The sequence below is a fragment of the Eumetopias jubatus genome, unplaced genomic scaffold (genome assembly GCF_037043125.1).
Source record: "Eumetopias jubatus isolate StellerSeaLion01/CBP00866 unplaced genomic scaffold, mEumJub1_p1.0 scaffold_1, whole genome shotgun sequence".
NCBI classification, from domain to species: domain Eukaryota; kingdom Metazoa; phylum Chordata; class Mammalia; order Carnivora; family Otariidae; genus Eumetopias; species Eumetopias jubatus.
The window spans coordinates 98,295,802-98,439,980 of record NW_028274807.1 but is presented as its reverse complement, the minus strand read 5'-3'; the positions used below and the strand labels follow the sequence as shown (position 1 = coordinate 98,439,980).

The 144,179-nt window shown below is 32.9% G+C and overlaps 1 protein-coding gene across 3 annotated transcripts; it reads right to left on the bottom strand.

Moving 5' to 3' along the window:
* Nucleotides 1–40,391: 40,391 nt before the first annotated feature.
* On the bottom strand, nt 40,392–135,983 carry SI (sucrase-isomaltase). 3 transcript variants are annotated; one of them, XM_088020513.1, is made up of 48 exons: nt 135,866–135,983; nt 134,485–134,621; nt 128,860–128,977; nt 128,457–128,566; nt 127,385–127,536; nt 126,026–126,197; nt 124,331–124,430; nt 123,294–123,406; nt 120,227–120,352; nt 118,712–118,843; nt 118,505–118,624; nt 116,243–116,356; nt 111,198–111,282; nt 110,113–110,230; nt 108,363–108,534; nt 105,166–105,282; nt 103,056–103,210; nt 102,110–102,194; nt 100,735–100,791; nt 99,473–99,597; nt 97,792–97,880; nt 94,665–94,714; nt 93,793–93,963; nt 91,582–91,737; nt 90,365–90,372; nt 89,754–89,949; nt 86,469–86,623; nt 84,657–84,825; nt 82,669–82,765; nt 82,457–82,569; nt 82,241–82,366; nt 80,610–80,738; nt 79,769–79,879; nt 78,026–78,088; nt 71,638–71,754; nt 63,693–63,780; nt 62,627–62,765; nt 57,007–57,140; nt 56,012–56,046; nt 55,810–55,926; nt 52,514–52,662; nt 50,360–50,444; nt 50,219–50,275; nt 49,483–49,607; nt 46,479–46,567; nt 44,114–44,163; nt 43,707–43,874; nt 40,392–40,460 (listed from the first exon to the last, which is right to left on the bottom strand). In XM_088020513.1, exons 1-48 carry the CDS (start codon nt 135,981–135,983, stop codon nt 40,392–40,394), a joined length of 5,481 nt encoding a protein of 1,826 aa, XP_087876639.1. The 3 variants fall into 3 exon arrangements, with proteins under 3 accessions (XP_087876639.1, XP_087876662.1, XP_027958944.1); XM_088020536.1 differs by lacking the exon at nt 90,365–90,372 and having other exon boundaries at nt 89,754–89,960; nt 134,485–134,614; nt 135,862–135,983; XM_028103143.2 differs by lacking the exon at nt 90,365–90,372 and having other exon boundaries at nt 89,754–89,960.
* Between the last annotated feature and the right edge of the window lie 8,196 nt (nt 135,984–144,179).

Sequence of the window (144,179 nt, the reverse complement as noted above, 5' to 3'; positions counted from 1 at the left end):
TCTAGAAAAAAATATTTTATAGCTATATTTTATTTTGTGGGTATGATATCATTTTCATTATGTGGAAACTATTAAATCCATAACTATTCAAACTTTGATACAAATTTTTAGATTTTAACTTAAAAAAGATGGAAGGAAATATAGTTTTTCGCATTCTCTATTAGAGGAGGCTTGGCAGACTGCTCTTGTCTACTCAGTAACTCTCCAGTTCAGTGGAAGGGCTTCATCAAGAGTTTTTTAAAGAACAATTATTTTCATCTGGTTGGTAGGAAACATGATGGAGAAATTAATTTTTGTTTGTTCTCCCTAAGTATTCTTATTTCCTCCTCAGAAAGGAGCCAGCTCTTTGTAATTCTAAGAGTCAGGTTTTCTGTGGAGCTAAATTAAAAGCTCTTTGAATTCGGTGTTTCCTCTCCCAGACACTCTCAGAGGTTAAAGACTATCAAGGGTTTTGAAGGCAGCAGAGAAGGAAAAGAGAGATTTGCTTCCCAATGTGTGGAAATGTCAAGTGTCAGCAGCTCCCTGCATGACCAAACCCTGCACCCAGCTCTGTGGTAGCACACCGGACAGGTGGTATGAGCCCAGAAACTAGAGCTCTGTGACACACTTGAGGAACATAGGCCTCAGCCACAAGATGATCCCAAGATTGCAACAAACCAGCAGAACTTCTTCAATTAAAGGGACTTGACTTGCTGGATGAACAAATCTATAACCAGAATAGCAGCTTAGAAGTTCCGCTTCACAAAACCACAAATTTAGTACAGCCTTGGGAAGCAAGAGAAGACTCAACAGTGGCTAACGATGGATTTCCTACCAATCAGGTAGATCAGGGAATCAAAGATTATATTTAGTTTATTTAAAGGAAAAGAATGTAATGCAAATACATATATTTCTTGCAGGCCAGAGTTTGTGCACTAAATATTACATGTATAAGATGAACATTAGGAACATAAAACCCATGATAGACTTTGGGAAATCAGATTTCTCATTTTCCTCAATAGAAAGTATTAATTTAAAACATAGCACCAGTGATAAATGAAAATAACCATAAATTTTTCCACTAAGGAGGCTTTTGTTATTATGTAGTAGTTCTATGTTGTAATAAATTAAACAAGGACAAACAGTGAGGCATTTGTCAGCTCCAAGTCCATCCATAGTATATGATTGCCCACACAGTCCTGTATTTGGAGAACAAGAGGAAGCATAATTTAGAAATTCCTTACATTAGCATAAAATGATTCTTTTTTTTTTAGGGGAGCAAAGTTTACTTGATGTTTAATAATTTGCTTTTTAAGCTTGACTATGTATTATAGATGTGTTAATATCAAATGTAGACCTTCATAATTCTTAATGATTGCATGAAACTCCATCTCATGACTGAACTGCCATGTGTGCTGAATTTCATCTTGAAGCATAAAGAGGTTGATGCTCATTGCTGTTTTTTCTTTTGGTTTTCTTGTTTTTATCTCTCTCTCTTTTTTTATTTTTTACTACCTAGGCTATTTTATTTTATTCCATTTTTCTTTCCAGCTTTATTGAGATAGAATTGACATATAACATTGTGTAAGTTTAAGGTATACAGCATGTTAATTTGATGCACTAACATATTGCAAATGATTACCACCATAGCATTAGAATTGACCCTTGTTAATTCTAATCCTTCCCTTGAATTTCAGCCACTATTTCTGTCCTATGAACATACAGAAGTGAATGCCTCTAGTTCTTATAGTTTGCCTCTGCACTACTTTGTAGATTTCAGTGTCCTAAAAACCCCTTTCCATAAAACTAAATTAATTCTTATAAATGTACCTTATTTGAAATGACTAAAATTCAAAGTGACATATCACACACACATATACACCTACACACATATCACATGTATGTATATATAAAAAATCTTATGTAATACATATAAACAAAGTTACAAAATGTAACTTTGTTTATATGTATTACATAAGATTTTATATATATGTATATATATAAGTAAAATGTAACTTTGTTTATATGTATTACATAAGAGTTTTTAAAAAAGTACAAAGAAGAAATAGAAAGGAATTACATATTTTGTTCTATTGTAAATTATCTGAAAGATCTTAAGACTTCTTAGTCTTCCTGCTACCTTGCCATCACAAGTCCAAGAATATGCTAAGAATATTGCTACATAATAGTCTCATTCATAGTAGGTGAGTTATATTCCTATTTTCATAACACCAAGTAAAATAATGTGAAACACATTAGAAGTAATTATTTTACTTTCATTGAAAAAAGTAATACAAGTAATGTTTCATTCTAAATGTCTGACCTTGGTTGCAGGTTGCTCTGTGATGTAGTCGATGCTCCAATTTATACTGATACTTGCATCACTTGGACATTTTCCAGGAGTATGAAAAGATATTTCCAAAATTATTTAAGAAAGAAAAAATCTACAGATTCTAATACTTCAGACTTTTGGAATACCTAATTAGTGCTCTATATAGGTAAGTTTGCAGGGGACTTTTAAACATGCATTGATTTTAGATCACAAAATCAGTTTAGAACAGGAATAAAATCGGCTAGTGTTTCTCAAAGTCTGGTTCATGGACCACCTACATAAGATATCTGTGAAACATTTTTTTAAATGTAAAATTCAAGGTTACACCTTCAAATGCTGAATTACAATCAATGGGAATAGGGCCCAAGAGGCAGAATTTAAGCTATTCTCCATTGTTCTGATATTAAAGTTGGAGAAACCCTCTAGTAAGGAAGTCGGCTGGTGAAAAAGCATCTGGGGCATCTAAACTGATTATTTCAGGATTTCTCTAGAAATTTTACAATAAAATTGGAAGTATGTTTTTCATTTGTTTTGTTTTATCAAATTATTCTTTTGTCCATTAAGGACGATCTAAATAAATAGCTGACAAAATTTAAGCACTTACTAAGAAACTGTATCTTTAGTTATGGAAACTTGAGATGTTTAGTTGTAATTCATTTAAGTGTAGAGCAGTATTTTCTTAGAATTTTATCTGTGTATTTGAAATAGTTGATCTGAAAAGAATATTTTTATAATAATGAAATAGCATTAACTTGCTTGTTATTTAGCCCTCTGTAAAATTTCAAGAGAAATTATATTCAATTATACCAGGGTTTCTCAACCTTGACACTGAATTGTCCTGTAGGGAAAAAAAAACTTTTCCTGTTTGAGAACTGCTGTATTATACCAATCTGTGTTTGTAGTAAAATTATAACTTAATTATAATTTTGATTATACAACAATTTAATTTCCCTCTAAAATTTGTTTTGTATTTTATTATTCACAATATAGACCCTCAATGAGTGTGTAGAATCAGTAAATGCATGGTAATTCAATAAATAACTGATCAGTAACGTATGGTTCAGTTGTTTCTGAAAATATATTTTTTGAAAATTATTTTTAAAACTGTTTTAAATCTTGAAAAGAGCATATTATTCCTACTACTATATTGCAGTATGAATTTACAAAGATGAATTTATAAATAAGATTTGCCCATGCTGGTTGAATAGGCCCAAACTTCTATTAGTTCATTAAAATGAATTAGGTTCATAAGTGTTCATAAAACTTCAAAAAAACAGAGTGACAAGCTTGCCTTATAGAGTTATGTTTTTCCAATATATGAACTAAGGCTGTCAGAATTAGGGCCAAGTGAACAAGTATGTGTACATATTAACAGTTGGCATGGTTTTATTGCTCTGTTATCAAGTTCATCGGTAGGAAATACAAACATTTTCATCATAAAAATAAAAATCTATAAATGGCACCAAATAAGGCCCCCATGGACAAATCAGTCTAGAAAATCTACTTAATTGTTAATTTTTTTATGGTTTTTGTCTTATTTTTTAAGTTATTTTAACTTTTGATTTACCAAAACAACTATAGTTAAAACTTAAAAAATGCTTTTATGTGTTTTCCTTTTAAAAAACAAACAAAAAATATATTAACATCTATTTGGGGATCATAGATGAAAAAATGAATTCAATCTAAAAAAAATGTCTTTAAGAAATAGAAAAGAAGGGCGCCTGGGTGGCTCAGTTGGTTGAGCGGCTGCCTTCAGCTCAGGTCATGATCCTGGAGTCCCGGAATTGAGTCCCGCATCAGGCTCCCTGCTCGGCGGGGAGTCTGCTTCTCCCTCTGGCCCTCTTCCCTCTCGCGCTCTCTGTCTCTCATTTTCTCTCTCTCAAATAAATAAATAAATAAAATCTTTTAAAAAAAAGAAAAGAAATAGAAAAGAAAAGAAAAGAGGAGCACCTGGGTGGCTCAGGCAGGAAAGCGTCTGACTCAATTTGGGTTCAGGTCATGATCTCAGGTTTGTGAGATCCAACCTCACATCGGCTCTGTACTGGGTGTGAAGCTGCTTAAGATTCTCTCTCTCTCCCCCTCTGTCTCCTTTTGCCCCTCCCCGTCCTCTCTCTCCCTCTCAAAAAAAAAAAAAAAAGAAAGAAAGAAAGAAAGGAAGGAATGAAGAAAGAGAGAGAAGGAAAGAAAGAAAGAGAGAGAGAGAGAAAGAAAGAAAGAAAGAAAGAAAGAAAGAAAGAAAGAAAGAAAGAAAGAAAGAAAGAAAGAAAGAAAGAAAAGAAAAGAAAAGAAAAGAAAAAAAAAGAAAGATTTTACTTAAAAAAATTTATGACTGAATTGAGTAGTCAACTCAAATTTATTTTAGAATGAACTGGTAGAAAATGTAGTAATCCTTCCTTATTAGAATTTCAACCACTGAAGAATTCAAATAACTGGATACGTATTTTTCAACATATCATCTCAAGCTAGCTAACTAGAACTGACATTCTCTCACAGAATGTGAATTAGTGTTTGTTGACTGAAGACAAATTGCTCTAGTCCCCTATTAAAACCACTCCTTCCATATGCACCCCACCTCAGGAGTAGACTCTACAGTTATGGTCACGGTCCAGATTGCTGTGCACCTCAAAACTCAAGTTTTCTAAAATAATTGGTGTTATGCTTCACATATTTAAGATGTATATCATTGAAAGGAAATAAAGGAGTTTGGTTTGGTTGAATAAAGAATACTATCAAAAAATATCTCTCAAGAGTTATACAGAGAACATAGATATTTTCACAATCACAGTTCAACAACTGGCCATACCTGTGTTCTTTTAGCTTTTTACATTTACTATGTGGTCCCTGTCCCTATATTTTCTGTTCACAATGTTGACACAGAAGCATGATTAGATCCTGAAGGGTCTTCTGCATTAAGTAATCAATTGACTCACTTAACATGAAAAGTATCTTCACCATGAGCCCCAGCACTGAATGGTAACAGAAGATTTCTGGTCTTAAGATACATTTATTACTCAATATTTGGAAATTCCCTTTGTCTTTCAAAAACCAATGCAAAATCTCATATTTATACAGGGCCTACTTTCTAAAACACAAATTTGACTAACCCTTTGAGTTAAACATATTTAGAAGCTCTCTGTAATTTTTTGGATTAAGCACAAAGTTCATAGTTCAATGCATAAGACCATTAATGATCTAACTCAGCTGCTTGCCAGCATGCCCTCCTCACTCCAGTTTTTGGCCTATCTGCAACCTATTGGATGCTATCAGTAACTTCATTTCATTTACCAGTTTCCACAAATTTTTTCATGACTGAAAGTCAGAGGGATTCTTTTCAGGAAATAAGGAAATTTTAATGCCTTTGTTTATCAGTACCACCGAATACCTGATTTTTTTTCCTTTCTATATGCCTCTGTCATTGCCTACCAATTCACACATGTGTTTTTTCCTTTTCTTTCTGTTTCTATTTTTTATTTGAAATGTCTCTTCCTTTCCCAGCAAGAACAATGAGGATGTACAAGAATAAAGAACCTTATAAAAACAGGTACAGAACACTGACACACTCTGGAGAGTACACATTCCTCCTGATATTCCTAGTAGCCAACCTACCATAATAGCTAGACTTCTGAATTTCAGTATAATTTGCAATGTAAGAAATTCAATGATGTCAACAGAAAAGATTTTACAGTTGCGGATTCTGGTAAAAGAACATAATCAAATTTTTTCTGCTTTGAAAGTCTTGGAGTTTTGAATATTTGACCCAGGTAGTCTACTTCCAATTAACCGTATTAAGTGGAATAATGCTATGGCTCCCCTAAATGAAAGTATTAGGCAATTCATGAAATATTATATATAGCTTGGTGCTATTCCAGGAAAACTGTTAATTTGTTTTGTGCATGCTCTGAAAGTGATCATATCATGATGAGGAAATAAGGTAGAGATATTCATCCTTTGGAGCCAAGCAGTTATTGAGAGAGAATAGGCAGAGTAGAGGTAAAAGTAAGCCATAAATAATGCACATATATAAAATCCAGAGTTACTTATATCTACTTTATAAATATTAAATTGATCACAAGCTTTGAGAAAATAATATTATCCTAAATGGTCCTAGGAAAAATTACCCTTGAATATGTGGTCTAGTTTTTTTTAATAAAATTATTACATGTTTATTATAGATTGGTCTAGTTTTCATAAATTATTTCAACGGGTGAATGAAAAATTCCTAATCCTAATAGAGCTTGGTTTCCCTTCACACAAAATATATTCTAACTGGTCTGCAAGCATACTATTTTTACACCTGAATAACAATTGCTGTAATATATAAAAATTCATGTAACATGTTTTGAGATCCCAGGAAATGATTCTTGCTTATTAAATTTTGATTTAATTTAGTATACCCTATCACCCGAAACTGTGTTCACCTCTTGGTGGGTGTCCGGCCAAAAGACGCAACCAAGCCAAAGAATAGGAAAAGAAAGGGTTTTACTTGCAACAAGTAAAAAAGAACACCAGCTGTATTTCCCAAAGCAGCGTGTCCTCAAACAACAAAATTGGCGAAGTTTCAAGAGGGCATACATATTCATGAAGGGGTTTGCCCAATGGGGATTTCATCATGGAATTGGGGCAAAATTATCTTTGACCTGACAGAGTCCAGGTCGAAGTCATGAGGGCCCACAAGGGTCTATGTCATCAATTCTCTGGATTTAGTTGTCTGAGTGCTCAAAGGGGTTTAGATCCTACAAAGATAACTCAAGAATATGTCACAGGTCAATCTTCACTTTTGAATTAGCCCTGGGAGTTTTACCACTGATTTATTGTCCTTGATATGATTAGGCTATCTCCTGGCTTGATAGTGGCTCTTTGTTCTTAACTTTTTTCACAAGATGACTGGCTGCCTAACATGACTTTTCTTATGCCAGGAAAGCTATGTTTGTCTTTCTTTTTCTGGGGACCCCTAACTCTTTCTGCTTACATCACCTCTAACGGGTCATGTTTTAGTTCAACTTATGTTCATTCCAATCATGAGCTTTCCTTATGTCAGATTTCTTTTTTTTAACTGTCAGCCTAGATTTCATCACAAAATAATTTCAATATGTGTCCCCTAAAACACCCTTGTGATTCCATCTTCTCAGCTTCCTCTCTCAGAGTTAAATTAATATGTGAAATTATTTGACACAAATCATGCAGTGAATTAGTGAACCGGGCCTAAATCTATGACTCAGATTCCTGATTCATTTTCTCTAACCTTTTAGGCAACACTTAAGTACTTTAAACTTTTATTTTTTTGTTCCACCTTTTATCAGAGCATTATACTAGTTATCGTCCCCAAACATAATCTGTTCCCTATAATTAAATGCTGTAGATAATGACTACTATCTCCAAAAGCTACATTTTACTGTTTTTAAGGAATATTTCTTTGTGGTTATATTTGGTTTTCACTTCTGTGACCTTGTTCTTTTTATCACAAATGTGTTAGCTGTCATAGGCCATTTTATACCCCTTTTCACCAGATATATTGCTGTCTTTCTAATTTCTTTCTATTGTCAAGGACATTTCTGAATGTCTTCAACAGTAATAACAGACTATATAAATTACTGAAATAAAAGTGTATATAAATAAATCCTTTCAACTCCAGAATTTGCAGGTAGTAAAAAGACATAGAAGCTTATTTTAAGCTATGTATACTCTATGTCTCGATATTTTTTGTTTTATGTTTATATTGAGTAAAGTATATGACCACTTCCTTAATTTTTCAGTGTGTAAATACCAAAATGTATAGACACAAGCAGATAGTCCATAATCAATATGAAGTGGAGGCTTAAGGAACTCAGGATCACTTGAACTTACCCTGCATCCTTTGGCCTCAATTCATAGGCAAACCTAGAGCAACATGAGTCATGCAGAATATAGTTTAACAGTTACTTTTTGGTGTAGAAAGAAAAAAAAATTATGAAAAATTGGTAGTAGGAAGAGAAAAATGAAGGGGTGGCAATAGGAGGGGGAGATGAACCATGAGAGACTATAGAACACTACATCAAAAACTAATGATGCAGTGTATGGTGACTAACATAACATAATAAAATAAAATAAAAAATTGGTGCAGAACACCAGTTTACAAAGCGTTTTCTTTTTCTTATTTCTGATGTCTGCATTTTTTTCTATTAACCTAAAACTGCTTGAAAGTAAAGGTTATGCTCATTCTTTCCCACCTTCTCTAAACAACATCCTTCCGCTATCACAATATATACTCTCCACTCTATCAAAGCCAGCTTCTAGACACTCCCTACCAGTACACGATAGTGAATTTATGGTATTTTTCATCCCCCCCCCAGCATCCTCTCCATTTGAGAACTTCTTTTTTCTCTTTGAGCTATCAATCTCATGAGCCTATTGTTCCCAAGAACTGGGCTGTCCACTTGGCAAAGAGTAGCTATCAGCAAATTCTGTCCACCTGATCATACTGATTGGTTCAGGAATAGTCAACCCATGGGAGTAAATCAATCAATACTGTGCTGGTGCCATTAAAAAAGAAAAAAAAAAGTGTACTCTCTTTTCCCTGAGATCATTAACCATAAGGATAATAAAAACCTTAAAGATATTGGTGACTTCTTTTTACTGTCATACATAGAAAGCTTGACTGAAATAAAGTTAAGAAAAATAGGAAATCCCTCTGTTCTCAAGAGGTACTGGGGAAAGTATTCAATATTGCTGCCCTACCAGCTACTTCGTGTAACAGGCAATTATGTTCTGACCTATGCTATGGCATGAAAAATGCATAAAATCCCAGATGTCTCTCAAAATTATAGGGTGGGGAGAAATTATAGGGAAATTTCTATATGTCCTAGAAAACAGAGGCTCAGAGATCAGCTGTAGAAATTATAAAAAGTTAGTTTGAATATTCTTCAACTGTTTACACTCTGCAAAGATTTATTTTAATATTATGAAGCATTTCTGTTAAAAAAATAATGGTTCCATGATCATTGTTTTCGTATAACACCCAGTGCTCCATTCAGTACATGCCCTCTTTAATACCCATCACTGGGTGTTATTAGAATAAATGTTACTTGGGGAATGGTAGTGATTCTGTGAAACTGAAGTTATAGGGAAACTATTTAAAAATGCAAAAGGCTTGACAAACTGATGAAGTTATCATGCCATGAACTAAAAGATGTAATTAACTCAACAATCTGTAAAAGTGTAAGTGTATAAAGGGGGAAACAAAGAACTGGCTTTATGTGTTTGGACACAGAAAAATATTCAAGTTATGTTGTTAATTAAAGAACAATATGCTTTCATTTAAAAAATAATAATAATAATGGTTCAATATGAGTCTTCACTGAAAAATCCAATTCCATGCTTTTGCAGAATGTAACTGAAACATTCAATGGAGTCATGAATAAAGAAAACTTATTTGAAAAGTTTAGTCTTATATAAAATATTTACTGAAAAAAACTATTCTGAGTGGGGGCAAAAAGTAGTGCCTGTGGAAATATTTGCGCTAAAATATTTACATATTTTGATACAAAATAATGGAATTAGGTGTATGCTCCATTTAGCAGAATTGGTTCTGAGTTTACAAGTTCCTGAGAACCTGTAGGAGAGTGTTCTAATTAAAAATGTTATTTTCTACAGAAAAGAGTCTATGAAAGGTATGAACAATTTCAAGTTTAGAAAATAAAATGTAACTTTAAAAAAGATTGTAGGAGGAGCACCTGGGCGGCTCAGTCGGTTAAGCATCCAACTCTTCATTTTGGCTGAGGTCATGATCTCAAGGTCCTGGGACGGAGCCCTGCGTGGGGCTCTGAGCTCAGCAGGGAACCTGCTTGAGATTCTCTCTTCCCTCTGCCACTTCCCCCCAATAAATAAATACATCTTTAAAAAAAGAAAAAGATTGCAGGAAATTTTATGAGAAATTAGAATGAGGCTTTGATGATTAAATTTATGTGTCATCTTGTCCAGGTTATGGTGTCCAACAGTTCAAGTGGCATCTAGTCTGGATGTCACTGTGAAGATATTTTATAGCTGTGACTAACATTTACAATTAGTTGACATTATGTAAGGGAGATCACCCTTGATAATGTAGGTGGACCTCATCCAATAATTCAAATATTGGATTGAGACTTAAAAGGTAAAATAGTTTTACTGGAGAAGACATTCTTTCTGCCTCCAGACCATAGTATAGAAACCCTGTGCTAATTTTCAGTCTGGTGGCCTGTCCTACAGATTTTCCAGAAAGCTTCAAGAAGTAGTTGTATTTAGAACACGGCCTAAGAGAACCTTACAGACATTTCCTATTGCCCAGTGTAAATTGAAAGGAACAGAAAAATTCCCATATCCTCAAGCATAGAAAGCTGTAGCAGAAACTGGCCAGAACTCAATAGGCCAAAAGAGAGAAATAAAGGATACTGAGGAAAAAACTGTCCTTAGTCAAGACCAAGGGAAAGTAGATGACTGGGCTGATGGCTAAAGGGAGAGATGGCATCTATTATCAGACTGAGCTACCTTCATAATATGAAAGAACCCAAAACTTAGATGTGATGTTGGAAAACTTAGAAACTGAACTTGCTGAGATAACTGTTCTCAACTGATAGCCAAAGTTATCACTTAAAACAGAAATTAAACTAATTTATAGATAAAACATTTTTATGTTTACATGCATTTATAGACAAAATTGATGTAAAAACTGTAGGCTCTATTCAACACCCACTCATGATAAAAATTCTCAGAAAACTAGTTATGGGGGGGAATATCTTCAACTTCATAAGAAACACTTAAAGTAAAAAAATAAAATAAAATAAAATAAAAACCTGCAGGGAATGTCATATCTAATGGTGAGAAAATAGATACTCTCTTACTAAGATCAGGAAGAAGGTAGGGATGTCCCCTCTCACCGCTGCCATTTAATATCATATTCGAAGTCACAGCTAATGCAATAAGGGGAAAAAAAAGGAAAACAAAGTATATAGATTGGGAAGGAAGAAATAAAATTGCCTTTGTAAGTAGATGACATAACGCCTATGTAGAAAATGCTAAAGAATCAATAAAAAGTTTACTGGAATTAGTAAGTTCTGCTAAACATTTAGAATTTAGATGAAAGCAATTAAGGATCTGCTAAATGCTTTTAAGTAATAGGATTACAGTATCTGAACACTGTACTTATGACATACATTATGAAATTATATGTAACTACTGCTATATATTTCTCACTAATGCTTCATATGTAAATTGGAGTATAATCATCTTAGTCCTTTTTTTAAGATTTTATTTATTCTATTCATTTGAGACAGAGAGATACACAGAGAGAGAGAGAGCATGAGCAGGGAGAGAGGCAGAGGGAGAGGGAGAAGCAGGCTCCCCACCGAGCCAGGAGCCAGATGTATGGCTAGATCCCGGGACCCTGGGAACATGACCTGAGTCTAAGGCAGACGCTTAACCATCTCAGCCACCCAGATGCCCCAGAATCATCTTAGTCTTATGACACAATTCTATTTTGGGGGCGCCTGGGTGGCTCAGTTGTTAAGCGTTTGCCTTCGGCTCAGGTCATGATCCCGGGGTCCTGGGATCGAGCCCCGCATCGGGCTCCCTCCCTGCTCTGCGAGAAGCCCGCCATTCCCTCTCCCACTCCCCCTGCCTGTGTTCCCTCTCTCGCTGTGCCTCTCTCTGTCCAATGAATAAATAAAATCTTAAAAAAAAAGTCATGACACAATTATATTTTTTAGCTCTTGGAGGATACTTAAATTCTTCCACTTCTTATTCTTTCACTCTTTACCTAATAAAGGAGGAAAAAGCCCAAAGAAAAATACTAGAAGAACTATGAAAAGAAACAAGTTTTGATATTTTTTAAAATTTTTTTTATTATTATTTATTTATTTGACAGAGAGAGAGAGCGAGTGAGCAGGGGGGAGCAGGAGAGGGAGAAGCAGGCTCCCCGCTGAGCAGGGAGCCCGACGCGGGGCTCCATCCCAGGACACTAGGATCGTGACCTGAGCCGAAGGCAGCCATTTAACCGACTGAACCACCCAGGCGCCCCAAGTTTCGATATTTTGACTGTACTAGCAGGCCTCAGTTCTCTTCCTTGCAGTATTTACCTCCCAGTTTCTGTTCTTCGACTGTCCACTGTTACCCAGATTCCTGTAGCCAAGGGTACATGATTCCTTTTCTGCTTTCAATGGTATAACAAATGTTACACAAAAAAGTGGTGTGCAAAACTATGAGAAACTATCTTATAAATGATGGAAGATATAAATATGACATGATTCAGAAAATGTATATTTCTGATCTGCTTTCCAGAAACTTAAAATGCATTAATTCCTGCCTACCAGGAAATTAAAAAAAAAAAAAAGTGGAATGAATGGATGCAGATTACTCCACTGAGATGAATTTCCTGTACATTCTAAGTAGCTATTGGGGATAATGGGATATTCCTTGAGTGGAAAGTGAAAATCTTGTCACTGGTACAGTTAGGCATTTGCATAAATATAGACATTCACATATTGAGCTCTGCCTCATCACTTCTACAAAAAGAAGAAGGAATATTTCACCATTCCAAGCTTTAGGACAATGTTGAACATAGTAGGCCCTCAAAATATTTTTTTTATGTCAGACAAAATATAATTTTTTTTGATAACTGGATAAGACATCTAGACAATAAGTGAGAAATAGATTATAACTAATGTGTGGTTTACTTACATTACCTTCTATGATTTATGCAGCTACTAAAAGCCACTGATTCCTAGATCATATCTCCAAAATAATAAAAAATGTAATCAAATGTTATAATATAAATGGTGAAGGCAGGCATGGAAAAAATAGGGAAAGCACTAAAATAAACAGTGCTAAAAGTCATGGTGCCTACCTACTTCCTCTTAAGAACACATTGTATTAGTTTCCTAGGGCAATTGTCACAAACCAAGTAGCTTAGAACAGAAACTTGTTGCCTCACAGTTCTGGTGGCTAGAAGTCTAAGATAAGTTATTGATAGGCTGAGAGGGAAAATCTCTGTTCCATGTATCTCTCCTAGCTGCTGGTCATTCGCTGGCAGTCTTTGTCATTCCTTGGTTTGTAGATGCATCACTTTAGCCTCAACCTTCATCTTCAGATCACCTTCTCCCTGTCTCTCTTATGGTCTTAACCTCTGTGTGTGCCCATCTCTGTGTCCAAATTCCCCTTTCGATAAGGACACCAGTTATACACATTATGTTCCACCCTAATGACCTCCATTTTTAAAAAAATAGAATATTTATGTATGTATATATGGATGGATGGATGTATTTATTTATGTGTTAACATAACAGTGTTATGTCAGTTTCAAGTGTAAAATATAGTGATTCAACACTTTTTCTATATTACTCAGTGCTCATCAAGATAAGTGTACTTTTAATCCCCTTCACCTATTTCACCCATCCCCCAACCCACCTCCTGGTAACTATCTGTTCTCTATAGTTAAGAGTCTGTTTTTGGTTTCTCTCTCTCTTTTTTTTCATTTTTTTGGTTGCCTAACAACCTATTTTAATTTGATTATTTCTATAAAGACCATATTTCCAAATAAGTCACAATTTAAATGTATCAGGGGGTTAGTACTTCAGCATATTTTTTTGGGGGGAACACACTTCAACTCATAATAATATTGTTTATTGTATGCTTATATTTGAAGAAGCAAGGCTAAAACAGTCCAAAATAGTAGAAAGGGCACTTAACCTGGAGCCTGTTCCTGACAAACCATAAACCACAGTAAAAACTCAAACCAGCAAAGTGTCATTATAAAGGTTACTCTAGAATGTATAAGAAGGCTAGTGATGGCAAGAAATGTTATGGGGGTAAAAGAATTAAGCAATTCAAGCTTTAATTAGGAGGGCCCAGGGGGTGCCTGGTGGCTCAATGGGTTTATCATCTGACTCTTGATCTCAGTCAGGTCTTAATCTCAGGGTCATGAGTTCAAGCCCAGGTTGATCTCCACACTGAGAGAAGAGCCTACTTAAAATTAAAAATATTTATATTATATATATTAAAAAAAGGGAGGGCCAGGAAGAATGACACACATATTATCTCTTCCAGATAATGAGTCCTAGGCTGCCTCACCCAGCCAGGTATCGAGGCAGAGCTGTCCCCCAAAATTATAGAATTAACTTTTTCACTGGGGAGAAGAAAACTACTTGTATCCTCTCCTCCAATTTATATATTAAAGTCCAGTGACATATATGTTCTTTTTTGATTTTTCACAGATTCTTTATGAAAATTATTCACATACATCAAGTTCAATAACAATTTCCCCAAAATTTTGGTAATTCTTTATAAAGAAAATAACCTCAAATTACCATTTTTTAATCCTTTTTGAGAGTTAATATCTGATTTTCTATACGTTCTAACCCTATAGCCACTTGCTTCCCAAACCATGGTGTTATAACATCTGTTCAGCCATGAATCTGCATTCATGCAGTGTTATTACTGGTTACTCTTTTGAATTAAAATTTTGAATGTTATTGATATATCACCAAATAACTTCCTTACTATGGCTAAATAGTCTTTGTATTCTTTTACAATGCTGTTTATCAGATATCTACATATTTTTACCACAAAAATAAAGGAAAAAATGTGTCATAAACTACCTCAAAACTCTATATGCCCTTTTCTAGTTATTTTAAGCAGATAATAAAATTATTTATACTCACCTTAATTTTCTTTGTGTTAATTTACACAGGCATTTCTACTTCTTTATCATTCTAATTAAAATAAAAAAATTAGGAAAGGGGCTCAGGCAGTGCAGGCCCTGGGTGGGGGGAAGTACCCACCTCACATGCATAGGTCTTAGGGCATAGTGCATGCTCAGCTGGTTGGCCATGGCCACCAGAAAAAAAAAAAAAAGAAAGAAAAAAAGTTTTTAGACTACTCAGATATTATTTAATTGCTAAGAAATATTTTCGGTTCAATGATAAATTTTTTTCAAAATTCAAGTGTAAAATATAGTGAAAAATAGTTATTTTTTTCTGTTGAGTTGAATTTGTGGACAATACCCATAAATGAGGAATTATTAGGTATAAAAACCTCACCAACTTATATGCTCCTTTTACAGAAAAGTCATATTTCCTTCCCACATCTGTACATGACTTATTTTTATAATTTTTAAATAAGTTATTCTGCTTTAACTCTCAAAAAAATTCAGCATTTTGTATATTTTTTTCAAAGGTCTAAGCAATAATCAATGTAGTGTTACTGTTTTATTTTATTTTTTTAAGATTTTATTTATTTTTGAGAGAGAGCGTGAGAGAGAGAGAGAGCACAAGCAGGGGGAGTGGCAGACAGAGGGAGAGGGAGAAATAGACTCCCCGTTGATCAGGGAGCCTGACGTGGGGCTCCATCCCAGGACCCTGGGATCATGAGCTAAGCCAAAGGCAGACACTTAACCGACTGAACCACCCAGGCGCCCAGTGTTACTGTTTTAAATATGAATCAGCTCATTCCCTCTCCTGTTAACCATTATTCTTTTTTTCTTTTCAAATTTTTATTTAAATTCTATAGTTAAAATACATGGTAAAATTGGTTTCAGGTGTAGAATTTAATGATTCATCACTTACATATAAGTGCTCATCACAAGTGCCCTCCTTAATCCCCATCACCCATCTAGCCCATCCCTCCCCCTCCCCCACCCTCCAGGAACCCTCAGTGTGTTCTCTATAGTTAATAGTCTCTTACGGTTTGCTTCCCTCTCTCTTTTTTCTCCTTCCCCTTTGTTCATCTGTTTTGTTTCTTAAAATCTGCATGAGTGAAATCATATGGTATTTGTCTCTCTGACTTATTTCATTTACCAAAAACACTCTAGCTCCCTCCAAGTAGTTGCAAATGGTAAGATTTCATTCTTTTTGATGGCTGAGTAATAGATAGATAGATAGATAGATAGATAGATAGATAGATAGATAGATAGATATAGATGGTTGAGTAATATATATCACCTCTTTATCTATTCATCGATGGATACATGGGCTCTTCCCATAGTTTGGTTATTGTAGATAATGTTGCTATGAACATCAGGGTACATGTGCCCCTTTGAGTCTGTATTTTTTATCCTTTGTCCTGTTAAGACTTATGGTTAGGACACATATATGCTTGTTACTCCAACCCAAAACACCTTACATGAAATGGACTGTGCCTACCTTTACCACATCCTTCTTATTCTCTGCTCCTCACTCATTGCTCACCAGACACTCTGGCCTCTCTCATTCTCAAACACCACATGCTGGTTCTTTCCTCAGGGCTTCCACACATACTGTTCCAGGTTCCCCTCAGGTTGTTGCATGTTGTCTCTTTCTTATCATTTATTTCTCAGTTCAAATGACACATTCTCCTTGTAGTTTCTATTATGAGTCAGATCTAGTTTCTGAAGCAGAGATGGGAAATAGACCCCACACCATTTTCCAGGTTCTGCATCTCTTCAGTACTCATCTATTCTTTTAATTTTTTATATTTTTTACTTTTTTAAAAGATTTTATTTATTTATTTGAGAAAGAGTGAGAGTGTACACATAAGCGAGAGAGCACAAACAGGGGGAGCCAAAGAAGGAGAGAGAGAAGCAGGCTCCCTGCTGAGCAGGGAGCCCGATGAGGGGCTTGATCCCAGGATTCTGGAATCATGCCCTGGGCTGAAAGCAGACGCTTAACTGGCTCAGCCACCCAGGCGCCCCTCATCTATTCTTTTTAGACAAGGTTTCATATTTGTAGCAAGATTCCTCGGACTACCAACTTGCCATTTCAGGATAAAATAGGATGTTTTGCAACATGGGAAGGATCAAAACAATGGACACAATTCAAATTTTGATTAAGAAGGGAATGATTAAAAAATATGCAGTCACTAAATATCAAAATGTTAATGATGATGAAAAATAATCATTATATTATAAATTAAAAAAAACAACACGATAGGATGTTTCTAGTGGCTGTGCACAAGATGTAAAGAAAAACAAAACTATCACTACTTACAGTGTGGTTATGTCTATATGAAAGAATTATAGATGGCCTTACATTTTATTGCTCTTTGCTCAATTTTTATTGTAATAAGCATGTGACACATTTAACCTAAAAATGCTTAAACCCTTCAAACATAGTTCAGCTCAAAATAGTTTATATATTTCTGTCAATCTAATAAATCTGCCTATATATGTATGCTTACTTAAGTTAAATGTTTTATTTTCATTCCAGAATTTATTCAAATAAATGAGTTTTAATTATTGTACACATAGTATTTGTGAGTTTTTCTAAACTCTAAATATCTTTAGATATTACTATCTTTTTTAACATTGATAAATATTACATAAAATTTATTTGCTTCAGGGGTGCCTGGGTGGCTCAGTCAGTTAAGCAGGGGACTCTTGGTTTTAGCTCAGGTTTGTTCTCAGGGTGGTGAGATTGAGCCCTGCGTTAGGCTCCATGCTCAGCGCAGTCGGCTCCAGATTTTCTCTCTCCCTCTCCCTCTGCCCCCCCGCCTGCTCATTTATCCCCCCTGTCTCTCTCTCTCTTTCTCTAATAAATAAATAAAAAATTTTAAAAATTTATTTGCAGGGCGCCTGGGTGGTTCAGTCGTTAAGCGTCTGCCGTTGGCTCAGGTCATGATCCCAGGGTCCTGGGATCGAGCCACGCATCGGGCTCCCTGCTCTGCAGGGAACCTGCTTCTCCCTCTCCCATTTCCCCTGCTTGTGTTCCCTCTCTCGCTGTGTCTCTCTCTGTCAAAATAAATAAATAAATAAAATCTTTCAAAAAATTTATTTGCTTCATATTCTTATGATGAATTTTTAGAAATGGTATTGCTAGTTCAACAATCGTGTAAGTTTTATGTCCCTTAAAAACAGGCTCAGTTGGACATTTCTCTTTACCACATGGCTTGTGCCTTTTCCAACTTCAATTTCTACCCAGCTTTGGCTTGTCATCATGGATTGACATCTCACAATCTCTTCTTTATCACAACTTTATTTTGAGTGAGAATTCCCTCTTGCCTGGAAAATTCTAAAAGTGTCATTTCTATTTGAAATGTTGTGTATGGTGCCCGTGCATTATCCTTAACATCCTATTTTAAGCATACTGTAAATTATATTTTATCAACGTGCATAGGGTTTCTTTGTAAAAATGTCTTAGCTGAAATTTTAATGCCCTCAATTTTATCTCCCATCTCAATTTTATGCCACCAAATTCACTTTATCTTCATTTGTAAATTGACATTACAATGTATGAATTATTTTTATATTGCTCTCTAATGACTATCCCAAATTTCTTGTTTTTCTACTTTATATCTTTCTTTCTTCTCATACAAATCAATAATTAAGATGGGAGGGTTCTATATTTAGTTCTTTCTTGTGTGCATCTTTATAATCCTTTTTCTTTTGCTAAAATTATGAGAAGTTACTATCATATGTTAATTGATTCATTCATTTGGTGTTTATTGAGTCCCCATGTGTCATTTAATGTTAGTTCTGGACTCATTTTAGTCTGTGTTCACTACTTCAGATTTTATACATACTGTTCTAAACCTAAAATTTCCTTTGAATTTTTTCTTCATTTTCTTCCAGAATACTTAGTTTTAGTTCTCCTTACTTTAACAAATAATTATCTGACTCTACATCGATCTTCCTGTTTTCTTCTATACTCAGTATACATAAACAATAATCAATATACCTGGTATCATATTTCTAGTTGTTTCCCTCTATTTGTAAATATTTATAAGTATTGATATTTTAGGACCCTCATCAACAAGATGGGTTTTTTCTCTGGAAATAACTGTTTTAGATTTGTAGAAAGTGAGGAAGAATAGAATTTGTAAATGTTTATAGATGAGTTTATGAATTATCATTTCAAGATAAATTAAAGATCTGTCTCCTTGTTAAGTGTACTCAATGATATGGTTCCTTATTATCATAATTTAGACTGCACCATGTCTATTCAACATATTTCTTTCTCAGAGGGCTTTGAGTCATTAGCATTATATGACTTAGGATTCATAAAGCCAAATCCTCTGTGTTTATAACCAGTTTCTAAACTCTTCATTAGTTTTATCTTCTAGTCTCGATAAGTAAACAATGTAGAAATAAAACTAGTCTTGTACACTTTCACAGAGGTTCCATGTAGAGTTCTTCAACATAGTTCATCTATAAGTAATTTCAGTAGCACCTAAGCTCACGTACAAGCGTACACACACACAATTTCTGAACATAAAACAGTACACAATTTTCCATGGCTATGAGACAGAATAGTTAGAATTGACAGTTCCTAAACAATGCTATTACATTACAGAAAATTAAACTAAATTTTTGAATTAAATTAAAACCCATGTATATTGTTTTCAAGAACAATGCAGTTGTATTTGCCAACTCACATTTTTTTCCCATAACCCAAAAGAATGTTTCAGTTTGTTTAAGAAGTACCTAAACCAATATGATTCTATGTTAAGACATATTTTACTAAGTTGGGGTGCCTGGGTGGCTCAGTCGGTTAAGCGTCTGCCTTCAGCTCAGGCCGTGATCCCAAGGTCCTGGGATTAAACCCCAAGTCAGGGCCTACTTCTCTCTCCCCCTTCACCCTTTGCTTTCTTAATGTGTCCTATAAGGGATATTGCTTTGGAGATGTGCTCCTTATAGAGGGAGAAGGAAAGAAAAAAGAAATAACTTGGTTAAAATATCCTGTAATCAAACACATGTCATAGATGTAAGATAACATACTCATTCCTCTCTGAAATCCTAAAGTTTACAGAAAATGTTTAATCATATAAAATCCATTTTTTCTCTTGTTGAATAAAGAAGCAATACTGAGGAATATACACATCTGCCCAGGGCATATGACTCTTCATAGATATCTTACTGTAACAGATTCCCATAACAATATTCAAAGAATCAGAATAAAGTAACAGATGGAAAGCACCGTCTAGTATTCAATGGCAATGAAAAAAATCGACGATAATTTGAAGTCTTCTAATAGTTTGCCATGTTACTCTGAAATGAGAAGTCTTAGCTTTATATTTGTAAAATTGGAAAATCATAATATTTTTACTGAAATATGTTATGATCAGTTTAGAAAATAACACTCTGAATCATGATATAATTGTTTCTTATAGGAAATCATAATTGTAAAGCTAATCAAATTTGGCTATGAAAATAATTTGTGTAATCTAGGAAATAAAAATAGGAATTTCAGAAAATAGGTCACCTTGCCTCCACAAAATTGGTATGGTACAACCCAAATCTAGAGAGAATAAGTAAATTCTAAGGGGACTATACTAATATTCTACTAATTATATTATTTGGAACAATAATCCCACTGTATGTTAAAAGATGTTTTGGAAAATAGATTTGATGGACATGTAAGTTTGAAAATTGCTGGGAAAACTAATTTATATAGGTTTTAATATTTCAGGATTTCATAGTACATTTCATATGCTAATAAAAATTTTAATTACCATAAATAATTTATGCATAGAATTTTTCCATTTTTTTCTAGGATCATCTCCTAAAACAAGTATTGTGATTAATCATTATTTATCAATTCTGTAGCTATATTAGGTTAGATAATTAATCCCATATATTTTAGAATCAAAAATTGAAAACAATTGCATTTTACTACAGAATGAAAAAATAAGAAAAAGATATTTTGGGCCTTTAACTATTTTAAGAAATAGACCCTATATATCTAACTCAGCTCTATATAAGATTTCACTGCACATAAGGAACCATATATGCAATGATTATAAGTTAATGTTATTGTAAAACCTTATCTTAAACATGACAGATACTGAAATAACACCCCCACCATGGGATAACCGTTTTGATTTTCAATCATTTTTCAATATGAATGAGTAACCTAATTATTACTCCGTGTTTGCTAACTGGCAGTTTACTCAATACTATTGAAATTTTATAAACCTATAAGACCTATATCTATTTCTAGTAAGCATTTGTTATATAGAACAAAATCAAACCTCATGGGAGCAAACATTGCTAACATAATAACCAGAGGAAAGAAATCACCTAAGCAAACAAACCAACAAAAAGAAAATAGAGTCTGCCTCTGAAAATTTCAGTTATTTTTCCTTTTTCTTCATTAGAATTTCTTTAAATTTTCTTTTCTTTTTTTTTTATTGGGTAAACAGTGCAAATGGTATATTTATATTGAAATAAGTTAACTACACAAAGTAAAAGAAGATGTTAACAATCTGGGATTGGCTATAAAATAGCTCAAATTTGAAGTTAAGATAGTTACTCATATATTTTAGCAGTTTTCCTATTCCTTAAAAATTAAATATAAAATTTCTACTTTCCCTAAAGAGATATCTTGAATTCTTCCTGGGTTATTATAAATTTGATAAGAATGACCAGAGTGTTTTTGTCTATAAACTGCTCATTTGGGGTTTGAAAATGCTGAGACTCAGAGAAGTTAGTGATCCTCCTAGAACTAGATTGCATGTTTAGTTCTCAGTCCACTTATTATTTTTTTTCACACTATATCATTTCATTATTGAAGTCATATAAAATGTTTTGTTTTCTTGTTTCCTACACCTCTCTGATGACTTTTTCTCATTTCAACTTGAGATTGTTTACTTTCTTTGACTTCAGGAGATCACTGCCTCTGTTTTTTTAATATCACCCAGACTTATCCTAAATGATCTTCCAAAATTTCTTTTCCTTTTCCGAATGTTAAATGTTCATCTTTTCCAGAGTTCTATCTTTATCTTATTGTTTTCTTTATGTTACATGCCCTTTAATGGTTATTTCATTTACACACATGATTTTAACCAATATACTGGATAAGATGCCGACATTTGAGCTAGGAAAAGGTGAGTTTGAATATTTAACTTCACCTCCTATAGCTGAAGGACTTTGGGCAAGATGCTTGATTACTTTCTACCTGATTCTATCCTTCTTGCACATCCAAAAAAAAAAGAAAAAAGTTTGCTAATTTTAGCAAATGCCTGTGGACTTATCTGCCCAACAACTCTTCCTCTATACTCTGGAATTCCCCCCCTGTTTTCTTACTTCATCATCTCAGTATTTCAGTTGATGGTACTACCATCTTCCCAGTTATCAAGCCACACAAGAAAATCACATAAACGTTTGCTGAGCCAGCTTTTCTCCACTGCTACTCTTCCTTTTGATGCTCAGCTCCTGGCAATTGAACATCTGTGTGCTGCAATTCTTTACACCACTGAAATTCTCATTTCTGCAAAGTAAAATGTAGAGCAACTATGTCAAAGCGGTTTATAAAAATTCAAAACATCCAGATATTATTAATCTCAGAGCTAGCAGACTTTATTCTCAAGCACAATAATAAATTTATCTGATGGTTCATATTCCTAAAATTTAAATGCACATTTTTTGAGATCTCTAGTAAGAAGAAAGTTAGCCACTTTGCCTCTGTTGATTCAGAGAAATCATTACATGTAGCCACAAGTGAATGCTGCCTTGAACTATCCAAGAACCAGAAACTGCCCAGCAGTGTTGCAAACTCAAGAGAAAGATTTTTATCAAGTCACTAAAAGTGAATTTATTTTTCTCAAGCATTCTGAAAAGTCAGAGTTATAGCTTTCTTTAAATAATTCAAGGCAACTTCTTGAAATCAAGCCAGAAATACAAATATAAATATCTGTAATGAAATGTCATAAAAACTTTCATTTTCATTCTTGGTTCAGACAATTCATGAATGACTGGGAAAGTCTATGACATGGTAATTTGCAACTTTCAAGTAGAATAAATTCAATCATACACATGCTGGAAGTCTTATATGTGGAAAGGAGACATTTATCTGGGAATTGAGCTTAGCTTATGACACAGCATTAAAAATTCAATGCAGTTTCCCTCTTCTACATGTGTGTCTGCTCCCTCATTAATCTTAATGTGAGGCTGAAGGGTATTAACTAAAGATTACGTTGATAGATTGGATGTATAAAATTTGGAAATTTGAATCCTGGCAATAGGCTTACAAATGTTTGGTTCTTAATAAAGATAAGAATTTTTAAAACCTTTCTCTGAAAAAAATAATATTAAATCTCAATTAGGAATAAAAATTTATTGTCTATAAAAAAAACCCTCTCTGAAAATACCATACACACACACACACACACACACACACACACACAACATGTTGTGCCAGGAAAACTGTAGTCTTTTGGTCATTTGAAGGTAAAATCAAAGTTAAAGTGAGATTTTTTTCTTTTCATAGAATAAAAGAATACAATCTTATCTTTTCTAACACCTTCTTAATGACAATCTAAACATAATCATTTAAAATGACAATTTCAAATAAAACTGTAGTGTGGTAACTCCTATAATTACAAGATTATACATTTTTCTAAGATAGTACTAATTATAAAATGTGTAAGAACAGAAAATAGGATATAAAAGCTATTGGAGTTTTGATGTTGCAATAGTAACACCGAAAATTAAACATTCTATAAAAAACTGTTTTTGGGGTCTCTCTGTACATATAAATATTGAGATTTCTAGAATGGTGGTTATCAAATGTAAATTACAGTCATTTTGGGGTTTGGGGTGTGATTTGGATAACTTAAAATTTTTCTCTCTAATTTTATCCTTTGCTTAATTTTAAAAATGGCAATGCAGTGTATTTACTTGAAAAACAGACAACTAAAAAAAACAAAAACCCTTTCTATTATAGAGGCATTCTAAAGATGATTTCCTTTATTGTATGATTTTATCATGCACTAAATGCAGTAGGAAGCCCAGGTTTCAAATCAATTGAGTTCAATATGAGATAGTTTTCTTATTGAAAAGGGGGTAGGAAGAAAAATGTTCTTCATTAATTATTTCTTTTAATGTTCCTTCTCAAGATAAAGCTAGGCTTAAAAGGTAATCACATGTCCTATTTTACATTTCATACGTTTCTATTCAGCTTTCACTTATTGATGGAAAAAACAAATTAATTTGTCTAATCAGAAGATGTGTATTCATTTTAAATATATTATTTGTGATAATAATTATTGATAACATTGACCTCAATATATTGATCACTTAATGTGCCAACCATGTGTTATCTCATAGGTGAATGGGTCTACATCTTATAGCTGACGAAAAGAAAGGCTAGAGGATTAATTTAGCAAATGTCTAGAACTAATAAGTGACATAATAATCAGAATTTAAATCCATGCCCACTCTTGCAGGTGTTATTATTTTAATATTTTCTTCTGAAATTAAAACAAGAATAGCTAAGCTATATTAAGCTCTTTCTGTGTATCAGATTTCCTTGAAATTATTTCTAAGGATCATTTTCTTTAATCCATCCAAATATACAAAGTAGATATTATTATTATCCCCTCTTTACAGATGAAAATAATTACATTATTTGCCCAGAGTCATACAGCTAATATTCCCAATAATGCTTATTGATATTCAATTCCACTCCTTTCTTTCTAAACTCTCACCACAGGGTCATCAGGTCTGTAAACATTTACCAGACTTTGTTGTCAAAGAATCCCTGTTAGAAGAGTTTGTATTTGATACAAAATCCAGGAGAGAAGTCATTATTCCACAGTGACAGTTATAGGCTGATGCATGGACATCTTCAGAAAGTACATGCAGGATTCTGCTGGCAGTGATTAGACATCTTCCTGAGTCAAAGTTACAGACTAAACTCTAGATATATACATTATTAGCATTTCTATTCTAAAATATTGCACATATATTCGAAAGTTCTATATATGAAAACAACAGTTCTGAGTGTCATTTGAGGTTACACCTTAAATATCAGTGTATTAGTTCTTTACAGCTGCTGTAACAAATTATTACAAACTTAAACTTAGAGTATTAAAATGATAAAAATTTATTACCTTACGGTTCTGGAGCTCAGAGGTCTGAAATGAGCCTTACCAGCTAAAATCAATTTGTCAGCAGATCTTCATTCTTTCTGGAGGCTTCAGGGGAAATAAGTTTTCTTACTTTTTTCACCTTCCAAAAATTGCATGTATTTCTTGTTTTGAGCCCCCCTTCCATCTTCAAAGCCAAAAATGGCCAATCACATCACTCTCTTCTGCGTCCCTCTTCTACTCATAAGGATCCTTGTGATTACATCGGGACTACTCAGATAATCCAATTTTTAACTGGATGACTATCTGATTTTTGTGGTCTTATGCTTGGGCAAATATAGCAACTTTTTCCAAAAAATAATGCATTTGCTGTGGTAATTCTCATGATGGTAGCTGTCTGTGGCAGTGTTTTGTAGGGATTTCAGTATTATAAATACAGAATGTAGCATGAAATTTCCAAAGTTTTCATTTCATAACATAATTCCTAGCAAGGAAAATTTTGTTTCTGTTAAAGAAAAATCTATTTTAAAAGTTCACAATATTTGAAGAAATAAAACACATTTCTGAATCCAATTTTAAACCAATTTACACCTATTAGGATGTGTTGAACTGAAAAAGGAAGCATCCATATTTTCAGTGTGTCAAATGCAAATATTTCCTGTATTTTGATGTTTCAGGGGTAAGAATGCTCCTCAGGTCAGTTAAATTTTACCTCATACATGACTAATTAAATGTAGAAACCCATCAGTGCCAAGGTAAATAACACTGGTTTCTGTTTCCTTTTAAGATACATAATTTAAAATGGATAGAAACAGGCAAACGGAGTGCCCCAGGAATGGCCATGTAAAATAATCACTTTGTTAGGGGAAACACTTGATTTTCCTGATTCATGCAAGTACATATGAGGACATCAAATCAGAATGTTTAGTAGCCAAACAGCTAAGATTCTAATCCTTATTCTGTCACTTTCCTGCTGCCTGACCTTATCAGTCAGCGTCCTCATTTTAAAAATAGAGGTAAAAATATAAACTTTGAGTATTGTCGGGGGGAGTTAAATAAGATCAGCTAATTCCTCCAAAACCATTTATTGAGTGCCTACTCACTGGCAGGCAACCTTCTAGGAGTAAGGGATAAGGCAATGAACACATAAGCAAGCCCTGCTCTCTAAGAGCTCCCATTCTGGGTCAGGGAGGCCAGGTAATACATGGATATATAAAAAATATATCTATATATATATAGAGTGTGTCTTATGGCAATAAGTGCTGAAGATGAACCATGGAAGAGGGATCCAAAGAGGGTGTGGTACAAAGTCACTGAGAGGCTGATGTTTGGCAAAGATCTGGAAAACGTGAGGAAGCTAGACGTGCTGTTACCTGGAGAACAGGATATGTCCAAAGGGAAGAGTATGTTCAAAAGTCTCAAGTGGGAAGAAGCTTGGGATTTCTAGGAACACAAAGAAGGTGAGTATAATTGGAACAGGGAGAGTCAAGGAGAACTTGACACAAGTATGGAGAACTAAATAGATACCAAATCAGAAAGACTCCCAGGCTCATGTTAAGGGTTTATTTCTACCCTAAGAGTAAAGGGAAGGTAATGATAGGTAAGCATGGTGGTACTATAACTGTATTTGCGTTTTATTAAAAATCACTTTGACTTCTACCTAGAGAATAGAGAGGGAGAGGGCAGGAATTGAGGAAATTGAAGAAGATGGAGTAGTTAGTGAGCTATTGAGGTGTTCCAGATAAGCATGAACAATGGCTTGTACTATGATGGTAGCAAGGGACATGAAGAGCGGGAGAGAGAGTCAAGAAAGATTTAGGACATAGAATTGACAGGATTTGGTGACACATTAGATCTGAGATATAAAGGAGAAGTCACTGTCAAAGATGACCCCCAAATTTGGCAAGAACTACTGGAAGAGTGGTGGGGTCATATTTTGAAATAAGAAGTAGATGAAGATTTGGCTAGTTAACTAATTTGGCAGTTAACCTATTTTATTGCAGTCTCATTTTTAAAGTAAAGTGTTAGTCACTACATACTGTTAATATTCATATCAAAAGTAAACCAATATGCATCCCCATAGTAAACAGAAAGCTACATCAAAGAACCTTAAAATACTTACTAAATTGGCATTAAAGAGCATGAATAACATATGTCATAGGAGGAAAAGCTTAACCAGGCATTTGGCAGGAACATAAGGCAGGAATAAAATGTGAAAGCCTGAGTGACTAAGGGAATAATTACTTGATTGAAAAGCTGATAATTTCAGGTCCTATACAATATGTCGAGTTTAAAAAGGAACAAACCTATATCCAGCTATTTAGAGAATTTCTAGAATTATTGAAATATCTAAGAATATGAGAAGGAGCTATAAAAACAAACAAGAAGCAGAAGGAAAACCATTTTATTAAAGAACACATTTCAAACAATTTTTCAAACTTTAATTAAGGACTTGGAGTAGGAAGTACAATTTCATTAAAAGAAAATATAAGGAGAAAAATATTTAAATTTTGAGAGAACACTAAAGATATAACAGAACATACATGGGCAAATAAGATAATTAATAACAATAATTAATAATATTAATTTTGAAACATGCATCCATAAAAAATTTAATTGACCCAAATATAAAAGCACCTCAATCTCCTCAGCAATTTGTCACCTGCTCAGAAGATGAGTCTCAAGATTTCCTACTAGCTGAACCAAAAGAACTCCAAGGGAGAGTCCTCAGTGTGCAGTGTTCATCTGCTCTCACATCTTTGATATAAGTAAAAACATTAACTTCACATAGACTAAGTTAAACATATTTTGTTCCCCACAGAGTATAATACTGATTAGTTTGCCCCTCCCTTATTCTTGGATTTCTCCTCACCTAGCACAACTTTCTGAAATCTATGCAAGCAAACAAGCAAAAACCATTGTCTCTTTTTTTTTACTTATTAAAAATCCCATCTGTTTTTTCCTAGTCCATCTACTTACCAACAACTATTTCTATTTATGTCACATGAAAACTTGCCATTTGAGTGACCTGGTAATCAGAGGAAAATACATGAGATATAACTTAATTTCATGTTGTGTATGAAGGACAATCAGAGGAAACAGAAATGTGCACAGTATTTACATAGCTCAGATTTAATTTCCATATCATGGCCTCTTTTACTTTGTGTGTGTGTCATTCTAATGTTTTTAACCTCAAATTATGTAAGGAGATTACTGATAGATAATTAGAGTACAAATTAATTTGCTAATAGTGGAATCTTAATATATATAATGCCCTATATAATTTCTCCTAAATATAAATCCCAGTAAAATTAATACTGAGAAGGCAATGAAGATTATCAGTGCTAGCAGTGAGGCAAAGAACAAAAAGGAGAAGCTGGAGGAAGGAATATAAAACTCACAGATCTGGTAGCTTAACAATTTGCCATTCCAACATGGAAAGAGTATATTCTTTCAACTCCTTAAATCTGGTCTGTGACTGTTTTTACTAATTGTATTACTTCTACCCCTTGGACGTCTGAGCTTCCACATAGGAAATCCAAGCAACTCAATTATAAAGAGAGGCCATGAGGATGAACAATGAGACACCACATGTAAGTGAAGGTGTCATCTTGGATTTCTCGGCAATCGAGCCTTCATATGACTCATGTTCCCACCTATATCTGATGTACCACATGACACACCCAATGCAGGCTCATAAAACTGTTAAAGATACTAAAATTGTTTTTTTTTTTTCAATCACAAGACGTTGGGGTGATTTTTCACATAGCAACAAATAAACAAACCAGTGGGCAACACCATTTTTTCTTTGGGATTGACCAAGAAATGTAGAGAGAAGTTGGAACATAGAAGTCATTAGTAAGCAGAGGAAAATGAGAATTGCTAACTTTAACCAAGGCTATACAATGTATAGATATAAAGTGTGGTATCTAGAGTCAGATGGATTTTATCTCCAATATTTACTAGATATATGAACTTGGCAAGTTACTTAACTTTCTGTTCCTTACTTTCCTCATTTACAAAATTAGGATGATAATATGTACCTATTAAATGCTAATGGAGAAAAATTTAAGATTTATAAAGTATCTCATACAAAGTAAATGTTTTAACTATTAATATAGCCTATGATCATACATCTAGTATTGTGTAATATCAATGCTAAAACAAGAATTCTGACTTCACAGCAACAGTCCTTAACTTCCTATGCCACAGTTTCTCGGATTGCAAAAAATCTTTCAGGATAGTCTAACAATATTGACTTTAATTCTGTTGGGAAAAAATGCAAAAACTGTCAAATATGCTGAGAAGGAAACAGGAATCATGAAAGTGACGTTTGGGAATAATTTTTCTTAAGTGGTGTCCTGGGTAGATTACAAGATGGAGAGATTGAAGGCAGACAGACTACAAAAGAAGTATTTTAATAATATAGAGTTTGAGGTAATGAGGATCTTCATTAGGTGATAGTTATTGCAAAGAAGGGACAAGACTGGCAAACACTGTGGCGCAAAAGAAAAAAAAAATAGACAAGCCTGGAAGGGTGAGGTGGAAGAGATTATAGAGAAATAAAAAATGGTGTCAATGTTTTCAAATATCTGAGTACAGAACTGTGACCCATTCAATGAAAATAAGTTAGGAAGGGGGACTTTTGGGGGAAAATGTGGGAATGTATATGCTTTATGTCCTGTAAACATCTTTCCAATACTCATGTTGTGAGTTACATATGTTATGTGTTCAAATTTTAATTGCGTGAGTTTGAGAAGAGCAAAGTACCTACCAGGCTGACCACTTACATAACTTAAAAGGTGGTAGAGGTGGGTAAAGAGTATATAAACAAATGTGCTTCTCTCTATATAAAATATCCACAATGGTTTATTAAAAAAAAAAAAAAGCTAATACATTGCTTGGAGGGGAAATGAATAGTTAGTGCTGGGTATTTGAGAGTAATTTCACAAATTATGTTTTTTGATTTTCAAGCCATATTACTATATAAAACTGAATTAAAAAAATATACCCCAAAGGCAGATGGAAATTTGAGTTTGGGACTGAACAGAAAAATGTGTGCTCCCAGATGCGGTAGTTGATCTCATGGAGAGGATACTAAAACCAAAAGAGTGAGTAAGATCATCAAGTGTGAGAATCATGAAAGAGACCAGCAGAAGACTATTAACGAAAACACTGACATATTTGGAACAATTAATTTATAAAAAGAAGCTCTGCCGGGATTGTATTGCATGTTTTATTGTATGTATATCTGTATTCTATAGTTATTGCTGTAAAATATTCCTTATCCTAGATAGAACAGTTCTGATTACGTAGGATTATGGATCAAGCCTTTTTCACATAAGACAGAGACTTCTCTAAGAAACAAAATATAGGGGGGTGCCCATGCGGCTCAATCGGTGGGGTGTCTGACTCTTGATTTAGGCTCAAGCCATGATCTTGGGGTTATGAGATCGAGCCTTGTGTGGGGCTTTACGCTCAGTGAAGAGTCTGCTGGAGATTCTCTCTCTCCCTCTCCTTTTGCTCCTCCCCCTGCTCACACTCTCGCTTTCTAAATAAATAAACTAATTAATTAAATATTCTTTAAAAAATAAAATATAGGAACTAAATCAAAACCATCAAACATGTTTCTAATTGTCTCATCTGTGAACTCCTTCAATTTTTAAAGTAAACTATCGACACGTACGTATAAAAATACAAAATATAAAGCTAAATGTAGAACTAAAATAATTTCCACAAAATTAAGTCACCTTTGGAACTAAAACCTGACTAAGCAAAAGAACATTACCAGCACCCAGAAACCATATTTATGCCCTTCTGGTCACAATCCCCACAAAGGTTACCACTATCATGGCCTCTATCACCAATTGATTGGTTTTGCCTGCTTTTTAATCTTTATATACTTGCTTTCATATTGTATATTTACTTTTGTATATGGATTCTTTATTTTTTGTGGTAAAATTTACCCTTTTAAGTATGCATTTGTAACTTCTCAGAAATACATACCTCATTGTAACTGTCACCAAAATAAGGATATAGAACAATTTCATTGCCCCAAACTAATTCTCTGTGTCTCTTCATCCTTCCCCCACCTCATGTACCTGACAACTCTGGTCTGACATTTGCTTCAGCTTTGCTTTAACAGAATTTCAAATAATATGAATTTGTTTAAGTTCCTATACTTAGTATAATGCACTAGAGTTTCTTCTATGATTTAACAAGTCTTAGTCATTTATTTCTTTTTTGGGATACATATAATTTATTTATGCATCCTGTAGTTGAGGTATATTTGGATACTCTTCAGACTTTGGCAATTATGAATAAAGTCACTGTAACTTTTCCATATAAGCTTTTTGTGGACACAAGTCTTAATTTAATTTGGGTAAATATATAAGAGTAAGATTGCTGGGTCACATGATAGGTGAATACTTAACTTTTAAAGAACTCCAAACTGCTTTCCAAAGTGTCTATACCATTTTACTTTCTCAACAGCAATGTTTCAGAGTTGTGGTTGCTCTTCATTCTTGTCTGCATTTGATGTTGTCAGTTTTAAATTTTGTCATTCTAGTAAGTGTGTCATGGTATTTCATTGTGGTTTTAATTGCATTTCCCTGATGACTAATGATGTTGGGCATCTTTTTTTTTTTTTTAACATGTTGGGCATCTTTAAAAGTGCTTATTCGCCATCCATATACACCCTTTGATGAGACATTGCTGAAGATTTTTGTTTGTTTGTTTGTTTGTTTATTTATTTATTTAGAGAAAGTGAGTGAGTTGGGGGTAGGGAGGTGCAGAGGGAGAAGGAGAGAAAGAATCCCAAGAAGTCTCCATGCCCAGTATGGAGCTAGATGTGGCGCTCAATCTCATGACTCTGAGATCATGACCTGAGCCAAAATCAGGAGTCGGTCGTTTAACTGACTGAGCCACCCAGGGACCCCTTTTTGTCCATTGTTTAATCAGCATGTTTATTTTATTATTATTATTGTGTTTCAAGAGTCCTTTAAATATATTTGGATAAAAGTTCTATATCAGATACATAATTTCTAAATATTTTCTCTCAGTCAGTAGTTTGTCTTTGCATTCTCTACACAGTATCTTTAGCAGGGCAGAAGCTATTATATCTTCATAAAAAGAAATTTGTCAATTTTTTTCTGTGATATATTGTGCTTTTTATGTTATATCAACAAATGTTAGGCTAATACAAGGTGACAAAGTTTTCTCCTGTGTTTTCTTCTAGACAATTAACAGGTTTTAGTTTTTATATATAGATCTAAAAACTACTTTGAGTTAATTTTCAAATTTGATCCAACAGATAAATTGGATAAATGTGGTTGGCAATTGTTCCAAAACCATTTGTTAAGAAGATTAACATTTTTTTTGAACTGTACTTTCACCTAAATAAAAAATCAATTGCCCACCTACTAGTGGGGCTACTTATTCACACTTCACTTGTATTAATACTTTATATACTTTCGTGCACATATGTGCATACAGTCACATAAGTCACCTAGACTTTCTCCAAAGATGTACAAATGGCCAATAAGCACATGAAAAGATGCTCAACATCATTTATCATTTTGCATGCAAAACCAAAGTAAGGTACTACTTTACACCACCCCAAGATGGCTATAATCAAAAAGACTGTATCAAGTCCAAGTGAGGGTAGGAAGAAATTGAAACCCTCATATACTGCTGGTAGGAATGTAAAATGGTTCAACGACTTTGGAAAAGTTTTGAGGTTTCTCAAAATGCTAATCATGGAGTTACCATATGACTTAGCAATTGCATTCTTAGGTATATATGTGAGTATGAAAACATGTCTTGTACACAAATCTGTATGCCTTTATTATAGTAGCATTACTCATGAGAGCCAACAAGTGGAACTAATTCAAATGTCTGTCAATTGAAGGATAGATAAACAAATGTAGTATATCCATAAAATCGAATTTTATTCATTAATAAAAGGGAGTAAATTGCTGATATATGTTAAAACCTAAATGAACCTTGAAAACATTATACGAAGTGAAAACAATCCAGTCACAAAAGATTATGTACTGTATGATTCTATTTATATAAAATGTCCAGAATGAATAAATCCATAGACAGCAAGTAGATCAGTGGTTGCCAGGGGGAGGAAGGGTAGAATGAAGTGTGGATGTTAATGTGTAGGGAGAATTTGGGGGATGAAAAAACAACCTAAAATTAGATACTGGTGATGGCTGCCCAATTGTGTGACTACACAGTAAAAACTACTGACTTCTACACTTTAATGAATTTTATGGTTTGTGAATGATATCTCAATAAAGCTGTTATAAAATGTATTAACATTTGCAAAGATGATATACATTGAAAATCAATAGATTTCAATAATTTATTATTAATATTCTTTCAATCTCCAATATTTATCATGTAAGAAATATGCAAATTTCATCTCAGAAAATAAGAGATTTATTATAGATTGCTCTTTATTCTCTCCCCTAGACATAAGCAAATAGTGGTTATTCAAGGACAGAATAGCTTGCTTGCTGATATGTACATTCTCTTTCATCTGTTTCAAGTCCTGAAGACCCCTCAGCTTTTGCCGACACATGAGTCTCCTTTGTGTCTTTGTCTCCTTACCACAGCGGTTCCTTCCATTGGCTCTGGTACTGATGTCTCTACATAGAAGTCTCGGATTGAGTTTCCTTTCAATTGTGTCACTGGGCACAGTGGGACAGTTTTATTACTCAGAAACTAAAAGAATCTCAGGAGTGCAAGCCGGATCTTTGCTTTGCAAGTCTACAGCTTCCCATCCCTCATGTTGGGCCTTTGCTGAAAATCAGTTTCCTCCCCAAATTCCCAGTGGGTATGGTGTCAGGAATTTTTCTTTCTTTTTTCCTTATCTCACAGTATAAAATATCCTTTTCTTCACTCTGAGGTTTTATGATACTGTAGTTGGGAAAATGGCACAAGACTGCTCTTTTATATTTTCGTTTTTTAAACCTTTGTCTTTTTTATAGGCAATTTTCTGGATCTCGAAAAAAGTAAGGCATCATATATAATCTTCGGTATCTTCTCTTCTTTTCTGATCCTGGACATAGGAAAAACCTTAATAGATTATTTGTTTATCTTCTCTACCATTCAACTATTAAGAGCTTAATAATATTTTTACTTCCTTTTTTTTTTTTTGCCTTTATTCAACACATTTATTAGCACCCACTACTATGTAATGAGTTAGACAGGGGAAGATGGGAGGCAATCCCAGTTCTTTGGCCTCAAAAACCCATAATCTACTTGGAAGATATAAATAGCCAATTTCGATTTCAAATTAATGTGATACAGAAAGTACTATGGGAACATTGAGGGAGAGAGAACTAATTTTGCTTCAAGGAGTTAGAAAATCATGCCCATTAATTTGACAGTGAAGCTTAACTATAACATAACAGGAATTTGTTAAGAAAATAAGGCAGAAAGAAGCAGCATTCTAGGTAGTGAGGGGGGAAGAAACACAATGAGTATGAGAGATTAAGATAAAATTAAACCTCTTTATCAAAAAAAGGTATTTCTTTCCAAAACATTTAATTTTTGTCATGTTCTTTAGTAGAACTTTACATTTTATTTAACCTTTCAGTTTGAAACTTGCATATGACAGTTAAGAGTTTTGGATTTTATCTGAGGGGAATCACTGAAGAAGTGTGATCAGGAAAGTAAAATGATATTTGTAGTTTAGATTTTTACTGTATTGTGTGGTAATTGGGAAAGATTGGAGGAGATGAGAGGAGAAGCAAGAAGAGATATTTAGGAAGCTCTAAAAAAACGTTTTCAGATTAGAAACAATGGGGACCTGAACAAGAATAGAGGGGAGATAACAGACTGGAGAGGGATTTGAAATATAAAATATAAGGCTTTTTAACATATTGGTCATTTTATTTCGGATCACTACAAAGTAAGTCTCCTTCATGTAATCAAAATTAATCTTCTTAGCTCCTTAAATCAGATTTACAACATTGATTTTTTGAATCACTAAGGAAGATAGTGAATGTCCTGTATTTTCTACTTTAAAAAATATCTTGTATGTTTTGAAACACAGCCATTAGTCACTACTTATGAACAATGAAGATACCCAAGATTATGCATCAGATACCACCAACTACATGTGACACCATTAAATGTTGGAAGCCGAATTTAAAATCATCTGTTTAAAAAAAAATAAATTAAAAAAATAAACTCATTTGTTCGACTCACAATTTTATGTTCATTGGGTAACCAAATGCACAAGTCACATAAACCGGAGCTAATATGGATGAAATGTGGGTGGAGTAGAAGATTTAGCCTGCTAAATCTTTCTCTATTTATCTGGAGGCTTTACGGAAATGTTAGGGCTCTGTTGGGGGCTACATTTCTAAATCATTAGTCTATATTTCTCTGTATTTTGTATATTACCTCACTGGCAAGAACATAAAGCAAGTAAAGTTACTTTAAGTAGATAAAGAATCATAATTTGAACATATTATATATTCAGTGAAACAGTTTTTAATTGCAGAACACTCATTTTGAACATTTTTTTCAGTGTTGATAATATGTGCTGGTTTTCTAAGGAATAAGGAACTGATTGTCAGTACATGTTAAGTTTCTATCTCCACCTGAAAATTGGTTCTAAATGCCAACATGATGTCTTATACAGTTTTATGTGTAATCAGTGCTGCGTAAATACTTGTTAATTAATTATTATAGTGCTTAATATAGTTTGTTGGGTACAGACATACTTGTGTTTAGTGTATGGTTTTTAAATCCTTACTGGATTCTTATTTCTCTCAGTTTGATAGCATTCTGTTTGGCACATGGACGAGTTTAGGAATGTAGCAGGCAGAATTTCAGATGACTCCCATAAGCATCACCTTCTAGAATTCACACCTTTGTGTAATTTCCTACCCTTGAGTTTGGACAGGGCGTGTCATTTATTCTAATCAATGGACTATGGCAAGTTGATGAGACATAATTTCTGTGATTATGGTATGTCACACAAGACTCCACCTTTACTAGCAGACTTCCTCCAGAAATTCTCCTTGCTGCACTAAGTTAAGTGGCAATGTAAAGGAAGCATACATAAGGAACTGTGGGCGGCCCCTGGGAAGTGAGGTTAATATCTAGAAGCTAAGGGCAGCCTGTAGCTGGCCACCACCAAGAAAGCAGCTTCTCAGTCCTACTGATGCAAGAAAATGAATTTTGCCAACAACCTAAGTGAGCTTGGAAGTAAATTCTTTCTCAGTCTAGTCTCAGGATGAGAACATAACCCAGCCAACATTTTGATTTCAGCCTTGTGAGACCTGAGCAGAGGAGCCAACTAACCCCAGGACCCATCTCCTGACTCTTGGAAACTATGAAATTATAAAATTGAATTCTTTTAAACTGCTAGATTTGTGATAATTCGTTACAAAGCAATAGAAAACTAATGTGGGAAAAGTTGTTTTGATATCCTGACGTTCCCCAGAGTAAATTAGTTCTTCCTTGCCTAGACAAGAGGAAGTTAGTGTCTTTGGAGGATATTATAAGGTGAAACAGCAGTGGTACAGAACGGAGCCATGGATGGTCTCAGGTGTTTAGAAGAGGCAAGTATAGGCATCTCATTTTTATGTGAACGGCTACAAGTAACTAACCATTCCCGCTTAAAATGTGTACTTGGAAGCCTCCACACTCTTATATATGAAATATGACATTGAGAACTAAACAATTGCTGCAGGAATAGTTACATTACAAGTTAGCTTTATATTTAAAACTAACATACTTTGCCTGGTTTCATCATGGGACCAAAATTTCTTCTTACAAAAAGTGACTTAGGATCCGTAAAGAGGATTGTCATTAAGAACTCCACTAGGACAGACACTATCTCCACTTCTTTGCTACCAGAGTCAAAAGTGATGCCTTTTATATTACTGTATTTTTTTTTTTCTCTAGGAGGTGGAAGGAATGGAATAGGACTACAGCTGCAATTGATTAAAAAAAAAAAAAAAAGCAAATCAATCATATTGGTCCAGAGAAGCAGGTGTTGGGTATTTTTGTGATTTAGAGAGTGTTTTGGTTTTTTTTTTAAGATTTTATTTATTTAACAGAGAGAGACACAGTGAGAGAGGAAACACAAGCATGGGGAGTGGGAGAAGGAGAAGCAGGCTTCTAGCAGAGCAGGGAGCCCGATGTGGGGCTCGATCCCAGGACCCTGGGATCATGACCTGAGCTGAAGGCAGACGCTTAACGACTGAGCCACCCAGGTGCCCCTAGAGAGTGTTTTTATTGTTTCCTGTCCTCAAAAATGATGATGGAGTAGTCTTGTTTTTGTCTTGCTCCACTGTGGTTTAGTGTCTGGGAAAAGGTTTATTTTCAGTAGAAAATTATCATGGCTTAATTTTTAGAGCCAAACCAACTCCAAGCTGACAGCTGTCAATGATGATTTTTTTTTTTTCTTTTCAACAAAAAGCAGCAAATATGCTTGGATGTACCTCTTTGTTCACCTCTTTTAAAGTATCTCAAGATTGGAACTTTGAGTCAAAGGGGATACATAAACTTAATTTTACTGAATACTTCATGATTGCCATTCAAAAATGGCTATGCTTATTTATAATCCCCTCTTTGGTGACTGGATTCCTTGCCAGCAACTGATTTTATAATTTATAATCTGTTTGTAAATTCTCTTCAATTTCTATAATATTTCTTAGCAATAAACTTAATTTACTTTTATTGTTGTTATCATTATTATTGCCATTATTATCATTATTATTGTTCTCCCTGGTCCTTGTATTCTGAGTTATGAATTGTCTTAAATATTCCATAGTAACAATATTCTTTTTTTTTTAAAGATTTTATTTATTTATTTGACAGAAAGAGACACAGTGAGAGAGGGAACACAAGCAGGGGGAGTGGGAGAGGGAGAAGCAGGCCTCCTGCAGAGCGGGAAGCCCGTTGCGGGGCTCCATCCCAGGACCCTGGGATCATGACCTGAGCCGAAAGCAGACGCTTAACTGACTGAGCCACCCAGGCACCCCAACAGTAACAGTATTCTAACATTTTTCTTTTCTATTCTTTTCTTTTCTTTTTTCTTTTCTTCTCTTTAATCTTTGACCCTCTTCTCCCATTTTTCTTATCCCCCAGTTCTCCCCCACCTCTGGCAACCATCAATCTGCTCACTACATCTGTGAACTTGTTTTTTGTGTGTTTGTTTGTTTTTAAGGACCACATAGAAGACATTATATTGTACTTGTCTTTCTCTGTATGATTTATTTTATTTAGTATAATGTCCTCGAGGTCCAACCATGTTGCCACAAATGGCAAATAAGATTTCATTCTTTTTTTATGGTTGAATAATGGCTGTTGTGTGTATATATATCACAATTTCTTTATCCATTAATCCATCAATTGACACATAAATTGTTTCCATATCCTGGCTATTGTAAATAGGGCTACAATGAACATGGAGTGTATATATTTTTTGAGTTAATATTTTTTCTTTTCTTCAGATAGATACCCAGAAATAGAATTGCTGTATCTTATGATAGTTTTATTTTTATTTTTTTGAGGAACCTCTATACTGTTTTACATAGTGACTACACCAATTTACATTCCCACCAAAAGAGCACAAGTGTTCTCTTTTCTCCACATCCTCAACACTTGTTATTTCTTCTTCTTTTCTTTAAAGATTTTATTTATTTATTTGAGAGAGAGAATGAGATAGAGAGCATGAGAGGGGATAGGGCCAGAGGGAGAAGCAGACTCCCCGCCAAGCAGGGAGCCCGATGTGGGACTCGATCCTGGGACTCCAGGATCATGACCTGAGCGGAAGGCAGTCGCTTAACCAACTGAGCCACCCAGGCACCCTATTTCTTCTTTTTTTAATAATAACCATTATTATCTTTATTATTGTTTCACCAGTCCTTGTATTCTGAGTTATGAGTTGTCTTAAGGATTCCATTATAACAATATTTTAATTTTTAATTAGAAAAAATATCAAGTTACAGATATTACTTAAGTAAGTTTGAAGAAACCTAAGTGTTAAAAATACTAATGAATACTATTTTAGACCATGATTTAGAGTCTTCCAACCTACATGAATGTGCTAGAATGTTTTATTTAGCCAAGTAAGTAGAATAAACTTTAATATATTTTCTCTAGGTCTCCTGGGTGGCTCAGTTGGTTAAGCAACCGACTTCGGCTCAGGTCATGATCCTGGAGTCCCAGGATCGAGTCCCGCATTGGGCTCCCTGCTCAGCAGGGAGTCTGCTTCTCCCTCCGACCCTCTTCCCTCTCGTGCTCTCTCTCTCTCTCTATCTCATTCTCGCTCTCAAATAAGTAAATAAAATCTTTAAAAATATATACATATATTTTCTCTAATTTAATAACTTAAATATTTAATATTTAATATAATTTAAAAAATAATATTTTTTAGCAAAGCTAAAAAAGAAATCTGAATTTCTGCTATGGACTGAATGCTTAAGTCCCTCCAAAATTCTTTGGCTGAGCTCCTCATCTCCAGTATACTAGCATTTGGAGATGACACCTTTGGGAGGTAATTAGGTCATGAGGGTGAACCCCCATGAGTGGGATTCTTGTCTGTAAGAAGAGAAAACAGGGAGCTTCTTTTCTTTCTGCTCTTCACCATGTAAGAAACAAGGGGAAGATGGCCATCTGCAAAACCAGGAAGAAGGTCCTTCCCAGACACCAAATCTGCTGGCACCTTATTCAGACTCCCAAGCCTCCAGAACAATGGCAAATAAATGTTTATTGCCCAGGCTACTCAGTCTCTGACAATTTGTTAGAGCAACCTAAACTAGGACAGTTTCCTTTTGGAAAATAAAGAAAAATGTATACTTTCTATACTTATATACATTTTATTTTCTGTTTTTTAACTAAATGTACATACTAAGAATTAAATCTGATGACAACTATTGTGACATGACAAATTTACTAAACATTGAAGAAAATATTGTATACAATTACACAAAAAATTCATTTAAAAAATTACCTGTTTTAATTATGTCTTAGTTACACACATATATATTTAGTAACTAGTTTGTAGTTTTGGCTGATACTTAGCAAGTTAACTAGAACCATTTATATCCTGCTTGATATGTTAAAAAATTGGATCCAGAACACATTAATATAATAAAATTAGTATTAATATTATTGTACACTGTAGAATAACTTTAGATAGATGTTATGAAATTCATATTTTATACAATATAAGAAACCATCAAAAAGAGAAAACTATAAATACAGTGAAACTTAAATCCAGGTATTAATTTCCCTTTGACAACTGGAGTTGATGGTGAGCTCATGACCAGATGATTTGTATTGGTTCATCTAGAGTAACATTATCCACTCTCAGATCAATAATTAGTATCTAAAAAGAAAGTAAAATGGTAATTATTGTTTAATCAGAACAGTGCTGTTTTTTTAACAAAGATTATTTCCGTATATAAATTCTAAGTTACGGAATAGTCTTTGTTTCTCTCTTTTTGATGAATTTTTATTCCAGAGCGTTCACAACTATTTCAGTAATAATCTCACCCAACCCACTCATTATACAGATAAAAATAAATCCTAAAGAGGTGGAATGGTTGTTAAAAGACTGTGAAAACTAAAACTATCAACCAATTTTCTTGATTTCTATTATTTTATTCTTTCTTCATATTCCTAAACATGGAATTATTTATAACCGCATTACATAAATCTCTATGCTTCCTGCCCTCAAATACTAGGGCACATTTATACACAAAAATTAGACTGGAAATATGTTTTCTTTTGTATCAGTCCCAAAATGCTTTAGGATGCTGAATTTATTGCCAAAAATTTCAATTTTGTTGTGTTACTTTCTTTCACTGGACAGAATCTCAATTAGACCATGTAGGGACTAATTATGGAGGTGACTAATTGAGCAGCTGTAGTCAATCATCTGTAATATTTTTATGATATGATGATTTCATTAGACTTTACCATTGCTTTTTCTCCGAAGTACTCACATGATTTTCTTTTTTTTTCTTTTTTTTTTAAGATTTTATTTATTTATTTGACAGAGAGACCCACAGCAAGAGAGGGAACACAAGCCAGGGGAGCAGGAGAGGGAGAAGCAGGCTTCCCGCTGAGCAGGAAGCCTAATGGCGGGGCTCCATACCAGGGCCCTGGGATCATGACCTGAGCCGAAGGCAGACGCTTAATGACTGAGCCACCCAGGCGCCCCTCACATGACTTTCTGTGCCTTAGCTCAGAAGATTTTGTTTCAATTATCAAATATGCAAGAGAAAAGGAAGAGAATCAACATTCCATTCCTTACTGAATACCAGACACTTAGGGACTTTATAAAATATACTCTTCACTAAAGCACAACATTCTAGGATTTATTTCCCACACTGTAGAGTAGAAGAGTTGAAAAAGTAAAAGTTAAATAATTTTTAAAAATACATATTAACCAGATTTGTAACTGACCCCTCTTACACCAAAACCTAACCTAGTTCCTTTATATCAAAAGTGAAAAGCAACAAGTACATCAGTTAACTTTTAATGCCTGTACATAAGGCAACAAAACATGATTGTTGCTAGGAAAATATTTTAAAAATTCTATCAGTAGAGGGGCACCTGGGTGGCTCATTTGGTTAAGCATCTGGCTTCAGCTCAGGTCATGATCCCAGGTCCTGGGATAGAGCCCAGTGTCAGGCTCCCTGCTCAGTGGGGAGTCTTCTTGTCCCTCTCCCGCTGCCCCTCCCCTTGTCATGCTCTCTCTCTCTCTCTCGTAAGTAAATAAAATCTTGTATCGATCGAGCAATTAAATCATGCTTTGCATGTAATTCCCACAGCGATGGAGAAGGGCAACCAGGATAAAGAAATCGACCACTTCCTACTTTTAGCATATATCTATAAAGGTTGGGAACTCTAGGTGCTCATAAATATTTGTTTTATTTAATGAATTTAAGAAGGAACTACTCAACTGTTAGTAGTTAAAATTAATATCTTCTTTTGGAATCACTGAGGTAATAAAATATCGTAAAAATTTCTTAATACTTAAAATTCTTTGTAAATTAGTTTGGAAGCAGTGGAATGAGCTTTTTTCTATAAATGATATGTTTTTATATCAAGTATCTGGTCAAAGTGAACTTGAAATAATATTTGATATGTTAAAATATCTTATTTAACGTTGTTCACCTGACTGTATTCAGTTTATTTTTGTAGTAAAAGTTAGGAGCTTTATTTTTACCAATGTAGTACTAAATAAAGAGCAAGAAAATATATATAGCAAATTATTCTTTTTAATCTGATTAAACTTGAGCAGTTCAAAAACATTGATTGCTAATTGTGATCAAAAACCATTGACTATCAATTCCTGGAGAATTAATTATTTCCCTTTGAAGGATTCAGTTTCTTGGTCTGCCATATGAGACCACTGGACTAAATCAGTGATTCCCTTACCTTGCAATTTTATAAACTGGTGAAATTTTAAAAAGAAGAAAAATGGGGGTGAGGCACTGAGTTATCAACTTTTATTTTACCAAGGAAGGACATTAAGTATACAAAACTTTAACTTCCCAACCTTGATATAATTTAAAGAAATAAAAGCATTCTGATGCCAAAATAGTAATTAAGACATATATATTCTATATTAAAGGGGAAATAACACTTGCCTACAAAACAGCAGTAACAATAGGACACCTATTAAGTTTCAACTGGATGGAATGACCTTTCAGGTGCTGTTCACCTCTCACATTTCTAAAATCTATGAGGACCTAAGACTGTGGTCCAAGACATAATTATTAATTTTTTAAGTTAAAGTCAGTCAAGCAACCAGCTGTTTTGTAAGTAAAGTATCTGAAGTGACTGGTTGATTAAGAGCTAGTTATTTTTATCAAGCTATAAACACTAACAGGTACACACACACACACACAATTTTAAAGTAGTAGAGACATAGCCTTGTACTTGGATCATTTATAACAGTTAGCTGTTGACTAGAATACATGTTCTTTTAAATCTACCTTTTTGGGACACAGATTCCAGAATTTAGAATTGGAAGGAGCTGAAGAGATTGTTGACTTGCATATTCTTATTGAATTTGAAAGAAAAAGAAGGGTTAAAACTATTTGTTCCAAGTAAAAAAAAAAACTAATTACTGGCAGCAACTGGACTTTAACATAAAAATCCCAATACCTTGTCTATTGTATGAATCATACCCTTATACACCTGTATGTCAAATTATTCATGAGTGCCAATAGACACTTCTATTAATTTTGCAAGGATTTCCAAATATATTTTATCCAAGATGTATTAAATATTTAAATGTAAACATTCTATAATTGAAAAAAAGATTAAATTTTGAGGCACTTTACCGTATAGGGATAACAATGACTTAGAGGCTTAATGTAAATTTAATCTTACTTTGATTATGTCAGGAAAATTGTAACACAGATGCCACTAGGTTGATTCATATGACAGGTTACTAAGGATGATAATATGGTGATCAATTTGGAAGTTTAAGGAAAATGAATAAACAACAGAGGTCATAGGCAACCCATAATTATGTTTTGTTAGGGTTAGGTAATAGAAGACAACCATATAGATGTTTTGAAAAACTCCATTAATTATTTTTTCTTACGTCACTTACCTCTTTGTCTGGTTCTTGAGTAAATTTAACTACTTTTGTATTTCCATTATATGTGAGATTAACCTTATTAACAGAAGTCCTCCCTTTTCCCCATATACTGATGACTCCAAGCCTCATTTCATTTTTGTTTATGTAATCATTTTTCAGTATAGTGCTTGTCAAGGTATTCTATAAAGAAAAAGAAAAAGAAGTAATTTAAACCTTTCACTTTCAAAAGCAATTAAATCTTTTAAGGCATGTTTCTTTTAACCAAAATGTATTTCATAGTACAGCAAATTATTTATTCATATATTTGAAATGAGGTATGTTATACAATAAACATAAAATATGGAAATATAAAATATGGAATAAAACTTCAAATATTATTTAACACAATTGCATACAAATGATCTGACATGAATACATACCTGGTTTAAATTAAATTGTGCCATGAAATATAAGCCTTTTTCATAGGTGTCTGTAGAGAGAAAAAAAGGTAATATATTTATATTTCCAAAGAAGAAAAATAGTAAAAACAAGAATATTTTGCTTCTCTTTCCTGGTATAAAGGGTATCAAATACCATCAAGGTATATCTCATTTTTCTCTGAGTTTACTTAACTTGTTCAAACATAGTCCAAGGAGCACTGAAATATGAAGGATGAATCATCAGAGAGGTCCCTAGAAGGACAGGGTAGGTTGGTGTGTGTGTGTGTATATTTATGTGTAGGAGGGTAACACGAAGGAATGACAGATCTAAAATCACCATAACACAGCTCTGGGAGAGTGAAAGAAGTCCAAGAATAAACAGAATTAGGTGGTGATAGTGGTGGACACTTACTGGCCACTTCAATGACTCACGATATAATCATATCTATCAAGCAAAATGAACACGACGGAAACTTATTCTAGTGTCTTTTGAGAAAAATATTCAATCGCTAGGGATTATTATAGGTCTACTGAAATCAAACTGATAAAACACAGAGTTTATATCCATTTCTTTATCGAAGTATAATCTTACCATATTTAAAATCAATCTTTAAAATAATTTTTCAACTAAAATTTAAGTGCTTACTCTTTGTCAACTTTTAAGTACTTTATCACACTGCTCTAAAAGGTATGTCCTTTTATTGTTCTCATGGTTGAAGAGGAATGTGACTTCCAGAGAAGTTAAATAAATGGCTGAAAGTGAATCATATAATTATTTACAAAATCTGGAGTCAAGTGCAGCTTTCCCTGAATTCTAAGACTGTGTTTGTTTGTAAAACCAAACAAGCATGGGTAAGGCAGAAACAAGTGTTAAAATAACATTGTTGTTGCTGTTTACTCAAGAAACTTCAAGGGATTATCTGAAATCTTTGTACTTCATTACAACAAATATACTGAGTTTGTGAAATATAATCAGAAAACCCAAATTGGCCAGAATAATTTTGTATGCTTACATGGAATGATCATAAATAAATATTTGAAGTATGTTGTTACTTTCCAGTGATTAAAAAATAAAATCTCCCATGAAACTTTAATAGAGTAAAGGTCATACCAAGTTCTTTCATCTGTATCTTAGTTTGATAGGGAGAGCTAGAGAAAAAATTTCTAAGAGAAGCATTGTCTCCCTTGCTGTTCAAATGAATTAACTCAATTTATTGGATCAGAAAATTCAAAAGTTCCAAGACAAGGATGCAAATTATGCATAACACATCTTTACAACCCTGGGAAACTGTAGGCAAATTCAAAGTGCAGCCTGCTGGGTCCAGGTGAGAAAGGCTGCAAATTTTGTCAAACCCCAGTTAATGTGTTAATGAAGGTCAGGACTCTAAAAACATAGGATTTTAACTCTTAGCGGTTGATTCTTCACCTTAAATCACAAAATACTGGGAAAAGGTTTTTGTTTTGTTTTTGTTTGTCTTGCTTTTTACCATATGATTCTTGTATCAACCTTCTGATAGACTTTATTTACTAATAAATAGATTCCCATTTCTTAGGGTTGCAAAATATTAACTATGATTTACCTAAAAAGATGAAAAATATATGTCTCAGAATGCCCATCTAGTAGAGTGGCATTGTTAATGACAGTCAATAAACCTAATCTACAACTCGTGTTTACTTAACAGCATAATAATTACCTGAAGATGATACCTGGGCTTCTCCCCAAATTAATGGAAATTAAATGGTTCTCAGAATCTGCATCCTTAATAAACTACCCCAAGTGATTCTGATGGCAATGGTCAGCAAAGCACACACTGCTGGGAGCCTAGCAATTCTGTCTGATCTTAATAAACAGGCATAGAGCAAACATAGATCTAAGTTTAAATCCTTAAACTTTTCATGTAAAAAAAATTGAATTTAAAAAACAAATAGGAATGAAGTACAGAGACCAAAGTTGAGTTTTGTTTCTAGGCTATCTCATGTTTTAGAATCACCCTTTATGCATTGCCACGTGTGCGTGGCATTTCAGCTCAGATGACCTCACACGTACTGAATGTCCGTCATGTGAATGGCATGGGCTACCTTCTGGGAGTAACAGATGATCAATATACATTCTCTGTCCATATACATCTCTTAGTTATTCAGACATTTACCATAGGGATTAACTACACTTAGGGTAAGAGAAAGTCTTTGATGTTTAGAACACTATGGTTTAAGTTGATTTAGCTAATTATTAAGCTACTTTATCTTTGGATAATATTATTAGCCTTTCATTCAGCTTCCAAGGTACTAAAGTAGATAACAAAAAAGCAATGTGAGATAATATGTATGCCATCAATTACATTTATTTACTAAATGGGACACTTACCTATACTCTCCCCATCATCCCAAAACAGAGATCCCTGTGCCATCTGATTAGTATCTGCAGCAACAATGAGCTTCATGTACTTTTGTCGACTAAAAAAAAAGAAATATAATTTAACTATGTTTATAGAACAGCATATGTGTAGTTACGATATGTTATCCATATACGTATCCAAAGGAAAACAAATAAGAATATCAACTAAGGAGAATACAAACTGTTTTAGACAAAGAAAATTAGGGATGCCTGGGTGGCTCAGTCGTTAAGCGTCTGCCTCCGGGTCAGGTCATGATCCCAGGGTCCTGGGATGGAGTCCCACATCGGGCTCCTTGCTCAGTGAGGAGTCTGCTTCTCCCTCTCCCTCTACTGCTCCCCCTGCTTGTGCTCTCTCTCTCTCTCTCTCTCTCTCTGACAAATAAATAAATAGACAAAGAAAATTAGAGGCCTCCCCTTAATAATGAGTTACTAGGAATGATATAAACTATAAAATCCTTCATATTTAATAGAAAATATCATGCATGTCTTTTGATCTCAAGAGATCACCTACTTAACAGATCAAAAGTGGACTCATTTATAATAGTTAAAGTCATATTAAGTTTATTGATATATTTATTTATTATTCTCTCTGCTAATCCTGACACTGACCATTAAACATGAAACTATATTAATAACATTTTTATCTATTATAATTTAAGCCTTTTTCACATTTCCATACATAAATCACTGTTATCATTGGAAATTATCAATAAGAATGTGAAGAGTAGCCTGCAAGTTGTAACTTCTAACCTTGAAATGGGCAATACCTCCCAAGCTTGTGCATACATAGGCCCATCTGTGAACTAATTATCAACTTCCTTCCTCACTGTACAAGTGATTTGGTTTGACAGCCTCATATTGCTAAGGAAGGATTTCTCAGACAAATTATGCTTAGATATAATTGCCTTTTCCAATCACAAATGTTGAAAGTTGTACTGCCATGGAAGTTCCCTAGAATATCCAGAACATCTAGAGTTCAAGTCTCCATAGTAACTTGGTATTTTCCATGTAAAGATGTTATCATGTCTCAGCATGACTACATACATATGACTACATACATATATGTATATGTATGTATGCATTTTAGTTCATAGTTGTGGGGAAAAAGATAAGTATATCTTATTAGCAACATTAAAAATCTGGTTTAACCCACAATTTTCCAACATATTTAAAACTTAAGATTAAAAAGTGTTTCACAGTTTACATTCTACCCTATCTATATACCTAACCCTGATATCCTATTTACTTTACCCCTCTACATACACACACACACACACACACACACACACACGGACACACACACACACACACGGACACACACACACGTGGCCTCTCTACTTGTCTCTTACAACAAAAGGATTCTTCAAGGCCCAATTTATAAGTGGTCTCCTCCACGAAGCCCTCACTTCTCAGATATAATTATTTCTCTCCTCTTTAATTGATATCAGGGTAGAATATTGAAAGGAATGGATCTGGATTGTTCCAGGAGATAGAAAAATTTCCTTCAGGCCAAATGGGGCTGTCAGCATGTAGATCACCAAATGAGTGGATATAGCATGAGAAGAGAAGAGGAACAGAGACTGAGTCCTCTAGAATCTGAATGTCTAAGCCAGGAATTTAGGCAATGGAAATAGACATTCTGGTAAAAGGATTTACTCTTACATCAGTCACAAAAGATCAGTGGACCCATGATCCCTGGTAGGTTGGACATATTGCTGAATGAGAGGGAGAGAATACCAGGTAGGGGTCCTAAGGCAAAGAAGAGAAGGTCTCAACCAGATCATCAGTTATGAATGGTAATGTGTAGGAAATGTGAATTAATATGAATTATCTTTCATCTTTATATGGGACAAGGCTGTAAAACACAGGTCTGGTTCTTTTGTGGACAGCAGTGGACTTGTAGTTTGAAGAAGCAGTGATACTGTCAATGGATACTTACATTTTCATAGACTAAAGTGAGTTGGGAAGTACTTCACAGGACTGACAGAAGGAGGTAGAAAGGGGGAACAGAAAAGGTGGAAGGAAAGAGAAATCTTCTGAGCAATATTGGCTTAAAGATTATAGAAAGGTTCATTTAAGAAACCATGTTTCAATGAAGTAAATAATATTTCTTTCCACATGTCAGGGGCATCAAAAATGATGAGTACTTAGGTAAAGCAGCCACTCAAAATACAAAACATTCATTTGTCAATATCTGCATATTTATACAGAAGACATGAAGTTTTAGTTAGTATTTTGATTTGGGAAGCTTTCTTACTATTAGAAGGAATATCATGTTGGAAGACAATTTTTCATGCGTCTCAAATATCTGCATATCCTTGCATATGGGTGGGAATGGGCAAAGGGAGAGGGAGAAAGAGAATCTCAAGCAGACTCTGTTGAGTGCAGAGCCCTATGTGGGGCTTGATCCCACGACCCTGAGATCATGACCCCAGCAGACATCAGGAGTTGGATGCCCAACTGATGAGCCACCCAGGTGCCCCTGAATTATATTTTAATGGATGTTTTTTTTTTTTTTAAGTAAACAGTATTGGAAAATAGGGCAGTATTTGTTTTTAAATTAATTTAAATACAAACTTTTTATTGACCAGTATAATAAAGATAAGTCCCCTTGAAAGCAAAGAATGAACAGATTTGCTTATAGCCTATTATAAAGGACTGAGTGCCTAAGCCTGGAGTTCCTTAGCTGACACAAACCTCCTACATGTGCAGTATCTGCCTAGGCCGAGGCCACTCCATGTCATCCCCATGGGACTTCAGGGACAAAGAAAACTGGAACAAACATGAAATTCAATTCTCTTGTTATGCCATGAGTAAGAAAAACTTTGTCTCTGACCCAACATCCATGACACTGTGACAGACTAACTTGTTCATTTGGAAATAGGGTAAAATCTCAGACCCTTCCCAGTTCTTGACAATTCTAGCATGACGTACCTCAAAAATTAATCTGAGCTCTTGTAAACACTTCACTTACCTGTAAAATGTGTTTTTATCAGGCTCTTGACACGGTAGGATGTAACCACCACGGACATGTAGGTTTATTGTATATAAAGAAGCGTTAAATACATGAAATTCTCCTCTGACACCAATATCTTGGCCCTGGAAATGAGAAGGTTAGAAGGAAGAACATAAGCAGCAAGAAATGGAATCATCAGCAATATCGGTGTTTGATGTATCAAACAAAAATATTGGTGTAAGTGTATCGTGGACTTAATATAAAAATTAATAAAAACTCAAACACATATTCAGGAAATCATGTTACTTAAAGTATGTACTTAGTTCTTAGTTATTAATAGCTTTGAACGTAATTCACCAATATTTGTTTTTGTGATACTCTCATTCAGAAAATATATGGGTTTTGAAAGCTCACAAAAGTTATTCCTGACTTGTCATATACATTATTCTTGGAAGGACTATATTAGCTTTAATGATAATTTTGCATATTTGATACAGGACAATGACCTTCTTGTGTACAATGTGTACTCTCTCTGTTTAGTCAGTAAAATAAATCAATGATTCCATAATGAACTATGGCAGCATAAATTAACTCTCTTTCACTGTGTGTTAATTTGATTCAGCTGTAATTAGCAAGAAATATCTTACTCTTTTTAAGTGTAAAGTAAACCAAGTATGTCGCCAATGAAAAGGTTAGGATCAAACTGTTACTCATATCCTTTTAGTCAATTCCCCAGAATTCCTTAACCACTTACCGTATGATAATCAAACCACCGGGCATCAGGGACGTAGCCTTGTACAGTGTCAGCATACTGGAATTTAAAGATACAGTCATTAAAAACATATAGGCCAGGAAAAATAATATTTTGTTAACAAAAATATATGATAAGACTTACAGGTTCCAACACAGGAGTAACCATAAACGCTGGACCCCACAAGAACTGCTTGAATATATTCCAGGTCAGCTTGTCATTAAAGAACCTTGACAAAATATTTTCAAATAATTAAATCAAAGAACTTCATTTCTCCTAAATACCAGAAAATAATTATTCAAATCACATTTTGCAGTATAGACTTTTGTGGACTGAAGTGAAAACCAAACTATAAACAAATCAAAAACAATTCTATCACTTGAAATTTAATGTTCAATAAGTAGTACAATACTTTATAAGTTAATGTAGACTATAACTAAGCTTCCTGACAAAATACAGAGAATTTGTATAAGGCCAACTGAATCAGAAATCTTTGAAGAGAATTCACAGACGTACAAATATTAACTTTGCCTAGTAGAAGATCAACAAACTAGGAAGCAAAAATTATAAATACTCTGAAAGAGAATTGTGAGGCAAGTGTGCTATAAGAATCTTGACTCAGTAATCTAAAAAGATTTTGCTTCCCAGAATCCATAATAAAAGAAAGAAAGAAAGAAAGAAAGAAAGAAAGAAAGAAAGAAAGAAAGAAAGAAAGAAAGAAAGAAGGAAGGAAGGAAGGAAGGAAGGAAGGAAGGAAGGAAGGAAGGAAAGAAAGAAGGAAAGAAGGAAGGAAGGAAGGAAGGAAGCAAGCAAAAAAGAAAGGAAAGAAAGAAAGAAAGAAAGAAAGAAAGAAAGAAAGAAAGAAAGAAAGAAAGAAAGAAAGAAAGAAGGAAGGAAGGAAGGAAGGAAGGAAGGAAGGAAGGAAGGAAAGAAAGAAGGAAGGAAGGAAGGAAGGAAAGAAAGAAGGAAAGAAGGAAGGAAGGAAGGAAGGAAGCAAGCAAAAAAGAAAGGAAAGAAAGAAAGAAAGAAAGAAAGAAAGAAAGAAAGAAAGAAAGAAAGAAAGAAAGAAAAGAAAGAAAAGGAAAAAAGAAAAAGGGAAGAAAAAGAAAGAAGGGAAGAATTATAAATGAGCAAAAAAATAAAAAAGATTTTGCTTATTTTATTTAAATTAGAACTCACTGACTAGTGCATTTAATGTATTTCTGAATTTCAGATACAAATGGGAACACCAAAATCTGTTCCTCATAATTTGAGAATAGTCACTATTAAATGTCCACATTTCTTCTCTAATTGAAACAGAACTGCACATTTTTGTTTGTTTGTTCTTTTGTTTTTGTTTTATTTTTCTACAAACTGAGATTCGCCAAGGTGGACTGCTGAATTTACTGCTTCATGGACTTCCCATGGGAAAAAAAAAGCCCAGATGTTCTCAAAAGGACAAGAGTCTGCAGAGTTAATAATAATGTTTTTGGTTGGGGAGACCTATTATTTTTTAAGACCTTATCATCAGAACAGATGGCATATTGATCAACCTATTATTTGTATCATTTTGCCTTCCATACTATTATTTAATTTAGTAAATACATGCTGTGTATTTTTACTGATTTATCAATTGTGCAATCTAACAAACCACCTCACTCAATTATTCTGGTAATATAGGGTACACAGAAGTTAAGTTTGATTATTTCAAAGGTTTGGTTATTTTTGTTTGAATGTGTTGTTGTTGTTGTGACATCAACAGTAAGAATTAGCTTGTATTTGCCTTAAAAATAGAAGAGGCTAAAATTTTTATAACTATGTTCCATAGAATAGAATTTTAAGATTTGATCATATATCAGTTTGAGTTTTAAGGAGTGAATCCAAAACAATTTTCTAAGGAAAATGTTAGAACTGTTCCAGGGTACTCTATAACACACCTCCAAGAAGAGGTGAGATGGTTTTCTTCAGTCAGGTACATATTTATATATGGTAGATTTACTTAATTGCTATAAACTTCAATTAATCAAATTATTATATAGAGATAATATTACTTGCCTCCACTCTTAAAATATTCAATATAATAAGGTATGTAAATCTAAACACTGGGTATATAGTAATTATTTCTAAGAATTATTACTTTTCAATAACTAAGATTTCATTTTTAATATCATCCTGTTTATTAATATCTGTTTATGTAAAATGTATACCAAAATAACAATGAAAACGTTTCCAATTTCAAATATCCTACACTATATGAGATTACTGAGTAAATTAAATGAAATCTATCTCTTTTTGGCAGAAAATAGAATTTGCACTTACTCATGCAAAAGGGGTCGAATAACAGTGCCACCATGAGCATGAATTTCATGCATCTGTGTATAGAAATAGGGCAATAAAGTGTATCTAATATTTAGAATATTCCTTGACATTTCAGAAAAAGTTTCATTCCAGGAAGCAGGATCTTGTCTCTGAAACAAAGCAGAATGAAATAGTCATAAGCGTTTTTCCTTGTTTAAATCATAATTTTCAAATACATGTTTGGAAAATAAAAAGTACAAAATAATATTCATTCACTGCTATGTTCTGTACACTTTCTTCACAAAAATCACAAAAATCTTATGCAATAATATTTCTAGCTCATATGATGGAGAGAGAGAATATATTTTAATAAGAGAAATGCAAATTATACTCAGCTTGATTTAGTTTAGATGAACATATGTAAAGAGCAGTTCACATTTGAATAGGTGGTTAATACATTGCCAATCATGGTGATAATCAGTGTAGGGATGAAAAGACTGGAAAAGAACTGAAATGCTGTACAAAAGTAGATTGAGATAAACAGACATGCAGAGCCCATCATGGTGACCCCCGCATTGTGTGTTCTCATGAGAAATTGATAAATTATGATATTAAAGAATTAATAAGATAGGAGAAAGAGAAGACCTAAGTAATGTTGGGTAAGAAATGACATGCCCTAGTCTTCTCTGGAATATACATTCCAAGTAAAAGCGAAAATTGACACTGGAAAGATTAAAGCCTTTTAAAAAATGTTGTGTGGCACCTGGGTGGCTTAGTAGGTTAAGCATCCAACTCTTTTTTTTTTTTTTAAGATTTTATTTATTAATTTTTTGACAGAGAGAGAGAGAGAGAGCACAGTAGAGGGCGGGGCAGATGGAGAGGGAGAAACAGTCTCTCAGCTGAGCAGGGAGCCCTATGTGAGGCTCCATCCCAGGATCCCGGGATCAGGACCTGAGCCAAAGGCAGATTCATAACTGACTGAGCTACCCAGGAGCCCCAACTCTTGATTTCAGTTCAAGTCATGACCTTAGGGTCAAGAGATGGAGCCTCACATCAGGTTTTGCGCTGAGCCTGGAACCTGCTGAGGATTCTCTCCCTCTTCCTCTGCCCCTCTCCCCACTTGCATGGCTCTCCCTCTCGCTCAAAAAAAAAAAAAAAAAATGTTGTTGCGCTTACTGGTTAAAAAATAATAGGGAAGATGATTAGTATTTTATATTTTAATTTGTACTAGGGAACAAACAGGCTGCCACATAACTCCAGGGAGCAATACTTTCAATGTTTTTTGTTGATATCAACAGGAATGATGTTATTAAGATATGCCATATCTATGCAGATGCCAACTTTTCTAGATTTCAGTAGTGAGAAAGCTTGAATGATGACTGTTATCACTGGTATATGTAATAATGCTGGAATAGGCAAAACCTTGAAAGTAAAATGGTTCAAAAATTAGTAAGCTGTAACTGATCCTATTGTTACTACTTCCAAAGTCAAGTAAGAAGAAAGAAGTCAAAATCCTATCTGTTGCTTACTGACTTCACTGACATTATTTCAGTTTTAACAATACAGAAGAACTTAATTCTAAACCATACATCCCTAAATTCAATTATACTACCTCATAATTAAACTTAAGTTGAAGCTTCTGTTCCAAAGATTTTTATTTAGAAATACTTCCTCAGTTTTTTCTGCCTCCATTCATCTTCTCCAAAACTCCAGCCACCTTCCCATCTTGGAGTCTTTCACTTACCCCCTCTACCTGAATCTCTCCCATATCCTTATATTGGTTTTGGTTGCTGTGCCTCACTCAAGTCTCCACGCTTAAAGTCATTTCATCCAAGATGACCTCCCTAAGTACTCCTTTTAAAACTGAGTCCGCATAAATCTCTATCACTTTAGCTTACACCATTTTCCCTCATATGCATTTATTTATACCTGACTATACCTATATACATATATACATACACACACATAATTGCTTGCTATCTCTATCTTGCCTACATTTTATGAATCATGGGGCAGGGACTTTGTAAATATTAAAGAGTAGACTCTTCATAAATACTTGTTGAATAAATCCCTGCGTAGGCTTTTATTGATTCATTCCACTCTTGCAATATTATAGCTTCCTAAATTGCATTACTGACAGCAAGTTTTCCTGTTAAAATATTCCTATTTGTCAAGCTATGTTATTGCCCAACTTTCAAATTCTTCCAAAATGTGTCCCATACTGCTTTCTATCCTTATATAGATCTTTATTTTTATTTTCATTTTCTAAAATAAATGCTTCCCTCTATTCTAACTAAAATTTCCCAGGAGCGACACAAAGATTTCATAGCACCTGATGAGATCCACCACTCAGTTACTACTGCTAGAACCCATCCTTCAAAGACCAGCTCTGTCTGCAATTCTTCCATGAGGTGCATTTTGATAATTCATTTTTCTTCTGCACTTTACTAAAAGTATCACAAAATTTAGCACTTAGATATCGCCTCTAATTATTCATATGTTTCCATAATTTTTAATATTGTCACCTCTCTTTCTCAAAAATTTCTTTCAGACAATTTAGTAACACGGAGAGTTGTGCCACCACACAAAAATTAGCTCTCATAATTCCCTTTCCTTTCTTTTTCTCAGTTTCTCAACTCATTGTCTTAACATTTGCCTTTTAAATCTGCTCATTTTCATACATTGATACTAGTATTTCAAATGACTTTTCACTTCTAATTATTTAGTTTGAAGCTGATTTTTTTATTTTTCTCTCTCAGTTGGAAGAAGTTTGGGAAGCAGATCCCCCCCTCCCCCCGGGTATTCCAAAATTATATAGAACAGCAGTAAGTATGTCAGCTAACCAAGTTCTAAACCCCAAAGTATAAAGTAACCCAAATCAGAAAATTCTCAAAGCAATGAGCTCAGATGTCCTCAGTAAATGTAAAGAGGTTCATTCAAAGTATGCATTGAAAATCAGCCTGGTAGTGTGAATTTTTTTTTTAATTTGCAATGATTTTTGTTTATTATTATGTTCAACTAGCCAACATATAGTACATCATTAGTTTTTGATGTAGTGTTCAGTAATTCATTAGTTGCGTATAAGACCCAGTGCTCATCACACGTGCCCTCCTTAATACCCATCACCCAGTTACCCTATCCCCCCACCCCCCTCCCTTCTAGAACCCTCAGTTTGTTTCCCAGAGTTCAGAGTCTCTCATGGTTTGTTTCCCTCTCTGATATCTTCCCATTCAGTTTTCACTGAGGGTGAATTCTATTTAAAAACTTCTAAGGTTAGTATGGGGAAAGGAATGAGAGTAGATGCAGTAACTACATACCCTAGTAAATTTGATGTTGTGATTTCTTGAGTATGGATAAAATGCTCCAAGTTGCATCCAGCGGGCACAGAGCTCATATTCTGAATTGTTGAAGAAACCACAGATATCTGCTCCAGTCTAAAATATATTGTGATGTTTAATTTTAATCATTAGTTTCTTAATCTTTATAAGTTATGAAGATAAAAGGAATAGAGCTACTTACGTATGAGATTCCAAAGAGACTAAATTCCATCATACCTTAAAAAAAAAACAGGAAAAAACTTAGAAAGCTACTATTTCACATATTTTGATATTTGATTTTTTCTATTTGTGAAGATGTCCTATTTCTAATAACCTAATCCAATGAAACATTTTTCAGATTATTAATATACCTATCATTTCCTCTTACAGTATTCAAGTTTTTATGTTATAGTGTTAATGACATTTACAAAATGTCACTTTCAAGATGGTATATTTAGAGCAAAAAATAGTTATAAATACATTATAGTACGAGAAAAAAGTGGTAGTATTTTCCTTGGTTTATTTTTTTTAAATAAAAGGCTATCTATGTAATTATTTAACCATAGGTCTTATCATTTAGAAAAAAATTATCCTTGTGAAATAAAATCATCTGAGATCACTTCAATAATATAGGATTCATGCGATATCCCAGCTCTCCTTTTAAAGTAATATTTCTAAACACTGATTGTTTTCCTTGAATACTAATATAAACAGTAAAGAATTTTTAAAACTAGATCTGAAACAGAAAAGTATCCATTTCCCCTTTAAAATAATAATGTCTTAGTTACTGTTTACCCAACAATTGTCAAAAAACTCTTTAAAAATTTGGCTTGAAATGTTTCATTCCTTAGCATCTATGAGTATTCTTATTCCCTAGAATCTAGAATTTCTACCCATTTCTATTGTTAGCTCTAGATGTTATCTTTCCCAGTTCCTGCCCCTTCCCAGGGAACTGAGATCAAAAGGATGAAATTATTTTCTCAAAATAAATTAGTTAGATATCATTAGTTTCTATAAAGTATCCCAGATCCTACTTTCTAGCTCACTGTCTTTTCATCATGTTATTTGTCATAAAATATGATGCAAAAAAGCATGTTTCTGAAAAGGACTTATAAGGTATAAGAACTAGTACCAGCAAAAGTGAATACCTAAAAGGAAACTTTACCAGAGTAATGATACAGATGGTGACTCACATACCAATGATAGATTTGTCCAAATTGTCCCATTGTGCATAGTTGTCTCCAAGCCAATGTCCTCCCCATTGTCCACCAGTAGGATATGTGGAGCGAGAAATAACAATTCCTCTTTTGCCAGTTGTCTTCTGCAATGCACTAAGATAGATGGAAAGTTTTTACATGAGGTATTTTCAGATATTTCTACATATGAGCACTTCATTAAAAAAAGGTGTGTGTGTGTGTGTGTGTGTGTGTGTGTTTATGATGTTTTTGTGTTCTCTTACTACAACTAGCTCTTTATAAGTGAGTCTTCTCTCATTATACTATAAAATTCTCACAAACATAAAGGACATGTTTCTTCCCTTCCCACATTTACCAGACTGACATGCCTAAGTGGCCTTTGTTTATTTGTTCAATGAATACAAGTTAAGTCAACTACTGAAGTTATCAAATCAACTAACTAATCATATCTTGAGTTTTTTTAATGAATTCATTTTATTCTTTCTTAACTGTGTTCTCTTGAATAAAGTTCTAGGCTCTAACTATTGACTGCTCCAATCCTTCTCAATTATAACTGCCAACACTTAATCTCCATATTACTCTACAGAGAATCTTTGCTACAATACTCTCTATTTCAGAGAGTAGATTAAAGGGAGTAAGTTTTTTGGGTGTTAAAAATAAAACTAGTTGTTCTATTTCAAGCACAGAATCTATCCAAGGCCAGACATCAAGAGAATGAATTTTACAAATTACATCATTTTTTTTCTTTTGTCCCCTCCTCAGTCTTTGGAGAGACTTCAATGACTTATTATTCATTTTAAAACATACTCTGGTGCTAAAAATATAATAATGCATTATTTTATATTATCTGCATCTCTCTGTCTCTGTGATATCATAAGAGCATCTAAAGTAGAAAAATATCCCACTATTAATTGCAAGTAAAGTGTTTATTTTTATATTATTTAAAATAAATTGCACATGAATAAGGACTACAGAACTATTCAGGAAAAAATACTCCAAATACTTAATTAGGCAGACTTTAAAATCATTTTGGAACGCAGTGTTTGTACTGATTTCTTTTTACATAGGTTTCTTCAGTAAGACCTTGAGATTCCTGAAGTTAAAGAAAATGTCTTAATCTTCTTTGTATTTTTTGCACCTAATACAGTGTTTGGTATATACTAGTAGCTCAATAAATTTTTGAATTAATGAATATTTCAAATCAAAATTACAGGAAACTAGAAGTATTTTCAATGGACATAAGATGACAAATTGAACCATCTGTTGTTCATAATAAAGACCATATTGTACTTGCTAACTTAAAATTTTCTACTTGCATGTATATCCATCTTTGAAAAGATCATATAAGAAAACTATTTTCGGGCGCCTGGGTGGCTCAGTTGGTTAAGCGACTGCCTTCGGCTCAGGTCATGATCCGGGAGTCCCGGGATCGAGTCCCGCATCGGGCTCCCTGCTCGGCAGGGAGTCTGCTTCTCCCTCTGACCCTTCCTCCTCTCATGTGCTCTCTGTCCATTCTCACTCTCTCCAATAAATAAATAAAATCTTTAAAAAAAAAAGAAAACTATTTTCATTGCTTCATTTTCTAGAATAAATATAAAGGGTATAGTCTATTTAGGTACATTGACATATTTAACATACATCACATATATTTGCTGACATTTAACAAGAAATGATTATTTATATACAGAATAAAAAAAAGCTGATGATCAATCTAAAAATATATGTGAAAATGTATATTCTAAGTTGAGTTAATTTGCAAACAAAATTGATTTTATTTAACTAATACAAAAAGCATTTATAAAGATAGAGCTGTTCCAAATTCTTAATGTGTTCACATTCAAGAAATATATATTCTTTTTTTTTTTAATTTTACTTATTTATTTGGCAGTGTGAGAGAGAGAGAGAGCAGGGGGAGTGGCAGGGCAGAGAGCTGAGCAGAGAGCCTGACAGGGGGCTCTATCCCAGGACCCTGGGATCATGACCTGGAGCCGAAGGCAGACGCTTAACTGACTGAGACACCCAGGCGCCCCCAAGAAATATATATTCTTAAAGAATTTCTTTTTCTTCTGCTGTATGCAAAAATTTTTTGCTGAGGCTTTAAATCAATAACTGAAAATATGTCTTGTTAGATTTCTGATTGAGAAGAATTCTGTGTTAAGTATTTTCACAATAATTTTCTCCTAAGGACTTCTTGCATTAGAAGAATCTCCTCTGTAACCCTTCACAGAATATTTAGAGAACAAAACTTTTGAGAAATCACTTGCTGCCACTAAAAATATAATTTAAAAATCCCATCACTATAAATATTTTCCAAATATTTTCAACATGTTCCAACTTTACAAATGGTTTAGTCATAATGAATATAGCTTAATATTTAGAAACACTTTTCATCTGTAAGACAGCTTGTGCTCTGTTACCAGTTGATTTTGGAAAATCTAATTTATAGAAAGGATTGTAATGTTGTTATGGAAGTATTTTTATTGTGTGTTTATAGTTGCCTACATTAGCATTTTTTGAAAAGAATTTTAAAACTTCTAAAAATACCTTAAATTATTGGGAAAAACTCTATAGGAATATCTAAGAAAATAACTTGTATCTATTGATTTATTTTATTCTATTCTAAATTATGATTAAAAAAATCTGGGGCATTTACTTAAAAATTACATATTTAACACCAAAGGGAGAATTTCTAAAGGGAGACAAAGATTTTGATTTTTCTACATTCTTTCTAATGAAAAATATATAATAATCTCTAAAGTCACTCAGGAATTGTTGAAGTTGAAAATATGGACTATATAGTTATATAATCCTTGAATACTTGTCTGAAATTTGAACGCACAATTTGAGGTAGTTTTAAGTGTATTTATTCCTACATTTGAAGCATAGGCTTTGTTTCAGTGAAACATTGAATTTTAAATAAGAGAAAGAAATCTACTGAAGACTGAAAGTTTTTGTATGGGATTTATATATGAAACTTCATTTGCCACTGGTATCCAAGGTCCTTCCTCTAAAACTGCAGTTTCTCAAGCTGATTATTTATCTCCTGTTTCTGAGTCCACTCATTGTATTCTTTCCTTGGTTTTTCTTGTTTGTGACATATTTAATGAAGAGAACAGTAGCAAGAACTAGTTGCATGTCAAATCTGCACCAGTTTTGAAAGACATAAGCTGCATCAAAAAAAAGGAACAATAAAATACTACAGCCTGGATAACTTGAAGAAAAAAATTTTGTTTTTAATCCTTTCACTTTTCTCCAATGATAAATAAAAAGTCCTTAGTATCTGTCCTTTGCTTAAATGTAAATGTAATTTATTTATAGTGTCCTTTTACATTTGTCAACATTTTTAAAAATATAGACTATATTTAATTTCTAAAACTTCTGAAGGAAAGTTCACTTTTTTTCTAATATAACTGAAAAAATTAAATATCAAGAAAATATCTAAAACATGAAAAGTCTAGGGTTATGTGTAAATTGAACTATTTAACTCAACATTTAAAATTTATTAATTTAATTTAAATAACAAATGTGGTTGAAACTTTTACTGAAAATTTTATGAATAGGAGCAAAATTAACACTATTAAAGAAATGTATTATGACTTTAAATTTAAAAATGTTCTTTGGAAGTTTGTACTGATCTCTTCCTCATAATGTTTGTTATTTAAGAGTAAAATGTATTTTAAATATCCCTAAATTTCCCTAAATATCTTTGTGTATCAACTATTCAGAAATTTACCTACATTTCCTTAAATTTACTAAGCATCCCTCAGTGTGCTAGGAACCGTGAAATGTGTTCCAGAAGTTCAATTTACTACCTCAGGGAAGAAATTTTCTTTTCAATTTCCCTTAAACATCCCTCAAAATGCATAAGTTTTGCCAACAAGATTATCAATCTTCAGTATTTTTGTTCTTTTCAATATCTATATTTTTATGATAAAATGAGGTTAGCTGAGGATTAAAAGTGAGGATAGTTGTGCTCCAAATTATGTAGGGTAAATTTAAAGAAACATTTGTCCCAATAAAAAAAAAAAAATTGTTGAAGATCAATTTGTTTACTCTTAAAAATGATATGTCCTAGTCTTTCTACATGATTTTAGTGTCCTTACATTGGAATTTGGTGAACAAATCTGTGGTCATTCATTCATGTGATAATATCTTAAATAATTCACCTCTTCTAGGTTGAAAAAGTTTGGTTCTAAGATAAGCATGTTTCACTAACTGAGGAAATATTGCCCATACCCTTTACTCCAAAATTCTTTTCATTCTTTTACCAACTTCAGTCATATATTAGAGCTGTGGTTTTCAACCCTAAATGTTCGTTGGAGTCACCTGGGAATTTTTTTAAAATTAAGGTCTTAGGTATAGTACAAACCAATTAAATCAATACATTAAAAAAAAAAAAAATCTCCGGGTGATTATACTGTGTAGTTAAGAGCCAGTGTCCTAGGGGCGCCTGGTTGGTTCAGCTGCTTAAGCGTCTGCCTTCAGCTCAGGTCATGATCCCAGGGTCCTGGGATAGAGTTCTGCATCGGGCTCCCTGCACAGCGGGAAGCCTGCTTCTCCCTCTCCCATTCCCGCTGCTTGTGTTCCCTCTCTTGCTTGTGTTTCTCTCTCTGTCAAATAAGTAAATAAAGTCTTAAAAAAAAAAAAAAAGAACCAGTGACCTAAAGCTGCATTGTGTGATATGGTGAACACTAGCCACATGGGACTATTTAATTTAAATGTAAATTTATTACAATTAAATAAAATTTAAAATTATGTTTCTGGGGATGCCTGGGTGATTCGGTTAAGCGTCCAACTCTTGACTTCAGCTCAGATCATAATCTCAGGGTCGTGAGATCAAGCCCCATGTCAGGCTTCACACTCAGCAGGACGTCTGCTTGAGATTCTCTCTCTTGCACTCTCTCTTTCTCTCTCAATTATATAAATAAATAAGATCTTAAAAAATAAAATAAAATAAAATAAAACTCCATTTCTGAGTCACACTAGCCATATTGTTCAATAGCCTTATATGGATAGTAGATACCATATTGGACAACCTAGAATTATAAAACATTTCTATCATTACAAAAAGTCTTATTGGACAGTGCCAATAAAGACTTGATATTCAAAGAATAGTTTGTGTTCCATCATCACTGACCTCACATAAATATTTTTTTATTGTGGACATTAAATCAAGTTCACTTACACATATTGTAACTTGGTTATAAAGGATTTAAATAACAGATTTAACCAAACTTTAATGCCTTAATTAATGACATCAATCATATATTATTTACTCATTTATTCATTCACAACTATTTATTGAGCACCTATTATTTATTATTAATCACTGTGCTACTATGAGCTATTGAGGAACAAAATAACATTGTTCAGAATTGCTTTTGGAATGGGATGAACATTTAAAACAATGATAAATGATACACATGAAGAGAGGGGAAGAGAAAGAGAGAGAAACACAATAATTCTAAGTGCCATAAAGGACCAACTAAGTTACAACATTGGGAAGGAAAGTGCTACCAGATAAGGTCAGCAGGGAAGAAATCTTGAAGTAGGTAAAACATTAAGTCTAATATCTAAAAGATAATAAAGAGTCAAAAAGGATAATTATGAATATTGCTTACTCGTAACTAGGTTTCATTTGTGACCATCCATATAGATTGTGAACATTGTAATGCAAAACGGATGATCCATCACTAAGAATCTGCTCGGTTTCCATACACATAGTTCTGAAATGTAATCCATTAGTTCTTTTTGTGAGTTCTGGGGAGAAGCAATGTAAAAACATTAATATATTATAAAGTACCCTGTATCCAAATGTATAAATCATAACTATAAATTCTTTTGGCAAAATCATTAATCATGGTTTTAAAATAATATTGATTTTTTAACCATTTGTACACTTTGTCTCTGTTAATTAAAAATGAAAAAATCTGCAATTGTAACTGACAGTAGTTACAATTGTGACTGAAAACTGTATGAAAAATTTTACTGTACTCAGCAACGAAAATGTTACCAATTAACATGAATTAATAAAAACCTGAAATAAAAAGGTACTGCTAAATGTCTACTATATTTTGAGCACTCAGATGAGACATCCTGATTAAATAAACTTTTATTAAAAATCCATTTGGTAACATAAAGCCCTGGGGATAAGAACTGAGCAAATGTTATAACACTAGTTTTTGATCTACTTTTTCTCAGCTAAAGATGTGTTTTTTTCAGAGCTTTGCCATCACTTTAGATGTCAACAGTTTATGAACATAAGAGTAGAAGGATGAATGCTGAGTGACTGGGCCCCTTTTTCTTGAGTCAGGAACGGCCAAAAAAGTGCTATCCATATCCTTTCATTTTTTTCCTAATGAAGAAAAACTTAAAAAGAAAACTTCATAAAAGTTTTTTTTTTTTTTTATCTTAAGAATTATTGAGAATTTTCAAATCTGGGGAGATTCTCAAGAAAGTCAAAGTAACAATTTTAAGCATGTTTATTAGGAATGTGTTCATATAAATACAAGATATTTCTTGATTTTTCTTCTCAAAATAATGTTAAATAGCATTGGTAATGGGTTGAGTTATGGTTCAATATGTAGATGGGTAGTAGGAATTAGGAATGTGAAACCTACATCATAAGGTCTATAAACCTTATTAATAAATACCAATAACATCAAAGATGTAGCAACAATATTGTACCTGGGAAATAAGGTGGATAATTTAACTCTGTATTTCTGCATTGATTACTAACTGTTCCATGCACAAAACTTGATGGTTCATTCATGTCCTTAAAAAAAGAGGGAAAAGTGAACAAAAAGAATTTAGAAGATATATTCTCGAAGGAACTAATTCAGAGAGACAATAAATTAAAGCAGCATATTTGAGCACATTCACTATTCTAAAGAGCAAAAATGTAAGGCATCTCAATACTAAAGCTCTTTAGTATTTATCTGTGTTTCTTTTTTACATTTCATGACTCATTTTGAAAAACATAAAGTGTCCTGTATGTTTCTATAGATATAATATAAATAAAAAAGTGAATTTTCGGGGCGCCTGGGTGGCTCAGTTGGTTAAGCGACTGCCTTCGGCTCAGGTCATGATCTTGGAGTCTCGGGATCGAGTCCCGCATCGGGCTCCCTGCTCGGCGGGGAGTCTGCTTCTCCCTCTGACCCTCTTCCCTCTTGTGCTCTCTCTCTCTCATCTCTCTCTATCAAATAAATAAATAAAATCTTAAAAAAAGTGAATTTTCTATGTTTTCTAGACATAAAATTAAATTATAATGGTGTATATTCTCCCATGTCCTCTCCACTCCTGCCCCAGAGCCTTCAATCAATTGCTTTTTTACAAAAGCAATTGTATGTGGTTTTTAAAACCACAAAATATAGTTTATACATACAGAAAACTTTTTATTTCTTTATTTTTTTACTTTTATTTTTTAAGTGTAGAATTTAGTGATTCATAACTTACATACAACACCCAGTGCTCATCACAAGTTCCCTCCTTAATACCCATGATCCTTTTAAACCATCCCTCTGCCCACCTCCCCTAGAGCAACCCTCAGTTTGTTCTCTATAGTTAAGAATGTTATGGTTAGCCTCTCTCTTTTTTCCCCATATGTTCATCTGTTACAGTTCTTAAATTTCACATATGAGTGAAATCATATGGTATTTGTCTTTCTCTGACTGCCTTATTTCACTTAGCATAATAGTCTCTAGCTGTACTCATGTTGTTGCCAACGGCAAGATTTCATTTCTTGTTTGTGGCTGAGTAATATTACACACACACACACACACACACACACACACACACACACACACACACACCACTTCTTTATCCATTCATCAGTCAGTGCACATTTGAGCTCTTCCATAATTTGGCTATTGTTGATAAGGTTGCTAGAAACATTGGGGTCCATGCATCCCTTTGAATCAGTATCTTTGTATCCTTCAGGTAAATACTTAGTAGTGCAATTGCTGAGTTGTAGGGTAGGTCTATTTTTAACTTTTTGAGGACTCTCATACTGTTTTCCAGAGTGGCTGCACCAGTTTGTATTCCCACCAACAGTGTAAGACAGTTCCCCTTTTTCTGCATCCTCACCAACATCTGTTGTTTCCTGTGTTGTTAATTTTAGACATTCTGACAGGTGTGAGGTGATACTTACTGTAGTTTTGATTTGTATTTCCCTAATGATGAGTAATGTTGAGCATCTTTTCATGTATCTGTTAGCCATTTGTCTGTCTCCTTTGGAAAAATGTCTGTTTGTGTCTTCTGCCCATTTCTCAACTGGGTTATTTGTTTTTTGGATGTTTAGTTTGATATGCTCTCTATAGATTTTGGATACTAGTCCTTTATCTGATAAGACATTTGCAAATATCTTCTCCCATTCCATAGGCTGACTTTTAGTTTTGTTGATTGTTTATTTTGCTGTTTAGATGCTTTTCATCTTGATGAAGTCCCAACAGTTCATTTTTGCTCTTGCTTCCCTTGCTTCCGGAGACATATCTAGTAAGAAGTTGCTACAGCCAAAGTCAAAGAGGTGTACTACCTGTGTTTTGCTCTAGGATTTTGATGGTTTCCTGTCTCACATTTAGGTCTTTCATCCATTTTGAGTCTATTTTTGTGTGTGGTGTAAGGAAATGGTCCAGTTTCATTCTTCTGCATGTGGCTGTCCAATTTTCCCAACACCATTTGTTGGAGACTGTCTTTTTTCCTTTGGACATTCTTTCCTGCTTTGTCAAAGATTAGTTGACCATAGAGTTGTGGGTCCATTTCTGGGTTTTCTTCCATTTTATTGATCTATGTGTCTGTTTTTGTGACAGTACCGTACTGTCTTGATGACAACAGCTTTGTAATAGAGCTTGAAGTCTGGAATAGTGATGCCACCAGTTTTGGCTTTCTTTTTCAACATTCTTCTGGCTATTCGAAGTCTTTTCTGGTTCCATACAAATTTTAGGATTGCTTGTTCTAGCTCTGTGGATAACGTTGGTGGTATATTGATAGGGATTGCATGAAAAGCATAGATTGTTTTGGGAAGTATAAACATTTTAGCAACATTTGTTCTTCCAATCCATGAGCATGGAATTTTTTTTTCCATTTCTTTGTGTCCTCTTCAATTTCTTTCATAAGTGTTCTATAGTTTTCAGAGTACAGATCTTTTATCTCTTTGGTTAGGTTTATTCCTAGGTATCTTAAGGGTTTTGGTGCAATTGTAAATGGGATCGATTCCTTGATTTCTCTTTTTGCTGCTTCATTATTGCTGCACAGAAATGCAACAGATTTCTGTACATTGATTTTGTATCCTGGGACTTTACTGAATTCATGTATGAGTTTTAGTAATTTTTTGATGGAGTCTTTCAGGTTTTCTACATAAGGTATCATGTCATCTGCAAAGGGTAAAAGTTTGACTTCCCCCTTGCCAACTGGGTGCCTTTTATTTCTTTTTTTGTTACCTTACTGCTGAGACCTAGACTTCCAGTATTATGTTAAATAACAGTGGTGAGAGTGGATATCCCTGTCTTATTCCTGACCTTAGAGGAAAAGCTCTCAGTTTTTGTCCATTGAGGATGTTATTGGCTATGGGTTTTTCTTATACAGTCTTTATGATGTTGAGGTATGTTCCCTCTGTCCCTACTTTGTTGAGGGTTTTTATCAAGAATGGATGTAATACTTTGTCAATGCTTTTTCTGCATCTATTGGGAGGATCATATGGTTCTTATCCTTTCTTTTATTAATGTGGTGATTCACATTGATTGATTTATGAATATTGAACCACCCTTGCAACCCAGGAATAAATCCCATGTGATCTTGGTGAATGATTCTTTTAATGTACTATTGGATTCAATTTACTAATATTTTGTTGAGAATTTTTGCATCCATGTTCATCAGAGATATTGGTCCATAATTTTCCTTTTTGTTGGGAGCTTTGTCTGGTTTTGCAGTCAAGGTAATCCTGGCCTCATAGAATGAGTTTGGAGGGTTTTTTTTTTTTTTTCCATTTCTATATTTTGGAACAGCTTCAGAAGAATAGGTATTCTTCAAATGTTTGGTAAAATTCTCCTGGGTAGCCATCTGACACTGGACTCTTGTTTTGATTACTGACTCAATTCCCTTGTTGGTTATCAGTCTGTTTAAGTTTTTCTTAAAAAACTATTTCTTTTTGTTTCAGTTTTCTTAGTTTATATGTTTCTAGGAATCTATCCATTTCTTCCCAATTGTCCAATTTGTTGACATATAGTTTCTCACACTGTTCTCTTAAAATTGTTTGTATTTCTGTGGTGTTATTCTGTTGGTTGTTGTTTCTCCTCTCTTATTTGTGATTTTATTTATTTGGGTCCTTTGTCTTTTCTTTTTAATAAGTCTGGTTTACAATTTTATTATTTTTTTCAAAGAACCAGCTCCTGGTTTCATTGATCTCTTCTTCTGTGGGTTTTTGTTTGTTTGCTTGTTTGTTTGTATATTATTTATTTCTGCTCTAATATTTATTATTTCCCTTCTTCTGTTGGCTTTAGGCTTCATTGTTGTTTTTTTCTAGCTCCTGTAGGTGTAGGGTTAGGTTGTATATTTGAGACTTTTCTTGCTTCTTGAGGTAGGCCTGTATTGCTATATACTTCCCTTTTATGACCACTTTTGCTTCATCCCAAAGGTTTTGGACAATTGTCTTTTCATTTTCATTTGTTTCCATGTATTTTTTTTTATTTTATTAATTTCCTAGTTGACCCATTCATTATTTAGCAAGATGTTCTTTATCCTCCCTGTATTTATGGTGTTCCCAAATTTCTTCTTGTGGTTGACTTCAAGTTTCATAATGTTGTGGTCTGAAAATATGCATTGTATGCTCTCAATCTTTTTGTACTAGTTGAGGCCTGCTTTGTGACCTAATATGTGATCTATTCTAGAGAATATTCCATGTGCACTTGGAAAGAATGTGTGTTCTGCTGCTTTAGGATAATAATGTTCTGAATATATCTGTTACATCCATCTGGTCCAGTGTGTCATTCAAAGACCTTGTTTCTGGGCGCCTGGGTGGCTCAGTTGGTTAAGCAACTGCCTTCGGCTCAGGTCATGATCCTGGAGTCCTGGGATCGAGTCCCGCATTGGGCTCCCTGCTCAGCAGGGAGTCTGCTTCTCCCTCTGACCCTCCCCCCTCTCATGTGCTCTCTCTCTCTCTTTCATTCTGTCTCAAATAAGTAAGTAAAATCTTAAAAAAAAAAACAAAGACCTTGTTTCCTTGTTGATCTTCTTCTTAAATGATCTGCCCATTGCTGTAAGTGGGGTGTTAAAGTCCCTTACTATTATTGTATTATTATCAATGAGTTCCTCTATGTTTGTAATTAATTGTTTTATATATCTGGGGGCTCCCAATTTGGGGCTATAAGTGATTTACAGTTGTTAGATCATCTTGTTGGATAAACCACTTTATTATGATATAATGCCCGGCTTCATCTCTTCTTACAGTCTTTGATTTAAAATCTAGTTTGTTTGACATATGTATGACTACTCTGGTTTTCTTTTGATGTCCATTTCATGGTAAATGTTTCTCCATCCCCTCACTTTCAATCTGCAGGTGTCTTTAGTTAAAAAATGAGTCTCTTGCAGCTAGCATATAGATGGGCCTTGTTTTTATTCATTTTGACACCCCTATATCTTTTGATTGGAACATTGAGTCCATTTACAGTCAGAGTAATTATTGATAGATGTGAATTTAGTGCCCTTTTATTACTTGTTTTGTCATTGTTTCTGGAGATTTTCTCTGGACCTTTCTAGTCTTTGTTGCTATTGGTCTTTCCCATTCAGAGTCCCCTTTAATATTTCTTGCAGGGCTGGTTTAGTGGTCACAAACTCCTTTAATTTTTGTTTGTCTGGGAAAATCTTTATCTCTCCTTCTATTCTGAATGATAGCCTTTCTGGATAGAGTATATTTGACTGCAGACTTTTCCCATTCAGCACACTAAATATATCATGCCACTCTCTTCTGGTCTGGCTAGTTTCTGTGGATAGATTTGCTGCAAATCTTATTTGTCTTCCCTTACTTAAGGACATTTTTCCCTTGCTGCTTTCAAGATTCTTTCCTTATCTGTGTATTTTGCAAATTCTGCTATGGTATATCTTGGTGTTGGCCGGCTTTTGTTGATTTTGATGGGAGTTCTCTGTGTCTCCTGGATTTGGAAGTCTGTTTCCTTCATAGATTAGATAAAGTTTTCAGCTGTAATTTCTTCAAATAAACTTGTCCCCTTTTCTCTTCTTCTTCTTCGTCTAGGACTTCTACGATACAAATGTTATTGTATATCATAGAGTCACTGAGTTTCCTAAGTCTACTTTCATGATCCAATGTTTTTCTTTCCCTCTTATTTTCAGCCTCATTATTTTCCATAATTTTATATTCTATATCACTTATTCAATCCTCTGATTCTTCCATTTTGTGGTCATTACTTCCAGTCAGTTTTGGATCTCAGTTATCATATTTTTCATTTCAGCCTGATTGGTTTTAAGCTCTTTTATCTCTGAGGTATATGTGTTCCTGATGTCTTCTACACTTTTCTCAAACCCAGCTTGTATCCTTATGATTGTTGCTTTAAATTCTGGATCAGGTATATTACTTATATCTGTTTTGATTAGATCCCTGGCCATGACCCTTTCTTGTTCTTTCTTTTTGGGATGAATTTCTCCATCTTGTCATTTTGTCTAGGTTTCTGTCTTCTTCTGTGTTTTATGATAGCCTATTATGTTTCCTGCTCCTGAGAGTAATGGATTTATGAAAAAGAAGTTATATAATGTCCAGAGCCTAGTGTTCAGGAAGTGTCTCTGGTGTGTGTTGCATGCACTTAACTGCTTTGTTATGGCTGCTCTGTCCCTCAGGTCAGTCCTCTTCAGGGTTATTTCTTTTTCTGATATGGGGAATCTTTAGAATTTGGCCAGAGTATGGTGGGTTTTATCTAGGTGGTCTTTGATCCGCTTGTTAAAAGAGACCTGATGTTATTTCCATTAGTACTGAAACTTTACAGAACTCTATGGTCAATACATATGGTGCATGCAGGGGTTTGTGCTGGTCTTCTGGGGAGGGACAAACTGCATTGGTTCTTAAGCACACTTGCCCAAGAAAAGCAGTACCATTGGACTGCAGGGAGGTAGGACTTGGTGTAAGCAGTTTAAGCAGCCATAGTTGGCCCTTTGCTATTTACTGAGGTTAGTTTATGCTCAGGGGCAGGGTAGGGAATTAGCACTAGCCAACTCCTTTATCCCTAGAGAGGGGATTTAGTGCCTTCTGCTGTCGGGGAGACCCTCTTGGGTCTCCTTGTGTGTTCTAAGCACTTTTCAGATTGTTGTTTTCATACTGTTTGTGTCTAGGTTGCTTGCCTGCTTGGAGAAGCACAGTGCACTTTGGGCTCTATTGCAGCCTGGATGGCCAAGCTTTAAAACTCCAAGCTTTAGGGACCTGGTGTGGTGGGGACTTGCACTAGTCTTCTCAGGAAGGGTCTAGAAATGCTGGAGTTGATGCAGGTTTAACCCAAAAGGACAGTTGCACCAGAGGGCAGGAGCATGAGATTTGGAGCAAAGCACACTAAACAGCCAGTGTCTGGGCTAGACAGCCTCAGCAGGTGTCCCTGTGCTATGTTGAGGGGCAGGGGAGGGAAATGGTGCCTGACAGCTCTTTTGTACTCAGAGAGGCGCTCTCAGAGAGCACTCTCCCAGATGTGCTCCAAGAAGAGGGAACAGTGCATCTTAGGTAATCTTCAGATCGCACCATATGTCTCAGTGTTATCTGCCTGCCTTTTCTACAAGAGTAGGTCAGTACACTTAGGGCTCTATCCCAGACACACTATGGACCTCTAAAACTACAGTCTTTGAGCCCTGCTGGTTGCAAAAACTCATGAAAATCAGACTTCCTCATTTTCCCAGACAGTGGCTTTGGGGAAGTGTCTTCCTTATGTGATCCCATGTGCTCCTCTCTCTTTTGTCTCTCTCAGAAACTAGGGCTCCCTCCCCTCAGCAGCACCTGTGATCGTTTCTTCCCCAAACCACATCTCTGCACCTCCTACCTTCCACGATGTGGCCTCTTTTCTCCCTCTAGTTGTACAGTTTGTTCTGTCAGTCATCAGATCAATTTCTTGGGTATTCAGAATGATTTAATATCTATCTAGCTGTGTTTGAAGGATGAGGCAAGTCTAGGGTCCTCCCAATACTCCACCGTTTTAGCTCCTCCCCCTCTTACTACCAACATTTTAAAGTCACATCTAAAATTAAGAGATTGTTTGAAAGATAATTTGCTATATTTGTAAGAGATTATGATTTCTTATACCAATGACTGACAGTTATGTGAGATTTATTCCTACATTGAATAAAAATAAAATAAATGTTTATAAGCATTTATAAATAGTTATAAAGAGACGTTTTATTTTTGGTTCCTTGGTGAAGTTGAAAATATTCAGGAAGTAGCATCCACACACATAAAATGAATTGCTAACATTGTATTTTATAGTCCTATGCATACGGAAAGGTCTTTCCTTTCTATGGAAAAATGAGTGGGCTATTTTCACAAAAAAAACTTTGTTGGAATTATTAGAACCTAGTAAGAATTCTGCATAATAACTACATAAGAAATAAAACAATAACAACTTAAAATATAAATTGCTTAATGTTTACTTACAATACACAAGCCATCAAACTTCATCTGGTTATTGTAGAAATCTACAATTTCCCTTGCCCACCACTCTGCTGTGGCATTCTTGAAAAAATCTGGAAAAGCTACATGAGCTCTGGAAGCCTGTAAAATCATGTAGGAAGTCAGAAGAGAGACCATGCATGTCTAAGTTAGACATTTATCTGTCAGATTTACAAGCTGTGCACAGGTGATAATGAAGGCAACCTGATCCCAACTTTAATTGCATGAATGTATATTATTTTTCTCTAATCAAAAACAATGAAGAGTCAAAAAAGAGAGATATACATGGAGACAGAAGGGAGCAGGTTTGGGATCCTTATAGATTGTCAAAAAAAGTTCACAAAACACAGAAATATATTTTCAGTGCTTCTTAGAGTTTTAGAGAACTTTTTTCTTTGTATCCTTAGAGCTCTATAATGCAGATTTACTTTTGTGGACCTTGATAGGAAAGGAAAAGACCTTGGTTTAGCCTGTTTAATCTGATAAAAAAAAATTGTTTACCCAGCTTTTTGCCCTTTTAGGACCAATATATTTCTTTACCAACCCAACCATTTGTCTTTCTCACATCTAACCCTTCCCACCCCAGCAGAGAAAAGGTGATTTACTTCTTTCCCTACCAAGAAAATCCCCTACTTGTCAGGCTACCCATATAAATTCTGAGGTCAAAGTCTGTGTGCTAGCAGAAGATTGACCTTCTGTAAGTAAATCAATTACCTGAAAAACATGGCATCACTTGCATGCTTTCCTGCCACACTTTAAGTCTATGTAGTAACTGGCAAACTGGCAGAATAGTCTTCTCCTATTACCCCTACTAATAGGGTAAGGGAAGGCATTGTGCATAGAGAAGTGTGAAGGGTAAGGAATATAGGGATCTATAAAACACATATAGTACTGGCACAAAAAGACACATAGATCAATGGAATGCAATAGAGGACCCAGAAATGGACCCTCAACTCTATGGTCAACTAATCTTTGGTAAAGCAGGAAAGAATATCCAATGGGGAAAAAAAAACAAACAGTCTTTCCAACTAACGGTGTTGGGAAAATTGGACAGCAACATGCAGAAGAATGAAACTGTACCACTTTCTTAGACTATACACAAAAATAAACTCAAAATGGATGAAAGACCTAAATGTGAGACCAGAATCCATCAAAAATCCTAGAGGAGAACATGATTGCAGCAACTTCTTGCTAGACAAGTCTCCAAAGGCAAGAGAAACAAAAGCAAAAATGAACTACTGAGACTTCATCATGATAAAAAGCTTTTGCACAGCAAAGGAAACAGTCGGCAAAACTAAAAGGCAACCTATGAAATGAGAGAAGATATTTGCAAATGTATCATCAGATAAAGGGCTAGTATCCAAAATGTATAAAGAACTTACCAAACTCAACACCCCAAAAACAAAAAATCCAGTCAAGAAATGGACAGAATACATGAGCAAACATTTCTCCAAAGAAGACATACAAGTGGCCAACAGACCCATGAAAAGATGCTCAACATCACTTGGCATCAGGGGACTACAAACCAAAACCACAATCAGATACCACTTCACACCATCAGAATGGGTAAAATTAACAAGTCAGGAAATGACAGATGTTGTCAAGGATGCAGAGAAAAGGGAATCCTCCTACACTGTTGGTGGGAATGCAAACTGGTGCAGCCTCTCTGGAAAGCAGTATAGAGGTTTCTCAAAAAGTTGAAAATAGAGCTACCATATGACCTAGCAATTGCACTACAAGGTATTTATCCAAAAGATGCAAAGATAGTGATTCAAAGGGGTACATGTACCCTAACATTTATAGCAGCAATGTCCACAATAACCAAAACATGGAAAGAGCCAAGATGTCCATTAACAGATGAATGGATCAAGAAGAGGTGGTGTACATATACAATGGAATATTCCTCAGCTATCAAAACGAATGAAATCTTGTCATTTCCAATGACTAGGGGGTATTATGCTAAGTGAAATAAGTCAATCAGAGAAAGGCAAATACCATATGGTTTCACTCATATGTGGAATTTAAGAAACAAAACAAATGAACATAGGGGAAGGTGAGGAAAAATAAGATGAAAATTGAGAGGGAAGCAAACCATAAGAGACTCTTAACCATAGGTAACAAACTGAGGGTTGCTGGAGGGGAGGTGGGTGGTGGGGGAATGGATAATTGGATGATGGGCATTAAGGAGGGCACTTGATATAATGAGTACTGGGTGTCATATACAACAGATAAATCACTAAGCTCTACCTCTGAAACTAATAAAGAAAAAACCATATGTTATAAATACTTTTGAGCTGATATAATGGTATACTTCAATACATCATTTGCCCAATAATTACTTTTACTCATAAGGAAAGAAGGCTCAATGGGTTTATAGTCAACAAATAGTGGTTGGCTCCATAGCTCCGGGGTTAGAGCACTGGTCTTGTATAGTCAACAAATATTTCCTATGCTAGATTGTAATTTCTCCCCTAGATTATAATGAAAAATAAGTAAGAAATGTAATACCCTATTTTTAACTTCTATGGTTGTACTCTTTCCACAATTCATTCATTTTTCTGTTTCTTTTATTCTTTTAGGTGGCTGCTCTATTCCTTTAATACAAATCATTAGTTATATCCAGAAATCTCATCAGGTATATGTGATCCAAGAGTCTCTATACCTTTTGTGGTAGGGTATCTCAAGTGATTTTACATAAACCACTGTAAATTGAAGGGGCCTTACAAAATCTATATAAAGAAGCTATGCCTTCCTCTACAGTGTTGCTAATATTACCCAAGAATAATGGGTAAAACTGCAATTAAGATAAAATTCTGACCTTTTTTTTCCCTAAACAGCATTGTTCAGTAATTCTTTGAGTCAACTCTAGAAATAATTTGGTAAGTTTTAAATAAGAATTTCTCTCTAATTTTTCACACATGAACTTGTATGACTTAATGATTACAATTTAACCTACCTAAAATATTGACTGCCAACTCTTCAGTTTCATTGATTTTTTTCTATGGTCTTGATATTGTTTATTTCATTCATTTCTGTTCTAATTTTTATAATTTCCTTCTTCTGCTAGTTTGGGGCTTAGTTTGTTCTTTTCATAGTTCCCGGAGGTCTAAAGTTAGGTTGTTTATTCAATATCTTTCTTCTTTACTGTGGGTGTTTATCATTATAAACTTCCCTCTTAGTACTGCTTTTGCTGCATCCCATAAGTTTTGGTGTGTTATATATTCATTTTTGTTTGTCTCAACGTATTTTATAATTTCTCTTTTGATTTCTTCTTTGACCCACTGGTTATTCAAAAGTGTGCTGTTCTATTTCCATGTATTTGTGAATTTTCCAATTTTCCTTTTGATATTGATTTTAACTTCATTCCCCTGTGGTCAGAAAACATACTTCATATGATTTCAACATTCTTAAATTTGTTAAGACTTATTTTGCAACCTAATATATGATATATCCTGGAAAACATTGCATGTGCTTTTGGGTAAAATGTTCTGCAGCCATTGGGCAGAATGTTCTGTAAATGTCTATTAAGTCCATATGGTCTATAGTTTTAGGTCCATGTTTCTTTGTTGATTTTCTGTCTACTTGTTCCATCCATTATTGAAGGAGGAGTATTAAAGTCTTCTAGTGTTTGTACTGCTGTGTACTTCTCTTTCAGTTCTGTCAGTGTTTGTTGCATATCTTTAAGTGCTCTGATGTTGAGTGCATATATATTCATAATTGTTATATCTTCTTGATGAATTAAACCTATTATCATTAATAATGTCCTTATTTGTCTCCTGTGACAGTTTTTGACTTAAAGTCTATTTTTTCAGATATAAGTATAGCCACCCTTGCTCTCTTTTTGTTGCCATTATATAGAATATCATTTTTCACATCCCTTCACTTTCAGCCTATAAACGATTATGAGAGACCACTATGAATAATTAAACATCAAAAAATGGATAACCTAGAAGAAATGGATAAATTCCTAGAATCGTAAAACCTAATAAAACTGTATCATAATGAAATAGAAATCTGAAAAAAAATTACTTGTAAGGAGATTGAATCAGTAATCAAACTCCCCCTAAAAAAAACTCCAGGACCAAATGACTACACTGGAGAATTGTACCAAACATTTAAGGAAGAATTAATGTCAATCCTTCCAAATTTATCCCCAAAAAACTGAAGTGGTGAGAATACTTCCAAACTCATTTTAAAAGGCTAGCATAACCCTCATACAAAAGTCAAAGATATCACAAGAAAAAGAAAAACTACAGAATAATACCTCTTATAAATACAGATGCAGGGCGCCTGGGTGGCTCAGTTGGTTAAGCGACTGCCTTCGGCTCAGGTCATGATCCTGGAGTCCCGGGATCGAGTCCCACATCGGGCTCCCTGCTCAGCAGGGAGTCTGCTTCTCCCTCTGACCCTCTTCCCTCTCGTGCTTTCTATCTCCCATTCTCTCTCTCTCAAATAAGTAAATAAAATCTTTAAAAAAAATACAGATGCAAACATCCTCAACAAATACAAGAGAACTACATTCAGCAGCATGTTAAAAAGGTCATACACAATGAACACATAGAATTTAATCTTGTGATGCAAGGATTGCTCAACATATGAAAATCAATTGATGTAATATACCACATTAAAGAATGAGGATAAAAATCACATGATCATCTGAACAAACAGAAAAAAGTATTTGACAAAATTCAACACACTTTCATGATAAAAACTCTCGACAAACTAGGAATAGAAGGAAATAACTCAACATAATAATGATGATATATTAAACACCCCCAGCTAATATCATGCTCATTCGGAAAAAAACTGTTTTCTTTCACACACACACACACACACACACACACACACACACACACACACATACACACTGTTAGAATTAATAAATTCAATAAAGTTGTAGAATATAAAATCAACATGCAAAAATCAGTTACATTTTTATACACTAACAATGAACTATCAGAAAAGTAAATTAGGAAAATAATCCAATTTACAACAGCAACCCAGGTAATAAAGTACTTAGGAATAAAAGTAAGGAGGTGGAAGATTTGTACACTGAAAACTACAAAACATTGCTGAAAGATATTGAAGAAGACACAGATAAATAGAAAGATATCCCATGTTCATGGATTGGAAGAATTAATATTGTGAAAATGTCGGTGCTACCCAGAAGCAATCTGTAGATTTAATGCAACCTCTATCAAAAACCCAATGGCATCTTTTACAGAAATATAAAAACAATTCTACAATTCATTTGGAACTACAAAGACCCTGAATAGCCAAAATAATCTTGAGAAAGGAGAACAAAGCTGGAAGTATAACATGCCCTGATTTCAAAATATACTCCAAAGCCACAGTAATTAAAGCAGTATGATACCAGCATAAAAACAGACACATAGAATAATGGCACCTAATAGAGAGCATAGAAATCAATCCATACATATATAGTCAACTAATCATTGACAAGGGTGCCAAAACTATACAATGGAGAAAGGATAGTCTCTTCAACAAATGGTACTGGGAAAACTGGATATACATATGCAGAAGAATGAAATTGGACCCTTATCTTACATCATACACAAGAATCAACTCAAAATGGAGTAAAGACCTTAATGTAAAATGAAACTGGAAAATTTCTAGGAGTAAACAAAGGGAAAAGCTTCATGACATTGGTCTTGGCAAAGATTTTATGGATATGACACCAACAACACAGGCAACAAAAACAAAGGTAAACAGGTAACTACATCAAACAAAGAAGTTTCTTCATAGCAAAGGAAACAAGCAACAAAGTGAAAGGCAAACTACAGAACAACAGAAAATATCAAAACACCATATATCAGATACAGTGTGAATCCCCAAAGTATATAAGAAAGTCCTACCACTCAATGGGAAAAAAAAAAAGAAAGAAAAGAACCATAATAACCTGCTTAAAATAGGAGCAAAGACTTGAACAGACATTTCTCTAAAGAATGCATGCATATAGCCAACAAGTAGATGAAAAGATGCCCATAATCTCTTATCATCAGAAAAATGCAAAAACCACGATGAGATATCACCTCATACCTGTTAGGATGGCTATTAGCCAAAAAACAAAGACAACAAGTTTTGGAAAGGTTATGGAGAAACTGGAATCTTTGTGCACTGTTGGTGGGAATGCAAAGTGGTGCAGCCACTTAAGAAAACAGCATAGATATTCTTCAAAAAATTAAAAATAGAAATACCATATGATTTAAATATGGTCTGGTATAGAGGTTTTAAAAGTAAGTCATCTACCTTTTTTGAAGAAAATATCCAAATTGAATTAATGGTCAAAATGATCATTAAATCCAAGTGCTGAATTTCTTTTAGTCATATAGTCAATCAGTGTAAAACTTACATTAACAGCTTCATCTTCAGTTAGACTTTCATTTATTGTTACGTTGGGCAAATCTGGCCAAACCTACAGAGAAAGGAGAAATGGGAAAATAGTTGAAAGTAAATTCAGTATTGTATGACTATGTTGTAAATAAAGTATAATAGGGTTTTGGAGGCAATTATTATATCTTGAGGCCAGTAATTCTTTCATTTTTTTTTCAGTTTGTGTTTTGGTAAATGTAACATTTGCAAATTATTCCCATCTTTCATATTAATTTCCTCTTTAATATGGCAAATAGGAAAAAGAATGCCAGCTTTTGTAGTAGGAAGTGGTTTTAAAACCAATGCGTGTAACCAAAAGTTCTGGTGGAGAATAATATGAAGGCACATACTAAATTTAATTTAATGTGGTGTATTAAACCTTTCTGCAATTGTTCCAGCATTAAAAGCTAAAAACAATAGATATATTTTTATTTAAAAGGAATTGAAGATCTGAGTTTTCACAATTAGTACTAAACACTCCTCTCTCTCCCTCCGTATCTTCATCCCTGTCCCTGCCTTCCCACCTACCAATGTTTTCCTCTACCCCAACCACAAACACACAACTTGAGCCCAAATTCAATCATGCTGAAAGCTCTGAGAATTTGAATCTATGTTGTAAAAGTTAGATGGTTCCATAAAAAAAAAAAAAGTGTAGATAATTCTCAAGGACTAGTTACCTACAAGGGATTACTTGCTGATGGGGAGTAGCTCCCTAAAGGAATAGAACAGAGGACAGAAATCTGAGGAAATGTATAGACATATAGAATAAGAAGAAAATAGAAAGAAAAAAAAAAACCTTTTTATGGCCAATATGCCATACTCTATACTTGCATGTTTCTTAAGGTGTTATGACTTCTCATCAAGTTTATCATAGGATTTTTTCTATTTTATTTTCAACTTTTTGTTTTGAAATATTTTCAGACTTACAGAAAAGCTACCAACATTATACCTAGAGTTCTTTTTTATCCTTCACTCTGTTTCCCCTAGGGTTAAAAAATTTATAACCTCTCTATAATTGTCAAAACCAAGAAATTGGCATTAATACAATATTATTAAGTAATCTACAGGCCATGTTTGAATTTCACCACTTTTATCACTAATATGTTATTTTTGGTCCAAGATGAATAAAGTATTCTATATTGTATTTCATCATGTCTCATGGAATTTTGTTTTTGTTTTTCATTCTAGTTAGAAGTAATGGATTTTTTGTTTACTCTTTTATATGTAAGCTGAATCAGGATTTTTCTATAATAATTAATACACCCAGGTCTGAATATTATTGCCTAAGTGAAATACAATACATTATATTCCTTGTTCAAGTCAGGAATATAAGTAGAGCTCTTATAAACATTGTCTCTTTTATTAATGAAAGAAGTTCGAACATTTAAATGACTTACAGTGTAGAATAATGAACAACCATCTTATTAATGCTAATTTTATAATAAACACAAGACATTCTAAGAAATGCAATAAAAGACAATATAAAGATGAAACAAATAGTAAACAAACATGAACTATATAAATTCTTTCTCTGTTTCTGATAATTTGGGTTGAGAACAGATTATATATTATTTTGATTATTAGCTATTAAATCACTACATTTCTGTATTCTATATCTCTCCCTCTGAATATATCTTTTAACAGTTTTTTTTTTTTGCTCTATAGAAACTTTCAAGGAAATAACATTTTATATTTATTTTATTTCAAGATATCAATTCAGTACCTTTCCCCAACAAATATCATTGGTGTTAGGCCATTTGACAAAAACATCTTTCTTCAGTCCTCTTTCAAATGCAGGGTAAGACTTTGTTTCATTTCCTGAAATTGCTGGATCCTAAAATTAAAATGAAATACACACCAGGTAACTCCGGAATAAAAGTATAGCCAGTTGGGTTGCTGTTATGAAACAAAATTTTCCATGATTACATTATCATTTTACTGTGCTCTCACATAGACTGAAAAATAGACTGACAGTATAAACGTCAGTGTTCTAGCTAGATTGTCCTCTAAATTCCTTGGAAGGAAATTTTAAGAACTTTTGAAAATGCATTGGCTATGATTTCAAGAATGATTACTGGCATTTTTTGTTTTGTTTTTATTTCTCCCAGTGGGATTACTGGCTACCTAACTTGCTTAACTAGAAGATATTGATAAAATATTCTCCCCATTGAATCACTAAATTGAAGTCAAATTTTTAAACATGACAAGCATAAGAAGCAGTTCCATAGAATGATTGAGAATTGTACAGAAATGGAAAATCCATTATAACTGTGATAGCTTCTATAAATTGAGGCTAGTTTGAGGTAGCTTCAATGATTATTAGAAGACAGCTTTCCTTTGACGTCCAGAATCAGTCTTAGATCTCTAAGGATATACCAAAATGTAAAGGTAGCTTGGTAGCAGCCCATGTAAATAAAAATCTTAAAGAAGAAAGTTTTAGATTTGGGAAGAATTAAAGTAAAAGTCTTCCCACTTTGAAACACCCCCCACCTCATTCTAAGAGAGAAATTTTAATGAAATCAAGATAACAAGACTCAGATAAAATATAATATATAAATACTGACCAGGATAATAATGTATCTCATTCCTTCCTGTCTTATTTTGTCAACAAACTGAGGAAGGTCACGGAAGTTTTCATCAATTGTAAAGTCTAGCTGCCTTTCCATGTAATCAATGTCTGTATATTGAACATCCTAAAAGATATGAAGATTGTGGCAGTTGGGTAAGAATCTGAGAAGTCAGTGCATCTCATTCTGTCATCATACAAAAGTAATAGCAATATGAAAGTTTAAATGCCTCTTCATTTAATCCTAAAGAGAATTAATCAAGCAACACAATGCTCAACAAATAAAACTAGTGCATAAAGATGCAAAATAGTCCATAAACAAGTTCATATAAATGTTCTGTTTGTTAAGAGTTCACTTAAAAATTTTGATTTCTAAAAATTCTTTTGGATCAGTATCGTTTGTTATGTAATTCCCAAAGGAAATAGGAAGACACAAGAGTAAAGGATTTATGATGCTATGAAATTATGTTAAATGGCAATTTAGAATGTTGTAAAATATGTACAGAAATAGGTGCTGTTCTATTTCTGGAAACATAAAGCCAATAGGGGATAATTTCAAGTAATTCTAGTATTGCCAAAGAGGAAGAAAGAATTATTAGTAAATCCATCAATTACAAGATTCTTTTATTATCTAACAAAGTCTTTTTAGAATTATAGTCCAAGTTTAAATAATCAAAATAGTGCTTACAAATAGGTATTTACAAATATGTTTAAACTAATAAATATTTGAATTCTATCATGACATCCTTTAGACCTAAATAGCAAATTTTTAAATTATTTTTTGTTAATAGACATTAATTCAATTTCTTCTTCTAGGTGTTATAAAAAGTACATCTCATATAATGGACCTAATATGGAAAAAAAACTCCCTTTTTATAAAAAAAATTTCACTTGTATATTTCTATATCATCTACTTATACAATTAATTTCCTCACAATAATGTATTCAGGAATCATATACTTGATTCTACTACATGTATCGATGTCTTATAATGAGGCCCCTCTCATTCTTCTTAGAATGAGTTCTTATACATCAAGCATTCTGGATTTCACTGTTGAAGTGCTCCCAGAAGGACCCCTGGGATTCCTGAATCTGGTTAAAAAATAAAATCACAGGGATGATTATTTCTAGATATTCAGTAATGTTTGGTTTCCCAAACATTGAGGGAAGAGAATATTTTGCAAGTGCTCTAATTCTGTGTTCTAACATTACAACTATCATTGTTTCAGGGCAAAATCACTTAGTTTCATCTCCAGTTTCTTCTCCGTAATTTGTCAAATCAGTTGATGAAGTAGGTTTCTGTGGACTCTTACTCTCATATAAAAAAAATATGGGAAATACAGCTGATTACTTAAGCAACCCAAAGTTTATGAGAGAAAAACAAGTGAACAGTGACTTGTTTAGTAAAATTCAGGGTCAGGGAACTAGAGAGAAAGGAGAAAAAGGAATGATGTTATCATTTTTCCTTCATCTAATAAAGACACTTTATAAAAATCTCATAACCAAGTCGTTAGATTCTACTAAAAAACTAATAATTATTGCCAAATGATTAATTTTAAAGTATACATACTTTTTTATTTTGCTTTAATAGATGACATTTAACACTGTTTTAAAAATTTATATACATACATAGGGGATCTGAGCAGCCACCATATCATTATATACTTGCTCAACTTCTGAAGTATTTCTGTACCCATAACGACATAATTGGAATCCCAAAGCCCAGTAAGGTGGCATGACTGGTCGGCCAATTACCTTTGGGGGAAAAAAAAAGTTATTTGTGAACTAAGAGAGTTACTTTATATTACAAAGAAAACTTTTTTTTTTTTTAATTTACAATCATACTTCATGGTATTGCTGGGTTGCAACTTCTGGAGTTGGGCCCAAGAACATATAAAAGTCCAAGATTCCTCCAATTACACGGTAAGTTAGAGCAGGAGTTGGCTGAAATGTAACATCTGGAAATCCAAAATATGATTACATTTTTTTTATCTATGTATACTAGTTTACTAAAGAGTTATATAAAATACAAGAAATTCAACAAATGATTGTTTTACCCATTGCGTTGCTGTTAAGTAAGAGAACTCCATGAGCATAACCTTCATCTTCCAGAGCCATGTAATAAGGATGAAATCCATAGGAATTAAGTTTATACTAAAATAAAAAATTAAACATATATAATATTTAAGTAATAAGAGCATAATATTTAAATAATAATAGCATATGAATTTTATCAAGGTAATATTTAAATTCATTATAAGAATGACCCTATATGAATTTAAAGGGCCCTTCTTTGTACACAAAACTATGCTTAAGTTAAAATAAATATATCGCCTTTAGAAAAAATTTTTTTTATTATTCGAACCATTACTGCTTTAGAGCATATAAATGAATGTAGAAATTTGTAACACCCACAAATATTGTCATATTAACTGATGTAAAAAACCATTGGTATTGGTGTAGTTTGGTTTCTTTCTACAGGTATGTCTTAATTTATTTATAAATTGGCACTTCTTTTTCAATGATAAAATGTCCTAGAAATGATTAAAATTATGAAAGTATTCAAACCTCTTAAGAAGTTATATGGTAATATCTAAGTTTAAATGATATTTATGATAATATTTTAAATGATAACATCTTGTTTATACAATATTTTATAAAACATTTAATTTCATTTTAGCTAGATCTTTTCATTTTTCAGAATAAAAACCCTATACTCAGGGTCATGAAATGACTTGCAAAAGTCACAAAACTTTTAAGTTGATGATCCCTAATCAAACTGACAACTTTAGGGGCACCTGGGTAGCTCAGTCTGTTAAGGCTCTGACTCTTGATTTTGGCTCAGATCAATCTCAGGGCCTTGAGATGGAGCCCTGTGTCAGGCTCTGCCATGAGCATGGAGCCTGCTTGGGCTTCTCTGTCTACCTCTCCGTCTGTGCCCCCTCCTCCCCACTCTTGCTTGTGTTCTCTCTAAATATACAAAAAATAAAACACACACAAACACAAAAAACAACTGACCTCTTTGACTCACACTGTATCCCACTATTTGATTAGCATGTGAAAGAAGATTTATATTTTGAGAGTCAAGATTATATTAACCTGATAATGCCAATACTAATGTTGCACAGTTTTAAAGAAACACATTTTGTAAAGCATATTTTGAAGTTGATACAAATGAAAACAGTCTTCATAATCTAAGTTTGAACAATTATGATACAAATAAAAGTTGTTTGACCACCTAACAATTAAAAGTCATTGCAATAGTATATACATTTATAATCTCATACTGAATATATCCTTTAGATACACATCATGTATGGAAAATGGAAATGAGCTAGTATTTTTATTAAAATGTGTTTTTTCATGATATGCTTAGAATAATTATAATTAATATGAGTTGTGCAATTCATTAAATATTCATGAAATGTATTCCATTAATAAGACAAAACATTGGGAAAAGTGACATAAGCATATAAAAACATTTTCTAAAGATGTAACTAGCAGTATGGCCTCATAAAAATGCACACCTGTAGCTGGATATCATAAAGGAAAAACTTAGCATCAAATCAATATCAAAAAAGTAAAAAAAAAATCATTTGTTTTTCAAGGAGAACCCTAGTCAGTTATTTCTAAAAGCTGAGAGTAAAAGTTGATTTGGCAGGGGATTCTCAATCTGAATATTTGTTCTATGCAATTGAGAGGATAGGGTTGAGATTGCAACCTCACTTTTCACTATAATCAAGGATTTTTTTTTAATTTTTATTGTTATGTTAATCACGATACATTACATCATTAGTTTTTGATGTTGTGTTCCATGATTCATTGTGCATAACACTCAGTGCTCCACGCAGATTATCCATCCAATCCTCTGCTTTCTCCTGTCATTTATGGTGGCTTTTTTGTTTGCTTTTTAGAAAATCACTGTAGCAGTTCTGGGGCCCCCTTGTCATTACTTCAGTACTGAAGTCCAGGCCTACAGAGAAGTGGCTTAGATCCTAATCATGGTCTTAGTTGCTTCATGGAGGAGTCAAATTTTAATACCTACACCAGAGGGTTGGTCTCTTGTGAACATTCCCCAAGTATGCCAGTTCAGGTCTCTCTTAAATGCTGTGTGTTCCACTTCCCCAAAACCATATATATATTCTGATGGCAGGCGAGTAGATATTTGAATAAACTGGTCATTAAAAGCAAATCCAGGCAGGTAGGAGTCCCAACTGAAAAGAAAAGAAAACAATTCTAATCTTGTAAATATATACAAAGTAGTACCACAAATAACTAATGGTAATTCTTTCTTAGGTGATCTGAAAACCAGTAATATTTTTCTCTATGTACTTATTGTACTCAAATACCAAATGAAAATAATTATCCCCATACATTTTTCTTTTGACTAAGTTAAAGAATATCTAAAATATATTTCATTTATTAAGCATTATTAATAAAATAAATTATATGATGAATATGATTATATGTTTAACTTTAGATACATACTGCTTTTTAAAATAAAATTAATATGAAGTTATAAATAATATTGGCCTAGAAGTAATATATGTTCGAGAAATTGAAAGTCCTCTGTTTTCCTGTTCCCTTGAGATACACACAGTAAACTTTTTCTACACATAGAATAAAATGAAATCAATATCAAAATAAACTAAGGCATGATGGATATTTAATTTTTTTGTTTTTTAAAAATTTTATTTATTCGACAGAGAGAGAGAGAGCACAACCAGGGGGAGAAGCAGGCAGAGGGAAAAGCAGGCTCCCCTCTGAGCAAGGAGCCCAATGCTGGACTCGATCCCAGGACCCCGGGATCATAACCTTAGCCGATGGCAGAGGCTTAACGACTGAGCCATGCAGGCATCCAATGATGGATATTTTAATTCCAAGCTCTCCCTAATTACTACTCCCAATCATTTTCTTCTTTTATTTTGTATTTATAAAAATGGGTGTTTTAAAATAAATCCAGAAGAAATGTGTTACAGAGAATGTATTGTTTTTCTAGTCATTTGCAAGAATGTAAAAGAGGAAGAAAAGATATTAAACTTGGAAGGAAAAAAAAGAATTACAAAGAATTTGGAACGTATTCAAATTTTTATGTTAAGGATTTTGGGAAAGTATTTATTAAAATAATGAAATTTTTTACAAAATGACTTCACTTCTTATCCTCTGAAACAAAAATATTGTCGTAACAACACAATTTTTAAAACAATACAGATATAAGTTTCTTCATTATTTGTATCCATCCTGACAATACCTGAAAACATCCTGACAACATCTTCTATAAAATAGCATGGCAAGCTTAAATTACATAAAAGTATCATTTTAATATACTATAGTTTGTCTACAAAGCTCAACTTTTTACTAAAATAAAAATAATTTTTTGCATAAGTTTATTTGTTGTAACATAAAAATATAGAGAGATGTATGTGTATCATAATTTCCTTTCATCATTACCTGGCAGAGATAGTATTAACTTTATCAGATTTCAGAACTAATAAATTTCAATTTCAATTAAATTCTAATTAAATACTTACATAACACATTTCAAACTACTTTTTTTGCTAACACACACTTTCCAAGAGGAGTCTTGGTTTTGGTTCTCAACTTGATTAGAAGAATGAGTGTGATAATGAAATTAATCACATCCAAAATGTAGATGGAATTTTACTAATCTTTAATGATAGTCCCGTGAGTGTGATAATTGTTTAGTTTAAAAATGTTAAAACAGGCCACGTTATTTAATAAAATTAAAACATTTTTGGTGTGATGACTGATACTCTAGCACAGTGAAAATAATCTTACTTTCCCCCTCCTAACCTAAAATCAAAATATTCCTCAGAGAAATTATTCAGTCACTTACATAACTCTTCCTGTACTTCTCCTTTGAATCTGGATGCCAAAAGGATTTTCTTTGATTTCAACATCATAAAGTCTGTTTTCGTAAGTACTTGTTGGCATGGCTGGAATGTTTAAAGGTACTGGAACTTCATATCTCTTAGTTTGGGGATCATAAATCTATTGCAGAGAAACAACGAAAAAATATGTTTCTCTCTTATTGCTGAAATATCATGTAAATAATCATTAAATAATTTAAGTATAATTGCTCAAATAAGAACATTAGAATTCTTATTTATATAATTCTTGATTCTTATTCATGGCTCACATAACTAAACAGAAAACTACATAGACACCTTATGAGATCAAATTATGAATTGCATTTTATCATTTTTAATGTTTTATAATTCATTTTTCTATACAATTAGAAATCTTCAAAAAATTTTTAGAGCTAAATATTCTCTTATATAGATACACCAAATTATTTACCACTTCATGGTCAGACTCAGAAGTTGTTTCAATATTTTTGGTCACATGTATGATCCTACAATGAACGTTAATGGTTATGTATGTTTATTCATTTCTTTGTTTCTTCAATAACTTTCTTAGAAGTGATAGTGTTAGGTCAGAGAGAGTGTACTAAAATTTGTAGGGCCTTGATATCTATTTTCCAGAAATAGTTTACTAATTAATGTTCTTACCAAAATGTATACCCTAATACTACTTTATGTTAAACTAAAAGCATTTATTTTTTTAATTGTCATGTATTTCCTTGCTGATAAGGATGAACCTTTTTCTACATGATATTCAACATATAGGTTCCCACTTTTTTTTAATTTTCCTTTTGTTCCTTTTATTTTCAACTAATATAAGTATTTTAATATTTTATCTCTAATTTTTATTTCTTCTGTTAAATGTCTGCTTATGAGGTCTTACTGTTTTTCTTGATTGTGTAAATTGAAATCACTTGCTTTTTGTCATGTATGTGGCAAATACTTATCCATTTTTTGTTTGCCTTCTAATTGTTTATAGTGTTTGTTGATGTTGAAATATGGTTAATTTTCATATAAGAAAATATATAGATTTTTACCTGTGGGATTTATGCCTTTGTATCTATGGTTTGAAAGGTTTTTACTAGACAGATACAAGATAAAAATGCAACTGATTTTTTTTTTCTGGGCTTATGTTTGATTGATTTTGTATATATACAAGCACATCTTTTACACACACACATATATATTTTTAATGTCATCTTTTTTCAATAAACTTTCAAGTATTTCTGGCTGCAGTTCCATACTCTTTCAATTCCGTAAATTTTATCATCTGTTCTTTTTCTAAGTTTTAATTATTGCCATTGTCATGTTTATTTTTCCAGATGAACTTAAAGAAATGAATTAACTTTAAAAAATTAGGCTTATTTAAGATTTTTAAAATTTGCTTATATTTTAATGTACTTATTTAAAATATATCAACACATTTTTGGGGCCTCCTGGGTGGCACAATCGGTTGGGTGTCTGACTTTTGGTTTTGGTTTAGGTCAGTGGTGATATCAAGGTAGTGAGATCAGCCCTGCATCTGGCTCCCGACTCAGCAGGGAGTCTGCTTAAGACTTTCTCTCCTCTGCCCCCCTCCCCCACCTAACCCAATAGGCTCTGTCTCATATAAATAAATAAACCTTTAAAAAAAATCTATCAACACTTTTAAGTCTTTTCTTATAAACCGTCAATTTACTCCTATGATTTTTTTATATTTCTGTTGTTTATTTGATTGTTTTTCTCATTTGATTTTGCTAATGGGACTTGCCTCCATTTCAATTTCTAAATGGTGAATGATAACATACAGCAAAATATTTTTTGGGTAATATTTTACATCCAGTCATTTTGCTGATCTTCTCATTATTTTTAGAAGTTTTCTTAATGGATTCCCTTGGATTTCTTAAGTAAAAAATAATGAGAACAAACTGTTGCCAGAGGGGAGGGGTGGGGGCATGGGCAAAGTGGGTGAAGGGGCGTGGGAGATCAGGTTTATGGTTATGGAATGAAAACATTAGGGAGATGAAAGGTACAGCTTAGGGAATGTAGTCAATGGTATTGTAATAACATTATACAGTGACAGATGGTAGCTACACTTGTGGTGAGCATAGCATAAAGTATAGACTTGTCAAATCACTATCTTGAAAGGGGAGTATGTCAGAGGGGGAGACGAACCATGAGAGATGATGGACTCTGAAAAACAAACTGAGGGTTCTAGAGGGGAGGGGGGTAGGGGGATGGGTTAGCCTGGTGATGGGTATTGAGGAGGGCACGTTCTGCATGGAGCACTGGGTGTTATGAACAAACAATGAATCATGGAACACTGCACCAAAAACTAATGATGTAATATATGGTGATTAACATAACAATAAAAAAATTTAAAAAAATCACTATCTTGTGCATCTAAGACCAATGTAACATTGTGTGTCACCTATACTTCAATTAAAAAAACCGCTAAGTGTACTGTTGAAAGATTTTTTTTTTTTTTATGTCTACTGCACTGGTCAGAAAATTCAGGTCATTATTTAAAAACAATGTAGGGCGCCTGGGTGGCTCAGTTGGTTAGCGACTGCCTTCGGCTCAGGTCATGATCCTGGAGTCCGCGGATCGAGTCCCGCATCGGGCTCCCTGCTCAGCAGGGAGTCTGCTTCTCCCTCGGACTCTCCCTTCTCTCATGCTCTCTCTCTCTATCTCATTCTCTCTCTCAAGTAAATAAATAAAATCTTTAAAAAAATGTAAATAGTATCCTGTTTTATTTTTTGTTTTGTTTTGTTTTAAGATTATTTATTTATTTCTTTATTTGAGAGCGAGAGCACAAGCAGGAGGCAGAGGAAGAGGGAGAGGGAGAAGCAGACTCCCAGCTGAGCAGGGAGCCTGACCTGGGGCTCAATCTCAGCACCCTGGGATCATGACTTGAGCCGAAGGCTGACATTTAAATGACTGAGCTAGCAGGCATCCCTGTTTTGTTTATTTTAATGGGACTATAACATAGTCCGATTCTAAGTAATTTATGTATTTAGCAAGAACTTGAATTTTTTTTTAAATCACCACTACATGTTTAATTATTCACAAAGTTGCAAAAATAAGAAGCTTTATTTATTGTGCACCTAGATATGAGCTGTGTAGGAAAAAAAAACACTTTATTTTTATAAAATCAAAATGTCTACAATTTAATTAATAATCCTTAATATCACATTAAAATTGAAGTATCTAAACTATTCAGAATCTTTTGTCTTGAGATATGAGTCATGCATTGGGATAGTTTATATTAAACATACCTTAAACTGCAGCATATCGTTTTTGTGATATTTCACCTCCACACGAAGAGCTGAGATGGGTTCAGAAGGTAGCTTTATTTGAGCTCTTGTAGGATTCAGTTGGAGGTCAGTCGTTATACCCATTGATGAATACTGAGTTGAACTGACCAAATAAGGGTTGTATTGTCTAGGAAAGTAACAGTCAGGTGCTCGGGAGCTAAGAGGAGGCTAAAAACAGAATACACGTTCACTGCCAGAAATTGTAGACATTATAATATGGACTCTTCAAAAAAGGTAGACATGTTTAATCACATGTTGTATAATTTAGAATTTTATTATTTAATACTAAAATAAAATTATAATCACAGCACAAAATATCTATTATGCAACCTAAAACACCATAACTAAAATGTTATATATAATATTTATATTTTGACTCTAAGATAGACCAGTACAGGAAAAGAATCAAATGTCATAGCTTTTCAACAGAAAATAGAATGACTCTATGGTCTTTGCAAAAATTAAGTATATTACTCATAAATTTTTATTCCATGCTTATTCTTATTCTTCATATTGACTATTGCCTTTAGTGTGTAAAATGGCTCTACAACAACCCTCAGAAGGGCCTGGACTTAAAGTTCTTTTCTTTTACTTATAATGAAACTGTATCATTCCTTATCTCATGACTGATCCTTATGCTGGTCAATTACATCCTGACCAGTATTTAAATAGGGACTATGCAGCGGGAGGGGGTGGCAAGGTGATGGGTATTGAGGAGGGCATGTGCTGTGATGAGCACTGGGTGTTATACTTAACTAATGAATCACTGAACACTACATCAAAAACTAATGATGTACTATACAGTGGCTAATTGAATATCATAAAAATAAATAAATAAATAAGTAAACAAACAAATAAGGACTATGGCCAAAGATCAAAACTAATTGGTTTATATGAGTGGAAGCTAAGACCTAAGAAAAAGAATGATCAGTGGTGGCATTGAGGGCTAGTTGCTTTATGATAGTCCATTCTCCCATCTTTCTTATTTATTCAATTATTATATTGCTGGGAGAAGCAACGTGCCCATGTTCATGTCCCAGTCTCTTTTGAAGAAGTTATATATGACCTCCAAAACCTCCTTAAAATAAAAGAGTATAAGCTGATGAAAATAGGATGCCCTTCCCCTTCCCACCTTTGGGCCTGTAATGAATACATAATGGCAGATGACATAATACAATCTTGAGGATAAAAAAGAAATGGTAAATATAAGACATTGATGACATTGAGAGGCCAGTATATCAGGCATGGGACTCTTTTTTTTGTAAGAGAAAAATAAATTGTGTCTTGTTTAACCAAATCATCATTCTGTTGAATGGATGACCAAAATAACTGGCTAGAAATTACCCCTTAGTGGAACTGATACAGCCCATCAATTTCAGAAGTTTTAATAACCTGAAACAATGCTTTTGAAAGACTGGCTCCTACTAACATAATACCTTAGTAAATTAAGCTATTCAGTCATAGTCAACATCTAATAAGATTTCAACCAATAGAGGACTATTTTGTTAAGTAAAATGGGCATACTTTATTAAGTAAAGTAAGGCACACTATCCAAAGTGCCTGGAAAGCAACTTACACATCCATTTAGTCTAGCATTTACTAAAATGTCTTTGGAGAATTAATTAAGATAAAAACAAATTGTCTATCAAAGTCCTAATTTCCAATTCCAAATGTTTCTCTAAATGAATTTAGTTCATATGCTGTAGAATTAAAATTATAATACATAATGCTTACATTGAGATATTTATGTAAAAGCCATACTATGAATTATAATTAAAATTCTTAGTACCGTTTCCCATAAACAACCACGTGCTTCACACTTTTCTTTACTTGCAGGATCTGCATCTGGATAACAAGTAAACCTTTCATTTACTGAGAAATTTTGATTCCATTGAACAGTAAAGTTTCTTCCAAGGTTAAAGTTGAGATTGTAAATGAAGAGACTCTGAAGACAAAGAAACATTAAAGAATATTTGTGAGCCCTGGACTACTTAAATATAGTTAACATTTATAAAGTGCAGCAACCACAGCAATTCTTCAAATCAAATCATTGGTACTTTTAATAGGATACTTAACAGATAAGAAAGGAGAAAATATGTCATGCCACTGAAATGGCTAGAACTTCAAAATAGGAAAAGTGTGAGAAATCGTAGAATACTGATGAGAAGCATTATTACTAAATCCAGACACGAGTTCAGCTCTCAGTTCTGCCATTTAATGCTTATGCTTCTTTGGGACAATTGCCTATCCTTTATTATCTTCAATTTCTTCCCCCTGTGAAATGGGGATGATGGTCCCTACTAAGGGGGGTCGCTATATAGGATGAATGATAAATGAAATTTAGACCACTTAACACAATGCCTAGGGCAGATTAAGTATAAAATAAATATTAGTTCCCTCAAGGGTGGAAAAAGTTAATGACTTAGGCTGATATGGAGGCCCCCAGTCAGAGGACAGAAATACTTATTCCTTCAATTCTGTCTCTAATTTGAAACACCACTTACAATATTTGAGGGATAAGTTAGATAGGAGATAACATGACATGATGCAAAAAAGAAAAAAATAAGAGGATAGCTACATACTACATACATATATATATATATTCTAATACATAATGATTTGTATTATTATATTGCAAAGTTATGTTTGTTGTCTTTATACCTTGAGAATAATATGGGCAAAATTTATCCCAGACTTCCATCTTCACAGCTTACTTTTTGATATCAACTTACTTTCATACCTCTACATACAGGACTGAAAATTCATATAAAGATCAGTCTAAACACAGCAGAATTAGGAAGGTGTGTCTATTAGAGTCTGTGTAAATCTTACATAAGCATAAATACACAGATATACACTGAAATTGCAAAAACCAAATAAAATGATTTTTATATTATACTCTCTTGATGATCTTTGATAGAGTCATAAAGTTCTCAATAGGCCTGTATTATTTAATTTATGTTAATTATTATAGTCCTAGGAATATAAAAAATTATAGTATATTTACTAAATAAAAATAATTAACCAATACATATTTTTATGAAAATTGCCAAGTTAAAAACTCTGGGCCAGAGGGCTTAAGAATTAGAAAAAAAAATACTCTAAGAGAATATTCTATATCTCAAGTAATTTATAATTTATTCTGCTATTACTAATAATTTAGGGTATATATGAATAGTGGAAAAAGTCAATAAAAATCATTTCACTGTTTTAAATTATTATGATCTATATTTTAAATACAGTAACTTATTATTCAAAGCAACATTATGGTTTAAATATTACATTTTACAGATAAGGAAGCTGAGATAATAAGAAATTAATTTGCTATGTTTAAATGCACAGGTTGCAAGGCTGGAATTCAAGCCCTATCTCGTGACTCCTTTTCCCTCCCTAGGACACATCTTGAGATTTTATTTTCAACATGGGGTTCAAACTCACAACCCTGAGACCAAGAGTCCTACATGCTCTCCTGACTGAGCCAGCAAGGTGCCCTTCTAGAACACATCTTAAAAGAGACAAAAATTACAATTGCCCTAGAAGGGAAGGGTATAAACAAAAATTCAAAGAAAATAATACAAGATATATCAAGGATAGTGAGAGTTCTTGAAAGGGGAAGCATAGGGAATGACTGAAGAAAGGGATTCAATCCATATCTTAAGATAGAGTATTAAATGAGAAGCTAAAGCATTTAGAACCTTTACTGTATGCAACAGGTGATTAAGTTAAAGTTCAGGGTTGGAAAATGGTATGAAAAAATATTAAGAAGGTGTACATAAGTGATATCCAAGATAAAATGAAATAAAGAGAAGTAACAAGGAGTCCTTTTAATGTTGATATCTGAAATTGGAATGACCTAAAATGGAATATTGATAGCAAAAGGGAAAAAAAAAGAATGTCATGGAGGAAAAAAAAAAATCACAAAACCAAGAGGCTGGATGGTTACATAATGTTAAATGTGAGAATATGTGACAGCTAAAATATTTTAAAATTTTTAATTTACCTGGTTGGAAGCAGTATAAGTAAAATTGTAGTGATCTTTCATTGGTTGATTATCTTCCACCACTGCAACTTGTGTAACAGAGTCGATCAACCCAAGGACTTTTATAGTCTCAAATGCTAAAGTGGTTCCATCCTGGTATGATGAATGTGTGCATATAATATCTAATTTGTTCTGAAAAGAAGTATATAATAGTATATATTAAGTAGACGGTCTTTGGATACAAACCTGAAATAATACAGGTATGAAACAGAAAAAGAACCAGTCATCTATCCCTCCATTCCCACCAGCTCTCCACATCCAAGTAACATATATAAATATACTCATTAATAACTCTTTTACATTTTGTATACATGCCTTAAAATTTATTTTCAAAGGTAACCTGAATTACCCATGATGCAACTCATATATATATCTCTTCTCATTCTAGCCTTAATGTTGATGAAGAATAACAGCATTGGCAACAAAGAATATATGAAGAAATCCAACATCTACAAAAACTATTGCTATTAATTATTAAAATTTAGCCTTGTGTGTAAATTATTCATACTTACTCAAAATCCATAACAATTATTGCTGTGACTGATATATTAAAGCATTTTCAAATATGTTGCTTAAACAAGACATAGCACATTAAGATGCTTGAAGATTTTTGTGCATCAATTTCATTTTCACAAAGTTATGTATTACATTTAAATATAAAAATTTAAGGTAACAATGTATTAATAATTTAACAACTTAAATTTAAAAAAATAATTTATTTCATTTCTTTCTGTTGAAATCTGAACATCTATCCAAAAGAAATCCATGATAAATGCATAACTCAGACATTAGCAAGATACATGTTCAGCTATGAGTCCAAGGAGAATACTTACATTAGAAACTGAAAAAGTATATAAAATGTAGTCGCCATTTTGTATGGTATCTGAAATGGGAAAAAAAAAACAGTTACCAGATCAAAATATAATTCTTTATTAGTAAAATTCTCTATTTTTATGATTAGACAACACTTAAGAAATTTAAAATAAAAGGTACTGTAATGGGCTCCTGAATGTCTCAGTCGGTTGAGCGTCCCACTCTTGGCTTCAGCTCAGGTCATGGTCTCAAGGTCCTGAGATTGGGTCTTAGGGTCCTGAGACAGGGTCTCAGCTGGGTCAGTCTGTGTGCTCAGTGGGGAGTCCACTTCTCTCCTTCTCCCCCTCCCCCTGCTTGCATGTACTCACATGTGCTCTCTCTCTCTCTCTCAAGTAAATAAATAAATCTTTTTTTAAAAAATTTTAAAGAGATACTGTTTATTAATAAAGCAAATTAAAAAGCTTATCTTTTCAAATTAAAGTCTTTAACACCTATATACAAAATAATCTTGGTAGTTTATTATCCCAGTACGTAAAGGTAATGAATACATAATGTGCCTAGGTTAATTTTTCAAAGATGGCTAAAATATTTCTGGAAATTAAGAGGAAAAAACTTAGAGTAAAATGTGCATAATTGTAAATTCATTAATGAATATTTTATCTCTTTCTAGTAAACCATGTAACTTAATTCAGGTTATCTTTGGAAGATATGGCACATCACAATTTTATTTTGCATCTTTATTTTTTTAAAGATTTATTTATTTATTTATTTATTTATTTATTTATTTATTTATTTGTCAGAGAGAGACACAGCGAGAGAGGGAACACAAGTAGGGGGAGTGGGAGAGGGAGAAGCAGGTTTCCTGCCAAGCAGGGAGCCCAATGCAGGGCTCGATCCCAGGACTCAGGGATCATGACCTGAGCCGAAGGCAGACGCTTAATGACTGAGCCACCCAGGCACCCCTATTTTGTATCTTTAACTTTTTTTCATTGTTTGAAGAAATAAAGTGAATCTGGAGATATACTAAAGACCAAAATAAACTTAAATGAGGAAAATGGAAGGAGACAATGATTTTCCACACTATGTAAGAGAACTTTTTATTAACATGTTTCTGTAACAGAGAAACTGAAGATTATGGCTAAAATAATTGGAAAGAAAGTGAGAAAAGTAAAAGGAATCTGAAAATGTATATATTTGTTCAACAATATTAATTTACCTAAAATTTTAATCCTAATTAATGAAATAAAAATCATAACCTGAATTGAAGGTAATTTTATTTGTTTATTTAAAAGTTAATTATTTAGAAAATTCTGATTTTAACTTTTCAAAGCACATAACTATAGAGATACCATATTTGATAACTGATTAAATCATATCTCCTTCATATTTATAACCATCTTCCTAGGTGAAAGTAAATTATTAATATGTATTTTTCTATAGAAAGAAATATATTTGGGTATATTTATATAATTTGAGAAATAAGAATAACCTCAAAATCAAGCCCCACATGCTATCAATGCAGGTGTGATATCAACAGCATTCTTTAACTGATTATCACAAATAATTTAACTCAGCAGGAATCCAATCTTAAGAAACTTCTATGTGGTAAATATTTGGAATCTATTCTCATGGGAGAGCTCACCCTAGTGTACCTAGGCTCCAAGGTATTTGAGACAGAGCAAGAAGGCTGGTGTGCCGGAGTAGAATGAGAAAAGGAGAGCAGTAGTGGAAAAGTGTGTTTGTGTGCACACATATATGCCAAAATACAGAACATGCTGAGTGGTCTAGGTCTTGGTAAAGACTAAGGCTTCTAACTGAATAAAATGGAGAATCATTAGAGGGTTTTAAGCGGAGGTGTGATGATTTGAATCATCTTTTTTTTTTTCATTTTATTTTAGGTTATGTTAATCACCATACATTACATCACTAGTTTTTGATGTAGTGTTCCATGATTCATTGTTGAATCATCTTTTAAAAGGATCACTCCACCTGCTGGATTGTAAATAGAATGTAAATAGGGTTGGATAAGAACTATAGACAGACCAGTTAGGGAGCTATTATAGGAATTAAAATGAAAGAGAGTAATGATAGTGATGGAACTGATGAAAGAACCCACGTCAAGGTAGAACCAAGAGAAATTCCTAGGCTATGAGAAAAAAGGATCAAAAATGGTTTTTGGTTTCTTGGAGAAATGAAATCACCGTCAATTGACAAGGGAAGACTGCAGGTGAAGCAGATTTATTGTGGTAATCTATATTTTCATAAATAAGCCTTAAAAAACATGAATTTTTTCATAGATTCCATATTTTCAAATTATAAGAGAGCACACCAATGCATAGATTATTTCCTGAAGTTAGGTTAGAGATGTTTGGATGTTTCATACACATATAAAGACGTGGGATATTCTTTAATACATCTGAGAAGGAGTGAGCTAAAATAGAAGTTAAACTATAATTTTTTTGTATACAAAAATACAAAACACATACCTAGGAGTCTTCTATTAAAAGAAACGGGATAAAAAACCTTAACAGATTTATGAGGGTAGTTGTAATTGACTAAATCTAAACAGATAAATTTAGTATGGCGTAATTATATATTAGCAAAAAATGGCTCATTTTTTATTCACTTGGGTACTGAATCCTCAAATTTGGGGCTTATGAAATAAAATTAAATACACTGTTAATTAAAGTAAAGTAAAGTGAAGTGAAGTGAAATATTTATATGGTAACACTCTTACCTCAAATAATTTAACATTAATTAAAATTTTAAATGTTAGGTTTTTTTTTTACAGTAATAAAATTTTAGTTTTTAATCACTACTCTTAAGAGAGTTGAAAATATGATAAAATTTGTATATTTGTGAATTTATTAACTACTCTAATTAAAAGAAATAATCTAAAAAAAGATATCTGTACTTGTCAAACACTTTTGCAATGAACCAACAGACAAAAATATTGTAATTCAATATTTATAACTTAAAGAACAATGTTAAATTTCATAAAGTAACCTAATATCCTAAATAGATAAAAAGAGGAATTAAAAAATAAAACTTGTGACATTTTTTAAATAGATGCAATGTTGTATTAATAAAGGCAAATTGTCCCATCATCAGAATGAACATTTAAAAGTATATCACATTAAAACTTACTTTTAGTTTCTCCATCATCCCAGAAAAAGTCTCCTTTTGCTGTGTTATCTTCATTTAATGCAACTATAAGTCCTAGAGGGTTCTTCCGGCTGTTAAGTAAGTTTGGGTGTTTATGTGATTCAAAATAAATTTGTAATAGTGGACTATCCTATAAATAAGTCAATTTCAACTTAGCAGATCTGTAGGCATTCTGCATTCATGTGAGAACACTGATATCAATAAAATTCATGTCTATATTTATTATTTTTTCCATGAAAGAAATAATTTATATACTTATAAAATAAATGAAAGAAATAAATATAATAATATAATATGGAATTTCTTGGAGGCAAGATACCAACAAATTCGAAACAATATAATGATACTAAAATTCAAACAAGAAAAATTAAATATACTTTATGAATGCAGATTACATTTAACATGTATTTGCATATCTCAATTAACTCTACCTTGTAATTTATCAAGACTACATCTTACATGCATAATAAAGAAAAGTACAGTATAAACACATTTTGATGCTCAGTAGAATATCTATTAGCCTTACAAATGAGGCTAATTCTATCATGAGAAATGAGACATGATGAATACAATTTTTTTCTCTATTACTGTAGGTTTTTAAATCTAAAATAGTACCCCTGAGGCTATACAGTCCAGGTAACTGCTCTATATAGAATATATTCCATCCTGCATGCTCACGAAATTGTATGCTTCTCTTGTTCAATACAGCTCTAGAGTATAACTAATTTTTTAGAGAACAGTCATGGAACAGTTACAGTCTGAAAATAATCAATTATAGAATGTCAAATAAATTAAGTTACTAGCACACATTCCTTCACTCATATATTTGTTCCTTCAATAAATATGTAGCAAAAACAGAGAGCATATTATGGGCCGGACATTTATTATTGGTTTAGGGACTAAAACAGGGAAAAGTCCTTGCCTTAATGGAGTTTAAAGTCAAAGGGAGTGGACACATTATATACAAGATAAAGTAAATAATATAATTCCAGATATTCTTAATGTTATGAAGAAAAACACAGCAGGCTAAGAAATAGAAAGTGACTATCCCTTGGGGTGTTACAGAATATGGGGAAATATGTGCATTCAATATAATCCCTTCTGTGCTCTTGTACCCAGAATGAATGCTGCAAGATGGAGCATGAGAATTTTCAAGTTTCTTCTTTTTTTCTTAATATTTCTGGAATTTATTCTTACTGAACAAATTAGTTTCCATATCATTCTTTCCCTAAACAGAATTATCCACCTCATTTATCATTTAAAGTAAAACATTTTAGCAGAAAGAAAAACATTGTGACATTTATGTATTGAAAATCTAAACTGTAACTGACACTTTCAACAATTATATAACTTACTTTAATTTTTCATATTTTATTAAGAATAACCAATTAACTTTAATTACACATATTCTATAGAAAATGTCACCACATTTTTGGCATATGAAAAATTATGATCTAATCACGTTCATTTTTAAAATAAAAAAATTTGTAATAATGTTACATAATTTGAATCTTTTTATAAATGATTATATTTAAGAATTCCCTCCATATGTAAAATATCTTCTGGTGAAAAAACTAAACACTAATCTTTGATTCTTAATAAAATATGAAATATTAAAACTTGAATTATATTTCAGATTTCAGTTAATGATTTTTCATTTTACCTTGCAGTTGTAGTTACAGCAGGTTGTTGAATGGGGATAATATAACCTCCTCTAAGATGTAATCCTATTTTGTCTCCTGGAAGATATATAGTAACACGTTGTTTTTTCCATGGCCTTTTTGCACCCTAATATTTGGAAGTTAAAAAGATTTTCTATTACTAGTGGAGACTTTAATCCCATTTCATAAGAATTCAATTTTACACACAGAAATAATTTTTACTGTGAGCAAGTCATGTCATCTAAATGAATATTAATATGCTGTTTTCTAACTTTGAAAAAAATCCTTTTTTTCAGTTTACTGAATAAAGCAGAAGAAAAATAAGTTCACTTTCTCAAAAAAATTAAAAATCAATTTAGACAAATCAATTTCCCCTCTACAATAATTAATATTCTTTATTAGTCCTATTTTTATTCTTTGTTTTGTTTTAAAATTAGGCATTCTTTAAAAAGCTTTGAAAAATCATTGTTTTGGGGCACCTAGGTCGCTCAGATGGTTAAGCGTCTGCCTTCGGCTCAGGTCATGATCTCAGGGTCCTGGGATCAAGCCCGGTGTCAGCCTCCCTGCTCAACCGGAGTCTGCTTTTCCCTCTCTCTCTGCCTCTCTCCCCACTCCTGCTCTCTCTCTCTCTCAAACTCTCTCTCAAATAAATAAATATTTTTTAAAAAATAAAATAAAATAAAACTCATTTCTATAAAAATAAAGGGTCTGCTTAGCAAATATAAATGATATGCAAAATAATGCCTTTTAAAATAAATGCTTCTCAAAAGAGCTTAGTCAATTAAAAAATAGGTTGTATATGAATGCTACAATGTTGCCTTTTCAAGGTTGAAATGAAAATCTTTCGCAAACTTTTGAATGTGCCATATAAAAACAAATGCTTACCATTAGCTCAATATTCAATTCTTCTGTCAATTAGATAAATATATAAAGTAGGAAAAGCATCAAAATAAGTCACCACTCCTTCCTAAAATTACTCCTGACTTTTATTTCCACAATTTAAAAATGAATACTATAACTCTTTGTACTAAAGAATATAACTTTATATTAATCACATGCAACAAACATATACTTGCTCACATGCAACAAAACATGTATACCTGCACAAATTTTACATATTATTCAAATTTGGAATCATTCTTTTTTTGTAATGATAACACAAATGCTGAAAACAGATATGCTATGTGTTGGGAATTAAGTTTCCACATACAGATGTTTGACAGTATAATACTTGTGAGTCTATTATTATATTAAAGTTACTTACAGTTTCAAAATCATACCAAGTAGCATTAGGGATATATGCACTCACAGTATCTGCTCCCTAAAATAAAGCAAAATAATTTATACACTTTTTATTTGTTTACTTTAATACTTATCAGAAGAGTATCATATCAAATATTAAGTTGGGTTTTAATAGTCAAGAAAAAAATCTTCCTTTGTACTGTTCCACTCCAATATTTCCTATATATAATAATCAAAAGGCTATTTTACTAGTTTTTTTTTTAAGATTTTATTTATTTGACAGAGAGAGACACGGCGAGAGAGGGAACACAAGCAGGGGGAGTAGGAGCGGGAGAAGCAGGATCTCAGCTGAGCAGGGAGCCCGATGCGGGGCTTGATCCCAGGACCCTGGGATCATGACGTGAGCCAGAGGCAGATGCTCAACAACTAAGCCACCCAGGTGCCCCTTTACTAGTTTTATATAATAATATAAACCACACCAAAAGATAGTTGAAATTAATTTAAGTAGCAACTAAAAAAATGCATTTGTATTGTTATAATCTACATGGTAATTGTGAATGTGTACACATTCATATCTGTATATTTCCATGGGCATACAGACTTCTAAATAATAGGTAAAAACCAAAAATCTCACTCCACTATATTTTCAATATTTTCATATGATCAGCTGGTTTTCAAGTTCCCCTTTATTTACAATTTAGCAAAATTTCAAGGTCTCTTGACATATGTCTATATCTACTTAAATTTGCTAGACATATGCCTATGTCTAGCAAAATTTCAATGTCTATTGACATATCTCTATATCTAGTTAAATGAGAGTTCATTGTTATTACTATGAGACTGATTTTGATTCCATAAATAAAGCTTTCTTTTTTAGAATATTAATTTTATATCATTTTCTTCTCCCCAGTTACATATTATATATTTGAAAAGCATAAATCTACTTAACATTTTTATAATTTTTCAGAATTTCTTCTACATTTTAGAATTCAACATTTATCAGGTTGAAACAGGTTGAGTAGCATATTTTTTGACCTACATTCTTTGTTTAATTCTCAATGGTTAAAATTTAACCATTGTTGTTCAGAGCACAGCTTTTTGATATTACAACAATGCCTGCCATCCACTTCCACTCCAACAGAAAACAAAATTGTCATTTCCACAAGCCATGCTAAATAAACATGCTAACTAAGTAAGAATAGATCACTTATCAATAAATGAACCTAGCCCCTCCTTTCATCAGCATGCCAATTTAAAACCATCCTAATTAGGATTCCTGGAGTAGCTGCTGAACACAAGAGTAACATTTATAACCAAGTCTTTTTTATAATTGTGTGTGAATATGGTTATAAAGTATCCTTTAAAAGCAGTAAATTTATTAAAATTGTAAAACCTACCTCTTTCAAGACAGGAGTAATAAGTAATGCGGGGCCCCATAAGAATTGAGTATCCTCACTCCAGGTATTCATATCCTCATAAAACCTAAGAATGACAATTTGCTTCATAATGACAATGTTTACGATATAAAGATAAAAAATAAGTTTATCCAAATTCCTTATTTGGTTTATCATTGCAGTTTTTTCCTGGGAATGATCATTAGCTTTAATTTTACTTGTTTGACATGTCATTTTGAATCTATGGTTCTTATATCCTTATGGTTCATCCGACACTCAAGAAAGAAGAAAAGAAGGAAGGAAGGGAGAAAGGGAAGAAAGGAGGGAAGGGGGGAGGAAATTAGTTCATCTGGGCTCAAAAAAAATCTGTCGGATATGACAAGGTTACTTATTATTTGTAATAAATAACTATTCTGTTTAATTCATTTTCTCCTCTAAGCTTGTAAAGTATCAGAAATCATTCATATTCTACTTTCTTCCCTTAAAATTTTTCATTATAAATTCCTGTTTTAACCTGGATTTGAAAGGGTCTTTAGTCATTTCTTGAGGAAAGGTCCTGCTTTGCTCAAGATATACAAAGACAGACACAATTAACTGCTCTGCAACTATACTATACTCTTGATCTATAGTTAGATGATTTTGACAATATATACATAATATGTCTTCAGTAACTGCATATTTCATCTTCCTAATATAATTTCCCTAATATATCCTATGTATTGTTTTCCTTTTAAGTTCTATTCAATTCCCACATTTCTAGCTTAATCTTGCCCAATAATTAAATTAATTATATTTACTTACTACTATCATTCCATAGTTCATCAAATGATTTATATAAATGTATAAAAAGCAGAAATCTATTTGGCATCTTGATTAGTCTCCATTAATTTTTCCATGTATATCTGAATATAATTTGAAAGATATTAAAATTCTTGAACATAGTACTCACTCATGAAGAACTGGTCTTGCTACTGTTTCTCCAAACATATGCGCTTTGTAAAACAGAGTATAGAGGAAAGGTAATAAGGTATAGCGAATATTCAAGTAGTGCCTTGATGAATTAACCAAAAGAGAATTTTGCCCAAAAAATGCTGGATCCTGATGCTATGGAATAAAAACAGACATTAAAATAAAAGCGCTAAAATAATGAATGAAAATTATGCATTTAATCTATTTTTGAAAAGCAAGTTATATATATTTTAAGTTGCTTATAAATATTTGAAATTGTTCCTCTTTCATCATCAAAATATGTATTTTTATTTTTTATGTTTTAATTTGGATATATGTTTTAATTAAACTATTTTATACTGGACATTTTTCATTTAAATACAGAGATGAAAATATATTTTAACAAAGAATTTTTCACCTATATTATTTGTGGTAGATTGAATTATTGGCTCTAATGTTCATGTTCTCTTGTACACACAACCTTCATTGTGAAATTCTGCAGTACCTACCACTAAAGGTGGACTGTACTTCCCCACCTCTTGACTTTGTGTTCAGCTAAGGACATACTCTGGCCAATGGGGTCTTAGTACATGTGACATATTCATGTAAAGGTTTGAAATGTGCTTGCCTGAGGACTTACTACCTTGTGCCTTGTCATTGCCATTAGAAGAAAAAGCCCAGGTAGTCTACTGGCCCAGAGATACAGGGAACAGACTGCCTGGTCAGCACAAAGCCTTGTAATTTGAAGGACAGCCTCCCTGCTAAGCCCAAGCTAGATCAATGGACTCTCTTAGCACAGGTGCACTGATGTGAGCAAATCTGCTCAGATCTCCGGTTATGGGTAGCAAAATGAACTGAGGGTACCATCTACTGTCCCCCTGGATTCGTCATCATTTTACCCTGAAGATATTTCCCTTTGGCTGCTCAAAGCTAATCAATGAGCATGGTGGGGGTACTATTCAGGCTCATTCCTGGAAGATACAGGTAAAGTCAACTTTACCTTGAAGACTCACCACCACTGGACTGAGTGGAAACTTCCTTAGAATTGGGCTGCAGTATGTGACTCTCCCTAAAAATCCTCCTTCCTTGCCTTCATCTTCACCAGATTCAGACCCCAATTGTGATGTGAAGGCTCTCTTCATTTTTTCCTGCTCTCTCCCCTTTATCCTTCACAAATATTTCACCAATAAATCTCTAACATGTCTATCTTGGCATGTGCTTTTGGGAGATATAAATGAACACACAGTGTAATGTAATTCATATCAACATCTCCATGAGCACAAATTTCTTTAAACCACCATTTAGGTGGATTAGGAAATGACTAATCCCCAATTTATATCTTTTACTTCTGTTCTGTCATGCCTCTTTCCAGGCAGAGCTCTGAGTGATTGTCCCTCTTCTCAAACGGTATTAATGGCTCTATATGTAACCAGTATGTGAACAGTGAATAATTTCTCAACCAACATGCAACAATCAACTTAATTGATTTAATGGTTTCACCTAATTTCCCATTTCCTCTGAGAAATATGTCTCTGAGAGCCCAGAGCATGCTGAGTTCATAGGGGTCATAGAATAGCTCAGTATGTCCTTGTACTTCTGTTCCCACCAGTTCAGATGCATGTGTTAGTTTTATTTTTCCCAACCTATCGGTCCAGCTTTACTTATTATACAAAGACTCTGAACTCAAACTACTTTTCAAGTCTCTTGAATTTCTTGTGTTTTTTAATAGAACAAAAGCTGGAAATCCTTAATATTACAATATATTTTTTATGAAAGTTACCCGGAACTTGCATTGTTAGAATCCAGGCTCAAAAAGTTTTGGCTTTAATTTTAAATATTAAATTATTTTAAATTAAAGTGATATAACACACTTGTATATGCTCTAGGCTTAAATAAAATATTTATGTTGTGACACCATTACATTTCATGATTTCCTCATTTGACCCTTTTTTAATATATAAAATATTTATAGGCTTTGACAAGAGGACGTCTAACTTTATGAATTATGCTGCAAACTTTCAGACTGTATCTTCTATAGATACAAATTTAAGTGCATTGCTAAAACTAGAATTAGGTTTTATTTAAAAACATGGAGAACAAGAGACATTTACCTCATATACATCACCGTTATGGTTCCTGGAAAATGGATAAAATGCCCCAAGTTGCATCCACCTTCTACAAAGCTCTTCTGTGGTATTAGCCACAAATCCACAGATGTCCGCTCCAACCTAAATAACAAATATATCTATTACTCATAGCGTAAAGAGTCTCAAATTTGCCCAGGGCATCACATTTTATGCCTCAACCGATTAATTTCCATTACCTAACAATTTTTTGTTTTACTGTCTTCATATATTCTTCCTTAACATAGTTTTACATTTTCCATTTTTGCTTTGTACTTGCCTCTTACAGCATTATTTTACAATTTTTCATTGCCTCTTTATACATCATTAGTCTCATGTATTTACTATCTCCTTTGATCTAATCATTAACTCAGTTTGCAATGTGAAATTATATTATTAAAATGTGTTTTTTCTTAACCCAAAACTCATCTCCTATGATTTTTTTCATTTATAATATATTACTGTAAATAAGAAAATAGTAAAAAATGTTGCCTAACATTTAGCCATATAAAATTTCATTCCTCTTCCTTCAAGACCCTCCAGAAAAAACTACTATCCTTAATTTAGTATGTTTACATTTATTTAAATGGTTACAAGCATTTTTTTATTTTTCTAAATAGTATGGAAGTACCCATAAACAATATATAGTATTGTTTTGTATGTTTATTAACTTTATGTAAATGGCATATTGTATGTATGACACAGCTTTTCATTTTTTCTCAAAGCATTATTTTTGTGAGATTCACTTGTGTTAAATGTGAACATTTAGCTCTAGTGTTCTATAATATGGGAGCTCATAACTATGAAAAATGCTCCTGTAAGTTTTATATATAGGTTTCTTTGTGAATATTAAAAAAAAAACTTACCCTTCTTCTATGGTATTATATATATAAATATTTTCAAGATTTTCCTGGCTTATTGGAAATACACATTGTTTAATCAAAACTGGTTGTAACCATTTGTAAACACACTGACAGTACATGAAAATTTCCATTAATCCATTTCTTGTCAATTCCTTTTATTTTCAAACTTTTAATTTTTGCCACCTATATATGAATGTATACTTCACCAAAGTTTTTACTTGCATTTCTCTGATTGCTAGGGAAGTTGAGAACTTTTTCATATTTTTACTGAATCCATATGGGTTTCTCTTTCTACAGAATTACCTATTTACATCCTTTCCTAATTTTTCTATTGTTTTTACCTTCTACAGATTTATAGTAGGGACTTTAAATTGAGTATTAGTCATTTATTGGCTATATTAATTGAAAATATTTCCTGGTATGTGGGGAACTTTTTATTTTTAACTTTTAAAATAGTCTTTTGATGAACAAAAGTTTTTTTTTCACTTTATTGTAGTCAAATTTATGTTTCTTTATTATTTGTGCCTTCTGTGATCTGTTTAAGAAATTATTCCCCTAACCTAACATCACAGAATTATTCATATTTTCTTCTAATATGTCTAAGGTTTACTTTTCACACATAGGTCTTTAATCCATTTCAGATTGATTTTTGTGTATGGTGTGAGGCATAGACCCATTTTTTTAGATGGATAATCAATTGTCCATATGAATATTTGATACTTTCCTCACTGATCTAGAATGATAGTGCTATCATTCAACATATTTCATTAATGCATGGGCCTATATCTTATTTGGCCATATTAATCTATTTGAATATACAGAGACAAATATTGTGTTTATTACTGTTTTATTGGACAGGGTAAATCCTTATGCTCTTTTCTACTTCTTTAAATTGCATTGTCTTCCACATGAAGTTTAAATAATCTTTGATGTTCCTCAAATTTACTTTATAGTTTAAATTGGAATATCACTGAACCTGGGTAATAGTTTAGGGAGAATGCGTATTTCTAATATACTAAGCCTTATTATCTATGAACATGACATATATTTAATTTATTTAGTTATTTAACATTTTCTCAAAAAAGTCCTATGTTTAGTTTTAATATTTATTCCTGGTTATTATATATTAATTACTTGCTATAACAAATAACACCTTATCTTAAAATACATTATAAGATTGCTTATCTTTTCTTCTTTTTCAGACAAAACTGCTGAAAATGCTGTATTTTATTCAAATTTTCAAAATCACCTTGGTAATTTCATTTTGTTAATTTTCATCTAGAAACTTTGCTTTCATTGCCTACTTTTTTTTTAGGTTTATTCTGTTTTTCTTTTTTCCATTCCCTTAATCAATTCACTTTACTCATTAATATTTAGCATTTGTTTGTTTTTCTAAGCAGTTAAGGTTACAAGTTTTCCTCTAACATAAATTGCGCTGATATCCCACAGTTTTGATATGAAGCATAATTGTGAGCATTCAGTTCTAAGGATATTTCCCCCCTCTATTTCCATTCAGTTTATTTTTTGACTCAAGAATCACTTGATAATGTGTTTTTTTAATTTCCAAAGACAAGAGTGTGTGTGTGTGTGTGTGTGTGTGTGTGTGTGTGTGTGTGTGTTTTGTTGTGGGTTTTGTTTGGTTGGGTTTTTGGTTTTCATTTTGTTTTGTATATATGAAAGAAAGAATAACCAATCACTGTAATTTCCTAGCACATTTTTCATTATTTATTTTTATGTAGTGGCCTTGTTTGGTGTTGAATATCAACATTGCATACTTTTTTTGCTTGATATAGAGACATCAGATTTTTTATGTTTAGAGTTGCCTAGAATAAATTTTCTCTGCTCTTAAAATTTTGAGACTTTCTCCGTTTTTATTTTTTTCTTTTATTTTCTTATCTTTTAAATAGAGGAAATAGCTTTATTGTTTTTTAACCTAAACTGACAATTTAGTATTTTAAATATATTTAGACTTTTGACATTTACCTTTATTACCAATATATTTGGATTTTTTCCCTACCATCTTATCTGGTACTTTATATATATTACATAAGTTTTTTCTATGCTTTGTTTATATTGATATTTGTTTTGTGTATTAATTTTGATTTGTTTGAATTTTATTTATTCTATTTTCTCATTCTAATGGCTTGAATATTATAGATATCATCCATATTCTTATTTTTCTCATAAATTACCTAAGAATAAGGATTGAATTTATCTGCAACATACCTTTAGTCATTTTATTGAAAATCATTAAGATGATAATACTACAAAAGTAAGAGTAATTCACATTTTTTATAAATAACACTGTATGAAATTGCTTACCAATGGTATTCCAAACAAATTGAACTCCAGCATTCCTGTAATAGACCATTCCATTTGTTCCCATGAGGCAGTATTGTCTCCTAACCAATGTGCAGCATAGTGTCCTGATCCAGCAAAAGTTGACCGGGTGAGAATAAAGCTTCTCTTGTTAGGAAAAACTTTTTCTAGAGCTCTAAAAATAAAAGTAAATTAATAAGATTTATTTTTGTATAAATATAAATATTTTATCAATCTTTCATACCAATTTTGTATTTATCTATCAATATTTACTTTTTTAATACATTCCAAACGGACAGAGAAAGGAAATCTATTAGAAGTGGTTCAGACTTTCGTTTTCTTTACCAAATTAAATGAACATGTTTTTTGTCTCCACTCAACATTTGTTTTTAACATATACGGTCTAAACTCCTTGAAATCCCTTTATAATATAAAGTTTTTGTAAACTGAACTTGAACTCTGTATGCATTTTTGTGGCACAATGATGCTAATGATATATTAATATCTGTATTTTCAAATATTAGCATGTGATGTTGGAATAAAAGTTACATATTTGAGAGGCATTTTAGTTTGCTTGTTTCTAGAAGTTTACCATCCACATCTACTAGTATTATTCATCTCACCTCTACTGGTAACTGAGTATTATTGATAATTTTTTCCATAAATGGGAAATATCCAGGAAAAGATACAAAAGTTTGATCTAGTATATAAGATTATCCAGACTACCCTAGTAAAAATATAATGTTATTCTCAGGTGGCTATTCTATATTATTATCTTTACAATACTGAACTATAGTATTGCTTTTTGTTTCTAGAATTTGTGTATTTATACACTTCAATATATAATGCTCTACTGAGTTTAAAAAGTAAAGTAAACACTAGGAAGTGCATAAAAGCTGTAATATGATGGAATGTTTTGGGAATAAACAAATGTAGATTTGAATTAGACTTGATCATGGTTACTTAATTATGAGAAAGTTAAAAATGTATTGAGATCAGGATCTGGGTTTTACTGACAATTGCATTATAGGTCCTTATATAATGTTTGGAAAATAGTAGGCAATCAAGATATGATTGTCCCCTCCTTTGTTTTTCAACTTTTTCTTTTTTATACAAAAGTGACACACTGCTTTAGAAAATTACTTTGGGAGATACTACATAGAAAACTACATTTTAATTGTTTCAATTGATTTTGAAAAATAAAGACTTATTTAGAACACCACTCTTCCAGGCCAGTTGTGAAGTTCATGCTTAGAACACCGTTATATTCAGAGATAGCAAACTGAGTCAAAACTTGAAAGCATAATTTAAATCTATGAATTAAAAAAGAATCACAGTTAAATACATACACTGCATAGTTCTTGATTAACTGAGTTCCAAATTTATGAAGATTAATAAGAGTCCTGGTGTTTTTAATGCCCTAATTTTTTACCATGAAAATACTACCTTTATTTTCTTATTCTTACCATTTTCTAACTATATTAGGAAATTATAACATATATTTCCACACAATAAATATGGAGGTTTCTGGCGGCGCCTGGGTGGCTCAGTCGTTAAGCGTTTGCCCTCGGCTCAGGTCATGATCCTGGGGTCCTGGGATCGAGCCCCGCGTCAGGGGGCCGTTTCTTTTTCTCCCTCTCCCTCTGCCTGCCACTTTGCCTACTTGTGCGCTCTCTCCATCTCTCTGCCAAATAAGTAAATAAGGTCTTTAACAAAAAAAATGAAAGAGGTTTCTGAATGAAACCGCACTTACTTCTCTGTGGCTATAGCCATGCTGTACCCGTAGAGGCTGTGAACATCATACTGCTTCCCCCAGTATTGCAGAGCATCCATGCAAATTGTTTTGGAATACAGTAGTTTGTCAAGAATATCTTCGAAAAATAACATAATAAATGATTTTTAAGAGCCATTTTGCCATTGTAAACTTCATAATCCTTAAACAATGTGCTATGTAAGATGATACTTAGTTTAAAAAAAAAAGAAAGAAAGACAATTGAAGCTAAGTTCTAATTAGGCCTCCACCCTCTATTCCTGCTGATTAACTGTAAGGTTTGCACTTATGCTAATAAATATTCTGCTTCCAAATTTCAGTACTAAATAAACCCATAGAAAAAACACCCTTTAAGTATATATATCTATATCTATATATTTATAAATATACCCATTTGTATGATACATCCTATAAATATACACCATTTTAAAGATTTATAGCTTAGTTTCTTTAAATATAATTTAATTTATACATGCAAATCTGTTACACCATTACAAACCATTCAAATCTCTGCTTTTCAGAAAAGTTTTTTATTGTGCTTTCATTTGCAGGCTTATGTGGTATTGCCATAATTATTGTCATCTTTCTTCAGATGTACTTATTGCTATCTATTCCCCTAAGAGCAAATGCTTTTCTTTGGTTAAATTTTTTACCCATTTTTCAATGATGAAAAACTTGTCTTTTAGAATATATGAGACGTAACTATTCACATTAGGTTCATTCTAAAAACTGCACAGACTTACAGTATAGTGCTCATGGAAAGAATTTGATCATTTAAATTATAATTTCAAACAAATTTTGTTTCTTTTCATTAATTATTTAATCATGGACTGTTTATCAGTGATAAAGTCAATATGCCATACCAAAATTTAAAATCATCCTCCTTTTCTTAAGCATAAATTTTAGGCCCCAAAGTAAAACAAAAACAAACCAACAAAAAAATCATTGATTTCAGGGTCTCAAAATTGTCTCAAATTTTGTGATTTAGAAATATATGCTAGAATTTACCAGTCAACAAGGAAAATTATTCTCAGTTAATGGTAAGTAAATAGCCAAATAAAATTTACCAGGAGTAAAAGGTGGATAATTTAGTTTGTTGTTTTTGCATCCTTTCTTTGAACCTTGAATAAAGCTGGAAACTTCATTCATGTCCTGAATGGATATAATATGAAGAACAGTAGATTTTAAGTAATAACAGAAGTATCTTAGATGGGATTCAGGGGTTGTGTATAACCAAAATGTTTTTAATTTACCTAGTTTGAATTATACATATAAAACATTAATTACATTATAAGTATTAAGCAACTGTCTTTTCTAAATAGTTATATCTGTCGTCTGAGTCCACCACTGTCCATATTTCCAACACATTCATTTATTCAACATGGTTTGCTCATCTCAGCTGACATTTATCTAGGTTCTATGATGTATTTTGCTGGCTGCTAGGTACAGCTCCTTTTGCATACCCCTCAATTCCTACACTCTCCTTGTGAAACAAGGTAAACAGCATTTTAGTAATCTGATGAAAATAATTATGCCTTACTGAATCCCTGAAAGAGTCTCAGGGAACCCTAGGGCAGCTGGACCACATTATAAGAACCAGTGACCTAAACATCTCTTGGAGGCAGAGTTGTTGTGTTTATAGATTTTTTTGCTGTGCAAACCTAGGCTCCAATATTGTCTTGCCACAGACTAGTTCTGTGACCGTAACTTCAAATAAAGCCTTTGAATGAAAAAGATAATGTCTATAAAATCATATATCACACTACACATGCTCAAGAAATAATGAATTTTTTCTCCTTCTCTGTTAATTGCATTGGAGGACTTCACATTTTTGAACTGTATTTTCCACATCCCTGTGATATGCAGTCTCTGCTCTCACAAGGCAGAGGCAAAGTCTTCACACTCAGTCAAGTCCCTTGTTAAATTTGTTTTCCTCAGAAGAAATATATTTTCTTTATTACTCTTCCCTTCTGCCATCCACCTCATGCTCAGATGGAATTAATGCGAAAAATTAAGGTTGCTCAAGGGAGGAACAAAATAAATTTCTCATTGTGATAACAGATATTAAAAGGTAAATGATTCCATTTCCCAAATATTTTCCTAATAGTCATAAAGAAGAAAAATTATGTAGTTATTCTAAAGTATTGGGGTTATTTTATTGAAATTACCTGGAATATTATATTCAATTTTGTTTACCTATGTCCAGTAAATTTAACACAAAGAGATACTATAGTTACACAGCCAATAATTTTAGGTGAACTTAAGTATTTTTTCCTTAGAAATCCACCAATTAAATTAAATTTAAAAACACCTTCAACTGCTGAAATTCATAATTGGGAGTTGAGTTGCATTATTTTAAACTTTAAGACTGTTTAAGACTTTAAAACTTTAAGTTTAAAACTTTAAGACTGTTTAAGGTCTTTTGTATATAATTATTCTTGAGAAAATAAAAGGCAAAACATTTAACTATGAAATTTATGTTATTCTATTTGAATTATGTATTTGTAAATTTGCAAAAAAATTCACAAGATCTTCCAGCATTCACTCCAATCTATGTAATTTAAGAATAAACAATTTTTAAAGAAAAATTAATTTATTTCACATGAAAATTAATCAAATATATTTGTTTAATCATCAATATTACACTGTATGTTCACTAACTAGAATTTAAAAAAACTTAAAAAAATAAAAATAAAATAAAATATTTGCTTTATCATACAACCATGTAAACAAGATTAAATCAAATGTATTATTTCACCAGTTCACAATAAAAGGGAAAAGAGTCTTGTGTACTCAAAAAAATAAATGTATTAACTTACAAAAGGAAAAAAATAAATGTATTAACCTACAAAAGGAAAAAAATAAATGTATTAACCTACAAAAGGAAAAAAATAAAAAAAACCTTTTACATGATTTAAACCATATTTTACAACAAATACAATATTTGCCATTTGATTATTTTTATAATATCCTGTCTACTTGGCAAGATTGTATTACGAATATATTAAACATACTACACACAATGTAATAGAATTTATTTGTATCTCTTTTAATGTATTTTGTATATTTGCACTTTTGAAAATTCTGGAAACATTTTTCTCTAACTTACACTATTTAGGTCATGTAAATGTATTTAATGTCATGTAATGAACTGTATTTAATCTTCCCATGTAAATGAACTCAATTAGTATTTTTAGTATTACAACCAGCAGATTCAAAGCAATGGAAGGGTTGAGGAAAAGGCCTCAGTAAATTGACAGTAATAAGTACACCCACAGATATGCAAGTGTCATTCAAATTATCCCAAACCAAGTAATGTCCATTTCTAGGAATTGTCAACACCATTTTTAAGGATGTTTCTGAAAGTTCTTTTCTTTCTTTTTTTTTTTTTTTGGACCTGCTATCTCCTTTTTAATGATTTCCTCCCTTTTTATTGTTATGTTAATCACCATATATTACATCATTAGTTTTTGATGTAGTGTTCCATGATTCATTGTTTGTGCATAACACCCAGTGCTCCATGCAGAATGTGCCCTCCTCAATACCCATCACCAGGCTAACCCATCCCCCTACCCCCCTCCCCTCTAGAACCCTCAGTTTGTTTTTCAGAGTCCATCATCTCTCATGGTTCGTCTCCCCCTCTTCTTTTCTTAAAATCAATCAAAAATTGTGTATAAAAGTTTGGTGGATAATAAAAATTTTTTAAAAATCTGTTGGCATTTCAGAGCTCCACATTTAAACTCAATCTAAATAAAAATAGCCCAATTTTTCAAATAATTTTTAAAATAACTAAATTGTTACAAGAATTCCTATAAAAATGTAGAGAGAATATAACCAAATAAGTCCCTAGTTATTTGGATATATGAATTGTTGGAATATATCTTCTCATTGAATTTTAAGTTTCCTAGTACTATATATTAAATTATTGAGCTTCTTTATGGAAGAATTCTGCTTATTAGATTTTTAAGAATGAAATCATAACAACATGATCACAACAATATGTATATTTATTCAGAGAAGGAGGAAGTGATCTTTGAATTTTAAAAACATTGATTAATGCTTTTATTTTGAAATCACAGCTTCAGTCTTAATTATACCAAATACATTAGGCTCTTATTTCTCAAGTATTAGAAGATTATCTCAAGAATGATGCAAAAAAGGATAATTCAAGTATATGTTTATATGCAAAAAGATAATTCAAGTATACGTTTATATGCAAAAAACTATTTTTCAATGACCATAAACTCACATCATTTTCCGAAGTGATTTTAATATTTAAACTTAAAATTCAAAACATTAGCATGGAATTTAAATTAGAAATCTAGTAAATTATAACACTATTTTTAAATTTGACCTAAAAATAAAATTTCGGCAGTTGAATAATACTTTTTTACTGCGTGTTCATTCTATCGGAACAAATAATCTGAAGAAAGTGAGAGAATTAAGGAAACAATTCAACAATAGGATTTGGCAGTTATTCAAGTAAGAGTTGGAAGCAGTATAACCTCTGCTTATACATTATATAAATTAATTCAATGATGTTTAGTGAGCTTTGAAATCATACTGATCACCGTGTGTTTTGTTTTTTAAGCTTAGTCAAATGTGTATGTATTAGTATGAGAACAATTCTGCCTTTCTCACATGCTCTTCCTCGTGCCATCCCCTCTTTCGCTTTGGAGATGAATCAAGTATTTGTCTTCAGTGGATATAGGAAATGAAGTATTCTCTATGTACAGCACAGTCAGATTCTCTTTTACTATTCCTAAAGTGTCATTTATACTCTAACTCTACCCTAATGGACTCTGTTTCCTAAGCAAAAACAAAAACAATAACAAAATAAACAAACAAAAAAATCCCCGAAACTTTTAACTTATATAATACATTGAAATTGGGGCAGGAATAAAAAATAAAACTCAACAACAACAACAACAAAAAAAACCCTCAAGAATGGAATGCAAATTTTTGTTATTTCTATCAGCAGCTAGGTATTATTGTGATCTCACTAATTTTGTGTCAAATAACTAAAGCCTCTCTATCTTCATTCTATTCATCATAGATAATCCTGAAGATTACGCTAACCTCTAACTCAGTTCCATGTCATCAGCTAAAAACATAATTTTCCTCTTTGTATTTTCCACAACATACCTGATATATTGATGGTGCAAAGTAAACACTTGTTGACTAAGTAACTGTTTAAAGAAATAATCACTGAATGAAAAATGAGCAATTCATGAAAGTAGAGATACTGTTGTAACCAAATAGCCAAAGAAAATATAGCCATTCTTAAGACATCTATTATCTCCTTCCAAAATTCTGTGCAGTTGTAATACTTTTGAATAAAATCCCTGATGTTCTCTCTGTATTCAGGTTTATTAGACTTTTTTTCTGAGACACAGAATTCTGGGATCACCAAGTAGCTTCATTCCCCAAATATGATTGCGGTTTCCATAAAAAAAAAGCCTCTAAATCATTGACTATCACCCAGTATCATTCTATACAATAAACGCAGAAGCAAGCAATCAATAGTTACAGATATAAAACTTCAGAGAAACTTTTAAACTTTAACATTTTTCTTTAATAACTTTACCAGAAACCTAGGATTTCGGTTGTTGCTGTTGTTGTTTATCTTGTGATAAAACACTTAGCCTATAACAATTTTGCTTTGTTCTATCCCATAAATTATGAAAAAAAAGTTTCTGAAGGCTGAGTGCTTATTTATTATTATAGCCCATACTGCTGCAATCGCTTGAATACTATAGACTGTAATAAATAACTTTAGAATTTCACTTGTTATCTCCAAATCTTGCTAACTGTTTTCAAACATAAATTATGAGTCATAAAAGTATATCACCTTAGGGACAGAAATGAAATTTATTCTATAAAATGTATTACTGAAGAAGAAAACTCTCAATTTACAGTTTTTAGTTTTCATTCTTTTCTAACTCAGGAACATAACAGGTATGAATTTATACATTCTAGAAAAATATTTTAAGAGTTTTTGATTTCATGTTCAATACATAACAAACCATGCCTTGTCAACTTCATAATTATTTTATAGAAAAATAATTCTATGTTAATTTTTTAAAATTGTGGGTTTAAAATAGCTACTTACAATCCAAAGTCCATCATATTTCACTTCTTGATAGAAAATGTTGCATTCATCTGCCCACCAATCTATGCAGTTTGGATTAGTAAAATCGGGGAATACTGTTAATCCTGGCCATACCTAAAAGAATAGATCATTCACATATACACATATAAAAAAGGAAAAATAAGTGAGTGGTAATACAAAGCTATTGAGTAGAAGATAGTAAAAGAAAATTAAAGTTATAATATTGTACTTATTTAGGTATATGTGATCCATGTATCATCTATATTTATAATAATATAATAAGTAGGCCTACTTTAAAATGCATTTAAGTGACAGTAGAGAGAGACCATAAAGCATTTAAAAATGCAAAAAATATAAGAGCGTGGAATGAGGCTGCTCTTTTGACTGCAACTAAGTTTATTTCTTAGCATCCTAATAGGTTAGGTTAGAAAAAAATAGAAATTACATAATATATTCATTGTTTGATAAAAGAAAATAAACTATTTAATTTCCAAACACATTTGCTTCCAAGAAATTCAAGTAAAAAAAGTCTTTGTATATTTATTTTTTATTTAATAAATGAGAATATGACACTTGTTATGTGCTGGGTACTGTTCCAAGTATTTTTATAATTATTAGCTCATTTAATCATTACTAGAACTGTAGGAAAGAGGTATTATTTTTTAATCATCACTTTACAGATGAGTTATTTACTCTAATTAAATCCACTTTACAGATGAGAGGAGTGAAAAACAGAGAAGCTAAATAAATTTTTTAAGATCACACCATTAATATGTGGCACAGAAGGAATTCAAACACAGCAATCACATATCTGAGTCCACGCTATTAAACACTATATATACTAAGCTGTTTCTTTATGATTTATGCTTCTTCAAATTATCTACTTATTACTTAAAATAATGATAGGCAAGAGAAATTCAATTTCAGATAAACTGAAATAAATCATATTGTTTTATATACAAATTATGCATATTGGCTATCTGATCCTTCCATATCAAATGGAGCAAGTCTCAACAAAGTTTATTCTAAAAGATATTAATAGGCATTATGAGGAAGAAATTCGACTTTTATTTCCTGATGGAGCTCATAATTATTTGAATAAGACTTTCACCAGAAATTTTAACTTCAATGAATGTAATAAAACATGATGGTTAGGATATTCTTCATTACTGGATATAATGCTGGGGAGGGTATGTGCTATGGTGAGCGCTGTGAATTGTGTAAGACTGTTGAATCACAGACCTGTACCTCTGAAACAAAACATTATATGTTAAAAAAAAGAAGAAGATAATAGGAAGGGAAAAATGAAGTGGGGGAATCAGAGGGGGAGACAAACCATGAGAGACGATGGACTCTGTGAAACAAACTGAGGGTTCTAGAGGGGAGGGGGGTGGGAGGATGGGTTAGCCTGGTGATGGGTATTAAGAAGGGCACGTATTGAATGGAGCACTGGGTGTTATATGCAAACAACGAATCATGGAATAATACATCAAAAACTAATGATGTAATGTATGGCGATTAACATGACATAATAAAATAAAATTTAAAAAATAAATTAAAAATGTTTAAAAAGAATGAAAAAATAAAATTAATTTAAAAATAATGCTATATTTTTTTATAAATTAAAATTATCTTTTACTTTATTTCCTTTGATTAAATTACAGAAGTGGAATTACCAAGTCAATATATCTAGACCTTACAGTTTTTGATATATCTTATAAAGTTGTGTCCAAAAGAATGTTTGTTCTGGTTAAAATTATGCATTTGGGATCCAAACTGTTTCCTAACTCTGCTTTTATTAGCTCTGTGATATCAGGAAAGTTACTATACCTTTCTCAAATTCACTTTTTTCACCTATAAAGTAAGAATTCTAATCATAGCTATCTCATTATTTTATTGTGAAGATTAAATATAAATCATAAAATTTAATCCCAGCATAAAAGTACTTGATTTATGTTATTTTACATCAAATTATTAGAATTTTTGTAATCTAAATTATATTTTGTTAGTTTTGTTTTAATTGTATATAGCACTGAAAATTACCTGTCTTCTTACAAAAACTGTTTTAGAGATCATTGAAATATTTCCACTTTTTAAAATTTTTTTTACACAATTAAAATACTTAAAATAAATTTCCAGATTTGAAAGCAAATACACACACACACACACACACACACACACACACACACACACTTACAAAAACTCTGTGGTTTCACAACAGAAAATCTCAACAACACAACTTTAATGAATATCATAATTTACCTCTCCAATAAGTGCTGTAGTCCCATCTGATTCATTTACCCACACATTTTTTGCATTTCCCCTATCATAGGTCTCATATGCTGCTCCATTGGTAAGCTTATCTATTGAAATGGCAGGGTCCTAATAATAGAGAGAAGAAACTATAGAAAATCTTTTAAGTTACAAATGTGTGAATACTAAAGATATATTAATATATAGTATTATTACCAAGATGATGACATATTTCTGTCCATGGTCATGTAAATCTTGAACAAATTCAGGGAGCCCCTTAAATGCAACTTTATCATAAGTAAAGTCTTTCTTGGCTTCCATATGGTCAATATCAGTGACCTGTGTATCCTGAAAATTAGTAGAGTATATTTCAATAAATAGTACTGAAAGAACTCTAATCACTTCAACCTTTAAGTCCAATGAATTTGTATTAGAGATATAATGATTAAAAAGTAAATGTACGTAGATCTCTTTTATTTCACTAAAAACACAGTTGTAATTGTTTATAAAAGTAATTTTTCTAATTTTAAAGTACAAAAGCATTAAATAATTATTCACACTTGTTTCAGTGATGATTACTGGAAATTAATATGTTTTATACATGGGAATCATTGTATAGAAAACAAAACATAGGAGCACCTAGGTGGCTCAGTCAGTTAAGCATCTGCCTTCTGTCAGGTCATGATCCCAGAGTCTCAGGATGGAGCCCCAAGTTGTCGGACTCCCCACTGACCCTCCTCTCTCTCATGCTTCCTCTCCCCCTCTCACTATCAAATAAATAAAATATTAAATATCTTTTAAAAAAAACAAAACATACATATTACACAAAATACTTTAAATTTTTTTTAAAGATTTTATTTATTTATTTGAGAGAGAGAGAGAGAGAGAATCTGAAGCAGACTCCGTACTGAGCACAGAGCCCAATGTGGGGCTCAATCCCACAACTGCAAGATCAGGACCTGATCCGAAACCAAGAGTCCGACACTTAAACAACTGAGCCACCCAGATGACCCTAAATATTTTTACATTAAAAAGTATATCGGCTGTAAAAAACAGTCTGTATTAAAAAACTGAACGTGGGGGCACCTGAGTGGTTCAGTCATTAAGCGGCTGCCTTCAGCTCAGGTCATGATCCCAGGGTCCTGGGATCGAGCCCCGCATCGGACTCCCTGCTCAGCGGGGAGTCTGCTTCTCCCTCTCCCTCAACTTGGCGCTCCCCCTGTTTGTGCTCCCTCTCTCTGTCAAATAAATAAATAAAACCTTAAAAAAAATCCAAAAACTGAATGTGATGTTCACAGTTAAAAATGTATTCTGTTCTAGTATAACTCATAATCAGTCCTTACAATTTCAAGAAGACCTGGCCTTGTGTATGGATTTAAAAACACTTTATCATTTAAATGCAGCTTAATAACCCATACTTATGGGGCACCTGGGTGGCTCAGTCGTTAAGCGTCTGCCTTCGCTCAGGTCATGATCCCAGGGTCCTGGGATCCAGCCCGGCATCGGGCTCCCTGCTCAGCGGGAAGCCTGCTTCTCCCTCTTCCACTCCCCCTGCTTGTGTTCCCTCTCTTGCTGTGTCTCTCTCTGTCAAATAAATAAATAAAATCTTTTTAAAAAATCCATACTTATATCATATCATATTATGTATAATGCTGACAATTTCCTACATTTATTATTATGTGATAATATTTAACTTGGTGTGTATTCCCACAAACCCTTCATCCCACTTACAAATGGTATGCCAGCATTCCGATTTCTTTGTACCACTTCTCTCACTACATCAATTGACTTATAATTCCAGCGACTCAGTTGGAATCCAAGACTCCAATATGCTGGCATTGCTGGTCGTCCAATAAGCTTGAAATAAATGGAATTTGATTAATTTCAATAAAGAGTGTTAATTATTATTATTAATTATTAATAAAGAGTGTTAATTATTATTAATATGTTTCTTATTCTGTCATCTCTAGTATTTATTTAAGTTAAATTACACATTTTGAACAAAGATTTAGTGTTATCTGAATTCTGTGTCCTGGATATTCTGTTAGTACTTTATTATAAAACACTTCATGTTTTGTCACTCTTCTTTGTTTATTTTGTGTTAAAAAGTTAGAAAGTTAGCTCTTAAGTAAGTAGTATTTGCAAAGATATATTTTGCCCAGCATGGAAAGTTAAAAAAGACAATATAAAATTAGCATCAAAGAGATAAAGAAAATTGTCCAACCACACTCTCACTTCTTGTAGCAACAGAATGAATGAATGAGTGAATGAATGGTCCTCATATAAGAAAAAACTGTTTAAACCTATACAATTTCTATCTCCTTATATTTCAGCACTTATTTTCACCTTTTCAAAATATTAATATTAATTAATGTTTAATGTTCAATTAATAAACTTTAATTAATATTAACATACTAATAAAATATATGTTCTTTAAGGCTCAGACCCAATTATTTTATCAAGTACTTATCTCATTCACATGTAGGGTTTCTCCCCCATGGGCCAAATAGAGTATCTTCTCCTCTCATTCTCTGTGGCCCAAACAAGCTCAGTGCACACCAGCAACAGCATACCAGTGTGTCATCATAACAGAGGACGTGATTTTGCACTTGGAAATATGATTGTAACTAATAGTAATTATTTTCACTAAAACTTAGTATTAGGTTATATAAAGACACTTGTAATATAAGACTTCATTGGCATGATGTTTTTTTTTAATTAGGAACATATATATATATATACACTTCACGATTTCTCTATCATATATGTTTAAAAAACTACAATGTCACAATTTTTAAAAATTACTTGTATTGGGTTATTTTATTCTATTCATTAAACATTAAATTTATTTTAAAAATAAATTAGTATCAAAACTCAAAAAATTAGCATTTTAAAACTCATTTCACCTTATGTTTCATAGAATTTCACTAAAGATTTTGACATGTAATTGAAATGTCTTTGTGTATTATACATGTATATGACATAATTTATTTTTAATAAAAGTATACAAAATATTATTATATATTATATTAATTCATATATTATTTATCTTATACTTTATATATAAACATTGATTTTAAAACTATTTGGTCAGTCAAATGAATTAAATTTTTAATTTTAAATTAATTTTAAATTTTAAATTTTTAAATTTTTAATTAATTTTAAATTTTAAAACATTAAGACAGCTAGTGGGTTAGCTTATACAGAGAAAAATTTGTTTTACTCAGCATGTAATATACAGCAATCCCAGCTAATATCTCACAAAGCCAATGTAAAATTCTTTCAAAAATGTGCTATTCACTTTTGATAGTGAAAGTCTGTATAAAGCTCAGCCTAACACTGTAATTGTGATATAGTATTACAGACTATAAATTTCATGTGCTTTTCTGAAACTCATATTTATTAATAGCAACTTGGGAATTGTTAGACACTGTAAATTATTTACTTGTGTACCCTACCTACTCTCATTTCACATTTTTGGATCCTAACTAAAGAAAGTTTTTGATAGTAATTACTTCTCCTTTAACATCATTTAGCAAATGGGAATTGTATATCAAAGATATATCGATAAAATAAGATTTTAAAAATTGGCATAATCCTTAAATCTTATGCCAATAAAAAGATTTTTTTAATTTTTTATTGTTATGTTAATCACCATATATTACATCATTAGTTTTTGATGCAGTGTTCCATGATTCATTGTTTGTTCATAACACCCAGTGCTCCATGCAGAACGTGCCCTCCTCAATACCCATCACCAGGCTAACCCATCCCCCTACCCCCCTCCCCTCTAGAACCCTCAGTTTGTTTTTCAGAGTCCATCATCTCTCATGGTTCGTCTCCCCCTCTGACATATTCCCCTTTTCTTCCTCTCCTGTTATCTTCTTCTTTTTCTTTTTTCTTAAAATATGTTGCATTATTTGTTTCAGAAGTACAGATCTGTGATTCAACAGTCTTGCACAATTCACAGCGCTCACCGTAGCACATACCCTCCCCAATGTCTATCACCCAGCCACCCCATCCCTCCCACCCCCAACCACTCCAGTAACACTCAGTTTGTTTCCTGAGATTAAGAATTCCTCCATACTGACACCAGGAATTATATATACCAACAGTCACAGGAGAACAACTGTATAAAAGAATTATATAGAAGAAATACAGAATTATATTTTAGAAGCAGGCTCAAGGTAAGCCCTGGATTCCTTACCTCTCTAAGACCCATCTTGGACTTAGGTTCATGAAAACGTTATTTAATAGGAAAGCAAAAGTTGCTTAGACAGAAAATATGACTTCAGACTATGTTTCAAAATCTGCCCTTCTATGCCTGAGCATCAGATCCAATTTTCCTGAAGTTTACCTACTGTGCATTAACAGCAAATTTCACTAGCCTTCCTTGTAACTCACTTGCCTCTAGGATTTTTATCAAAGGGGTGTATGACCTATACATCCATTGCCTATTCTCATCCTTGACGATAAGATACTTCCTTTGGCTTTATCCCATAAAACTAGGTCATGAATAAGCAAAGACTTAATATGCAACATTTCAAAGAAATCCTACTCCTGAACTCAGCTGCCTAGAAGCAAGAAACAATTTGATACCAGAAATATAGACATTTAATATATGCATAGGCTTCATGGTATTGGAAAAAACAAAAACCACCTATTCGTGCCTGAAAAATGGTAAGACTTAAAAATCCATTTAACTAAGAGGCCCCAGATACCTTAAATAAAATTAGACATGTTAGATGAAAGAAAAGTATGGTAGAAAATAATTTTATAAAGTAGATGTAAAACATACCTCTTGATACTGTTGAACTACTTGTTCTGGTGTATCTCCTAGAAAGATGTAAATGTCCAGAATTCCACCAATAACTCTGTAAGTTACTACTGGAGTAGGTTGGATGAAAATTTCTACAAATAAAATTGGAGAAGCATATATAAATAGTAAAAATATACACATTTATAAAATAATTGCAGTGCTTCATATTAACCATATATTTTTACATGGCTTTCTAAATAATTAAGGTAAAATAAGATACTGAAAATAGGAAGAATATAGGAAAAAATAGAATGCCACTATATATGAGGTTTATGATAGGATATCTCAGATGTTTCTTTTTACAGATGTTGGCAGAATCTTTTGCTGGATCCCCTGCATAGGAACGGATCAGTCCTTTTACAACAAAATTTTTTTCTAAAATTGAATTTCAATTAGTTATTTTAATTGAAGATTCTCTAAAAGATCTTATTATCACATATCAATATCTAAGAAAAAACTATAAAAGTTTTTATTTTTTTCTCAATGTAGACAATAATTGCCTGGATAACCATATAACATATTGTTCTTGCTGGGACATGGTTCAATTTTGTAGCTTTTTATTATCATTGATTCATCTGTTAAATATTGGTATTGCACTCACAAAATTTAAAAAAAAGATTCTACATTACTTGAATTATGATAAACTAAAAAATTAATCTTCCTTCTTTCTCTCCCTATATGGACCTTTCTCTTTTTGTTTGTAGTGGCATATTAACTTATCTTAATAAGTGAGGTTATGGAAATAGGAATAATCTTTTTCGTGAATGTGTTTCAGTGTTGCTCTGAAGGGAAAAGAAAGTGCCTGAATATCACAACATAGTACACTCTCCCCACTGATATGCAAAATTCCATTGTCATACTACTATGAAAGAAAGCTGCTTGTAATAATTTCACATACTAAATCATTAACAATAGAGTTTACTCTGACATACAGTACCTATGATTGAAATAAGAGAGCAGTTCTAACATTTCAAGTTAAACCTCATTTAAATATATTACAGATAAATTACTCTTACCCATTGCATTGCTGTTCATTAAGAAAACACCAAATGACTTTCCAGAATTGTCTTCAATGCACATGAAGAATGTTTGATGGCCATATAAATTATTATTATTCTGTAAGGCAAAAATTTGAAAATTAATTTTTGAAGTATATTTAAAATTAAAAAATTATATATTTAAAATAGCCCTTATCTATTCCAATTTGTTTCTGTAATTTATCCTCATATCTCTAAACTAATTTTCTCTACTATACTTAAATATGAAACACTGTAGCAAAAAATTAATTTATTTTGATTATTAATATGTTAATACATAAAATATATAACATATTCATTAGACTATGAATAGATTACTTAACTTTCCTTTATGTTTTATTATGATTGAGTGTTAATAGGCTATTAATGATAAGAAAATGACATATTTATTCATTATGCCCCATGTATGCCCAAGGCACTTCAGGAAATTCCAAGATGATATCTATCCTCATAGAACTTCTGCTGTATGTTTGCTGTGAGCTAATGAGTACATGAAATGGTTGAGACCAATTGCAAATACACTTGAAAGGTAAAAGAAAAAAGAGTTCCTGGCTGTATATGGAAGGTCAGAGGAAAGAATATACGGAAAATAGCAATGAAGTTCTCAGCCTAGTGTTTATTAAGTGTTCATTACAGATAGTGATGCTATAAAAAAAGATTGGTAGAATCATTAGTAGTTCTCTACCAAATGAAGCTCTTTAAAGCAACAACCTACTTATTCATTTTTTGGGAATGAAATAGTTAGCACTGGCATTTTAAAAATCACTAAGAATTGACTTAAAGCAATCATGAATCAATAAAAAAATAATTTTCTTAATGATAGGGTCTTTGTCCTGAAGAATCTCATATTTTAGAAGAATAGACAAATAAATACACAGATACTAACCTGTGGTGACTGTCATACTAAAATATGAATAAAGGGTTAGAAAGTAAAGACTAATTCTGCATGGGGCAGTTGGGGAGAAGTTCTTAGGAGTTTAAACTGCAAATTAGTTCTCAGTGACTTATTGTACAAATGATAAAGAACCTCAAGTTTCAGTACTTACAAAGGGAACTGATCCCCTGTGCAAATACTTAAACCTATGGAAGATTTTCATATGTTATGGAAGAGGAAGAAACAGGCATAGATGTACAATATGATGTCCAATGGATAGGCAGACACCACATCATACAAAGTGATATAGAACAGTTAGTATTTAGAATGATTCTAGTGCAATCACTAGCCATGGATAGATTTTTTTGTTTTGTTTTTGTTTCTTAAGTAAGCTGCATGCCCAGCATAGAGCCCAACATAGGGCTTGAACTCCCAACTGTGAGATCAAGACCTGAGCTGAGGTCAACAGTCAGACGCTCAACTGCTCAACCAACTGAACCACTCAGGTGCCCTGCCATGGATAAGTTTAAACATAAGAATGATTTCTCTGAAGAGAGAATGACAAAATATAAAAAGAAAAAGAAAATATTTATAAACTAGATATACTTATTGAAGCATTCATAAAATCTGTTGGTTAATTTTTGAGTTAATTTAGGACTTTACTATAAATCCTCACCCCTAAAGTAAACAAGCTTCTGGATTAAGTATCACTGACATCAAATAAACAATTGTTTCAAATAGGCTAAAATCATCATCTGCTCCAATATATTTTATTTATTAAAAAAAAGAAAGTTCCTTACATCACCAGGAAGTTGATCACGGGTAAAAATTGGCCATGTTTTCCAGTTTAAATCATGACGAAATCTCTTATGAATATGTTCCCCCAAACCATAGATATATTCACTGGGAAGTTTGGTTGAGATCTGTAAATATTGGTCAGAGTATACCAGGGGACCAATGCTGGTGTCAAACCTGTACAATAAAATAAACAAATAAGTGATCTAGAAACATACAAATGTTCTATCAAAGAAGGGTCTATATGTTATCACCCAGAATATTTCATTTTAAATATGTCAATCTTGAGCTATGATCATTTCTTGGGAATATAGGAATTACATCATAAACAGAATTTGTTAATTCTATTGACACAATTTGCTTCATCACCACCAATATGATTCTTCATTCACATTCTTTCTTTGAATCTTCATCACAATCTTAGAGCATAACTACCATTATCAAATCCATTTTACAAATAATACAAATAAGGAAAATTAATTCATGTTTTCTAAGGTGACAAACTGGTAAGAAGTAAGCCAGATTTCAAACCCGGTTCTGCCTTTCTCTAGAGACAAAGTTGTAAAATACAGTACCATACTGGCTTTCACACCTCTAACATATATATTAAGATTAAGTTCAAAATGATTTTTCCAAAATGAAAAAGACTGTATATTTGATGCATATTGAATATATACTACAAGAAATGTTAAATGGTATTTAATACTTTCATGATTTAACATAACGTCAATTGTAAATTATCAAACTATATTTTAAGAAAAGTAATTGCTAAGATTTGATCTTGACAGCTACTTAGTTAATCTTCTTAGAGACATGAGAGCATTTATCTTGAAAATTACTAAATCCCTTGCCACAAATATCCCCCAAAATACATTCATAATGAAGGAATTCAGGCAATATTTAATTTAATATACATTTATCATATATTTTTCATATATATATCATATATGTGTATATGAAGTCCTTTAATATTACTATGAGAATTAGCCCCTTTCTGAATAGTAACTATTTTATCCTACAAATTGGCAACAGAATATGATAAACAATGGGGAAAGGACACAATAGGAGTTCTAACTGTGTAAACATATAGGCAAGGCTAAACTTCTATCAGTGAAGCTCTTTACCTTCACTTTTGGTTGGCCCCAATTTGTACATTTTCATTCACTTTCTCATACATTTCATCCACAGGAAATAAAACCCCTTTTCCATTATAATCTTTATAAGAATATATACTCACCCTCTTTGGGGAGGAAAATTATTTTTTTCTGAAAATGCCTTAAAATTAAGACTTTCCTAATTCTGTGATAATAGAATAAAATTGACCAGTTATTTAACCTTAAGGAAATGTAAAATAAGATACTTACAAAGTTCTCATATTGCTTTTTCTAATAACTTTGATGCTAAATGGATGTTCTATAACCTGCACATCATACAGTGTATCAGTTGCTGTGGTTCCAGTAAATTCTCCTACAAACTGATGAGGAACTTCATATCTTCTATTATTTGGATCAGTAATCTGCAAAGATTTAAACAAATTAGCATTATTTGATTCAAAATCATTATTTCACTTTCCAGTTCTGTTTTAAGTATAAATGCAAGTTTTGAATAAAAAATACTAAATTTAGTACTTAATAGAGGAGCTATTAATCTAGACATACACTTAATTTTAACGTTGTTGAATGGTTATGCACAAAATTGTATAAGTTGTCAAGGAATATAGAATTGATTATAAAAGTAATATATATATTTAAGATTTTTATTGACTGATTAAAAATATAGAGAAATTAATGATACTATTGCTAAACATTTATTTTTGAATAGTATATTTTTGTGAATTTAATTATTCTTATTGCTTTTCAGTGTTCATCCCCTTAGAGATCCAATGAAGATTTTAAATTTTGCTAAAAAAACCCCTTAATTCCTGTGAAACTGCTTTATAAAAGTGCTATACAAAGGATATGTTGTTGTTTTCACTTCCAAAAGACCATACAAGTAAACTACTTGCTTAAAAAATAGCAGGGATTAGTTTCTTTAAAATCATGAATAAAAGTGATACCAGTGAAAAGAACTAGTAAGTAAAAGTCCCATTTATACAGCACAATTAATATGTTTCTCAAATTTTAAACTAATTCTTCATCATAGTCTGTGGTTGAAATAATAAAAATTACTAAAGTTTATTGAGTGTTTATTCTTCTCAAGACACTATATCCAATATTTTACATTGACTATATTATGAAATTCTTCAAAAATAACTGCTGGACAAACTGTTCTTATGTTACATTTCAGGAAACAGTTTCAGGAAAGTGGAATAACCAGTTCAATTAGTCCTTTGCTTTGGAATAAATATTTTTTAAGAGGGAAAATGTCCTGTAAGATGAAGGGTGTGCTTATCACTGCTTTTCATGATTAACTCCCCTTTATAAATAAAATCCAAACCTTAAACCGGAAACGATTGGGTGTCTGATTTTGAGTTGTGAAGAGAACACTAGGAATGTCATTTCCAAATAGAGTAGGTGAAGATATCCTGTTTAAGGTGGCTTCAAGTCCTTAAAGGAAGAAAAAAGTTGGCATGAGTGATGATTTTGTTTATAAAGATTAACAATTATTAATTAGCTTTATAATTATATTGCCTTTATCACAAATAATGACTTATTTTATTATTTGGAAGATACAATTATGCAAAAAATAAATCCTTGATATAAGCAATTTAAACATTCTCGTGTACAAACTTCCCATTTGATTCTATTTAAGATATTTTTCCAACAAAAAATTTAAAATATATTTTTTTGTTTTCCACTTAAAATATATTATATTGGATCACCATGAGAACATTTCTCACCAGTACTTGTTGTTGTCACTTTGTCAACATTGTAGCCATGGTTATCTACGAAGAAGCACCAAGGAATACGAGAGTCATTCCATGGCTTCCAGCAGCAGCCTCGCATGGCACAAGCTGCCTGATTAAACATTTATAGAAGGAATCATAGGATTAGTACTGTGATCATGTGTCAGTCTAAACATTCAATCATTCCAGTAAATGTTTGAATTAAATGTTTGAAAAAATAAGCTTCATTATTCAAGACTATGTCAAAATATCATCTATTCTCTTGTTCCTTTCACTTGGCGGAAATAGCAATGAATTAATTACACCCTACCAGAGACTGATGCTCTGAGTTGTGATTTATCAAATAAACATGTCAATACACATTATTAGAAACCTATGGTTTTTCTTTGTTTACTTTTAATTTTTTTAAGATTTTATTTATTTTATTTATTTGACACATAGAAAGAGGGACCACAAGCAGGAGGGAGAAGGAGAAGAAGACTCCCTGCTGAGCAGGGAACCCGAGGTGGGGCTCCATCCCAGGACCCCAAGATCATGACCTGAGCCAAAGGCAGACGCTTAACCGACTGAATTACCCAGGTGCCCAAACTTTTTTTTTCATTTGAGTAGACTACTCAAAGCAATCTACAGATCCAATACAATCCATATCAAAATACCAACATTTTTCACAGAACCAGAACAAATAATACTACAATTTGTATGGAACAACAAAGACCTAAGTAGCCAAAGTAAACTTGAGAAACAAGAACAAAGTTGAAGATACCACAATCCCAGATTTCCAGATATACTACTAAACCCATATATATATATTTTTTTTAATTTCCTTCCCTGGGCACCTGGGTGGCTCAGCTGGTTAAGCACAGGACTCTTGATTTTGGTTCAGGTCATGATCTCTGGGTTGTGGGATCGGGCTCCCCGCTTAGCGTACAGAGCCTGCTTGTCCCTCTCCCTCTCTTCCCTCTCTCTTTCTCTCTCTCCCACAAATAGATAAATACATAAAATCTTAAAAAAATAAAAGTTTCTGCCCTATGAGTAATTATAATCTTTTCTGTTGTCATATAGTCAACCCAGAAAAATTGAATTATTTTTTGTGTATCAATTAAGTATCAAGCTGCAAGTGAGGCTATAAAGATGAAGACAGGGGCGCCTGGGTGGCTCAATCATGAAGCGTCTGCCTTCGGCTCAGGTCATGATCCCAGGGTCCTGGGATCGAGCCCCACATCGGGCTCCCTACTCCGCGGGAAGCCTGCTTCTCCCTCTCCCACTCCCCCTGCTTGTGTTCCCTCTCTCGCTGTGTCTCTCTCTGTCAAATAAATAAATAAAATCTTAAAAAAAAAAGATGAAGACATGCCCTGAATTCAAGCCTACATAAAATGCTTAAGGCAGTTATTTCCAGCCACTTATTAGTTCAGTATTTAAGGAAACTAGTTAAACTAATTTTATGTGCCAGGTGTCGCAACAAGTTGCAGACATTTCATCCAATGAATAACGCAAAACACTGAACTCTTGAGTAGTTTTATGATCTGTATGGAAAGATTGTGTGAAGTGGAAAAAATTATATATCCTTATAGAAAAAGTGGAGCCACATGGTAATGCTGTGCGTTAACATTCATATAATTAAAAATATACTTAATATTTGAATTTAATAGGGTGACACACTTTCATAATTTGAACATCTGTGAGATTTTTTTTTTCTTGGTTATTTACCTTGAAGAGGAGTTTAAAGCCTACATTTTTAGTAGCTGACATGTTAACTTCTCTCCTACTTTAACATCAAATTAAAATGGCTTCAGATACACATACACATACACATACATACATGTCTGTTGCAAATGGAAGTATAATTGGATCTGGTATTTTAGAGGGTCACTATCTATCAGAATATAAAGTATGTGTGACTTCTATCAGGAAATTTTCCTTCTAGTTATAGAGCTTATAGATATACTCCCAACAATACAAAGAGATAATTATATAAAAATTGTTATTTACAGTAGTATTTTTTATTTTTTAAAGATTTTTTTTTTATTTATTTGACCCAAAGAGAGAGAGCACAAGAAGGGGGAGTGACAGGCAGAGGGATAAGCACACTCCTGCTGAGCAAGGAGCCCGATGCAGGGCTGGATCCCAGGATTCTGGGATCATGACCTGAGCCAAAGGCAGACACTTAACCAACTGAGCCACCCAAGCACCCTGCAGGAGTCTTTCTAAAAGGCTTTTAAAAATGTTGGTACAAGGGGCGCCTGGGTGGCTCAGTCGTTAAGCATCCGCCTTCGGCTTGGGTCATGATCCTGGGGTCCTGAGATAGAGCCCGGCATAGGCATCCGGCTCCCTGCTCAGCAGCAAGCGTGCTTCTCCCTCTCATACTCCCCCTGCTTGTGTTTCCTCTCTTGCTGTCTCTCTCTGTCAAATAAATAAATAATATGTTTTAAAAAAAATGTTGGTACAAAACAAAGAGGTAGGATTAGACATAGATATACTGATTTGGGAAGGTGTAAAGGTGCTAAGAAAAAAGAAATAAGTAAATTACAATCATATTTTGCTAAAATAAAAAAATATACAGTAACATGGAGTTACATGAAATTCTTCCAAACATACTGTATTGGATTCCTAGGTCTGCTGTAACAGCCATAAACAGGGTTGTCTGAATCAACAGAAATTTATTCTCTCACAGTTCTGGAGTCTAGAAGTCCTACCTCAAGGTGGTAGCAGAACCATGCTCCCTTTAAGGCTCTAGGGAAGACTGCTTCCTTGTTTGTTCCTAGCTTCTGAAAGCTCCTGGTAATCCAGGATTTCTTGATTTGAAGATACCTTACTCCAATCTCTACTTCTATCTTCACACTGCTTTCTTCCCTACAGTTCTCTCTATGCATACACTTCTCTTATAAGGACACCAGCCATTGGATTTAGGCCCCACCCTAATCCAGCCTAAACTCATTTAGCATTTAATTACATCTGCAAAGATCCTATTTCCAAATAAAGTACTATTCTAAGGCTCCAAGTAGACATAAATTTTTTGGAAGACATCACTCATACCACTACATATACACACCAAAATATTAGTTTAAAAATTTATATATTGTTGCTTTTAAAATATGAATAATTTTGGTTTATTTTGTATAGAGTTTGATACTTGTTATTTATATTAAGTTATTCTGCCAATTTTTCAAGATTTCAGGTATTTTCCCCTATTATTTTAATTCCTAATCTATTTTTAAGTTTTTATTTAAATTCCAGTTAATTAAGATACAGTGTAATATTAATTTCAAGTGTATAAAAATATAGTGATTCAACACTTCCATACAACACCCAGTGTTCATCAGGATTGCCCTACTTAATCTCCAATACCCCACCCACCTCCCTTCTGGTAACCATCAGTCTGTTCTCCATAGCTAAGAGTCTGTTTGGTTTGCCTCTCTCTCTCTTTTTTCCCCCTTTGCTCATTTTTTTGTTTCTTAAATTCCACATATGAGTGAACTTCAATTTTCTTTCTTCTTAATTTGAAGAAAAACAAAAAGCAAAACAGATTAAATATGCATCAGTAGGTATAAACTTTGGTAGGTAAAAATACAATACATTTGTTATTTTTTTATTTTTATTATATGTGTGTGAGTATGCATATAGAAATATATGTAATAATAGGTATATTACTATATAGTGGATTGATTGTATTATGGACTGAATTGTGTCCCCCCACAATTCATATGTAGGAAGCCCTAAACCCCTTGCCCCCAGTGTGACTGTATTCGGAGACAGCGCATTTAAGGAAGTAATTAAGGTTAAATGAAGTCATAGGCTGGGGTGCGAATCTAATAGGACTGGTGTCCTCGTAAAAAGAAGAGACTTCAGAGCATGGTCACATATACTCCCTCTCTCTATCTGGGCATGCACAGAGGAAAAACCACGTGAAGACACAAGCATGCAGCTGTCTATAAGCCAGAAAGAGAAGTCTTGCTAGAAACCAACCCTGGGGCGCCTGGGTGGCTCAGTCGTTAAGTGTCTGCTTTTTCTCAGGTCATGAACTCAGGGTCCTGGGATCGAGTCCCGCATCAGGCTGCCTGCTCTGAGGGAAGCCTGCTTCTCACTCTCACACTCCCCCTGCTTGTGTTCCCTCTCTGGTCCTGTCTCTCTCTGTCAAATAAATAATAAAATCTTAAAAAAAAAAAAAAAAAAAAGGAAAGAAAGAAACCAACCCTGATGGCATCTTGACTTCAAGCCTCCACAACAGTGAGAAAATAAATGTCTGTTGTGTAAGTCACCCAGCTTGGCATTTTATTATAAAAGCCCAGGCTGACTAATACACTCTGGCTAGAATTATAGCTACTCTTAAATTAAGTTCACCTTCTTTTCTTAAATGACAAATACATGTTAGCTGAAATTTGCTAAATTCTTAAGTTTAATTGTTTCACATTGAAAACACTCTTTAGCAACCTGACAGGCTGACATTAAAAATAGTAGGCATCAAAACCTTACACCATTGGCTTTGAAACTTTGTTTCCCTTTAAGATTTTAGCAGTCCATATTGTTCCTAATAGAATTCTATGTTAAGCTTTAATTGTTTCCTAAAGAGAATATACCTAAAGAGAATATCTGGCCAATTATCTTAGCCTGTCGCAGTAAACACTATTTATCTAGCTCTTTTATCAGTAGGTAGGCTATAAAGACCTACTATTCCTGATGTTATCCTAAGAAAAATCTCATCATTTTGCAACTTTTCATAGCAAATTAACCAAAAATTATGTGTTAACTATGAGGTAACCATGGTAGGATAAGCCTAATAGAAATTTTATAGTTCATTTAGTTATTTTTTTATGATAGAAGGAGTGAAAGAGGTGAGATTCAGATATGTCTATTATAGATTTAATATGTATTAGATATACATATTACATGCATAAAATAAAAATACATAATATACTGTAGATATGCATATTACATTATAACACATACGGTATAATATTTAATATGCACAGATTAATATATGTTTATATTATATAGATATCATAATATAGATTGCATATAATATATAGATATTACAAAATATGGCACACACATACTCTCATTGACCTTTATTTCCACATATGTTATGAAAACCAGGAAGTCAGTTTAGGGTTACATGAACCTATTAAGTTACCCTTAATTTTCTCCATTTGAGCTTCTTCTCCCATACTACCAAAAAATTAAAAAATAAATAATAATAATTTTCCAAAAGATCAGTATTACTTTATTTTCCAGACATTTCTTAATGCCATCATTATAAATACTTTTATGGAGCATTCATATTGTCTCTAAAATGTCTTATACTGTCAAAGGTTATATTTTTTTAAGAAGTAGATTTGCAAAGAAAGAATTTCATTAAGATTTTTAAAATTAATAGTTTATTAAGCATGGAAAAACACTAACTTGTTAATTTATTGAATAGAAGTAGAGAAAAGCAAGCTCATCAATTTCAATTATCTCTCATCTCTTTATATGGAGCTATAATAAATAGATAAGTGGAGCTTAATTGATGGCTGGATCTTTAAAAATATGCAATTGATCCAATACTGAGCAATTATCTTAATTTAATTACTACTATATACATATATATATTCTTAAAAAATATTAAAGGCTTTTGTGGCAGACCTGTGTTGGAAATTGTTCTGGAATGCAGTTTATTCTCTCATTGATACGATCATTTAGCTCACTTGGACATTTTCCTAAACCAGGATACACGGTGGTTTTACGAGTGGTAGATGGAGTTGAAGTAGAATTACTAATTGCTAGGAAAGAAAAAGGTTAATAAAATGAAACAGGGTGTTAATTTTTTTTTCAGATTTTGGGGGTAATAAATACCTTACATGGAAAGAACAAATGAATTTACATATGTAATAAAAATAAAAATAAATTTTACACTAATAAAAGACCCACAAATTCAAGTCCTAGTCACAAAAGGAAAATATCCAAACGATATTTAAAAATTGACTGTGCAGAGCCTTATTGACTGTTTCTGCAGAAAAACAAAATATTTTCACAGAAGGTCTTGAGGTAGATTCAAAAGGAAGCAAAATGTCCATTCTACCACATTTACGAAAAAATGTGTTTTATAGATGAAGAAAGAAGATGGCGTTATATAGATGGGAAAAGAATATAGAAAAGGAGACAAGAATTAGAGTAGAAGAGAAAAGTAGGAGGAAAACAATACTTTGAAGTGAATAGAAGAGAAAGCAAGGAACGGCAAAGATAAATAAATCCCATTCTATATAATAAGAACTTTCCAGCAATCAGATATGGGTAAGATAAAATGATCATGTAACAATGTAGTGAGCTTTCAATTTACTAGGAGCAGGTAAAACAAATGACTAATAGCAGTAGAAAACTATGATCAGACTAAAAGATAATCTGTAACAGCCTTTCTAATTCCGATTTGGTCAAGAGAGAATGATGAAAAAAGAGAAGGTTAGATGGACCAGAGTAGTATGCATTTACTCTAAATTAGGATAGAAATATTCAGAAAAAAAAGATAAACACTTCAAGCTTTGTTTCACCTTCCCTCTACCTGTTTTTGTTATACATCCTCTCTCTCACTTAAAAAAAAAATGAGACTAAAATAAAGAGGGTACTCCCCCAGATTTTCCACCCTGCCCCCCATAATTTTGCAAGTATCTGAAGACCAGAGCAAAAACCCAGGTCTTCCTATTAATAAGAAGAACCTCACTAAAAACATTAGATGATTATTCCACCTTCCATTATCACCTTGATCCCTTTGGCTCTTCACAATTTCTCAAGCAACACAACGTGGGGAAGGTCATTAATGTCAAAGCACATAAATTGCTTAATTACAAGATCTTCATTGAAATAACTGTAATATAATCGATAGAAAAACTTGGAATAATTATGTAACTTACTTGAGATCTTTCTTCACATGTTTCATCTCATGTAGATTACTTTTAAAAATTCATAACTATTATGGGGTAAATTTTATTTAACTTCATTATAACGTGCAAGTATTTTTAACATTACTTACCTTCAACAGCAGGTGTCTTAGTTGCTAAAACAGCAATTAGGGCAATAGCTATTATAGTAACTATAGCAAAAAGGACAATCAGAGAGATTTCTAATCCAGTAAATTTCTTGTTTGCCATCTAAAGAAAGAAAATATATATTTAAAATGTAAAATATATAACTACAGTAAGCCACCGTCATTATCATAAGAGTATATACATTCCTCTTTTTTTAACTAAGTACAACACAAGCAGGGCTACAGATGGTTGTTTATAATCTAAAATAATAAACATTGGCAAAATGTAAATAACACGTGCAATTTTTAATAGATAGAGTTACATATTATTGCAGTAACTAAGATGAAACATAAAGGGAAGAAAAGATCTCCAAGCAGATGTGCCTTGCTCTCTCATGTTAGAGCCTTTCTCAAGTTAAAGAAATCTGACCCTTGCACTGTGTCCCTTAATTCTCATTATTTTTTGAAGGAGATGTTGTTATCCACATTTTGTCCCTTAGGAACTTCAACCTTAGAGAAAATAAGCTATTTTCTCAAAATCAAAAATTCTACTTCTTCCTACTTTAAACACTGTCTCTCGAACTCCAACACTGCTTTCTTATAATAATATTGTGGAAAAGAATATAAATATATATGGAATACAAATATAAAACATTATGAAAAAATGTATAGGTATACAATATGTATTTGGGAGTTGGCACTTCAAAAAAAAGTTTTGAATTAAATCATCTCCAATTCCTCCCTTAAAATGTAAGGATGATATACGAAACTCTCATATCAAACGTGTATTTATTTTCTGACAACATTATGTATTTGAGCTAGCATACAAAGGATAACTAATGTAGATTGGGAAGAGCTTTCTTCCAGTAATTATCTTATATTTTATTTGTTTAATTTAGTTTTGACTATACCTTTCTTATCTCTCGTACTCTTCAAGTTTCCCTGATTTTTCTGTATTCTATGATTTTTATATAAATCTTAATTCAATGGCATATACTCATTTAGGAATTTGGAATTTCCATGGTAAATGCTTTAATAAATTGCTCATTTTATTTTTTTGAGTTTTTATTTAAATTCTAGTTAGTTAACATACAGTGTAATATTAGTTTCAGATAACATACAGTGTAATATTAGTTTCAGGTGTACAATATAGTGATTATAAATTGCTGATCTTAAAATATTTTTTTGGCTTCTCACATTAGCCCCTTCTCCTGTAAGTATCTAGGTTAGTTCATTTATAAAGTTGCCCCAACCTAAAAATGTATTTTCCCTCTTTCATATCTTTCTACAACATTCAATCATTCAAAAGGCCTGTTGGTTTTATCTCCAAAATATTTTCAGAATTATACCTTCATCCTATCTCCACCAGTGCAACATCTTTCTTGGGTAATATGCCTTCTTAAGTACACGCCATTTAATCTTTCTTCAATCCTTCCACATTTGCTTTTCTAAGTTAGTCCCAATTTATGCCTAATTCAAATGCCATGTTCTTGGCGAGTCCTTCCCTACTACTTGTATAGGCAGAGTTAATCTATCCTTTTTCTATTTTACCATGCCACATAGCATATCTATTGCCCTTATTAGTATGTATGTTAATTTCCTTAATTGGGTTGTTAATATTCTTTTTTTTTAAGATTTATTTATTTATTTATTTTTGAGAGAGAGAGAGAGAGAGAGAGAGACTGGGAGGGAGGGGCAGAGGGAGAGAGAGTCTTAAGCACTCTACGCTAAAGGCAGAGGGGCTCAATTTCACAACCCTGAGATCACAACCTGAGCCAAAACCAAGAATCTGACACTTAACCAACGGTGCCACCCAGCCACCCCAGGATTTTTATATTCTTAATAGCAATAATCATGGAAGTAGTTCAGAGCCTGACAACAAGTAAGCACAAGTTCACTTTTAGAAATATACTTTATGAATGAATGTTTAAAGACTAGCATTCAAGCTTAGCATATGCTTTCCTATTACACATATATAAGCTGTTTATTGCATCTGTATTATTCAAAGAACCCAAATGTAAACTAGACTTAATCAAAGTGACAGGAGATGTATGAAGCTGTTAAGAAAATGAAACTGAATTGCTCAATGTAATGTGAGCAAAGACACAGTTGCATTTAATGTTTAACTTTAAAATAAGTTTGTCTCACTCAAAGTAATATCTTACTTTGGTATCAAGAAGTCAATAAGGATTGTGCTTTTCTATTTTTAAGAAAAGTCTAAAAGCAAAAATGCATATTGTTATGAAGCAAACCTTTTATCTTGAAGAATTAGAACAAAATTAATGTATTAAAATTAAATTACTCTTGTGAGTACTCATAAACAATCAGTACTAAAATTGTTCATATGCTGTAAGTGGTAATTACAGTGATCACATTTTGGATCACAGTAATTTCAAGCAAAACATTTTCGGGAAAATTATATATTGATGTCCTTTCTGTGTATATTTATTTTCAAAATGAGTAATACTTTATTAGATGGTAACTTGATGACTGATCTTTAAAAGTTTTGCTAGAAAAGATTAAATGTTTTATAACTGTTTTATTCTATTCTGCCTATATATATTTTCCTAAATAAAATACATTAAATCATACTTAGATTATTTGTACATATTTTAAAATATTTTTGAATCTTTTTTTCTATATGAAGTAATTAAATAAACATGCTTTGATTCAACTTAGTCTGACAAAAATTATAATGATGAGCTGGGCAAAGAAAATTTTCTCATATCTTAAAATTTTTTAAATGTTTTCTCTTTTTTATTACGAGATATATATATATATATTTAAAATGGCAAATGAAAATATGTTATTTTTTCTATTTTAAACAAGTGCCGATAGACAGGAATATTGCTAACATGAATTAAGAGAATAAGTAATTATTTGGAAACATGAAAGAAACAAAGAAATATGATCCATAAACTTACCTTATTTCATAACCTGTTCTGTTTGCTATGTTGTACAAGAGTTGGGTGAGGCTGCCATAGTAGTGATCAAAGAAACTCTTCAGCTATATATTGAGTTACTCATAAAGTTTTATTGCATCTGCACCAGCCTGTCAGTATTTAATAAACGTCTGTTCAACATGCAGTGGAAAAAGACTTAGCCCTGAAAATAGTTGCATAAATATTTCTGTGCAGGAATCTAAGTTAATTAATAATTATGCCCTCAGATAGTCTTTGATTTCTGGAAGCTATGAACTAGTCCAAGAACATAAAAGTGTTTACTTATATTGTTTTTTTCTTCAAAATTTTATTTCTTTCATTATTTAGATATTGTTTGAAAATTGTTTTACCTAATTATGTGAAATTTAAACTATCACTAAAAAGTAGAAACATTGGTAAGCTAGGATCTGAAAAACATTTGCAAGAATTAACAATTAGAAGATAATATTTAATGAAGATATATAAAATAAGTATAAAATAGAAGATAATTTAGAAAGTAGTGATTAAATAAAAGTTATCTCCTGTGTCTCATGATTAACTTAAAGGTTGAAAGACTGAGCAAATTCATTAGAGTAAAATGTAAAAGTAGAGATATATAAATAAGTAATCTAGAAATAAAACCAACATTTTATTTATATTTTTTATTTAGAGCACAAATTTAATTATCAGAAATTATACTAAACACCATTTCATACAGTAAAAATTATAGTATCAATTACATTACTGGTTTAAGCCACTATAGTGTTTAAGTGTTTAAGATCAAAGAATTTGATGCAAATTTATTTATCAAAAGATAAATAAAATATTATTTCAATCAATGTGGAATATGAGAAACAAAACAGATAAACATGGGAAAAAGAGAATGGGAGGCAAATCTTAAGAGACTTTTAACTATACAGAACAGAGGGTTGAAGGAAGGGAGGTGGGTGGGGAGATGGCTAAATGGGTGATGGTTTTAAGGAGGGCATTTATTGTGACTAGCACTACATGTTATATGTAAGTGATGAATCACCAAATTCTACTCCTGAAACTAACATTACACTCAAAAGAGACCTAGGTACAAATGCCAGCTATACTACATATTCCTAAGACACTGGGGGCAAATTTGTTGTCTCTTCACAGAGAGGAAATAAAAATACCTACCGATAGAGTCATTAGGAGATCAACCCTAAAACTGAAGTTAGTTGTTTTCCCTGCAATTTAAGTTTTCTGATTGGTTCAAAATAAAGAAATTGGCAAATTGTCTTTTTTCCTCTTTTAAGAGTGAAATCAAACACTACAGTTTCTCACCTATTTAAACTGACTCTGTAAATCTGTCAAGTTTTAATTAATCATCTTTTAGATTTTCTTTTATGTGTAGAAATACTTTAAGGAATAGTGTTTGTCCTCTTGATTTAAAAAGCTTTATGTGATTTGAAATTTTCATGCCTTCTATTTCATATTCAGGTCTCCCATGTCTGGTGCTGTGAGCTGGCCTTTGCCTTGAACAGTTTCTTTTGCTCCCTGCCGTCCATACCCTCCCACCCTAACTCTGGTTCTACTCATTAACTTTAAGACCAGGGAAATCACGGACTCATGAACTGCTTGGAGGTAAATTCAGACAAAACTACAATATAAAGGTATTCAATTATAGACATAACAAAGTTATATATAGTAATGATAAAATGTGTTTTAACTTAAAACATATTGTTTTAATTTTTTTACTTATTAATATAAAAACTGTGCAAAAATTTAAAACGGCATGAAGTAAATTAATAAAAGTTGAGTTAGGTAGGCAAAAGGCAGAAAAAGTTGTAAATGCCAGCAGTGACACTCAACTATATTTAAACTACACTTTTACTAAACAGAACAGATTAGTGTTCAACTACTCTTTATGGACTTTGCCCTCTTTAGACTTTGTAATGTGCATTTCAGAATTTCAAACATACTGTAGTTAAATCATACACATCAAACATACACTTTGGGTTAAAAATTATATGATTTATAATCCAATTTACAATAGCACCAAAAACAGTAAGATACTTAGGAATAAACCTAACCAAAGAGGTGAAAGACCTGTACTCCAAAAACTATAAAACACTGATCAAAGAAACTGAAGGTGACACAAAAAAATGGAAAACATTCCATGCTCATGGATTGGAAGAACAAACCTTGTTAAAATGTCTACAGTACCCAAAATATAAAATATATATAATATATATCATTATATATATAAAAGATTATATATATATATATTATATATATATCAGCCATAAGGATTAATGAATTAATGAAATCTTGCCATTTGCAATGACATTATGGAGCTATTGTGTATTATGCTAAACAAAATAATTCAGTCAGAGAAAGATAAGTACAATATGATTTCAGTCAATGTGGAATACAAGAATTAATGAAATCTTGCCATTTGCAGTGACACGGATGGAGATAATGTGTATTATGCTAAACAAAACAATTCAATCAGAAAAAGATAAATAAAATATGATTTCAATGTGGAATATGAGAAACAAAACAGATAAACATGGGAAAAAGAGAAAAGGAGGCAAACCTTAAGAGACTTTTAACTATACAGAAGAGAGGGTTGAAGGAAGGGAGGTGGGTGGGGAGATGGTTTAAACAAACAAGAAAAGACCTATCCATCCTAGATCATTAACTTTCCTCTGAACTATGAAATGAGAGAGTGGGAGGAAGAATTAAGATAGTGGAGCAGTAGGGGGACTCTGGGCAGCTTCGTCTCTCAAACACAGCTAGATCAACATCAAATCATTTTGAACAACTAGGAAATTGATCTGAGGATTAAAAGAGCAATCTGCACAATTTAGAGGAAGAGAACATAGCAGCTGCAAGGTTTAGAGACATGAATTGGGGGTGAGAAAGACCATGGTGCCATAGAGGGAAGGGATCCTTTTTTGCAAAAAGATGCGAAAGGAGGGAGAGAGGGGAAGAGAGAGCAACACATGGGGATCACGCAAGAAAAACACTCCCCCAAGACCACTGGCTGGGGAATTGAGAGGAACTGACTATGGCAATTTTTTTGCAAACAGTGGCACTCAAATTCTGAGGTTCTAGAAGGCTGCACCTTTTGCCAAAGTCAAGCCAGAGAGGCAGTGGTGCTCCAGAGAGGGAGGGTATAGGCCAAGGAGTGGACAGCATGGTGTGGGGATGCCCTGGGTTGTCCTGGGAGAGAACATTCCCCTTCCTGTAGTACATTTGGAAGAGGGTATATTGCCTCTCCAATGACAAGGTACCCCATGGGCGCCATTGAGTAACCACCCAAAAGCAGGAGACAGATGTGCACAGAGGGCAGATAACCAGGTAGTAGCTTTTCACTGTGCTTCACCATAGACTCCAGGCACTTGTGTGGTCATGAAACTGCTTTTCTGGGTCAGAACGACACCTGGTGCAGAGCTGCAAGGCTCTGGGTTGGGTCCACACCTTGCCAGGTCCTTTAAGATTTGGAGTTTTGAATCCCAGCCACATGCCAGAGATAAAACATAGGAGCACTGTGGTGCTGGATGTGCCAACAGCCTTGAGGGCAAAGAGCTGATGGAAGCCTGGAAAAAGGAGGGGAAGTTGTTTGCTTTTCTGTTTCGATTTCCTGAACACCAGTGGTCACGATTCCCCTCCTCCCCCCACACAAGAGAGCAGGATGATGCCATTTCCACCCCTATCCACTGGCACAGTAGACTTCAGCAAGCAACACAGCACCCCCAGTAGAGGCTGGAACCCCTTACACCAAACCCCATCCCTCTGAGCCCTGCATAGGCATCTTTACTAGGGCAGGTCTGAATGTGAGCCAGTGCATTGGGCCTCTCCCCCAGAGGACCAATACAGGTCCCCTGCATGTACCAAGTCTACTGACCATAGAATGCTACAAAGTGTCAGCTTCAGTTCTGGTAGAAATAGGACCAGGTTTTGTTTTTTGTTGTTTGTTTGTTTGTTTGTTTCCCTTTCCTTTCCTTTCATTCCTTTCCTTTCCTCTCCTTCCCTTCCCTTCCCTTTTCTTTTCTTTTCTTTCTTTTCTTTCTTTCCTTTTTCCTTTGGAATCAGGCTTATAGTTATTTGTTCATTTGTTTGTTTCCTTTTCTCATTTTTTAGATCAGTTTCTTTCTTTCTTTCTTCTTTTTTTCTTTCTTGTTTCTTTCTTTTCTTTCTTATTTCTTTCTTTCTTTCATTTTTTCTCCTTGGAATCAGGCTTACAGTTTTTTGTTTGTCTGTTTGTTTGCTTTTTTGTTCCTTTTCCTTTTCTCTTTTTTTTTGGATAAGGTTTTAATTTATTTTTAGGCAGGCTTATTTAACAAACATACTAAAGCACACCTAGTTAAAGTCCAACACTCACTACTGCAATCAAGGAGGAACTCTGTAGATGACTAACTTGTGGGAAAGAACAGCCAAAACACATTAGCAGAGTACACACAGCAAATGCCAAAAACACTTCCTGAAGCACCAGGCCATGGACAGTTTATGACCCCTTCTTAATATAGCATTACTCTTGGGAGCAAGAAACAACAAACTTTCTGGCGCCTGGGTGGCTCAGTCGTTAAGTGTCTGCCTTCGGCTCAGGTCATGATCCCAGGGTCCTGGGATTGAGTCCCACATCGGGCTCCCTGCTCGGCAGGAAGCTTGCTTCTCCCTCTCCCACTTCCCCTGCTTGTGTTCCTGCTCTCGCTATCTCTCTCTCTGTCAAATAAATAAATAAAATATTAAAAAAAGGGAACAATAAGCTTTCATAACATGCAAAAGACAGGAACCTAGACAAAATAACAAGATGGATGAATTCTCCCCAAAAGAAAGATCAAGAAGAAATCACAACCAGGTATTTGCTCAAAATAGATATAAGCAATACATCTGAACAAGAATTTAGAACAACGGTCATAAGAATACTAGCTGGTCTTGAAAAACCATAGAAGATACCAGAGTACCCTTTGCTGCAGAGATAAAAGACCTAAAAACTTGTCAGGCTGAAATAAAAAATGCTATAACTGAGATGAAAAACCTACTGGATTAAATCAAAACGAGGGTGGAAGAAGAGGAATGAATAGGTGATATAGAAGATAAAATTATGAAAAATAATGAAGCTGAAAAGAAAGAGGGAAAGAAAACTATTAGATCATGAATATAGACTTAGGGAACTCAGCGATTCCATAAAGCACAACAACATCCATGTCATAGGATTCCCAGAAGAATGGAAAAAAGTGTGACAAGGTTTATTTGAACAAATTATAGCTGAGAACCTCCCTAGTCTGGGGAAGGAAATAGGCATTCAAGTCCAAAAGACACAGAGAACTCCCCTCAAAATCAACAAAATCAACACCAAGACATATCATAGTGTAACTTGCAAAATACAAAAATAAAGAGAGAATTCTGAAAGCAGCTAGGGA

What these genes read in the sequence shown, in the direction of transcription:
- SI (XM_028103143.2), bottom strand. Translation starts at nt 135,983, where the DNA reads ATGGCAAACAAGAAATTTACTGGATTAGAAATCTCTCTGATTGTCCTT. An exon ending in ATGATATTTGTTGGGGAAAG is followed by an intron (nt 78,089 to 79,768) that starts GTACTGAATTGA and finishes CTTTCTCTGTAG; the next exon opens with GTTTGGCCAGATTTGCCCAA. An exon ending in CTGAAGATGAAGCTGTTAAT is followed by an intron (nt 71,755 to 78,025) that starts GTAAGTTTTACA and finishes ATGATTTTACAG; the next exon opens with GCTTCCAGAGCTCATGTAGC.